We start from the raw sequence: 130,080 nt of genomic DNA, 5'->3' as shown, positions 1-130,080 counted from the left end.
GCCAAGTCACGACTTTGAATGCAGAAGATATCTGTGACAATTATAGTACTTCCCACATTATTGTCACACTGCAAAAATGGCACTGCTCCACACAGTTGTTATGAGAATATAAAGCAAGGCATTTATGCATACTGCTCATCAGCAGCTGTATTGCTTTACATGCATTAGACGTGGAAGTTGAACATGTAAAGTCATGTACTCAGACCTAATCAAACACCAGATACTTCACACATTAATTTGTTTAAACTGTAACAAATGTGTTACAACAGGATCTTACTCCTACACCTTATGGAAATAATGGAAACAACTAAAGCCAGATTATGAATTACTTGAGAATAGCTTTGAAACTTTTTTTTAATTACACAGAAAAACCCAAAACAAAACCCCAGTCCCCAATAACTTGGATCCAGATCCCCCCAGACTCTCCTTGTAATTCACACCTCCCGAGATCCGGGTTTTGTTTCAGCTGTCACACTCCTTACTGCCTTCGGACTTTGCCAAACACTGTCCAGGCCAACTTTGAACAACACATTTCATATGGTTTCACGTGGAACCTTTAGGCTGGGGTTTCTTCACATCCATGATGCCCTTACTCTGGCCACAACACCTAATGTAATGGTGCAGTGATCCAAAAAATAGGAATGAAACTCATTGTCGGCACAGAGGCTGTGAGCCTCCTACCAGTATCACTTGAACCAGCCTTCTGGTGACTTCAGTCACGTCAGTGACTCCAAACTCACTGGAGTCATGGTGATCCCACATACGCAGGATCCACCTCTGCGCCTTCAGCTCCTCTCTACCTCATATTTTAATCAACTCATTGGCCCGCGTGAGCTGAGCAGATACTGGTATGCTGACATACCACGCTGAAGTGCCACCCCAGGGAGGTGATGAGCACTCCCACCTCCCACCGACTCGGAGGCACTCAGCACCTATCCAGAGGCCTTCCGAAATGTACTGCTTTGTAGTCATTGTTGGGAGAGTAAATCTAGGTATTGCAGACATCCCCTTACATGCAAGGTGTTGGTTCTTTCTTAAAATACGGTGTGTAGTAAAAGCTGCAGATACAAACAAATCAATCCAAATGTTGGAAGCATATCAAGAGTGCCCTCGAAGGCAGACTGATAAAACACACAGAGCTGCATGAACAAATTTGCAACCTGCTGAAAACAGGGGTGTAAACAAGTCAGAGAAGTGGTCAAAATAGTAACCCTGAATGAAAAGCAGAGAAACAAGGGTCAAAGAGGTTTAACTAAGTTCATAGGCCCAAATCCCACTGTACGGCTATCAAAACAACTAATACTTAGGGAGTTTTGTTGTACTAAAGGCTGAATGTTTATGAGTAGAACCGCCCACTGCTCATAGTAATATATATATGAAAAATGTGCTGTTAAAAATAATAGTAATAATAGCAAACCTTATGGAAAATGACTGTGCTCCAAGTAGCTTCAAATATGTTCTTGTCTTATATTCCAGAATTAAATGAATGCAAAGCAGCACACGTAAAAGAGCAATAAATACACTGCCTGAAATTGTTTTACCTACAGTTGTTGCAAGTAATATTGAAGGTTGAAAGATTAAAGATTCTGGGAGTCTAATCTAAACATTAGATTATGCCGCGGGATATTTCACTGCATTTCTCATCTCTCCCCTGCAGAGTGCGTTTGTTTTGCTTGTTTATGTGGGTGTTCAACATCAACAGGAGAAAAAGACATTTAAAAAAATAGGACAAATAGAATTTGCTTCACACAAAACCTGTAAGATCCTAGTTAATATTTCAGAATATCTGGAGGGATTTGAGGAGACAAGCAGATTGAAATAAGGTATTAAGATTAAAACAATAAAAAAACAACAGATGGGACCTTGGACATAAATCAAACTACATGCGATAAGCAACAGACAACTTAGAGCAAAATGCGCTCTTACCACATTTTATGAAGTACAATCTTTAAGAAAAGTTATCATATAAATAACATCCTGAGGCTTCAATGCCTCACTGGCGTTAAGATAACACATTTTTGACAGACAAACCCTGTTTCTCAATGCAACACTTAACTGCAGGCTTGAGAGATGTTTCCACTGTGAGTTCATGGCACACATAATTACCTGGGAGAAGTACAAGGTTAATTTCTTTAGAAACCAGTGCTAAGTTCACCTACATGCTGCATGTTTTTCAACACATACAGCTCAATTTTCTGAACACGTTAAATGACAGCAGTAACACTAAGCAATAACCTCATTGTGAGTGTCCAGCTGCTGAAGGAAAGGGGCAGTTTGGAGTCAAACTTGGTTCACCAACATGAGCTCTTGCCAGCTGAGAGTGACTGCAACTGTTCTTGGTTCTGTTGGGGGAAGAGACCGAGCAGCAGGAAGGGCATGTTGTCCACCACATTTCTGAATCTTTGGTTTCGGTAACTGAGAGAAGTGGCCTAGTTCATTTAAATAAGACACAATTTAATCTCCCCCAGGTATCCTGCAAGAAAGATGCTGAATGATAATTTGTACATGATTCCTCTCCTCCAGCAATAAAACTTCCCTTCCTTTTAGGAAGCAAGTAATTTTTCTTTAATGTATCTTTCAAAACCTTAATATTTCTAGCACATATTTACAGAGCTTGCAAATATAATACAGAGATTTGTCTGTATTTGTGTTGTGTATAGAGATGTAACGTGTTTCTGTATTTCTAGTCTCAGGGCAGAAGAATGCATATGAACTACAGAAGGAAACTCTTGATTTATGAACATTAAACACTGATTGCTCCTACAAGCCACCGGCACAAGTTCTGTACTGTGAGTATAATGGAACTATATTCTGTAAAATATTTATTTCAATTGTTGACATTATTAATTAATTTGATAAATGACAATATTTCAATAATGTAGATTTTATGGCCGTATTGTAGGATGATAAACATCCTGTATATGTGATTAATAGGCATATAACTATAGACACTGTTCACTTAAGAGAGCAGAGAAGAGAGATCGCTCCTTCTGATTCAGGCCTACAATCTTGTTTTGCTTCTGTTTGTTTTTATAACATTTAGAAAAGCTAAAGAGATTGTGAAATCATGTTGGCGTGGCTTATTCATGCACTGAGAGGCAGTGACAAAATGATTTTGCTTCTCCCTCCACATACATATATTAGCCCTGTAGTTAAACTAATTACCTTTAGCAGAGTGTGCGATGGGGTGGGAGCATGGGATTCTATGATTTGGGAAAACATCTACTTAGAAAGAATGGATCAAGCGGTGTTCTGAATCGTCCTTGCATTCAGCCATGGGGTGCAGGGGAGCTTTTAACTAGTTCGGTTACATCTCAACCAAACATCAGTTTGTCTCAGTTGTCCTCATGCCTCGCACCTCGCGTTCAGCCTGACTTTGCCTCCGGGAGAGCCAGAGCGCCATCACTGGGAGAGAGGATGTGATCTTTGAGAAGATGAAAAAAGCAAAGCTGGGCAAAGCCCCAAGCCTGGGGCTGCTGTTAGCAGCCAAAGCCTCATCCGACGCTCAGCCAGGGTGTCAGGCTCACTCTGCTCAGCAGGAGCATTCAGACATCTCCAGCAGTCATGGTTGGCATGGCTAGACTGATGCTTCATAGTGGCGAGCCTGCAGGTTGTCTCTTATCCTTGGAGCAGAGACGAGTAAATCCTTGGACTAGGTCTACTTGGGGTCTTTCCAAAGAAGCCTCAACAGCCTGCCCAAAGCAGCGGGTTTGTGCAGTGGTGGTGGAAGGAAGGTGATGCGGACACCTGACCCTCATGTGTTGCCTGGCTTCCCTGAACACGCTTGCAACCTGCCTGGCAGCTCACAGAAACCCTCTTGCTGCAGGAGAAAACGCAGCACGACAGCCACCCTGAACTGCATGCTGGGCTACGCCTGTCTCCCCCAAGGAGAGGGGCAACTGCCTAAGCATACTTGCCTCATGGCTGCATGCTGAGGAAAAACTCAGTGTGCAAGAGCTGCTGCTCAGCTCTGCCATGCACCAGCACGGAGCCAGAGGTCTCCCAGCTGGCATCCCAGCAGGGGCGGATCATGAACCAACCTTTCGTTCCTCCTGCTTCCCTCCCTCCCCTAGCAGAGTTCAGTTCCTCTGCCTGCCTCCTGCACCCCAACCCGGAATAGGGGAAGGCTTCCCAAGTCTGCAGCTTGTTGGCCGCTGCTGGTTTGCAACAGGAGAACCTGTGAGTACCTCCTGTGGTTGGCTGCTATGCTAGGGTTAACACAGTGCCCAAATCAAGCCTTTTTGATACTGCTGCTTGCTTCTGCTTGTCTGCAAATACCTCACGTTTCACTTACAGTCTCAGTTCATGGCTTATGTAAGCAGATGGGAGCTTGCCTGTGCCTTAAAAGCACATTTCTATCCCTCATGATCACAGGGTAAAGCTCAAACACATGATTCACTTGCATTCTGGTTTTCCAGAAACAAACAATAAATAAAATTAGCCTGCTTAATAGTGATTTTAAGCCAGCTGTTCCTGAGGCTTGGTTCAGAATTTTTAACGGTCCTGCAAGAAAATTCTTGGCGTGGCAACAGAAGTGCAGGTTCCCAATAAATACTTTCCACCTCAGCAGAGATCCAGCAAGGCCTCCCTCCTGCAGGAGATGCTCTGGCCACCCATACACGCCTTGGCTGCACGGGTAAAACTGATACCTGCAGCAGCCACACCTACCTCATGGGCTAGAGTCAGAGCTACAACTTGCTACAATGCTCTGTGTCAGATCTGATTTTTTACCTAATCCAGAGGCCTGGAGGTGCTAGAAGTTACTCTTTACAACATATCTGCAGGGCTCAATTATTGCCTTTCCGAAAAGAGGAAAGGAGGAGGGGGAGAAAGACGGAGAAAGGGAGAAGAGATTGAGAAAACAGGTGTAATTTCAATATTATGGCAGACTGGTAAAATACCAGTCACTGCAAAAAATACAGACTAACCATCAGTAACAAAACCAGAGACAGAGCACAAACTAACCTCACTTCTTATGCACACAGTTCCATGCATATAAAAGTACCTTATGAAAACCGTATTTCTGGTCATTCTGATTAGGAAATCTGATAGCCCGTCGCATGAACTTCTTGCAAATAAAGGCTGCACTAAGTGAAAGAGGGAAGCAAAAAAGCCTGTACCATTCCTAGGAGCTGCTTGCAGACCTGTTGCAAGCAATGACACTAATAAAATGAGCTGTACAACCTCTGTACCCTCTTTATCACAACGCCCTACGCTATCCTTTCCTATTAGCACTTGGCAGGGACAACAAAGAAATAGGGCCAAAGACAAATGCTGAGTCCTACCGTGTTGCTGATGCCTGAAATAAATATCTCTACACTCCCTCCATGCTCTTTCCCCTTCCTCAAATCCACCTTGTGCACTTGAGACACTACCTACTGGCTTTTGCCCGTCATTTGCCCAAATGATGCCTGCTCTGTACTGGGGGTATGTCCTCATTCTCAAAAGGTGCTTAGACCGTGATAGAGGGTCTTGGGAAGCTCCTGTCCTTCCCATCAGGAATTGAAATGCACCTGGATCAGGTATTTCCAACCTTTCTCAATATTTGCATCCTTAACATTTTTCCAGTGCCTATGCAAGCCCCATCTAGAAATGCCATTTGCTCAGACGCTGCACAGTAAATACAGACTTGCTTTCCTTAATCATCTTCCACAGACCGCTCACTGACAGGGCTGCCCCAGAGTCTACCAGCTGTCCTCAGGCAGCGTTATCTGTCATCTTTGTAAAGGAGGCATGAGTGATCCCCAAAGCATGACTTCGGCTCAGATCACCATTTGTGGATTTCTTGCAGACTTTCCCTGTGGTACTGAGAGCTGAAAAAGGAAGATCCCTTGACCAAGTATGCCATTTAAATTCTAGGAATCAAACCATTTCAACTCCTTGGTGGATGGAGAATGACAACCTTTCAGGCTAACATGAAAAGCTCAATTTACACAGATACAAACATTTTGGTATAGTCGAGTTTTCCTGCCTGTGGAAAATTAACCTCCTTATCCAATAGAACGTGCTTTGGGTCATGGCAGTAAGCAGATGTCTATAATCTCCTGCACGTGGAGAATTTCCATAACATCAGAATTAGCAAGAAGTAAATGGGGAAAAAACCCTGAATGGAAACAAATGGAAGACTGACGTGGCTGCGTTCCACAAAGTACGTTCTGCAGCTGCATCACTGCTCTGGAACAAAGAGGAATATAATTATTGTTGTTTTACTTTCATTTCCCATTAGCAAAGCAAAAGCCGAATAAAAGTGGTTGTTATTTCTGCAGGAGAGAGCTGGCTGAGGTAAGTATATGAGGTCATGCAGGGAAACCTACAAGGAGACTGTTTCTTAAGCCTAAGTAGCTCACGCACCCAGTAAAAAAAATATATCAGTAAAATTCACCATTAACAGTTTGTTACTGCAGAGCTGAGTCAAGGCTTCTCAGATGCCCTGAGGATAAGACTCGGCCACACCTGCCGGGGTAGGGCAGGACTTGGCTGCTCTTGCTGTCAGCAAGGAGTGATAATTGCTGGGGGGGTGTCTACTTCTTTTGTCACGGCTGCCCCCCACACACGCTCCCAGCCTTCCTTGGTAGCAGCAGCCCCTCCGTCCAGGGCACTAGTGAACGGGCATGCATAACTCTTGTTATTTCTGTGTTGATCAGGTCAGCGTCCCTCCCTGACTTGCTGCAGTGCTGCCACCAGCTTCTCTCCCCTACTCCAGAGGCAGAGCTGCCACGCAGGGCAGGGCAGCAGGGAACGGGCCTGTTGTGCCCCAAGGAAATGAGAGCTTCACGTGGTTCCCAGCGCTCCTGGCGTCCCTGGCACCCACTGACTCTCCCTGGCTACAACCTCATGGGAAATCTGACTTCCCTGGAGCTGTTTCTGGGAGGACTTCAGAGGTCTCAGGCTCCCACCAATGTCATTGAGATCTCTGGATACAGGGCTTTGTAGGCCTGTCCTTAAAGCCTCACACATAGGTAATAAGACCTGGCTAGCCAGCCTGTCTTTCCTGTGAGCTGGTGTTGCTCAGCCATCTTGAGCCAACAGCAAGCCACTGCACATAAGCACAGTGCTCTCTTTCAGGGAGGGACCTTCTCCTTGTCAATAACTCTCCTAATGTCCTAATCCTTTTCTGAGGCAGAAACCCCCAAGGTAGCTGCAGGTCCAGCCTAGAACACGGAGTCTGCCTCCTGCTCGCAGGGGAAGCGAGGCTTGTAACAGTCCCTCCCTGTAGCCAGGGGTTTCTAGGTTCATTTGTGGGGCCGAGGTGATTTGCCATACAGGCAGGTGCTCAACCCATACGCTACTTTCCTCAGTTTGTTGCTTCCTCCTTATTTATGACAGCAAGAAATGATTCTGTCTCCTTTCTTCACATTTTGGAGGTAGCTTTTTGGCCACAGAGCTATAGGACATACACCACTTTCTTATTTGCTTGCAAAAATCATCACTGTGGATGGAGAAAAATAAATTAACAAGAATTAAGTAAAGAGGAGAGATAGAAACAACGAAGCAACTGAGGTGCAGGAGGAGTCCCACCAATCTGCGTGTAATGGAAAGTGCTGGAACTAGTAAGGTCCCACAGTACAGTGCTTGGTGCTTTAAGGTGCAAGATGTGTGTTGCAGCACTGTAGGGTCTGGGGTGCTCACGCTACGGAGTTAGTGCTAATGTGGAACCCCTTCCCAAGGCCAAGGTAAACCCAGGAACACTGGGAGTGGAACCAAAGAAAAGAGTTCACCACTCTGGTGACACGGCATTAAGTTGAGTTTAGTTGCACTTTGTCTAAGACTTTGCCTCAAAGCTGTGGTGACCATCGCCCAAGTGAGCTTGCAGTGCGGTGGTAGCACGACCCCAGCCGGCACGGCTCAGTTTGCGCTGCAGAAAGAGAACTGTGGAGAAAACCGAGTTCCCTCCACACGCATAGGCAGAATGGCTACCTCAGAGCTCAGCTAGCGTTTGGATGGCTAGACAGGGAAAGATAGATGGGGCTTGTTTCTTTTTTAAAGGGAAGATTTAATATTTTCCTTCTGGTCAGGAAGGGAAGGTAACTTAGTGGGGGCGATACTCAAGTTATCAGGATCATTTTGCATTCATTTCCCTCTGTTATCCACATGGACAAGTATCCACGTCCTAAAGCCTCAGCATCCTGCTGCCTGCCTTAGCAGCAGCAGACCATGCAGCACTAACTTCCTCACACTTACCAATAGTCACACAGGACGTGAGAAAGATGAGATCAAATGAACAGCATCACCTGTGTACGGGTACAGTGTATCTACCATTTGTACGGTGGCGATTCCAGTTAACGGCTCAGCTTGAAGTTGCCCGCAAGCATGACCGGAAGAAGGGAAACTAGAGGAAGAGCTCTTCATTGCAAAGTAAAAAGTCCCAGACGACAACTTCAAAATGAAGTTCTTGCATCAGGAGTTGAAAAACACCAGGAAGCAAAACAAAGGAGACGGCAGTGAAGACCTGTCTCTTCCCAGCGCCTTACCTTCAGGAGGCGTAGCAGGCAAACTCCTGGGTCAGGCCAGTCAGCGGGGGAGATCTGCAGGGTCCGTCTACTGACTTAATCCATCTCTTCTAGTTCTGTTGGACAGGACCAGCAGCTCTGGGCTGGGAAAGCTCCCGCTTGTAAGAATGCCACAACATTGTCTCCTCATGGGGAGGGGAAAGAGTGCAATAGTTTGTGTGGGAAGGATAGGGGGTTGCTATTTTAATTCCTGTCCCACATGCAAAAGTTGTTGCTTGCTGTGTTCCTCCCACATGCCTGGTTGCCATCAATCCTGCGCTCTACCCAAGTGCAGCCCAACCAAAAGTGAAGGAGAAAAGTATTTAGTTTAATGCTTCCTTCTCCTGTTTTCTTTTGTTGTTGTTTTTTTTTTTTCCTTTTGTTTTTCTGCATTTAAACACTTAGCAGACAGGCAAGGTGTGACAAGAGGCCATTTAAGGCCTACTGCTTTGAAACGCCTACAAAACTGTATTTAGTTGCCAATACAAGCATCTTAACTGGCTGACCGGTGAGAATGGGCAAAAAAGCAAGCAGAGGCACTGCATTAATGTAGCAACGGCAAGCCCTAATTATTTCACAGTATTATCTGGTAACAGTGCCGTGTGCAATCTGTCACATGCCTAAGGTGTCTGAAAGTCCCATTCAGCCCTCAGTAATGAAGTAGTTCCTTATCCTTCAACCAACAAAACACAGCTGCAACAGGGGTTTTCCTCTCATTCCTGGGAGCACGTCTTACTACTCATGGCCAATACCATGACAAACCCACAAAAGACCATGCTTTTTGTCATTAATATGATCTTTAATAAATGGAATAATGCACCATTTTACAGCAAGCCTTTTCTTTTAGACCTAAAGAATAGCCTTTTAAATGTTCTTATCCAATGTCTCTGTATCAATACAATCTCTTTATTTAGGTTTATATATAACAAAGCAATTCTTACAAGTATTCATAGAAAACTCTGTAGTGGCTTTAACAATGTCAGCTTTCATAGTGGCATCCACAGATGATTAAAAAACAAAAATTAGCTTTTTATTTCATACTCACACTGTTCCATGAAACACAACTTATACAGCATAGCAAGGGTATCGGGCAGCTTATACAAAAGAAATAACTGAAAGCAATTATTTATAAATTCATACATGATATTTCCTCAGTCATTTGAGAGAAAAACCAAAAATACCCGTTAACAAAAGGGTTCTGATGAGACTCCATATTCTAGGGTTCCTCCCCCTCTTCCCCAGAAAAGCTCGCTCAGAAAGTAATGCTTTCTTTACAGTCTTTCATAAGGAAAGCGGCAGTTTCACATCTCCTTATTTCAGCTTCTACAGAAGACCAAACCCTAGAAATCAGTCTTTGCCATGTTCATTTTCCTCTTACACTGCATTTGGGGGGAAAATAATCAACAGCGATTGTAAAATATGATTCCAGCTTATATAAATGTGAATAGAGCACACGTTCCTCTAGAGACAAAGAGCAGACAAGAAACATTACATACAAACCTTTTTAAATACATTTCAACAGTGTGAAAGAGAGAGAAGAGTCACAAATCAGGAAATTCAAAAGTGACAAATGAAAGTCAGCTGTAACTTGGACTTGCCTGTTTCTTTGTTCTTATGACTTTTTACAAACTACAGAAACATTAACTATTTTCTTTCCTTTTGAATAAACGAGATTGAAGTGTGATACTTCATGATACAGTTCTGAAGCACAAAAAAAGTGAATCGAGTGCTCTAGAAATAAACCTCGCACATTTTTGCTCTGTCTTAAAAACAAGTGAATGGGCCACAAAAATTGACTTTTGGGAGACCTTGAAACTAGGAAGTTATAAAGGCTAATTATTTCTGCTTTAAAATAGGTACCAGGCAAGATGCTATGCCCCTGACGGATGTGTGCTCCTGTAATATATCTGCAGAAGCCTGCAAGAACTTTGAAGAAATCCTTCCTTACTGTGACGGTTACTCTGTCTGTTGAAGCATGATGTATGCATTGAAGTTAACCCACTGAGTGACTTGCAAATTTACACAACTGCTGATCAATAGGCTTTTAAAAATACCTGACGATTACATTATAAATTAACGTAACTCCGACTAGTTCCTGGTTATTATGCACATATGTATATTAAACCACAGTGAAATAAATAGAAATGGGCATAAAAAGTAATTCATATTAGTAACGCACCACAGCAGCCACTAAATCAGACCTGCATGAAGCCCACATCAACATTAAAGGGCTTTGGTGTAAATGAGGATTTATCTTGAAACCTTCCACTCCCACTGGTGCAGTTCTACTTTTTGGCAATAACCACAGCTGCACTGGTACTGACCTAGCCCGGCAGCCTGAACAGAGGCATCAGCTAACACCCCTCAAGACGTCAGTAGCCAGGGTTCGCCCATGTGGTCCCACATTCCACCTTAGCTTTCCCAGGGCTAATCCTCCCAAGAAATTTTTAAAACCACTGCCAGCAGAACCCAGCCCTCCTTTGCTCATAATCAATGGCAGACTCCTCTGACTTCAACAGCATTCGGCTCAAGCGCTAACCGATTAGACGTTGATTTCCTTAGACACACTTGTGCCAAACGTAACTCCCATTTTGATTCACAGGAGTGCCTAAATCTGTTACCTGCAGAAGTGGAAGTTCTGCTACCAATTTTAGTCAGTACAGAAGAAACCTTGAAATGAGAAATCTGATTTGTTACCATTTCACATCAAAAGTGAACCTGCTTTGGGGGGTGGGGTGGTCAAAAAAGGGATGTATTTCTACAGCTACAGTTTTATATGACAATATAGAAGCCTAAAATTTAATTGGATCTAATGGACTAAAATACTATGTTTAAATGGCAACCACACACGTTAACTATAGCTACTATATAAAAAAGCCTTGTAAAAATTATCATGTATTAAGTATTTTGGGTTATTTTTTGATCTTTAAGAGAGGTACCTTAAATTACTCAAGCTTCAGATAAAGTTTGTCATGTGCTTTCTCTCTCTCTCTCTCATAAATCCATTCCACCTAAACAATCAGTGACAAGTCTGTCACAGGAGATCTCACACCACTGGACTATATGTCACAGTCTGATCCCAATTTTACTGTGATGCACTAAAGACGACTTAAAAATGGCATATGAAGAACAACATTATACTTGCTACCAGTGCTACTGTCTGATGCTGTAACTCACAGAACTTAATCCTGGAATTTATGCACAACATACATATGCATCTAAATACATACAGAGTTTACATAAAAGATATATATTTGGCTTCACTGCAATATGTATAGCTTTTTCACTGAAGAAAGGCTTAAAGTTGAACAAAAAATAATAAGCACATTAAAAAAAAGAGGTTAATATATTTACCTGTTAAAATGGATAGTGGGAGACCAGACAGAAAAATTCAAATAAACCAAATTTAGGCAAAATACTAAATTTTCCAGTCTGTAATCCAACTTTCATAGACTAATCAATCCTATTTCAATTTTCTTTGATAAGCTGCTCCAAATTTTCCAATGAGACATCAGGTCACGTATATGCTACTGTGCTCGGCAATTATTATTTTTATGATTTAAAAACAGCCCGTTTCAGCACTGGGAACTGCCATTATTTTTATACAAGTAAAAATTACAGCATAATTAATTTCTCCTGTATTGACTAAATATGTGAATTTTAAAATTCTCCCTAATTAGGCTGGAACTTTCCATAATAACGTTTCAATGGCAGAATGGCTATGATCTTTTGAATATTTTTCATGAAAGAAAATTATAATCTGAACATAGACTTAGTAATGTTATATTAGTGGACTTTTTTTTTAACATTTAAAAAAGGAGTATCATTAGAGCAAAATGCACTGATACTGAAACTATGGCATATACAATGTATACATACGTATTTTGTAAGTAACAATTCATTATTATTAAATGTGGTCCAATCATCTATTCCATACAAATACAGAACTTCCTTATTCTCCTTTCTGAGGCAGGTAGGATTAAAGATTTCTTTTAGAGAAAGTTGACAGGTGGGAAGATAAGTACTTCCTAAACGTATTTATAAGGTGAGGGTTTTTTTGTTGTTTGTTTGTTTCCTGAAGCCTGCCAGCATCCATCTTGCCTTTTTTTTTGTCCCCAGTGCACTGAAAAAAAAAGAAACTCTGTTGCCTTTGAAAATTAGGTAATTTTCTATATGGAAACAAGAGACAAATGAACAGCAGTAAGAAAGCAAAACACAAACAGAAATGTTCTTTGTTTCTGAGAATATTCTAATGATGACAGTATCAATTGGTTTTCTTTTAAATTAGGAATTCCTTTACCTTTAGCTGCGCAATTTAAGCGCATCTTGGAGTTTCAAGAAAGGCATTTTTAATACTGATTGTTTAGCACGTGAAGCTATAGAGCATTATAAGCAAATTCAGGGGAAGTGTTGCAGATAATCTGACTTGTAAATACCGATTTTAGAAGAAAACAAATCTGACTATGAGGCACGCCTGTTCAAATGGTTTGAATTCACATTTTAAAAACCATGTTATGTTGGTGAGTATCTCTTATTATAGGAAACAGAAAAAGAGACAATGCATTAACCTAAGCAACTCTTCTGGCTTCTACTAGCACGTCATTTTCTAAAACCAGTAGGATTTTGGATTTTGGCTTATATATACAAACATCACAAATGTTTGCTCTAACATTTTACTTGAATTATACATTATAAATTACCATAGCAAATATTCTACTGTTGCCCATTTGACAGGGGCACAATTCATAGGTATTTACACTATCATTCTATTTTCATTTTGCTGTATTTATCTTGTCTGCAATATACATGAAAAATTGATAGAAAATTATCAACTTTCATCATTATCCTTTTTTCTTATTAAAAAAAACCAAACAAAACCATAAAGAAAGAAAACACATTTGTCTCCCCTGTACATTTATCAACTATCCATGTGTCTGATCTGTAGAATTCTCTCTCTTACATGTATTTTGTTTGGTTAAGGATGATTCCCCATGGTATGAGATACAATTCAATGTAATTTCATTTACAGAGAAAGTATTCTGTGGAGATTGGATTATGTGTTGTGAGCAAAAAAGGGCATTACTAAATTAAGCATTAAAACCAAACTGCTAATCTGATCTCATCTAGCTGTGCAGAATTACAATATTTTGGTACCTACTTAAGAGTTTGCTTTGACTGACCTTTAAATAGTTTTTCTCTATTTAATCTATAGGGTATTTTGTGATAAAGTACATATTTCTATCATGTTACAAATTATATTTATCCATGGTAGATTACAAAGCCAATACTTTCTACTAATTATAATTCATCCCAAAGGCCTTCCAGCAAGTGACAGAAACAGAGAAAGGAAAAGAAAACTATTATGATTGCTTTAAGACTGTTTAAGGAAAACTGCAGAACAACATTTTCATCTCCTATTAAAATGATTTGGATTGCATTGCACATAAAAAAGCTGTATTTCTTACAAAGGACTGGCCTGAAAAGAAAGGCTAGAAGACTGGTGCAAATCTGTCTTAGCAGAAAGAAGCAGTAGTCAGAGCAAACAACTCTTCTCTCCCCAGAGCGTTTCAAGTTAGGTAGGAGTGTCCTAAATATGCTTTTCAGCCCACATTCTGAAATGCTGACGGATGATACATGCAAGGCAAAGCAAAAAGTCATTGGGAAAGGAGTGAAGAATCTTCAACGTGCATGATACAGCAATCATCACAAAACAACATACCGTTCTTCAAATGGAGACTCAAAGAAGGCCAAAAGAGAAGAAAACCACAACCAGCATTATGAACAGAATGATAAAAATTCTGATTTGGGTCTTGAAACCCAGCTGAGCAACTGGCAGGTTTTCAACATCTGGGATGCGAGATTGCAGCAGATGGGAAGCTGGAGAGCAAATTAAAAGTAAAACCAGGCTGTATTTTTGAAGAGGGGAGATATAACTGTGTATTTATACAGGCGGATAACAGAATTACGCCTCAGAGACGAAAGGTACTACTTGAACTGGTGCTTAAAGAACACAGGGAGCCCAAAATGTGTCTCATGGCTTGTATTTCTACAACTACACTCAATCAAAGTCTGGATTTATAGAGTTATCACTTGAAGATATCTAGGAGAATCTAAGACACATTAAGAAGCATTACAAGAAAAAAATCATAGCAATCAAGCATAAACAAGGGAGTTTGGGAAACGGCAAGAATCAGATATAGCAAGGCATATATCATGCTAGTTGTATCATCAGATATAGAAGAACAGGGTTGGCAAAGTTCACCTCAGGGGGAAAAAATAATATAACAGCAAGGAAACAAATGAGCTTGAAAGCACAGAGCATCTGTTTCAGTCCGCTGAAAGGAGACAGGCTGGGAGAGGCAATTGTTTGCTGCCAGTATCCTGCCACAGGAATTTGGCAGGCTGACTGTATAGATTTTCTTTGAACATCACCAGTTTTCAGATAAAGTGATAAAACTTTACTCAGTACCAAAGACTGACATGTGTCATATCTTTTTTATCTAAATAGTTTTTACTGAAATGTTTTCAATCAGAAAGAAAGTGGAAGGATATTTCTTAGGTGGAAGGAGGTCCTGACCAATAAGGAAATTAATTTTCTTTCAGTAGACAGTAAAAACAATCATTCTAAAGCAGGTAAGGTTTACTTGAGATGGTGAAAAAACAATTTATCTCAATAGATACTACATTCGTGTTCACTGACACCTAAAAATCAATGTGCACACAAACTGAAAGAAGGGTCTAAGCAGAGGGAAAAACACCCCAACCCTCCCCTGCAAACACTCATAACCATGAATTTTATAAGCATGCAATAAATTTTAACAAGATGAATGAGGGACTCTAAAAACTCTGAAGGGAGGATGAGTTTCAACTCAACTCAGCAACAACAGTCAGTTAGGATGCACCTACCTGCATAAGTAATCAGGCTGATTTTACCCCAGACTGTCGGTAAGGAGGTAAATCAGGAAAGATTTGTGACTCGTCACAAAACTGTTTTGTGCCAAAGAAGATTCATGATTTTTCCTCTGTGTAAACAAAATACGTTCACAACCTATCTTCGCTAGAGCTTTTAAGTATGACAGTTATTAAGATTTCTGAATAAAATGTATTTTTCAATGTACATCATTAGTGATCTAAATAAGGTTTTACATAAATACAGGGGGTGAACTGCACACAAAATAAAATGGAAAAAAATGGCTGACATTGTTTCCTTACATTTGTTCAATGTTTTGTTATTCAGAACTTCACAGTTCTGAATAGCATCTACTACTATAAAGGAAACACATTTTGATTTGGAAGGATCAAAGGAAAGGTACTGAGCTCAGATTTTTTTTTTTGTTCCTTTTTAAAAGCCCTTTCAAGTTGGGGAAAATTCATGCATTGTCACCTCAGAGCACAATGTGATATAGGCAGCTGCTTCAAGCTGGCTACGGTGTGCAAAGTTCACTGTCATGACTGGCTGACTGCTCAACTGTCAGGGAAAAATTAACATACAAAAAGGGGAACATGTGGCAGTTTTGGAAACACACTTCTCAATAAAGCATACTGTGAACTATAGACTATTGCACATTTCAACATGACACGAGAAAAATAGGGGGTTCAAAAGAGAATACACTTTGTAACATAGAAATATACAGACTAGCTTGTGCACAGAAATCAAAACATGGTTACAAGACACCACTGCAGTCAAACCTGTCTTATAGTCTGCTTATGATCTTAGTGACCTTAAGAAACTGGTCCAAACTGATTATCAGCAATACTTTTTTTTGTTACTTTTTTTTTAAAAAAATATTTTGAGACCACATTTTTGATACACATATATATATTCCGTGGTCAAAACAGACAGACTTAACTTTAGCGATACTAAATAAAAGTGCAAAAACATTCAAAAAATAAAACAAAATTAAAAAATATGGAAGCATAAGCTAAAAATTTTCTGCATAGCTGAAATCTATTTAAAGCGAGTCCTTGGTAGGGGTTGCTGACAGGAGGAGAAAGCAGTTTTTTAAAATGTCTTCTGTGTGTTTGTTTCAAATAATGCAAAAAAAAGGTCATTTGTCGGCTCTTAAAGTATTTCACAGACAGTTCACTCCTGCGTCCTTAGATACCATTGTGGTGGCAGTGCCTCCTTCCGCAAGGTAAACAGCAGTGCTGGATTTGGAGTGGACTGCCCGGTCACTGCCATTATTGTTGACCTCGCAGTGCAGCGGCTCAGTGGAGATGACCCACGTTGAAGGACGCCACCGCTTAAGTGAGTACGGAGTTTTCACACGTTTCTTGATCTTTTCTCCTGAGCCCGATTTGCCATCCTGTGAAGAGTCACCTACTGAAGACAAAAAAAACCAAAAAAACCCAAACAAACAAAAAAAACAAAACCAAAAACAGAGTAGAAAATAGTATTATGAGGAAAATAAGATTAGACTGGGGAGTCCAGGGTTGTTACTCATGCAAAACAGAACAAAAGAACAAAATCTATCACACAAAAGCAACTGTGTGTTTTGTCTCTCACCTGGAGACAAAATGGTCCATTCTCTGTTAAGATCCTAAGTCAGGATTTGGAATGTTGGGTTGCAAAACTGGCAAAACCAACTTTAATCATGCTAAAATTTCAGCAGTAGAAATCTGATGGTTAAAAAAACTTTCACTTTACATAACCTGCAAACCCTTTAACTTAACCTTCAACTAAAGAAGGTTACTGCAATAATCTTTTTTCTTTACCTCAATAAGTTTTCAACTCAAGTCAACATGTTAAGACAAAAATTAAGGTTTCCTACTTAAAAGGAAGGCTTAAACATTCCACTGCTGAATATTCAATTACATTTCTTGAAAGATCTGTTCTGGTTTGTTTCTAAACCTTTTCTTTCCAAACATGCCCGGCATCCCAGATTGTTTCACTAGTATCACAGCGTCTGTCTAAACATAGTCAGAGGTTTGCAAGCACCTTTCAAAGACTACAGTGCATTCTGGAAATATATTCCCTTAAAAATGCACACTAGGAAGCCTTTCCAACAGCTCCAACAGGCCCAAAGACAAAATCGGAGGATGTACCCAATTTAACTACATGATTACGTTCTTACTATAAAAAGGTGAGCAGCATTGTAACCTCTTAAATCTTTGGCCGTAAAACTCTTAAGGCAGTTATTCTGAAGGAGTCTATTAAAATCAATTCCTTCTCTAACTACTTTGATTAATTTTTAATATGTACATGGTAAATTGACAAAGGACTGCTATAATTGTTGGAGCTCAGACAGCAAAGTAGAGAATGCCTGACCGTCCATCTAGGCTGGGCTAATACAGTAAAATCAGTTGCTTTAAAAGTAATGAAGCATGTAAGTAGTTATTATAATAAATTATTTTAATCAATGCATCTTAGAGCCAGCTACTCTTAAGAGAATGAGGAAAAGTAAGGAAAAGAAGGTATAATGTGCCCCTGAAGGAAGAAATAGGAAGCTTTTTCAATATGCTTTGCAGCTGCCAAGGTAGGTGCCTTGCAAGGAATAATGAAAGTTAGAAATTACTCCCTTCCTAGAGTCAGAGTAGACAGGTTATAAAAGGACAGATTTATTCCATGTATGTGGAAGGAAGACAGTGACCTAACATGTGCTGGAGTTGATGGAGATAGGACTTTATCGAGAAGATCGAAATTGTGCTGATAGAAATTAAATTTGTATGGGATTTACTAAGTATGCTTTGAGGAGGGACAGGAGACACAGATGTATTTTCTATTCAAGCAGATATACGTAGTTATTAAGTAAAAAAGTGTCAGGGAAACTGTTCAAGTCCTGCAGGCACTTACACTGCATACTACTGCTATCCAAACTATTTGTGGCTGATAGATCCAGCGAATTAGGCCTCTGTGCTCTTCTAGTCTGGGTCTGCCCAGGATTTCTCGCTACATTCTGGATACTGACTGTAGCTGTGTCTTGCACTGGACAGGGATTACTGTTGTTGTTATTGGCATTTGTTCGGCCATTATCCAGTGGTCGCTCTCTCCTGTCTACTAGGCGGTCCAGAACACCTTCATCATGGCCAACCTGCTGCTCCCGCCTCAACAAGGGTTCATGCTCATCAGGGCTTGAATTAATATTCAGCCGACTATCCTCTCCACTGAACTGGTTCTGAAGCATTTCCTGGGCCCTCTGTGCTACCGAACCGGTTGTCTGGCCAGACGGCACTGTCCCATTGGCATATTGGGTTGTGCCAGCATGAGAGTTTATGCTGTGGCTTCTCCCAGCCACTCCGTTCATGGTAACTGTCACAACATGAGGTTCTGCAGCATTGATAGTGTTCATCTTGGCAACGCCTGTTTCCACTTGCTTCAAGTTTGATTTGTGCTTGCCACCAAATTTTAACCGTGGCTCCTTTGTTGAATTTTTGGTGTTTAGGGGGAGGCTAGTAGGCCTCTTCGGAAGGTTCTGTTGCTTGGGTAGAGGATAGACCTGAGCAGATTGGACATCCGGAATCAAACATGCTTGACCATTGCCAGCTTGTGTGAAGTCCTGTTGTCCTGTCACCTCTACTGCAAGTTTTATCAGTGGATAAAGCAAGCTGGAACTAGTGCTGCTGAGTGGATCTGGCCCGCTAAACTGCTTAAGTGAATGTTCCATCAGATTCTCATCAGAGCTTTCTTTCAGGTTCTTATCCACTTCTTTTGGATCCAATTTATTTGTCTCTAAGTCCTCCTCTGTTAGCTGCAGACAAACAGGGGTGGGCCCACCTGGCTGCATGACATTTGTAGTATGTAAGTTTGTTTCATCCGAATAAGGCATTTCGGATATGGTGGTCATGCCAGTGCTAGGAGTGAGGCCAGTTGTATTGGTGGTGGTAGTATTGGTGGACAAACTGGTGACACTTGTCTCAGGACTAGGGATGCGAGCTTGCGCTTGTTGCCGCTCATAGTTAATGGAGTTTCTATTCTTTTCCCCTGAAGTCAATGGTGTAGTGGACATTGAATGTTCAGAAGAAATGTTCTTCACTATGCTGTCAGTGTGGTGGATTGAATCTTCAATGTAGGAGGAGGAAGAGTAATCTGGATATGGCCTTATCTTTGATACACGCCTATGATGCGACAGATTCCTTTAAGAAAAAATAAGTGATATTAAGATCATATATGTAAAAATCACCTCATATTATAAAGCCTCTCATTTAAGAGAGCTGAATGTCTCTGTTTCTTTTCATGCATAAACTAAGGACAGATACAGCACAAACTAGATCTTTAAGTAATCTCCCTGAAAAATCCTGGGTTGCAGAAAATTGGTTTCACTAGGATTTTGTCATAGTTGTATAAATAACATCCAAGTCGGATAACAGTAATTTTCTTCTATTTGTCCAATACACTGTTTGTCCAGTTCACTGCTAAGGTACTGCTCTAGTTACAGAGAAGTGATGTTGAAGGAGGGCAACAAGAACTCAACACACAAGATGGAGAAAGTGATGCTGGGAAAACGTCACAAGGTCCTAAACCATGAAAGATCTATTATTTTACCAATTTAGGTATTCTATGATTTGAACATAATTTTTTTCATTACAGTAAACACTGCCACATACAGCAACATTACTCTTCTCTCAAATCCACATCTCTAGTGCACACTACTAAGCACTGATGTCAGTTCTGCAAATTCTCACTCCTTCTGGATCATATATAAGCAGAGAATGCGCAGCACCTCTCTCACTGGGGTCAGAATAATGATGACTTAAACGATGGTCCTGTGGTTCTTTAACTGAAAAGCTACAGGTTTGAGACTCGGTGATTTCCTGAACTGATATTGCCTGCAAATCCACAGTTTTTAGAAGAACATTTTAAACAGAAGTTTTATGCATCATTTAGCAAGAGTCCTTAAAGACAATTCATAGTCACTTCATATCTTTGCAAGTCTGTTTGGACAGTTTGCCTAAGGTCAGTTTAAAAGGCCCCTCTGTGAGAAGTACAGTTGTTTACATAAAAGTGCCTGAATTCTGGGGACACATAGGAGATCTTAAGAACACAAGCAATCAGGATCATGTCCTACAATACCCATATGCAGACTAGCTCATGTAACACACACCCACCTCACAGGTGCAGAAACGTTAAGCTAGCAGCGTGCTCTAGCTTCCTTCCTGGAGTGAGCTGAGCATTGCATTGGGCATTCACTGCTGACTAAAACCAAATGTTTTCTCTTCTTACCGCTCATTTTGCATGGCAGTTGACATAGGGTTGACCGTTGGACTAACTGATTTATTTCTCTCCCAAATCATCATGAGTTCTGCCATCCTCTCCTCAGCACACTGCGCTGTTAGTCGAGCTTCAGCATCTTGATCCCAACAGTCTTCAATTGTTTCTTTAAGTGACCTCACAGCCTGCCAGGAGACAAACAAACAAAACCTCTCTATCTTAAATTATTTTCCCTTTATATTGTGCTTCTAATTTACTGTTTTATGACAGCATTCTGTATGCATGAAAATAGTCACAAGCCGGTGAGAAAGAGAAATGGAAGATACACAATCTCATTCAAAGCTAGCTTACCCTAGTAACAGCAATATGCAGGACTAATATTATCATACCTCACACACACACCAACTAGGAAGACAATTATTTAGGAAAAGCTACATTCACCATTGTCCATACAACCTTCAGCCAGCCCTCTCTGATGTATGCATGCTCAGTTCACTCTCCCTGCCTTATGAAAGCTGTGTACTAAGGATTGATGATATTCTGGAAATGCTGTCATTGTTATCCTCACAATTCAGCTAATGGTCCCTGCCTTGCTTCCCTGCACTGTATGCAGATAACACAGCCTTGCTCATTTCATCATGCTTTTCCTCCTCTGTTCACTACTGTAACATCCAAATGCCTCATAAATATCAGTGAATTTGTCTGCGCTATGGGAGGAGATTATTGCTGCCCGTGTTTTACAGATGGAGAAACAGAAACAGACACGCCTTCCTGGGATCACACTGTGGGGTGAATGGTACAGTCAGGATTAGATCTCAAGACCTCCAAAACCTGCTGCCATATGGTCAGAGACTTGGAGAGGAGACAACTGAAATCATGAGCACTGAACACTTGAGCTTTCACTGCATCCAGAGTATGGGCCACGGATATGGTTTGCCAGAACATCTCACATCTACAGCCCAGCTTTAACCTCTCCAGCACCAATGACTGTGCATAGTCCCAGCTGGGCACTAAGGCATTCAGTGGGTCCTGCTGACTGCCTCTGTGACAGAACAGCCTTGTTCGCTTCTGGCAGTGAAAGCCAGGACTAGCTCTGCATGCTAGCCAAGAGTTCCTCACCCACAGAGTGGGCTCCTGGCGTCGCTTGTATCTGGCAAGTCACTGCTGCTTAGTGATGCGGCTGTGACTGCACAGGTGGGGATGAGCTCCCACACAAGCAAACCTTTTATCTCCCTTCCCACAGTAGATCCAAGAGGGGTTAAGCAACTACACCCCTCTTAGCGGAGGGACATGAGTCTAAAAGCACCCTCAGAGACAATGACAGGATAGTGTACTGGATCCGTTTTCTCTCCCAGAATAAAAAGCCTTCATTTGGCTTTCAGGACTTGATTTAGTCACAATTTAGATGTATCTAAGTCAGTGGACACCCTAATCTCCTGTCTTGCCCCTTTGTAAGACTCTCCCCTACAGGTTTCATCGGCAGTAAATTTAACCAGTGTTTAATTTAATATTGTCTCTCGTCTAGCAGATCCTTTCTTTTTGATGTTTTAAGGATCATGAAAGGAGCACAGTGATGACTGTACAGATAGTTAACAAAACTGAAGTTCTAGAGCTTCACATTTACCACAGTAATGTGTTTTCTATTAATTTCAGGTTCAAAGAGATCTATACTAAAATGCACTATTTAGAAGTTCTAGCACTCACAAAAAAGATAGAAGGGACAGGAAATCTGCATTATTCTATTATTCTATTAATATCCTTCAGTCCTGACCTTTGAAGTCAAGGTTGGGCCCTGCTTTGGCTTTGGCAAATGAGACAAGAATGCTGCTAACATCTCCACTCAGTTTATAGCCCTTGAATTATTTTATGCACATCATCTGCTCAGATTGTTAATTTATACTGTGAAAAACAATACTGCTAATAAAGGTCTGTATCATAACGCATATGTTCAAGGAGCAGACTGAGACTGCATAGGTAATCATAAATTTAGGATTCCACATCTTTTGAGTGCCTTAATTATGTGACCTAAAAAATAAAACATTGCTTTTTATTTGTACTTCTCAAATGAAAAGGGCAAATACATTTCTCTAATAGATGAATTGCATGAAAGTGTTATAACCCAACATGTCAGCACAGCTTTAAATAACAGACAAAAGTCATTTATCCTAAGCATTAGATAGAGGAGGTTAGGACCCGGGTCCAGGGTGAGTTTATCTGGAGCTTAGTTTTCTACAATATCTCCCCTAGCGTGCTCATTCAGATGTTATCCTAGACTGGCATAGGGTGGAGTAGGTTGCTTGATACCCATGAGAGAACTACAAATTGTTAATTTATTATTATTTTCTCTTAAAGCAATGGTGTAGACCCATCCTTAGAGCTGGACTTATCATCATCATCATCACTATTATTCTGAATTTTTGCAAAAGAATTAGTAACAACACAAAGAATGTGTTGGGCAGTTTAAATATGGGGATCATTACTAGCTCAGTGTCTAACAATGCTGGAGTCTATCAGCTTGTTAGAAAATAATTAACATTTAAAACGGTAGTCTGCAAACCAAAACAAACCTTCTTGAACTGTTCTAGTTACAACTGTCTCCAAAAACAGCTGTCAAGCTTGGTTCTTCCAACACTGCATTTGTCAACATGGCTATAGTTAAAACAGTTGCTGCTTGATTTCCTATATAGTTTGAGTGTGGATTTTTTTTTTCTATCCCCCTGCCCCAAGACTGGCTGGCCAAAACTGTGTAATGAAAGAACCTCTCTATGAAGCTCTCAACTCAGTTACAACATGTTTTACAACATGTTTTACAACAGTATTAATACTGGAGGCTATGCTCCTCTCTAAAAATGGTTTTACATATTTACAAGTATCAGCATAGATGAGGCCTTAGGCTCCCCAGTATCTGCACAGTACCTACATACTTATCAACTAGCAAAGTCTCTGAAGATTGAAGGGCATAATTTCAGTAAGGGAATAACCAGAATTCAACAAGAGTCAAATATGTCATTTTCATACTCGCAACCAAGCTATTTGAGCTTAAACAAGTTACTATGTATCAGGCGGAACCCAGTAACTGCATTTCACTTTGCTTGTAATAGAAGACAAACAACCCCCACTAAGCTAAGGGGTTCGCATTACCTCACCTTTGCTGCAGATGAAAGCAAGCACACAGACTCTTACCAGAGTTCAGCTGACTTGCCGTAACTTGTTGGCCTGCAGCAGCAAGCAAGGCTCTAAGCCATAGCTATACGAATTCAAACCAAACAACATTACTATGTTTATAGTCTTGAAAATAAAAATTGCAGATCAAACGAAGCTATATAAAATTTCTAATGTAGTTATAATGAAATGATTGCTAGAAGCTGTAGCCTCTGCAAATTCTGAGGACTATACAACTTCAGAAAAACTTTATTACACTGTTTATAGATTTTAGTTTTGGAAGAGTATATTTACATTTTTGCCAACTATTTTAGGGTGTTATTTGTTTATAAGATGTCAAAAGGCAGAAAATGCCTTTATGTTTCTCATACCGCATAGAGAGAACATATGGGCACTTCATGCATAATACTACAGATACCGTCTCACAATTAATATAACAAGTTATCTTCCGTGTATCACACTTCAGCATCCGATAATAACCATAGTATTTTTCCTTAAAAGAAATCGAGCTTTCGTGTCAATGGCTTTTTAAAAACTGAATTCAATATTTAAGAAGTCCAGACAGAAGCAGCTCCCAATCCTTAAATACTAACAAAATTTAAAAAAAAAAAGAACGTATTCAAAAATTGCCTTTAAGAAGTGAGTACACCCTATAGCTGGTTAAATGATAGAATATTTTCCAAGAAACAATCTCACCAGGCTGTTCTCCTTCCACGCTTCTGGGAATTTTGGTCTTTGCTTCTCTCTAGACACCAAGACTTGCATATCTTCAAAAGTGGGATGGTTTCCGACTTCTGTCTGGAAAGCCATCTGGTACTCTGGCACAGATTCCCCTGTTAGCAGAAGAAAGAAAGAAAAAAAATATCACAGATTAAAAGGCAGAGGCTTTCAGGTGATGAAAGGTAGTATCAAAGTTGCTGTCTATCGAGATGTTCTCCACTTTCCCCCAAAGTTTAACTTCACAAAAAAAGCTGAATTAACTGCAAATGAATTAAGTGTTGTTCAGCAACCTCTCAAAGGATAGCATCTTCAAACTTAGCTGGTTGAGTGGCACCTTCAGAATGTCTTACAGCCTGAGGATGACACCTAATTTCTGTGAAACGTCGCTGACTGAATATATTCATGTACTTCACTTGGGAGGAAGCCCAGTGAGATTACAAGTCTCTGCACATAAAGTGCAGCTGTTTGACTAGAGAGAGAATGCTGCATGTCAGATTAACCCTATATGCTGTATCTCAGGAAGAAGATGGTGGTTGTGACACAATCTCACGTGTTAAATTTTAAAAGTCTGCTTCCTCTTGCTTTATGTTATAGGTATGGAGGGTTTCCCTAAATTTTCAAATGTCACTAGCATAAATAATAAGTACGACTGACTAAAGGCTACATTAAATCACAGCACTTCCCATCTGTTCTTTCATGAGGAAAGTCTGGAAGACACTTCAGGCACTTTTATCAGTTCTAAGAACTGCAAGTACTGCCTCTGCCATCAGCCCAACTCTCAATGTTTGTAAACTCTGGACAATAATAATAATAATGCTCAAATTGCACTTACCATGCGGCCTGCAAACTACTTAAACAGGTAACTTAAAGTCTTTCAGCATGAGCCATGCTTCACACTTAAATACACTGTATTGACAACAATCATCTTGAACGCTAGATGGCACCGACTTAATGGCAAAAACAATTGAGAAAATTATTTCCCTTCTTCACTTTAAAAAGCTATGGCTAGGGAGTAGCTCTGGTTGCTGGTACCACTTTCTACTACTTACATTTTTTCCAGTTCTTTTAGTTACCTGGGAAGAGGTCTGTACATCTCATAAATATTTCCCAGTAGATAAGGCCTAGAGCATACATATCTACTTGTTTCAAAGCAGATTCACAGTCCCTCAAGTTCACTGCTCCTTCAAGCACTTCTGGGGCCATATAGCGGATTGTACCGACCTGGAAAAACATAAAATCAAAGCTTCAAATCAGGAAGCAATTTTCAAATTCAATTTATTATGGAGATTTATTTTTTTTTAATACCCTACTTTGTTTGATATTTTCTACAGTTAAGGAAAATGCAGTTCTCTTCTAATCAATGTCCTCAGCTTCTAGACTCTTATCCGGAGCGTAGTCATAATAAAACCCTTCCCCTACTCTGTCACTTTTTTGTACATACCAAAACAAATTAATTTTGTCCCTTACTCAGTGTTCTTATATGCAATACGATATAGCAGAAATGTTTCTTTTTCCTGAAATTACTCTGTTAAACACCAAGGTATGTATTGCAATGGAAGAGGATGCTGCTGAACAAGGAACTTGTTCTCTTTACTCCTGGACTGTCAGCAAGGCTCTCCCCTACATCTTCCATGGTCAATGGTTATTAACAGCCTTGGAAGATATCTATTCATTTCCACTAGGAAGTATGTTAGATTAGAGCAATCACTCATCAGTACTTGCAGGACAGAATTTTGCCACAGGACTATTCCATATCCCTGCATTTTAAACAGTGATTTCCCTGTTTCTTTGTTCACTAAGGGAAGATCTAAAAAGAGGATCTGTGCACTAGGTATTAATGTAGCACTTGCTTTCTAAGGGAAGGTGATTAGCACTGCAAAACACATTCTTTGAATGAAATGTAAAGGTTTTCTGTAAAAGCACAAAGACGACAAATATACTGAACCATTAGGGACTTTCGCTCTTTGTTTAAAATAGTCTCACTGTATTTCAGTAGCCTATATTCAGGTGTCAGTGTATTTATGCTTAAACAAAAAGAAAACAACAACAAAAAAATAGTCTCTGAATCACAGCATCATAAAAAAGAAAGCTTAAGAAATCAGTTTCTTCTTTATGCCCAGAATCCGTTCTAACCCACTTCTAGCAGATATTTTCCCAACCTGTTCCTTAAATTCATAAAATGATGCAAATTCTATATAGCCTTCCTCAGCAGTCTATTCCAGACCTTGGCTGCCTTCTACAGATTAGAAAGGTTTCTTCATAACTAACCTAAATTTTCCCTCCTACAATGTAATCCCATTACCCCTTGTCCTATCCACACTGAATGCAAACAGTTTATTCCTTTCTCTTTGTAGCAGCTGTTTACATATTTGAAGACCTGTCTCTGCCTTTACTTCCCTAAACAACCCTAATTCTTTCATCTTTTCCTACAAGGTACTCTTTCAAGCATCCCCTGTTATTTTGTCCCCACTTTTTCTCAGTTGGTCCGTGTCTTTCTACATGTCTTACTCTACCAGATGTATCCATTTAAAGTCCAGAAAATTGCAGATGACATACAAGAGAAATGGTTGTAGAATGCAGTATGTCACCATTTCGGAAAAATTAACACCAAAACCACCAAAGAATGTTTGGTCTTCAGTTAATACTTGCAGTACAAGACTGAAGGGACCTGTACCACATCATCACAAACAACACAGCAACCAAACCTACCTTGCATCTTCTCATATCTCACACAGAAAACTTCAGTCTCCAGGGCTGCCAATCTATGACCTTTCAAAATGCTAGGTTTGTTTTTGAGTGTTTTGAGAATAAAACCAGTTTCTTCCTATCAAGGATTCAGCCACTGCTCACCCATATTGCAGCAATTCCCCCTTAAAGGAATTGTACCACCTTAACATTCACCTTGTAACAACAGAAACAATTATTCCTCAGTGTTACTTCCATACTAATTTGTCTTCCTTTATACACTGGCTTATCTTCATTTCTACTTACCTCACTAATGGCTGCATTATCTTCCTCACCTGGGCGTACCAGTCTGTTTCCAGTTAACTTCATGGAGAGTCCAAAATCGCTAATTACACATGTTCCATCATTCTTTACCAGTACATTGCGGCTGTTCAAGTCACGATGGGATATTGCAGGTTTGTAATGGTCTATTTGGACATATGGAAGTGCTTGTTATTATTCGAGCAGTTCTACTGTTTGGCAGAATGAGAGAACCTCGTTATGTCTGCTCAGCTATTACAAACAGAAAATCAACTTATCTTTCAGAAAGCTAACATTTTTGCTTCTTTATAATGAGCTCCACAGTATGCTATTTATAGAAAACTGACTGGCATTCAGAGTTTCACTGTATCTATACAATATATTAGGCTACTGCTATATAAAGGTTTAGTGTTTGCCAATAAGCTTCTTTCCAAGGGATATTTCAACATGATTTTGGCAGGGGAGACATCGTGTACTTAAGCACAGCCCTGACAGCCATTCCAAATGCTCTCTCTCATATCCACACTCCTCTGTCAAATACAGCACCAACTATTTATGTTATGATTTGGATTGGCACCTATTCAGAAGATATGTAGACAGTATTATTCCAGAGTCTGAACATGTTCATCTTGCAAGGGATCTGATCTTTTCCAAAGAATAATCTCAGTTGTTCCTAGTTCATATGCAATTTATTTTGTTAGTAAAGCAGCCAGCACTATAGAACCGGTTTTACTGTGGCATTTATTCTACTCCATGAGTTCCTTCCTAGCATTCATAGACCAGCTTATGGCTGTCTCTTCTTTATGATGGAAGGTCTACACATTTTCTGGCTGCTAATGGACACACCTGTCTGCACATTTTGAAATGATGAAGTTAAGATGATAGTTGCAGTTTCAACAGCACACAGGAATACTGATTTAGGTATTTTCAGCCTTGCACTTTTAACAGCATCTTCAGTTGTCATTCTTTGCTAGAGCTGATGCTTAACATTTGAGATATATAGTTTGGAATTTTAATCCAAAAATTAGCACCTTAACGTACAATTAACGATACCATCCTCTTATTTACTGCCAAAAAGCTAACGCTTCAGTGCCAGGCCATATTCTGCCGCCTGATACATCACCGATCTCAGAATATCTGCTTTATAATCGTGATACTTCAGCTGCTGAAATGCTGGCTGAAGCACGCAAGCAGAGATATAAAGATATGAATCAATATGTTTTCATGTCCGGTGCTCTAATAAAATACTAAAAGTCCAGCAGTATTGTTTGTACGCAGCAGAGACTAGGCCCACACCCTTAGACAAAAATCAAGAGATATGATAAATAAAACTACAGTGGAGTTAGAAGATTTAATTATTTCTCTTTGTGTATACAGTTCACACACAAACTAAAAATTGCTTTGGTGATTTGTGTCTGAACTGGAAAAATAAACAGAACACCCCATCTGTTTGCTCTCTGCTAGACAGACATCCAGTGCTTCAGGTCTTCAGTAATCTGTTGCCATGATACAGCAGCACTGCACAACTCTGCCTCCTCCTCTTGCCTTTCTCTGGGGCTCTGCTGGCTCTTGCTCCATGTTTTCATACAAGCGTCACAGACGCAGCCCACAACATGGGATTGTTCAGAAGGAAAGGACATATCAGAAGTTCTGAGTAATCTCTATTTGCATTCATCATTTTCTACTCACCGTACTGTCACAGAGAAAAAAGAAAGGCAGGAATCTACTACCTGATAGAAATAAGACTATCTTGAACATCTTGGCATCCCCTCCTGGCCTTACCTCCTCGAGGTAGCTCCGTGTGCAGGTACGCCAAGCCCCTAGTTATAGAGTGTGCCAAACGACAGGAGCTCACCCAGTCACTTGTGTGGAGACTCAAATATTTGCACAAAGAACCCTAAAAAAAATAATAGATAAATACTGGATTAAAACCACTGTCCAGTTGAGTAACTCAAAATCTTTAGGAGAGTCAGTTTTATCCATTGCTCCTGAAAGGTGTAATCCTGCAAGTGCTTCTGTGTTTACCCGGGTGTTCTAAAACACAAGATTGGACCAAAGTTTCATTAATTTGTAGTGCTGCCATTTGGTTTATCTAAAGAAGTGGAACCGAAAATTTATCACAAAATAACAGGGATTGCCTTTAGGAATAATTATATTAATTATACAACAAAAGCAAAGCATGCACTTGATTTATTCTTCTGAAAAAGTCTTGTTGAACAACAGAAGAAGAAAGGTAACTGCAGACATAATAGCCTGGGTTACTAAATAGTGGTCTTTAAACCATTAGAACTTACAGAAGAATACTCAACATCTCCCATTGGCATCTCCCCTGCTATAATCTATTTATATATCAAAACAAAAAAACCCCAAAGGCAATTCAGAATAGGAGCGAGTCCACGTGCATTGAAGAAACAGGAAAAAAGAATGTCATGTTCCCCTTTTCTGGAAAGAGAAGTTAAATGTGAAAAATGGGGGATTTTTTAGTAAATGGTAGTGGAGTCTCCAAGAAAACCAGAAGGAAGGATGTCAATTATGATACTGAGATATTCTAGAAACTGAGACTGCTATCTGAAACAAGGGCCAGATCCTGCAAACTATGACACATTTGAGCAGTTTTTATGCACATAGTCCCCAATGACAATATACTCAGTTTAAACAAACTAAATCCCCATGCATGAAGAACAAGTCGTCCAGCTGTCTCTGCATACATATTACAATATAATGTTTATTTATAACTGCAAACTACCGTGTCTTTGCCTATTTAAATCTGTAATCTTAAAGATGCACCAATGTATAACATCTTATCATAGCTGCAACTAGAAACACTTTATTGCAAAATTAGTTATGTAACATTTGGTTCAAAAAAATCTGGTATGTGCCATTTGAGTCCATTTGGAGTCGACATTCAGGTATGTAATGCATGCACAGTTCAGATGGAGGCACACAGATACCAGCATTTAAAACGACCGAAGCATTAGACATTGTTTTAATCCAATGCTAAAACTAAAACCAGGTTCTTGACACTCCTTAATAGAATTACAAAAGTCTTACAGCTTTTCAGACTTAGCCTGTGCAGAACAAGGAACCCATAAATAGATAACTTCCTCGGTGAAAACAGAGACCAAATGTCACTCATACAGGTTTACACAAGCATTTTTTGTCACTGTTTAAAATGCTGTTATATGAACTTCAAATAGATTTTGGTAAGGGGAAAAAAAAAAAAAATGAGAATCCACCTAGAAATTAGTTAAAGAATTTTACATTTTTTTCTTACGGTTTAAAGCTTTTTAAGAGATACAAACACTCTTATTAGCCTCCAACTGCCAGCAACTTGGGTGCAGTCATGGATTTTCTTGGCTTAGTGGGTTGAGATTCCAGCCCATTCTAACGGAGGCCGCAGGACTGTTGCCACGGTGTGACTGGGAAACACTCACTGTATAAAGATCTCAAACCAACTTCAAGATCTTTCTGCTGCAGAGCTTGCTAGCCACCAGATATTTTTTAAGCTAGCTGAGGGCTGTGATTTTATGCTTTTAGTAAAGTTCAATATAAATGACAACCAGGAAAAGTTTTAGTCACGATTTAGAGAGAGATACATTTGTAATTAAGATTATTCTTGTCAGAGTAATGAGTTACATGTTAAATTGGGGACATTCGTTCCGATTATAACTTTTGATAAAATTGATGGTTTTGTTTTAACTATAATAAAATTCTACTACGTGTTTTACAACAGTTTTTCTGTTGTTATAAAAAGACATGAATGTCTGACTACTGGGGGGACAATTCTGTGGCTATTACGTATTTCCTACTATGTCATCCCTTGCAACTTACTCACTGCTTATTCACCTGCCACACACCTCAGCGTACCATCAGAACAGCATGTTGATTGATAAATACACGTATCTTTCCTTTTATTACTTGCTCACCTACTTTCTTTGGTCTGAAGGCATGTTTGGATAATAACACAATTTGGGTCAAACCTATCTGTCCTGCTCTCACCGAGGTAACACCAAGAACAATTTTCTGTGTGAAAATATTCTGGTTTGTGCGTTCCTATTTCCAAGAAGGAAAGTATTTCAAGGGAGAATGATGTTTTGGATGGGGAGTATTTCACCTGCACATCTTGTATGGGTTACTCCTTACTGAAATAAGATTTACGGCTCCAGTTTGAACAGTGCTATTCCCTTTTAGTAGGGCTGCCACAGCAAGGTTCCTTCTCTGCTGTTAGCTCCACATACAGCAGAACATCTGTTCACTGAATTAAGGATCACACTGTGCATTAATTACACCTGCTGTGCACTTTTTCCAATGACTTCCAAACCACCAATGGATTGATTTTAGACTAACCTTGCTGTTCTTAATACCACATTGAGAAAGAATCTGATAATATGATGTCATAAAGCCTCATCTGTGCATTTAATCAGATCGTTAACAGATCCTGTTTATATAAGCAACAAGACACAATTTTCAATCAAATTACATTTCAGCTGAAAATCCTTTCATTCAAGAAAACAGCAAAACCAGATCACCTGTTAAGACAGTTATGCTATGCCCTCCCAGGAGCAGAATACTCACTTGATTTCACTTAACTCAATTAGCTGAAAATAAGCCTACTCTGCCAGAGCAGGACAAAGCCGATGTGCTTTGCCACTGTCCATCTGGTATGGGCACGACTGAGCTTTCTCTATGGTCGTTTCTAGTCTCTGCAACGTCTTCTTAAATGCCCATCTCTTATAAGCTGACATGATCAAGTGTGTTCTCACTTAAAAGTTTCAGTTAAGATACTCTTTATATATTTGTCAAGTGCTATGTTGCCTTAAATTTGCATATATATTTAGATATTTATATACATGTATGCATTTATCTTTAAACACAAGCATATACATAGACCCTAAAATACCCTAAGACAGGCCATCGTTATTGCTATTTATTACTGTTCTGTTTCCTTCTGCTACTTGAATAAAAAGCTTTTGTCCTACTGTCCCCGTAACAAATCAGGCTTCAGCCATCACCTTTACACCCTGGAGGAAATACAATATGAGTTCACTTACTTGAGACCAAAAAGCTCATTAAAAAAATTATTTAGCTGAACAATTAAAGTTCTTTCCCATACGCAAGCAAAAGAACCCCAAGATAAATTGTGAAACATAATTTTTTGCATTTTCATATATATAACCCCCATATACATTACACTTTATGATTTTTCATGAAAGCAGTTCACATTTATGCGGTGTATTTTTAAAACATTTTTGTTTCTATGTGAGTGTACACACACACAGAGCATTAGGAACTCTAATCAATGAATTTGAGGGATGTAAGCATTCAGTTAGCTAAGGAGATTTGAAGATATGGTTCTGGAAAGTAAGGCTGCCTTCTTAAGACTCGTCCTAAATCATCGATACATGGTACAGCAAAATAAACATGGTATGCCACAGAAAGCTTTAAAGAAGATAACAGGATAAAGGGCCAACATGATTTATAGTACCACAAACTAGTTTGACAACAATATTGGATCTATTATGTTTCATTGTAAAAAACCCCACCATTTTACAGCTACTGAGTGAGGTCATAACTACCATATCAGAGATATAATGTCTTAATACTAAGAAGTTTTAAATTTATTAAATTATTTTTAAGAAAAAAACAACTCTTCAACTTCTGTCCTTGAATATTGCACAGTTGACTAAAAAACCCTGCACCATAACCAATAGCAAATACTACAGCTAAGAATTTGTAAGACTACATTTGGTAGGACTAACTGGGAAATCTCAAAGGGTATTACAGTAAACCATACTAAGGTTCATTAAAATTGTAATTTATACAGATTATTTTTACATTACTGTGCGAGAAGCAGCAATGAAAAACACTGGCAAATACTAAAGTACATCCTTTTTATGTGGCTATTCTTAGGAATCGAAACCAATCCGATTGATTTCTTTGAAGCACTTACATTGGGGTAATATTCCATCACCAATAAATATTCCATACGGCCGTCTGCAGTGAATCTCTCATCCCCCACAATGAAGCGGGCGATGTTGTCATGTTCCATCAGTGGAATCCTGTAAATGTTCCTCTCATTGACAAAGTTCTGACGATTAGCAAAAGAAAATACTTTCACAGCAACTGGACGTTCATCTAGGGAGCCTTTATACACTGCTCCATATCGTCCCCGGCCAATCAACTGGAAAAAAATGTAAATAATTAGTTTGCTAAATAATAAATGAAGACAAAATCCAAGTTTTCACTCTACAAAGATTGTATGCCAACTTTTATATGACTTACACCACAAAAAATAGTGAATATAGTGAATATTTTGTATTGAAAACTAAAATTAGAATGCTGTCATAAAAGCTATTTTGGAGCTGGAAACCTCAGCACAGGCCAACTTAGATCTTACTAAACTGATCTGTAGTCTGAATACCCAGTTAATAAATCATAAATAATCTATTGAACAGTTTTATATACAGAATCAATAAAATCCACGTGTTTTGTGCTGCTAATTCTCTTATTAAACTTTTGCCTACTAAACATTTACAGCTTTTATGTGATCAATTTTAATTAACTCCAGAGATCACAGACATTAAGCTAAACAATTTAGGTTTAGGATAGCTTTATAAGCTGTACCTTTTAGGTTAGTAATAACAATATATGCATTTGTAGTGCAAAATAGATACCAAAAGAGGTAAACAGGTTTTAACAGAAAGGAATAATTAATTCCTTACTACCTGGGAATCTTTATTCTAGCCCCCACTATGTTAGACAGTCTTCACAGAACAGCCTTTCCCATCTCCATGGCAACCGAAGAAAAATGCGATCTCTGCTCTAAACCAAAACGTAGGAACACCTTCAGGAAGAGTCCTAGTTTCTAAAGCTCAAAAAATTCTAACTCCATGAGAATTTAAATATCTATTTAATTCAAATAATTTTCAGGAAGACCTAGACATGAAACTGTAAGGATTTCATGGACCAGTATCTTTTTACTTTTTAAATACTTACAAATGGAGGAGGAACAGAAAGCAGAAGAGATTACAAAAGTTAATGCTTCTAAAGATGATAAAATTGTCTAACAGGAAAGGTTTCAACAATAAAGTATCCTTTAACAGACAGACTTTCCGTTTCTCAGTCCTTCCATGTCAGTGGATTGCAAAGCGGCAGCGAGTCACTTCAAGGTACAAACCCAGAATGTATTCTACCCACAGAGATGTGAAAAGGCAAGCACAAGTTAAGACAATTTGTTCTGCAACACCCTATGACTGGGGGTGAGGAGTCAGCTCCTCAGGATTTAAGAAAGAGGACAGAAGACCCATAGCAGATCTCTCCACCAACAAAGTCGCTGCTTTTTCCAAGACTGCATATCAGTATGAGTAATTTCATCTGGGGCTTTGCACACTTCTACAATACACATCCTTATACTCTTGCGAACTCTGCCTCAAGTAGTTTTTTGGTGGCAGAAGGCACCCAAGCTTCTTTGCTGATTAGTTCGCTGTCAGCATTAGCCCAGATCACACTGCATGTCTGCAGTCTACATCTCTAGGTGTCATTTCTAATGGGCAAAAAAAAGTACCACTCTCTGAATCTCTCTCAGTCATTCTACTGATTTATTTCTGGCTAAAAGCTTTCAAAAATTCTGTAAGTTCTACCAAGTGTACCAATTGAAAGCATAACATTTTGCAGTTTTTCTGATGATACATCTAATACCAAGCTGAGTAGAAAGTTCTGGTTGGCCTCTAGTTGCCATGGAGATGGAGAGTACCCCACTGTGAAGAATAACTATACATAAATGCACCACTACTGAAATATATTGCCCTATCTGCAGTAAATTCTATATTCCAGTAGTGTTACTAATGCATTTCAAATGACTACAGTAGAATACTGTACTTAAAGCGATCAGTGTCAAGAAAAAAGATGGATCTTTTGATGCAATGCTGAAATACAGCACATTCCAATTTCCCCCATTACCTCCCAGTGTTTAGTATTTTCTTCTCAAGGTAGAACATTTTCTAGCTAATGCCAACAGTATTACTAACAAAACCAGGCAAAATGTAACTGCAGTAACCTTCCCCCCCTCCCCCCCCCTTTTCATTTCTTCTTTAAACTGTGATTTAGAAGAAAACATTACAGGAGCACTAATACATTTATTTCTGTAACTATACCTGGGAGATGATATGACCACGAGTGTTACATTGAATAAAAATGGAGATTAAGAAATTGAGTTGAACATTTACCTCCAACAACTTTAGATTATCCAGATCCAATGAGGGCTCGGATGCTGCTGCCTCCATCATGTTCATACTGTGCAAACCCTGTTTACGGTCTCCTGTGGAAGGGGGTGGGGAAGGAATCAGACAGTTTCCTTTTTTTGCCATGCTACAAGTCAAAACCATACAACTTACCCGGGACTTGGCAGAAATACATATTCATAGAATCATAGAATCATTAAGGTTGGAAAAGACCTCTAAGATCATCGAGTCCAACCGTCAACCCAACACCACCATGCCCACTAAACCATGTCCCTAAGCGCCTCATCTACACGTCTTTTAAATACCTCCAGGGATGGGGACTCAACCACTTCCCTGGACAGCCTGTTCCAATGTTTAACCGCTCTTTCAGTAAAGACATTTTTCCTCATGTCCAATCTAAACCTCCCCTCGTGCAACTTGAGGCCATTTCCTCTCATCCTATCACTAGTTACTTGGGAGAAAAGACCGACACCCACCTCGCTACAACCTCCTTTCAGGTAGTTGTAGAGAGCCATAAGGTCTCCCCTCAGCCTCCTTTTCTCCAGGCTAAACAACCCCAGTTCCCTCAGCCGCTCCTCATAAGACTTGTTCTCCAGACCCCTCACCAGCCTCGTTGCCCTTCTCTGGACACGCTCCAGCACCTCGACGTCCTTCTTGTAGTGAGGGGCCCAAAACTGAACACAGTATTCGAGGTGCGGCCTCACCAGTGCCGAGTACAGGGGCACGATCACTTCCCTTCTCCTGCTGGCCACACTATTTCTGATACAGGCCAGGATGCCATTGGCCTTCTTGGCCGCCTGGGCACACTGATGGCTCATGTTCAGCCAGCTGTCAACCAGCACCCCCAGGTCCTTTTCCGACAGGCAAAGGACATATTGTAGGCAAAGACATAACAAATAAAAAGGAATCCTGTAAAATCTTCTTGGAGTCAGTAAAATCAGCAGTGAAGGTGCTGATAGCTACAAACTTAAGGCTATCTGCTACACAACTATTTTGATAATTGAATGTCACTGGCAATAACTGTAAAGCATGTTCACAACCTCACTTAAGCTGTGTTGAGCAGAGGATTTGTTGAAGAAAAAGGGTCCCAAAACACCAGCTTGGAGAAATCATAAATCTCTCTGGACTGTTATGAAAGGGATATCACCATGAAGTATCAGAGAGGAGAAAGGGACGCATTATGTATAAACATGTAATAGGGACTGGGGAGAACAGAAGACATAGGTGTAACTTTGCAAAATAGTCAAAAGATTAAAAAAAAAAAAAAAAATCATCAAACCCTACCTGCAAGCATCCTGTATCCAAAGAACAGAGCAGCAATCAAAACAGCCAGTACAGACACAGATGCAAGGGCAATAACTATAGTCTCATCTCGATGAAAAGAATGAGAAGAATCTGAAAAAAAACAAGATGAAGACTCTGTAATTGTAAATTTGAAAGAATCAGCACCATAAAACATGTAATTGTTATTACAACAATGAGGAAAAAAAATTGTACTCTGGAATGTAAGACATTGCACTAAACTCTTTTTCCTCTTAAAATCTAGGGGAGGCAAAAGAGCTGATCAGCTCAATCACAGCTGAGCGCACATTCATCGGCAGCTTTTCCCAGTCTTCCCTCGCCACCGTAAAGAGAGGCACCAACAGTTGAAAGTGAATCTTCTTTCTAGCTGGCAAAGTTCAGCCCAGCCATACAAGGCCAAGTTGATGCAGTCCTGCTCTGCTATCTGTGCCTTAATCCAGTTTCCTGGTATGAATCAGGTTTGTAACCTTTACAAGGGTTTTTTTTTTATTGTTTTTCCAAGAATGAAAGTCTCAAAAAAGTTTGCTAATAATGCTGCAAATGTGATGAATACTGAATGTTTTGTATTCAACTATGTACAACATACATTACATATAAGTCCATTTGTGCAAATATTTCAAAATACTTTGGGGTTTTGATTTGTTTCGTGTCACCGCTCAGATAATTTTTAGCATAATTCTCACTCCTTAATTCACAAAAAGAGAGAGACATCTCCACAGACTGCAGCAGAGTATCAAGAAACCTGAAACAGCAATAAAACACTAAACAAAATTAAGTAACTAGTTTTACTGAGCCTTTTTTAAAATAACATTTGATTTTTGTCAAAATGTAAGTATCTTGCTTTTTCTTTTTTTTTTTTCCCGGGGGGGGGGGGAAGTTTTAATGAAAAAATTTGTGTCTTGAATGGTTAGCTTAATGCTTCTCCACGTCAGACCCCAGTCTTGCTTCTTGCAGGCATATAAAAATGCAGCCACTTCAGATATTCCTCTGATGTCAGAATCACTGGAATGTGGCACTACAAGACCTCATTTACTTTGGCTTCAAAACCAAGTTCGGGAACTATGTTTAAACTTGTCTTATATATTGCTAAAAGCACTCCTTAAAAGACTGTAATGAGACCTAACTATGCTAAAACCACAAAATATAAAATGTGCACAACGCTTAAACATTGGGTAAATTTTTAGGTGAGACTGAAATACAATTTATCCCAGTCTACACTAGCTGAATAAACTGACAAATTCACTTTGCTTGAACTGCATTTAAAAGAAATTAAACATGATTCACTTATTCCAGTTCCCAGTGTGGATAGACACAAGAGAACCAGGTAAGAAGAGAGAGCAAATTTAAAAGACAACAGCTTCCATTTTTACATAACCATAATGGTAAGAGGAAATAATAAAAAGCTGGTAAAACAAAATACCAGAGAGAGTTTCAGCTGTGATAGAAGTATGTGAAAAATCATCCACCAAAAATAACATGCAGCTCATATCTGATAAACCCTTTAAATAAGAGGGAGCTTGTGATAATCACGACAACATCAAATTTAAATTTGTTCTGTCAAAAGAAATACCATCACTACTGGTTTTGGTAAAGTAAGTTTCACTAAGAAAATAAGCTATTGTCACAGAGCACTGTACTGTGGAATAAGAGTTGTGACTTCCATTGTGAGGAGATTAAAAAGATACACATTATAATTCTCATCTAAATTCTGAATTCAAAACATATACATACATATTAAAAAACATCATAAAGGAAACTGTTACATTATACAAAGCTATATGAATTACTACACAAGAAGCTGAATAATTGCTGGCAGGGAAATTGTAATTTTGACTTTCATATTTTTGTGAATGGAATTTATATTTTATTGGCTTATCTTTTAAAATATATATTAAATGTGGTGGGTTTTGCATCAGTTCAAGATAGTGCCTAGCATGTACTAAGAAAAGACAGGTTTTGAGGGGCTGGGCTTTTTGCTATAATCTCAGCTGTATTTTCTTTGACCACACAACTAGGGTGCAGCCATTTACAACTTTCCCGTTGCTAAATATACAGTAATCATTTCCACCACTGTTTGTCAAATGCTATCTAATGCCTAAGTTGGATTGCTCCACTTTAGCTCTTCTTACAATCAAAGGGTTAACAACGGCCCTCCTCTACCCTGGAACACAATTTTGCTGTTCCTCCACTCCTAAGATGCCCTTGCCCTGGGCCATGCTAAGCAACACGGGTTATTTAGCAGCTCTGGCTGCATTGGCACACTTGCTCTTTCTCCCATTAGAAGACTGTGAATGGTGGCATTATGAAGGCTGGAGAGCTACTAGAAAATCTCCAAATAACAACATTTTGTGCCAATCAGCAGTAGAAAAATATGCAGAGAAAAAGGATCGTTGCTTTCTTGTTCCTTGATGGACCATCCCCTCTGGGGGCTTTTTATCTTTAGCAGGTAGCTGTGCAGCCACCAGGTAACCTCAAAGAACTCCCCTGACCTTCAACAGGAAAGAATGTTTTAACTTTTTTTAAGAACAATTGTTTCTTAACAAATCTTAAATTGGCTTATCTTGAACCAATTTTTAATCCTTATAAACATTTTAAAATAACGTTGTCAACATTCCAACAGCCAAGTCAGTCCTACAGTGTGAGTTACTATTGTCAGGTTGTTGAACAACATTTATAAATTTAAGAATAAATACAAATTTCTTAATAAGGGTAACTGAACATCTCAATGGAGTGGTAACATGCAGTTCAAAACAATATGAGTGCGTAAAACGCTGCATATGACGGCCAGTCATTTACCAGCAAGGACAATTTTACTATCTTTTACTTGTAAATCTACATAAAAAGAAAAGCACAAAATAAACACAATGACAAAAAGCCCAAATGGCCCCAAAACCCCCACAAAAAGTATTATTTCTATCTGCCCTCTGTCTGCTTTGTATGACTAATAACTTTTGATGTTGTCAGATTAGTTCTATTTAAGAAAGATTGATAAAAGGATACGTCACCTATCAACCCAGTTTTAAAACCTTCCAAAGCTTAACAAGACTCTTATTAACCAAGACATTTTTTCAATCCACCTCTTTCTTTGGATATATTTCATCTTTAGCCTTTTACACCAGCTACTGACTTGCCTTTAAATGCCTAGATGAGAAATGCTAGCAAAGCCAAAACCAGATAGGACCTCTCAAGGCATTTGCACAGGTTCACATTTCCTCTTTTATCTACTTTTAAGTAAAATAATACATATTTTATATATACATATGCACACAAGCCATATTTCTCTTGGTATTATTTGGAGATGCATTTTAACTAACTCACCAAAAGGCACATCAGTGTGGGTCAATAAAAGTAATTACTGACCTTTAAGCAAGGCACTTTTTAAATAAGAATGTAAAATAGACACGTATGCAAATTTCTTTTCCTGTTTCTTCCATGAACTTACAGCCCTGTCTGGAACAACCACGACTCCTTAAGATTAGGAAATTCAATATGAAAGTTTATTTGATATTACACTTCCTATCAGTAGCTCCAGATGCATCACAGAGCACGAACAAAATTTTCTGAAGACTTTGTTGGTCTGAAACAGTTAGCAACCCCATCCCCAAATCAGTGGGCTCTGCTTTTAAAGTTTATTTACAATGACAAGACACCTGCCTTACAGCTTCAGTATTTTTTCATCATGTCATAGTATGAACTGACTTTAAACATGCATAACGCTTTTAAAGTTTATTTACAATGACAAGACACCTGCCTTACAGCTTCAGTATTTTTTCATCATGTCATAGTATGAACTGACTTTAAACATGCATAACTACTATTCAACTATCTCATTTGAGCTTTTGGGATCATTACCAGTATTTGGGTATTCCTTTAGTGACAAATACAAACTGAACGAAAAACAAGCTGTCCAACACTGGCTTCAAATTTCAGACCGGGAACACTGGTATCTCAGTATTATTCCCAAACCAATGTGTAGCATAAAAAAAACCAATAGCATATGCTGAACAGAATCAGCTGCAGACTCTAGAAAACCCAACGATTAAGGAGTTGACTGCTGAGCCAAATTCTACCCACACTTGTACGCAGAAGATATCAGCAAAGCTTCCTCAAGTTTATGTTACTCTAACTGAAAGCAGAGGTTAGCATAGTTGCTTCTTTCACTGCTATTTATATGTGAGGTTTTTATTTCCAACTTTCACTTAGGCTCCCCAATCTAAACCAAAATCTGCCAAAGCAAAAAATTAAAACCAACAGAAAGTGTTGTAAGGCCCAAAACACCTTAAGAGCCAACTTCTTATCCCACTTGGATGGGAAAGGGAGAGCACCGCTCACAGGGCTACCGACTCTTCCAGCAGTAGTGTGAGGATGCCATTTAGAAGGCACCCAGCACATAGACACTTCTACCTTGCAACATTTCTGCCAGTAATTCTGATACCAGTCAACATTTTTCTGAAGTCCACCAATCCCATCACAAAGAAATATCGCAGCAAATACTGTAACAGTCGCCTTTTTCTTGTTTAAAAAAAAGAAACAAAGCACGACTCATTAAAACAGAGACAACCTCCTTCTGGCTGGGGAGCAGCTGGTAACCAACAAGCCACCGTTCCCAGAAGCGTCCTGACCTCACCATCAATAAAGAGCTTGTTTTCGGGTTCCAAAAACCCGAGTACAACAGCTCCTGTGTATGGAGAGAATTTTGTCAAAGGTACACACAAATAATTGAGAATGTATTTCAGAGCAAACTGTGAAGGGGAATGCTTCTAATACTCACTTAGAAGTGAGTCATCTGGCTGAACCCAGCCCTGCACTTCGAATACTCCCTGCAGGCCCTTCTACCAGATTAGGGATTGCTCTCTCTTCTCTCAGGCATCACTGCCATAATAGCTTCCAAGCACTTATACAATATCTTTGGTAAATTATTTTTTTAAAATTAAACTTCCATATTGCCACACATGGAGGTTGTCTATTGCTGCCTTCTTAACCTTCCCCAGGAATGACACAGAATGAAGAATGCCGACAGTGCTAATGGCATCAGGAGGAATAATATTTTTCCTTCAAATTAACTTTCCCACTATAAACATAAGCTTGTAATATTAATTAATGCAAATGTATTCCAATCTGTGCCTATGCTTGAAAAAGCTTCTTTTATTTCTCTGTAATTTAACTTTCAAAAATGAAAGCCCCTTTTATATGCTTCCTGTTTCCATATTTTAAAATTAGCATTTATCTTATTACCAAAGAACATTTTGAGAAATCAAAGAAAACGGAGACAAAACCAGGTAACAACGGCCAATGGCAAAAGAGTCTGTAAACATTACAGAACACTTCCCTGGGAGCCAGAAAGAGGATGCATGATTCCTGTATCTTCCTTTCCCATCAGCAAATACTGTGAGACCTGCAGACAGCTATCTCCTTAGCTCCCCCTACCCCAAAATATCTTCCCTCTGTGGCCACTCCAGATAAAGCATCAACTACCCACCACTACCAATGTTATTGTGTCAGTTCAAGCAGCAAAGTCTATGTTGTGAAGGTAAAATATTCCAGCCTGGTTAATGAACTGTGAGGAACCCATGCAGAGTTTTCGCATTTCCTACTTCACCGTTCAGCAGATTGTTGCCCCGATACTACTACTAAAACTACAAGGTATGAAGTGAATGGAATGGGAAATGAGGAGAAGGAAGGATAGTCTCCTCCTTATAGCAGCTGAAAGCTGTCCTGAAAACTCCTCTCTACCACTACACCAAGGGTGCTACACCACAATGGCCAAAGAGCTCCCTGGGACACCGTAGAGATCACTGTTATGATAAGACGTCTTAAGACAGCCATGAGAAAAGGCAGTGAGTGTTAACTTAGTAAATTCAGTAAAAATTAGTAAATTCCTAGTAAAAACTAGGAATCCCATGGGAAAAAAATGTGATTGTATAATTAAAGGCTGTATCACAACACACACAAGGAGATGGCCTTAAAACTATGAAAGCAATGACCTTGTTTCCTTCTAATCTTTAAATGTTTGAACATGAAACCTTAGGCTTTGAAATGTTGTTTCAATGCTATATATTTATATGGGGGTGATCATATAATAAAGGACATTTGCACATAAATTTCCACCAGATCTCTATATTCCTATTAAAGCTTTTCAATTTTTAGAAATCCGCCTACTCTTCATGTAAATGACTCACAGCTGTGTATCTGTCACACAGTAGTAAATAATTCTAGAAAATATATGTGTGTATTTAAGTTTAGATAAGCATTGTATAAAAACATTTTAGAGAAACATACAATTATTCTATATAATGAAAATCAGTTTTAAAAATCATTACCTATGTTCCCACAGAATTTCTGGTATCAATATATCAGAAGCCAAGTGGTCTTACAGCTGATAGGTGCCAAAATATTAATATTTATTTAAATTACCATATCACCAAGTAAGTAGCAATGTTAGTCTCCAACAAATAAGGAAAACACCATCCTTTAACCTTCACAGCACAACAGTAACATCTGATTCTTCAAAACAACTGCAGCTGTATGAACTCTGATCAAAGTCAGTAAAATTACACAGAGACTCAAAGATCTGCCCATACAGATTGCTTTAAAAAGAAGGAGAGTCTTCACACCATCCTACAACTATTTCTTTGATGTGATAGATTCAATATGTTCATTGCCAATCTGTTGCAGAAGTTGCTTTTCCATTAAGGAATCTTAACGATACTGAGGATAAGATCAGAAGCATGAGGGAAACCTTACGGTTCAGTCACCAACGCAGCACGAGGTGGAAGGCTGAAGTGTGGGGGCAATATGGCCTTCAGCTGCAGATGACTGCAAATATGCTCTGCAGATTGGAAAAGTGACTTTTCGAGTATAATTAATTCTACTTGCTTTTAAAGTCACATTTCTTTTCACAGTGGCCCTGTACAACTCTCATGACAGCGATAAGATCTCATTCCTTTGAAAAAACATACAATTAGCAATCTTTTCCAAGGGCCCACAGATCTCAGTCACAATCTGTTTATCTGTTCCGTCTACACATAGCTTATATCAAACATGTCCTAGGCATCTTCCACAAAGTGTAAAATAAGCCCTCATCCCTTACTACATTCTAGCAGCGCATTCCAATCAAACCAAAACACCTCATCAGGTCTTTTTTCTCCTCTTTTCTGGACAGTAATCAACATTTCTTTCCAACCAAGTGACCACTACCTCATTCCTGATCCACTGTCCCGCAGCAAGAGTTCAGTCTTCATCACGCTAGAGCAAATGACAAGAAAGCCTCCAATATAAACACTATACCAAAACAACTCAAACTATTTTAAGTAAATCTTAAATTCATTCAGTGCAGGGAAAAAAATGTGGAAAAAAAAAATAAGCAGAGAACTTGCAACAAAGAAATATGTTAGTAGCCTTTTAGATACCATGGACATAGGTCAGACTTTCATATATGCAAACAAGAATCCAAATCACACAGCCTTCTACACCAATTTAACTAAATGCATTTAAACCCACATTTTTAGTTAAGCTGGAACTACAAGGTCGGAACACCTTAAAGTTACATTCTACAGACCTCTGCAATGGCTCCAGCAGGAGCTATTGCCAGTTTTCCATTAAATCTATGCATAGCTGAGAATGATGAAAGGAAAAAAATAGCATTTCCTAAACAACTTTTGCCGTTCACCTAAGCTTTTATAGGTGCATGTTTTAAAACAACTATTATCCTAATTCTGATTTATGAGCCTGTAAATTTGAAGTGAGGCTGCATCCTTCCGTAAGCGCTTGACAAATTATTAATAAAACTAAAATCCACGTCCAAATTTTGTAATAAAATAGTATAAAATGTGAATATCTGATACCTGTCAACGTGACCACCTTCAATACTTAAACCAGAGTTAAGGTAAGGAACACTATTTCACATACAATTTTTGGAGGCACCTGAACGGACAAGGAAGTTAGCAAGGAAACTTCTATGGAAGAGGACTGAGCACTTGGTGCTCATGCAGATGAAAAGCACAACAGGAACTTTATTTTTTGTGGGAGATGGTGCAACATTCTTTAACAAAATAATCCTGCCAACCAGTAACCCCAAGGCAATTTTCCTTCATAACTGAAAATGGATGTGCCTTCCCTGGACTTAAGAACAAATCCCTGGTTTCTCGTCTATTGGCTTAGAAGAAGCAGAAAATTTGCCCTTAGTTCCAATCATTCCATTATTTGAAGAAAAGATTTAAACAGTCACCAGTATGTTTCCACTTCGCACTTAGCATCATCATATTTGACTGATTTTAACTTTTTATATAAAAATCTTATATACTTATTGTCATGAAGTGTCCTTTATGACACATCTTTTCATGTTTTTCTCCACATAGGAGAGCTAAAATTTTAATTCATTTTTCACATAATCACATCGCTGTATGGAACTTGGGCTGTAAGAAAGCACCAGACTCTCATGAGACTTGCAGTAACATCATGACCTGGCAACGATGCATCACAGATCCCATCTGCCTCCTCAGAGAATGCCTCAAAACATCATACAGCTTGGGCTGTAAAATTTATTTTCCGTAACATGCTCCAGAGTAAACATGCTACAGCTAGAAGTCAGTCATTTGCGATGGCAGTTTCAGTGGGCAGATCTTTCTTTGGAAGTCTGCTGTCAGAAAACGCAGTTTGGATTTGAGCTTTCTGGGCTTTGTCTCGAAGAGGAGGGCTCTCTTGCTGCCCCTGAGGCCAGGCGGTCTGAGGGGTGGAATCCCTGCCAGAGCATCTGTCCTCCTCTGGGGTACCGGCTGCTACCAAGCACCTGATCCGGAGCCAGGCTCTGGGTATTAGATTCACCATTTTTGTTTGGTTTGAAAACTGAAGGCTGCACTGATACATGAAACTTAAAAATTAAGCATGTGTGGTAATTTCTTTGGCAGAGAAGTAGGTTATGTAATCCCTAACGGCTCTTTCTTTGATGTCTAGGTACAGAGAAGTGAATTAGCAGCTTGTCACCTTTGTACAGAAGTAATTCCTGAGCGATAAAAACCCAACGCAACTTCTCTTTCTGCCTTTTCTTCTGTGAGTGCAGGCGTCTTCAGTGTAATTTCTAACACTACTGAATAGAACCTTATAATCATGATGTATGTAAAATGAATAGCAATTCAAAAACAAACCCAAATTTAGATTACCTTTCTGACGTTCCCTATATACCGATAAATACTTGGTTACTACAGAGATAAAAGAAATACCTTGCTTCTATAGGCAAACTGCATTTGACTACACCTCAAACTTGCCTTCAAGCTTAATGGAAAGCTAATTTGGACATTTAGCAACATACTGGGGATATCTTCTATATTGAAATAAAAGTCAGAAAAATGTTTTTTTATAAGAAGACTGAAAAAAACTTCTACGTTATCCCCTTATATTGATCTTGGACCAACAGGACTTCCTCCTTATCAAACCAACGGTAACACCGGCGTTAACATAATGGCACTCTTCCAGCCTCTGTAAAAACACTGGATCAAAAAATGCATGTGCTGCAACTGAAAAAAAATTAGTACTTCAGAAAGCCTCTTTAAAGCTATTTTAAGTTATTTTAAATCCAACAGGCTCAATAGCTAAATATTTCATGTTTGTAGTAATGTTCCCAGGCACTAAAAATAGAGCCCAAAAAATGACATCAAAACACTAAACCGCCTATTTTTATATGGGTGAGCAAACAAACAAAACCCCCCAAACTCCCAAATCTTTTAGAAAAGGCAGCTCTGATCCCGCGTGCCTGCATTTTTCCTGTCTTCGAGAGCTCCGAAGCCCAGGAATGCTGTCTACCAATCAGTCATGCTCCCCTTGCTCCTACAAACCCACGTCCCCCCCTCCTTGCCAGCAATTTCCTCAGGGGGAAGGCTGAGCCAAGCCCAAGCAGCACCAGGGCGGCTGGGCCTGTCCAAGCAGGCGCTTGCTGTGTGCACCCCGGAGGAGCGCCGGAGTGGCGGGTGTCTCTGTTTACGGTTGGTGGAGCCAGCCACGGTGCAGAGGTGCGATGTTGCTTCCCCCCGCCACCAGCTCTGCACTCCTCGCTCCTGCGCTTCCGTGCGGGCAGGTACACGGAGGACTAATGTCCTGTCAATAAAGCTGCCCACCTCTGACTGATGTTCAGAAGTATTTTTTTCCTGTCAACCTTAGCAAGAGGTGATGAAATATGAACTGATTTAACAGACATGACTGTACGGGGTGTTTATTCCAAAATCATTTCCCTATGTCCTAGTACTTCAGATTTAATGTCCTAAATCAGCGTAGTACTGTAACCCTCAAGTGTAATCCTCAAGTGTAAGCAAATATTTTAGTACTAAAACTTAGCTCTTCCTACTTTCTTTAATTCAAGAACATTTTTCTATGCTTTCAGGACAACTCAGTATAGCATACATTCCTGTACATAAAAGGTTTTGTAATTCTAAATTTGAAGGCATGTGCTACAGAGCTGTGAGTTAAACTTGACTGACATTTTAGAAACATTCATGGTTACTAAAGACTGTGTTTGTCTGGCTAATGCCAATTCAAACAACACCCGTGATATTCCAAAAGGTAGGCATCTGCTCCAGCTCTTCCTATCACGGATTAGAAGGACAAAGTCTAACATGAAACTACATGTTCCATTTTCCCATTAATCCTCCCTCATACTCTGCTGTTTTTCCCAGTCATCTTCTCTACATGGCCATATAATTTCTAACTTTTACCAGATGCTCTTTTTAGGACTTCAAAAATATTTTAAAAGTCTTTTGTAACTTTAAGACAACAAGAATCATTACATTTGCCAACCCTCTAACATCATACTGGTTGGTCTTATCAGGTATTTCCCAGATGAAATTAATTGTTAGAAGGAACTGAGTGATAAAGCAGAAAGCGGGAAGTTAGGGCCAGCCAAAAATCCCCCTCCTATCTCACTCCAGGGTCCCCAAGGAACGCAGTGAACAGTATCTTCCCTTCTTTTCCTCAAGACCTTAGGCACTCTCATTCAGTCAGCACCAGGGTGTCTCAGTCTCTCTCTCCCATTCCTTGTTCAGCTCCCATCCAGCACAGTGCCATCACTGAAGACACTGCTCTCCCTCTGCTGCAATCCCTGTGTCCATGCCAGTGAGCGGAGGAGGCCAGCAGAGCAGCTGAACCTCTCCTGGTTCCTGCTGAAAGCTGTCTCTCCTCCCCAGCTGAGAGGCCTTAGCAAGGGCTATTTTCCTTTACCCCTGTCCTTGCCTAAATGGAGATTCAGTTGGCTTCTGGGCAGGAAGAATCTCCTTCTCAAAGACACTTCACAGATATGAGATGCAGCTATTTGGGGACATCCTTAAGCAGAAGGAAATTAAGGACAGAAAAGACTGTGGAAACCTGACAAGCCCAACAGAGCAGTCAGGAGGAGACAGAGGCATGGCCAGCACTCAGCAGGGTGGAAGCTGAAACAATGAGAACAGCCCGGTGAGGAGAAAGGCTTTAACCTCAGGAGGACCTTAGCAAGATCAATAGTCTCCACTGACACACAGCTTCTGTTTCCAAGGCATCAGCTGGAGTGACCTTCTTCAAACAGATAACCGCATTTTGTATGAGGGCACACGAGTGCATATGTTAGATATGTGTAAATGCATTTTTTTTCCTAAAAAAGAAAAATTTTCCAGAACTTGAAATAGAAAGCAAAGAGAAACTCGGGTTCTCTTTCTGGCTCTGGTATAGAATAGCCTGATCTTAGGTAGGTTACTTTGCTTCTTTGTGCTTTACGTTAGCCAGTTATATAATGGGAAAAACAGTACCTTCCCCAGCTTCAAAGGTTATTCTGATTATTTTAAAATAACATGAAGATGAAAAAGGCAATAATGATAAATAGTAATCCTTAGTTTGCACTTATGCAAAATCCTTCTACAGATCTAAGTACTTGATTTCAGATGAAATACAGACACCGTTTGATGTTCATTTCTCGCAGCACAAGTGCCAGCTCAAGCATCCCTTGCCTCCTACTCCCAGGTGCCTGTTCTAGCCCAGTGGTGCCCTGACAGCTGTGCTGTACAACTGCGGTTATGCTGAGCAGGGAACTGGGTACGAAAGCCAACGGGGGAAACCATGGGAAGGGAGGAAGGACGATATCTAAGGCAACACCCCTGCCAAAACAAATATACATCAATCTAGTACGAAGGCCAGTATCAAAGCTATCAATTCGTATTACACCATGGATATATGAGAAATACAGCTGAATTCACTTGTATAATGTTCTGTCTGCCCTACAGTAACAAACTTGTTTCAAACCAGGAATAAATACTTCAACACAAATCTGAATAGGTCACGGGGAGACATTTCATAATCTTACGGAACTGATTTGCTAACAATGTTGGAATCGTGATTGCTAGATTAATTTCACTTGAATAAAACTTTTACATATTGAATGATACAGCTTCTGTAACTGTTCCAACTTTAAACGTGTTTTCAATGTAATTACAATTTTCTTAAATCAATCCCTGAAGTCGTCACAGCCCTGAGTATTGGTTTCAGCTGTTTTAATGACGCTGTACAATTAAACTGTAAGACTGAGATTGATCTCTTCACAAGACACTTATTTACACAAATACTGTAGAAATTAGAATGGGAAAAGCAGCCTTTTAAAAAATTAATACAAAGAAGGCTTCTGTCAATCTCATTTACTCAAATCCTGAGTGTACCATGAAGTCCTGTTAAATGAATGCCAAAAACCTCAAGTCCCATTAAACAAATAGAAACCTTTTTTGTGAAACAACAAAATAAAATTAAACTTGAGACTGATTCCTTCCTGACAGGTGTTCCTGCTTTAAGACATCACAAAATACAAGCAGTGATAGCCAAGGTTTTCAAATGACTCTTCTGGTTCTCAGCTGGACACCGTCAAAGCATTTCTAGATTTCGGCAAAGACGCTGTGAAACTTGCCCACTTTTAATACATACTTGTTTGGTCACCCAAAATTTAAGACACCCCCAATCACTAGTCTTCTGAAATTTTTTGCCCATTATTCTCACGCTACTCTTAAATCAGATTTAGGAATATGCAATTCTATAAGCTCCATTAAAGTGAAAATGCATAACCAGGACAAAAATGAGGATTTATGCTTGCTAACTGAAAGGGAAGACTTCAATCAACTTTACACTTTCAGCCTGCATTATGGTTTGGTGTTTGGGTTTTTTGGTTTGTTTTCCTTGCTTATCCCTTCTAACAATTCACAAGTAATCACATCAGTTACACCTCTGAGCAGGTACTGTCCTATTATTGTTTTAGACAAGAGTTCTGTTTCCCAATCTATCCTTTCAGAAAGGAAATCCAAGTGTTCTATGATTTCTATGATGCTTACAAAATACACTTTCTATTTTTCTTCCTAAACTTCCCTTTGCTGCAAGATTTCAAATCCAGGAAAGGTCTGTCAGGAGCCCAGTTCACTGCAATAATGTAGCAAGTTGTCAAGTACTGGAGCACATTCCTACCAAACAATTAGAATATAGCTACATTACAGCTGTAAGCTGATATTCAAACTTTGAAAGACATTTGCAAGTACATATTTGCTTCTCCAGAATAAAAAAATTGCAGCTAACAGCACCTACCTGGTAACTATTTCATTTTATAATAATCTAGAATGAATGGAAAAGCCTGCCTTCCAATCTCATTTCAAGGGCTCCATCATAACACAGGCCAGCATTGTGCCAATAGCACTTTTTGGCAAGAAGACACTGCTACTGACGTAGCTACTGACCCATTACAATTATTACAAATACATTAATGCAGTGAAGAAATTCATGACATGCTTCTGGCATCATTGTGGCACTGAACGTGCTAGGCTATTCGTCAGGTCCTCCTTAAGCAAAAACTGTAAATGACTAAAAGTGATCAATTCTTATACAGGCTGCTAGAAAAATCTCCAAATTTACCAGTTTATGCTCACCTACCAACTCATTCATAAGTTCGCATGTAAGTGTACAGGCATAAAATGAACATGTCTTTGATGAATATTTAGGTGACACATGATCTCGGCTAACTAAATATTTAGCGCTGCACTCCCCCATACTATAGGAATCTTCTGTTCCACAGCAAACATAACACGGTGACCACACGGCCAGACTCTTACTGAATGCAGGACTCTGCTCCCCTCCACTCCCTGCTCTGTGTGGTTTACTACAGATTATAATACTACACACTAGCTCAGTGTAGGATCAAGTTCAGCAGAGTTGGGAGCAACTATTCAGACTGATATCTTTGGTACCTTATTTCACTTGGTCTATTCTGGAATATTCAGTGAAATTAAGGATTCACAACTTATGAGTTTTCCCCATTAGCAAAATGTAATTATTACTGTCTTCATAACAGATATGTAACACCCCAAGATATTATGAAAATTTTCTTCCCACAGTAGAGCTTGGTGTTTTCTGTTTTAATTAAAATAATAATAATTTTTAAAAAAATTCCCATTTAACTGATCTGTATAAAAACAGGAAAAATAATGTTAGCATACCTGAGCTATACAGTTGAAATCTCAAACTGGTTTAAAACGTTTCCCTTGATGCGCTCTCTCCCACTGCCATTACACACCAACTGTTCTCTTAGTGCTGGACAGAAGTCATCTCCTATTCAACCCTCCGAAGCTGAGCAGGGTTAGCCCGTATCTTCCTCAGCACTCTCTCATTGCGAGTGTGCCCGTACAAGCACTGTTTGCAAGAGCTGCGAGGCCTGTGGACAGCATCCCTCCCAGAGCTCCTGGCATAGCACTCAGGAGATGTGTAACACTTTTGGTTTACAGTCTATATTTATTTCACCCACACACATTTTTAGTTTGCTCCGAAGATGCTATGAATGGCTCCACAGCTGGGAGTGTCTAATATAGGTGTGTACAGTGCTCCGCTCACCCAAACCTACATGTGGTGATGGACACTTCCCAGCTTCATCTGCACAGCTAACAAGTGCACGACTGATCTGCTGACAGTGCTGATGAAGGCAGAGAAGTTCGAGTTACTCTTCAGGGTCATTAAAAAACTTTTTCAAAACTCAGTTTAAATATTTTCTATGTGTACATCTATCACTGACTTCTGGTGGTTTTCCATGCTTTATTTCGCAATAAGTTTTCTCCAAGTTTTCTCTGCTTTCCCATAGCATTGCAGAGCAGCAGTGTCTGGACCTGCATTGAAAGGAAGAACATTGCTAAGTCTAATTCACCATGGCTCAGTTAGCATCATCCATTTTGCCTTACTCACTGCAATTACATCCTCAGAGAACAGAAATGGAGGAAAACAGAACAGCAGTTAGAATATAACCAATTGGTATTTGCTGCAGTTTAGGTGTCTGTCTTCCAGGAGTTCATGTTGGTGTGAATGTGGGTATTTTCTCCACCCTTGGGGGTTATTTTGTCTGGGTTTGTTGTTGTTGGGGGGGGGGGCAGCTTTGGGTTTTGTTTCTTTTTTGGGTTTTTTTTGTGTGTTGTTTTGGTTTTGTTTTTTTAAACAGTAAAACCTCCCATGTAAAAGGGACATACATATAAAAACTGTACTTGTGTTTTATAACATCTGTACGAATTCATTGGGGTTTAAAGTTCTATTTCTGCGTCCCACATCACTACTTTTAGAGTGAGTTAATGCTTTAATGGGAGAAACAGAACTACAACCAAGCAACAATGATCTTAGCGGCTCCATATAGACGGTCCAGCTGTCCAGAGCACATATCAGTCATGTATTCCTTCAGATTCATGCATCCAGTTTGTGAACAGATCGATAGGCAGGGCTCGGAACCATCACTCAAAGATAAATAGAAATATTTTGATTTGGCACAGGAAAAAAAAAAAAAAAATCACTTTCACTGCTACAGCTCCAACACTCACATTTCCTGTCAAAGTGTAACAAAAGTGAGAACTGCTTTTATATAGGATGCAAGGATACCTTACCCTTGGCTCAAAGTATATATAGTTTTGAAGTCAATATGAATGTCTGGAACAAGGAATTTTTTGCTAGTCTAAGAAAATATTTACAGGCCTGCAAGCAGTTTCTAAATGAGCCTCATGCCGCCGGTGGAAAAGAAGGCAAAAATCCAGGCCAAAGTAGAAAGCTGTCTAACGTCATCCACAGATACTTCAGAAACTTTTAGGAAATAATTGGCCTAATGCCAAGAAACATATATGCAATATTTTGTAGGCTCAAATTTTAAAACAAATGCATAAAACTGTAGTGCTGAAACACTGAATCCACCTCACTGGAATTTTCAAAGGAATTTAAAAGAACTGATCACAAACTCCTATTCAGTCTCAATGCAGCCTGGTATCAGATACCTTAGAAAAAGAAGTCCTTTCTCAGACCTCTCTGAAAACGTCAAATCTCTCTTTCTACTCTAAAACAAGAAAAAAAAGCTAAGGCACAAGAAAAAAAGCTAAAGCAATAGAAAGTCTTCACATTTCCCTCTTTCAATATCTTTCCTTGCCCTTAGAGATTGAATTTCTAACTTCTCCCCTTTAGACATCTGTATAGCAAATGTTCCTCCATGAATCAATTTTGTATGGAAGCATACTATACAAATTAACTGAAATAAGGTAAAACTTGTATAAGTTAGATTTTTAAGACTAATGAATATATTGATTTCTTTCAAATTATCAAATGTGTTACAGAATAAATATCTCAGTATCCCAAAATAAAACATTGATAATCAAAACAGACTTCTGAGAAAGAACTGTATCGACTGTCTACGTAAATCTGATGACATTCAGTATTTAGAAAGATCCATACCTATTCTGATATCGAAAGCATAGAAGCTAAAAAAAAAAAAAAAAAACATATATTCTGCAGATTTCTAAGAGCTGGCATTAAGTGTCAGATTTCCTTTCACAAATTCAGTCCTAATGAGAACTGCAACAAGGGAAAGTGTCTGTCACACACAAAAATAGACACAACACTCTCCCAACTCCAATGCTTCAGTATTAGTGACCATAGCAACACAGCACTGTTCATTTTATTTATGAAATACAAACCAGCAAAAATAATAATAATGAATGGTATACATCAACAATAGCTATTTCAATACACAAGGAAGGAACATTCCCAAACCTGTCATGGAAAGAGAACAAAACTGCAATGTGACTGAGAAGAGTAACACCACAAAAACTTCAAGCTAAAATGATAAGACACAAAGAAAGACTCAGTACGGGTATACAGAAATAGTTATGGATTGAGGAACTCTACTCTTTGTATTTCATATAAGTCTCCTTATAACATACTCAGGAACTCCCCTCGCCCTAATCTGCCCTATTAACAACAGCAAGCTTTCTCGGTTATATAACCAACACAAATGTAAACAGACTTTTGGTATCAACTTGAATCTCTGTTTGCTTGAAGGCCTTTCGATAGTGCAATTACATTCATGGGAATCTTCATCAAGATTTTAGTGAATATACTGTCATTATCTCCTGTTTGGACAGCAACAATAGGAGTTATTTGGTCTTGAAAGCGACAGCTTTGAAGAAACCTGCAGCTGGTGTATAATCAGGAGTAACATGACCAGGAGCACACTGACACAATGCCTTCCTGTCTGTGCTGGTTCCCCTGGATGCTCTATGAACTCTTTGTTTTTCAAGCACATGGTTTCTGCTTGCCAGAAAGCCAAAAGATCACCTCAGATCTCTGCAACTTCAAACAGCCCCGACAGATCAGTTCTTCAGACATAACGGAGACATCTATACCCAGGACAACACGTGTCAGGAACTAGATGCCCAGTTACGAAACTTCACATTCAGAATTACAAAGTTAGTCACAGGTTCACAATTCAAACACCTGAGGCGCTTACCTGAATTTGCCATTCACTTTATTAATAAAAAGGACATAAGCCTTTCTCTGTAAAGAAAACAGATTTAAAACCCCGATCCCCAGTATCCATCCACACACAGAGATGTCTGATACGGTGGAGGGAAGGAGACAAACTATAGCTTATACCAAGTACAGCTCCTAACCTTTTTTATACTCCCAATAGAAGATACTCCAACAGCACAGTTGTGAAAGCAATAAAACGAAATCAAATCACATAAAGAACAATCATTTAGTGCATATATAGAAAGATAAGCACAGACAGTCCTGAGTTCAGGCTTTGACCGCAGTGCCTGCAAGCCAGACCCGACCCAGCAGCCAGGCCAGCATGGTGCTGCCCCACAGCTTTTGCTCCCTGGCTTGCGGGGAATGCAGCTATCTCTGCCCACAGCCTGCTCTGCACCAGCCTCTGCAGGAGCCACCTGACATCTGACATAATTCCAGCTGTTTTAAATGCTTTGCCTAAAAGTAATTCAAGTGTTCTTAGAAACAACTTATCACATTGTTAAAAACCAAACGCTTTATTTACCTACAGCTCCTAAGATTGTGCTAGACTGAAATATCATTAGTGTTTTACCTTCAGATAGTGTCCTCTCTGAAGATGCGCTGTATGCTATATCATAAAGAAAGGAGCCAGAAATCAACGTTAAGTAATGTAATGTACTGGATTTTCAGGATCACAGTTTTTTCCAGATAAAGAAAAAAATTTTACAGAAAAAGGCTCAAAATGGAACAGTGATTAATGACCAACTCTGAAGAGCCAACATCTTTTAATCATCTGTCTGGACTTCCAGTCTCCTCTGAGGAGGCCAAGTTCCATTGTGCTGAGCTATGGATGCAACTCGGGTAAGACTACAAAGCAGCTGGGCTAACAGGGCTATTCTAAGTGTATGTCAAATGCCAAGAACCTAAAGCTTTCTTTCTAAATTGTATCAGTTCCAAAATCAAGGGGGTAAAATGTATTGGACAAAACCATGATATAGGACCAGATTTGAGATCTCAATCTGAAGAACTGAGATCTCTAAGGACTCTGAAGTAAAATATTTTAAGCCCTCTGAAACAAAGCAGTTATAGCTCTAGCACTTCACAAACACACTATTGCAATGTCAAGATAAAGGTAAAAACCCACCTTTCACCCAAAAAGCTCTTTTTTTAGATTCCAACAGATTTTTAAAAGAACTTTGCAAAGGTCCTTGTTCTCGGACCTCCGGGTCATAACACAGTAACACAGTACTAATTCCTGCTGGCACAGTTCTGCAGTTACCTTGTACAGCTCTCCTATCAAGCATGCTCCAAACAGCAGTTTGACAAAGCAATAGGGAATGTACTCATAAAAAAACCAAGGGTTTTTTTGGTAAAAATAATATTTGAAATGTTTATCCTTTTTCAGATAAACATGTTTGTTCTTATTTTATTTAACACAGTTTTTAGCATTTTGTGGTTTGGTGCACAACAGAAATTTTAAAACATTTCCAAAACATTTCAATCTCAGTGCAAGTACAACACTCCAATTCAGTCTTCCTGATTAAATGTTTCTGTAAGAGAAAAAATTTACATGTACAGTTTCTCTGTCTAAGTAGGCTTCGCCTTCACAGCTAACATTTCATATTCAGACTTGAATTGTACATCAAAGCTTTACTTTTAAATTCAGTAAAGATGCAAGTTTAATCTCAGGAGACTATGATGTCTTAGACTTAAAACATTAAGTGCTGCTACCAACAATCTTTAAGAGATTCTGCTTTTGATATATCCATTTCTAATGAGAATCACTGAACTGAAGTTACTCAACAAGCATTACCAGTTATCTTGGGTGACTTGCAAAACCTTCCACTGATTCTACAGAAACTAAGGCTTTCACTTGAATTTCTAGATAAGCTTCTACACTAATTGCTTTAATACTTTGTTTGCTCCCTGCAACAACTTTCACTTCTACTTTTTCTCCCCTACATTAATCCACAATACTATCACCTTTCCCTCAGCTGCAGCAACACAAGAAATAGCCTTAATTAGCACACTTTCCAAAATGTCATCACTAAGTATTGTAGCAATGTGCACCCTGTGTCACAAACCCTTCCGCAGTTAATTTATTTCCTGTAACCAAATAAACAGCAAAAATTAAATACAAGAATTTCTTTTAAAGATACATTAAATTTCAGACAGAAAGGCAACTGAAGGTTCAAGAAAATACACATTTGCCAATAGCTGGCCAAAAATCCAAAATATTTCATCATTATGTCAGTATCTTAAAGAATTATTCCCAAGAAAAACCCACTTTTCATTTGTTCCCCTCTATTAGCTGCTCCACATATTATCTCTTTTAACAGAGACACATATTTAGACATCTCCATGCACATTCATCTGTATCTCCTTCAGCAGTTCAGCATCTTCATTTTCTACAGTGCCCTAAAATAACTTCCTGGGAGGCACAGTAGTGTCCTCTTGTACCAAACACTTAGCTGTCTCAAAGTAAACTTTTTTTTTTTTAAGAGATATTAAGGCCCTTAATTACTGTCTTAATATTTCCTCCCCTGCCTTATAATATAGTGAAGGTACATTAACAACATATAATGCCTTATCTCTTCACTGAAGGGAAGATGTGCCTGACTTGACTCCCTATCATTTCAAGGGTAAAAGTTTTAATCCTCATGTGGATCAGTCCCGCCTCCATCTTTTGAGACAGAAGATCTGCTACCTTGCAAAGGTGTTTTTTTTTTCCCCTTTGCTATACATCCAAATCACCTGGAAAAAAAAAATAGTGCAAGTAAGGGAAAATGCTTATTTACAGAGCGTTTTCTTAGATTAGGCGGATCAGAAATGAAAGACCAGCTCAAACACTAGTGACAAACTTAGCTGATCAGGTACTGCAAGCAGAACCCAGCTGAAGTAAATGCATTTCAATTATAAATTAATATTGGATGCTGCTCTCTGGAAAAAAAAGTTCAAGATAACAACTGAGAGTGAGCAGGGTTACAACTTTCCAAAATTAGCCTGACATGACCTAATTCAACTTCAGTGGGAGTTAGATTGGGCCATGTGCCCGCAGCAACATGAGTCTAACTGCTGCCTCTCAAAAGCAATAGTTAAATGAAAACTATTACTACCTTAATTATCCTGACCCAGCCACATACATTAGTAACTACTTTTTTTTTTTTTAATGGTAGCTTTCCTCAAAGTTTCCACAGAATTCTGTGATCACTTAAAGACAGACTTTTATATATGTATTTTATATACGTAGCAAGAAGGCTAGCAAAGAAAGGCAAGGATGATACACTGGAAAGATAAACCTGTCTATCAGTGTTTTAGAATGAAGAAATACCAACTTCCTTCACTGTGTGAGGCAGTTTCTTTATATTCAAATCTCAGTGCTCTTACTTAATATAAGTTTCTAAATCCTCTAAAAATTGCAGCCACCATTTGTTGCTATGAGGAGAAAACCCTACATCATTTCAACAATAATATGTACCAGTAATGCTCAACTGTTGCTGCCAGGGATTTTTTCCATATATCATGCAAATACACCACCTGTCATACAAAAATATATTCTTAACACTTAGTTGCTGTAAGATTAATTTATTTGCAGTGCCAGGAATGCAGCCTTGAGGAAAAAAAAAAAAAAAATTAAAAATGGCTTTCTTGCTTTCATCTTGATGTTATTTTAACATGAATGTTTCATTACAGCAATATATCTATGACCAATGAGGGAGATCATTTACCTCTTTAGCTACTTAAATTCCATTTGAATGGCCATTATGAATGATTGTAGAACTAATGAATTTGTCTTCAAAACAGTCTCAGAATTTAGGAAGCATTTTGTAGACATAAGAGGCAGATATTTAACAAGTCTCAAAATAAATATTTGACAAAGCCAATAGAGTAAACACACATCTCAAAACATTTACCCAGGAAGCCATAGTTGGCCCTTTCTAGGTTGTGTTAAGGGGTATATACACATCCTGGCAGAAGTTAAGATGGATCTTTTTTTTATCAATTTTTTGTGAAAACAGAAGATGGAAGAATAATTAATCTATCCATGAGTGATTTAGCAAAGCATAGGAAAGTATATTTTTTCCCCAAAAGTGCAAGCTTAGGTTGAGGACGAGAGATTGTTTTTGAACTTCTGCATTTCAGTAGCTCCAAACTCCACAGGCAAATCTTCAGATGTGAAGTAAACACCATTCTCCAACCTCTACTTCTCCTGGCATCAGGAAACAGCTATCTGAATCTTTGCTTTTTTAATACCTCCAGACTGTGGGCTCTAGAATACACCCCATCCTACAGCATTTGCAAAACTCTAGCTGGAGGGACTAGCAACCAACAACTACTCAAATGTGCCTGGATTATCTTTAAGATACAAGAGAAGAATATTATGACTTCTCAGATGTATGAGTGTTTTAAATTACCAGCTGCACATTAAGAAGCAGTAACGATTAAAATTAAGGCTTCAAGAACCTGCTTGTCCTTAATCTTATTTTTCATTTTTATAAAAGTTTTGTTAGAGGATAGGATGGATTTCTTATGTTTATGCCCTGACCAAATATGAACTAAAAAAAAAAAAAAGGAAAATATTCCGTTCTACACAGATAGAGTTGCAAGATAAACACGTTTTGACATCCTAAAAGACAACGACATAAAAATTAAGTGTAACATTTAAGAGAAGAATTGCTATATTTTATGACAATAATTTGTTAGATATAACATGTATTAAGACCTTAATTAACTTACTTTTAGTCCTCTTGAATCATTTATAGTCTAGCTACATCCTTCAATACACCACTGTTAATTGTCCTACAAAAAATTGCACCAAAAGATCGTATGAAGTAATTTTTTTATTCCTCCATTATTTTTCTGGATGGATTTAGCTCAAGAGCCCAACAGTATTCTGCTGTTTCCACAGATCCTTCATATAGCTGCAAGGAAACGTTTTTAAAAGAACACCTACAATTTTCCTTAATAATGAAGCTTTAAATTGACTAGGTTCATCAGCAGTGTTTTCAAGTTCTGTTAGTTTTTAAACTATGGCTGAATTTCCACTTGTTATTCCAGGAACTTTTTATTCTGGGTGATTTTACTGAAAATCAGCAGAAGAACATTTACACATACTTAGTTAACCGTTGGCTAAATTCATCAGGCTTTGCATAATTAACTATACACTAGTCACACCTGCTTTGAAATTTACAGGATCATAAATACAGTTCTAGGAGGCCACATACCTTACTTTCTGTCATTCAAGAACTATTCAATGTAAAACATTTTTAATGCCTTATCAAAAATACAGATGAAATAGTGCTCTTACAGTTCATGGGCTATACTGAAATAACCTTCTGCAGAAGATTTCCCATATGATTGTGACCTGTTCAATTTAATAATCTAAAATATGGTAACATAGCTTGCCACAGCCTGTGCAGCTAAGCTTACTAATGTCCTTAAAGCATTCTGACAACTTTAATAGAAAGGATGGAAGAGTGCCCAAGTAAGGAACCTAGTGGGTAATTCAAAGCTTCCCAACAATTCCATAAAAATTGAACTTTGCCAAAGCAAGAATTCTGTCCTCAATGTTGAGGTGGCAAAACTAAATCTTACAGTGCCAAAATGGGTTCCAGAAGGAGTCAAGAGGGCTGGGAAAGGGACCGCGGAGACCCCAGTGCCTGGAACGGGGGTCAGTAATGTTGCAGGGGTCTGTGTGCCACAGCCTCCCTCTTTTTTCACCCTTCCAGCTTCCTAGAACATCCTCTACCTCCACAGTGCTGCAGGTGTATGGGATTTACACTGCCAGGAGCAGCCCCACGTTTGTTGGATGCAGCAGTAGTAGAGCTTTACAAATAAAACACCAGAGTGGCAAATGAGGCCATCCTTGCTGCTGGAATGGCCAATCTCCATCTCTTAACCTAGACAAAGCAGACAGACAACTGTGCTAGGCAGCAACCTACTTTGCTTATGCCTAAAGCCAAATTTGCGTATTAAGAAAATGGAAGGTGACACAATAATACAAAATAGTTTGAGTCAGTAGAAATGTATGCTGCAGCACTCAATTACAGCTGGGTGAATTAAGGACTGTGTTACAAATTTAATTCCCCCCCCCTCACTTTGCAAGTCAAGCTAGATCTTTCAGTATTAAAAATTCCACTTAAAAATTATTTGAAGATCTTATCACCCAATAACTCAATTAATTCAGCTTGTAATTTCTACCCTTGGAGAAGCACGAGCACAAGTCATTTTGTAGGAACCTTGTCTTCCTATTTTAGGGGGATAGAAAGGGACAAGGAATAATCTTTACACCTTTTTTCCCTCCTGTCTAAATCCCCTGCACAGCACTAACTCCAGCCACATCTGGGGAGCCCAATAAGATGACTATTACCAGAATCAAGTAGAGTACGTTCTGCATTGCACAGTGCTGAGCTCAGACACTGATTCCAAATGGTGATTGTTTACTGATTCTACAAATAGTATTACCAGCTAAAAGGCACCATGTCTTATCAACTCTCTACCCATTTATACCGTACACACTTTCCCAGTAAAAGGTTGCTTTTTTTTTAGCATGCCAAGCCCTCATTTTGACCAAAATTGCTTACAAAGACTCCATCCTACAGCTACTTTTGAAAGCATCAGTACCTTCACTATCTTAGAGTTTAAGTTAATTCAAAAATCATTCCTAAACACAAACTATTCTTTTTGCATTCTATAGCTGTAAATACTATCCAAATAAAGACATCTTCATTTCATAAAACACTTTTAATTGATAAAGAACTCCTGACATACAGAAACACTTACATACCTGCCGCTATTTAATTTCTCTTTCACAATTCTTGTTTAGAAAAGGCTATCCAAATGTTTAGATTAGGCCACTAACTCAGCTTCTTTACAGGTTCTTAATTCTTGGAACACAGCATAACAGTGTGCCTGCTAATCATGATCTTGCTTTTGTAATGGGATGTTAAGGGGTCTGATCCCTTGATTTGGATCCATATGCTATGTTGATTTTATAATAAATAACAGATAATCTAATCTGGAAGAAAACTACATTGCTCAAACTAGTACTCTTTGAACGTTATGCCAAAGTTAATCTCTACCAGAGATATGCAAAAGAAAGAAGTCAGATTTCAAAGCACTGTAAGACTGTTGGAGAGAATCTTAACAGCCTGATATAAGACCGGTTCTACTGCTCAAAGCTATCTCTGAACCATGACTGAATAGACAGGCCAGACTTTTCAAAGGTACCATAATGTTAATGAACTTACTGGCCTGTTTTTAACAGAAGTCTGAATCCTTCTGAATATCCCCACAGGCTTCTGAAGTTGGGCATCCAAATACCAAAGCACCCAAGATTAGAGACCATTTTGGAAAATGTAATCTGCATTCAGCAATTGCCTATACAAACAATTCTCTTGTAAGCGTTTAACTCATTCTTTGCAGAGCACTGTGGAATATATAAATGTGACAAACTTCATAGGGAAAAGCTCTGTTCTGGTTGCCATTTCTGTTGCATATAAATAGAAAAGTCACAGGTTTCGCATTTAACAGTACCATGAAGGAAGGATCTTTCTCTAAATTATTTAAACCATGAAATGACAGAGATGGAAACGTCTGACTTACTGTAAGGTGTTGTATCAGTAGGGTCAGGAGGTGGAAAATTTTCTGTGAAGTTGACGTTACACAAGTCCGTACTACAGCAGCAGAAGCGGTATGTTCCATTCTGAATCAAGGAAGGGGTGGTTGTAACTATACACTCCTCAAAGTGACACTCTTGTGGGTCTCCTATATGAGACCAGCAACCTGTAAAAAGAGGCAAATTGAAGAATTCTTTTTAAAGGAGGCATAAAATTAATTCTATTACATGGACAACTAAATACACCTGTAGAAATCCATACATTACCTAATTAAATGTTACAGAGTGGGGTGAAAACAGTTATCTTCATTTGCTTGTCTGACTTCACTACCACCTTTTAAACCAAAAGCTGAAGAATTTATTTCAGAATTTACCACAGCCAAGGAGAAGAAATATGGGCAGCAATTAAGGCCAACATCAGAGGTGTCCAGCTGTCAACCTCAATATGACAAAACTTGACTTCTTGAGCCTTCTAAGCAGAAGTATGCCATTCCCCATTTCTCTGATACCACAGACAGTATTACCACCCCCTCTGGCCCACAGTCTAGGTGAAATTGTGATCTAGTCCCCTCCTTAGAGCTAGGCCACAAGACTGCATCTATAGTTTGGTGCTTCTTGCATAATTTCTAAAAATTCTGTCCTTCCTCACTGTCAACATCACTGGACTCTTCTACAGGATCACAACTTATTTCTTGGTTAATGCAGGCCCTTTCTCCCTGCAGCAACTCTTCCCTCCCAAGTATGGTCAACGGCAGTTAAATGTAGTTTGTGCGCAAATGTCTGGAAGGGAAAGAGGCAGCGTGGGGGCAGAGGTGAGCAGCCAGACTGCTTTCAGCAGATTACCAGATCAAACATGAAACAACAACACTGAGTACAACTGCACAGGATATTTGTAAATACCAGTTTTCATTCAGCCTTATACTACATTAACTTGTATCCAAGTAACCAAGAGCAGAGTCCCTGAGAATGGTAATCAAAACACGTCTCCAGCAACTGCAAGACCCTTCACCCCTCCCTACCATCACTCTCCCCGCAGAATAGCAGCGAATTGACAAGTTACTGATATGTGACAGTTTTGTGCTATAGCTGTGATTTCCTTTGTAAACAAGCATCCAATCAATATGAATATACATTTTTGTTTAATGAGACACTTTTTTTAAATTTATCATTACATCAATACATATACTGAGATATATTCAAGAAAGCCATCTTCCTCTGGATATCCTAAGTAACAAGCAATTTGAGTGGTGTTTTTTCAACTGTGCATTGATCTCTTTGGTCTCTTTTAGAAGTCATTTATTTCAAACAAACTTTCTGTTCGTATTTAAAATTGCTAAATGGGAAGTTTAAAATTATGCATGTGTACAATGCACAAACAAAATGTCTAGCTTTGCAGCTGTGCATCTTCATATCAGCTGGCTAGATCACAAAAAAAGGGAGAAGAGTAGCAAAACTACTGCACTTACACTGAAATGTTACATACCTTGTTTTACAAGATGTATGTCTCCTTCTCGTGTTTTTTCCCAAAGTCCATAGCAGGTACTACCTTTCATGCACAAAATTGTGCCATTCTCCTGGGAGATTCGGCTCTCACTGATTCCATGGTCCTGCTGATATGGGTCCTTAAATGCACACAGCCGCTCCTCACTCTGCGCAGCTTTAGACAAAGAAAGGAAAACATTTTTTTTCAGTGATTTTATGCATAAGATAATAACTTTAGTAAAAGGATGATTAAGGTCTTCCAGAAACCTACATTCAAAACCATCCTAAATTATACATATCCGTTCTTTAAACTGTACTCCAACAATCAGAAATAAAAATGAGGTCTATCCCGAAGTTACTTTCATAAAGAGGACAAAAAAAACCTCAGCAGATGTTTCAAAATGAATGTGCAAATGTTTGAAGTTCACAGGTGCAGAACAAAAATTTCATTGCACAGTCTCCATCATCTGCATCATTTGTCCTCAAGCATAAGTTACGCAACTGTTAGCTGGTTTCTTCAGCAACCGCATACGTTACTTAATTGTTTCCAGATCCTAAACCAAGATCATCTTTTTCAGACTGCCACCCAACCCAGTGCCTACCTAATTCTAAGGGGTTTTTCCACTCTCTTTCTATTGACCTCTTTTTTCTACACGTTATCCAGCCGTTGTGCTGACATTTACTTCTTTTTGCTCAGCAACCTATCAGTTTCGGCTCTTTCACACAACTTCATTAACGACCACCAACAGAAATACTAATGGCAGAGTAAAACCCATACTATTGACCAGCAGTTCTGGGAAACACTGCCTGTAAACGGGAGCAACGCCACGTGCAAAGTCTCCCTGTGGAATGTCCAAACATACAAAGAGAGCACAAAAATAAATACCCATGATCACTTGAAAAATCTTTGAGGTTTTTATTAAAACAAAACCAAAAACCACCCACAAAAAGCATACTGATTTTTACAAGAATATTTAATCAACAAACTTCAAAAATTTAATATCTTAAGAACTCACATGTTTTACCCATATGATTACTGCTTTTTTGTTTATATCACCTCAATGAAAGGACTCAACCATGCTGATATGCCTCTGTCATCTTTTCTTTAGGAAGAGTAAACATATTCAAACAATAAATTCTTCAGAAAGGAATCAAGTCCAAGATAAATAAATCCTACATTTATAGTGAATATGATATTTAGAATATTTTCATTCTTCCCTTGAGTCATTTTATAAAACGCAAGGAAAGCTAGGTGTGTAATTACAAGGCACTTAAGTATTATTCAGTAGTATAGCTCAGCAAACATCCAATCGCAGTAAGAATTTGTACTACGTATCTCAACAACTAGACTTCATCCGGTTCTTTAACTCCCATGAAAGCATTGGTAATGAAAAGATGCCAGGTGGAGTAGATTGGTCTTTTGGGAAAACACATTTTGATCTTAAAATAAAATTATAGCATACATAATTGTAAATTATTAAAGGTACTGTATATGTATAAAAATATCTCCTCACTGAGAATTTATTTATTTGATCATTCTGCAGCACTGGCCCCAAAGAGCCATGTTTCAGCAAGGCAGACTTACTGCAAAAACACTCTTCCATTGTGTCACCAGCACAGATGATTGGGTAATAGAAAGACAAACCAAGAGACTCAGATACACGTCGCACTTCTAAGGCTGTTACCATTCATTAAGGAGTCAAAATTCAAAATTCTCTTATGCTGAGACAACCATAAATAGCTGCACCATCCAGAAAAGCAGTCTCTCAGTGACTCCCAGTATATTCTGTGGCAGCAGTAATTAAAATAGCACAACTTAGCTCATTTTTTTAGTGGTCTGGTAGGGCGTGTACAATCAGTTGAGCTGCATGTCAGCTCAGTGGCAGTAAAACTCTCAGCTGAGGAGACAGGAACTTCTTAAGCCACTGTAATTCAATCACTTGCAGCTCCACATACTCCAATAACCTGGCCAGCAGTCCATGCTACTCACCCACCTCTCTGCACACTGGTCAGTGTACAATTAACACTTTACATCTGGAACTAGAGTTTTGAAGTGATAAATACTTTTATTATTAAGCAGTGGCTTGATATTCAGAAACTTGGTTGCCTAAATTTAGTATCTAATTTTTTTTCTTTCTAAATGAGTAGAGTTAGTCAAGTTACTGAGGACAAAAAGGTCACACATTAACAGCTAGCATATGCTGCCTCAAGCAGTACTTGCCAGTCGCACGTAGTAGTTTTATTCTCAGGAACAGCTGAGTATGCCAGGCGTGAAGCATCTGTCCTGCATTCTCTGCTCCATGACATGGGACTGGCCAAGAAACAATGTATGAAAGGACAGTACTCCACTGCCGTAAGAGAACTGGAGCTAACTAACTTTTTGAAAATCGAAAGGAGAAAAAAAAAATTACCACGGAACTATAAGTTTTAAGAGAGAATGGGACAGAATTGTACGGCCTTGTGAAATACGACATATCTGCTCCTACGGACACTACAGAGGTTTTAAAATCAGTTGCATGTGATAGCTGAGCAGGACTAAGGTCATCTGAGATGCTGGTTGTTTACAGAATGCTCAAATTGCTGCAAGATAAGCCCTTTCATAATTTGCCTTTATTGTGAAAAATAAATTTAAAATAACAGAATTTATAAAACAGCCACACAGATTTGGTTTCCTTATCAAAAACCTGTGGTTAAAAAAAAAAGTAATTCCAGGAAAGTCCACTTTAACCTCAATAGGTTAAAAATAAATAAATAAATAAATCTTTTAACCTCTGAACTAATGGAAGAAAAAAAAACCCTTTTGTTTTTGCTTTCTACTCAGAACTATATAGTTACATGTATCATGTCTGTGCTCCAGAGACACAGACAGCTTTAATTGCCTACTTTTCTGGTCTTTTCACCTTCTATAAATCTCTTAGGATCAAGGTTGAGAGGCAAGAACATGCAGAAGGTACTTGAAAAAATAAAAGTTGTTAACCATCATGCTAGATGCTGTCCAACCATACACTACAGAAAGTAACAGTTGCTACCAAAGGCTTTTCTGATTTAAAAAAAATGTATTGCCCTATAAGAATACCCGCAGAGGGGAGGAGGGGACAAGCATGAGAAAGTACAACACCCTTGCTAGCAACCCGAGTGTCTATCTTTATCATTTTTCTAGCAAACTAATAAAAATGCAAGTTAACTTGCCACAACTTAATGTCAGATGATCTCAGTGGGAAACTTTTCCAACAAAAAATAAAGGTTACTCACCCAACAACTAGAGTTTTCATGCTGATCACTGCACATTCCTGCTTCGATTATAACTTAGAGTAGTACAACCCCTGTGGGAGCAGTACCCACAGCAATACTCTGCTGACCCCTGCCCCTTCCCTGACGGCATTGAACATCTGGAGAACAGGGGACACATAACAAAAGCTACTTTATTTTTCTCTATGGCCTCTGTAGGTTCATTGTTGAAGCTGTAATGCCGAAGAAAATTGGGTAGGGCATTCAGATGTCCAGAAACCATCTTGAAGAACAACAGAATAGATGAGCCGCTTCAACTTCTTTGCATGATTTCGGCACATTCCTGCTCTGGGAATTTGGCAGTAAGGTTTCCTTCTTCCAGGCAGTGGAAACTAGTCAGCTCTAAAAACATTTAGTATTGCAATACTTCTAAGTCAGGCCTCGAAAGCAACCTCCAGCCTAGATGAGTATGCTTTAAACCTTCCCCAAAAGACATGGAGATACTACTACAAAAACACATAGAAGTGCTGGGATGCCTGTTCTAAACTTTACCTATTTCAACAGAAATCTTGCCCTTCAAGGTAAAATATTGTTGTTCATTTGGATTTACATGTGTTCCATGTTCCTCATGGATGACCTTTTATGTCAGTTTTCAGTCATCATGGGAGCCAGCAGCTATGCATGGTGCATTCAGAGCTGAAACGCATCTACCTGTCCCTTGGGAGCTCTGCACCTGCAATGTGAAAGGGCAGCCACTAACGCTCTCTATAGCAGCATAGGTGGTAACAATTCCATAGCTGCTTCTTCCAAAACTCCATCCTTGGAGATATTCAAAAGCCATCTGGACATGGTCCTGGGCAACCGGCCCTAGGTGACCCTGCTTGAGCAGGGAGTTGGACAAGATGACCTCCAGGGCTCCCTTCCAACCTCAACTATTCTGTGATTCTTGCAGGACACAGGTCTCAAGGCACTCAGTGTGCAGCAACCAGACAGAAAAACGATATTCCTCAGCTAGGCTACCTGCTTTTTTTTGTCTCCAAGGCAGGCAAAATAATAGAACTACTGGATTCTCCTGTTTGTCTTCAGTTCAAATAGATCCAAACCCAAGGAAATACCTTAATGTTAAGACCTTTATTTTAATCGCTCTTGTTGTTTAATAAATAACTTATTTATCTTATGAAGACTGAGGCTCTTTAACGGATCCACTTGATAAATCCAGTTCATTTGCTACCTATGTCAGAAAAATGAAGGGCAAAGCCCCTGCAGACAGATGTGCTCACCAGATATTAAGGACCTATGAACAGCTCATTGTGCAGCGCTCCTTTCCTTACAGATTTCACAGACCCAAGATGCACCAGGGGATGGTGCATTTGAGGATACCAGCAGTGTATCCTCAAATCGGCAAAATGCAGAAGCCATTTACAGATCAAGCTATACAGTATATTCGCCCAGACATGAAATGTCCCAGCACATAAACAAAACCAAGACCTAGCACCAAAATAAGTGGCAGCACAGGCTTCACAGGACATCTGCTGCATGGCTGAAGTAATCTTTCAGAGCCCTGCTCTTACTAAAAGAAATCATGTTGTTTCAACTCTTTTACAGGCCCTTTCGAGCTATCCATCTCATTACTCCTGCACAAGTTAAGCATCACAAACATAACTGCAGTAAAATCCTTAAAATTAATTTGGATTGCAGTTTCTCTATAAAAGTGTAAGTCTATAATAACTCTTTCATCATTAGGGCTAAAGCACAACAAACAGAAAAAAATGCCAAAGATGCATGTATTCCCCCAAAGATTATAAATCTACTAAATCAAATGAGCAACTTCTCTTTTTTGGTGGGGGACTGGGAGTGGACAGCTCTGGATAGTTCACTGTACTTAAATGCAATTATCTGGTTAAATCAGTACGTGACAAAAGTGTAATTTTAGAAACATGGAAATTATGACTAAGAAAAGGAGAAAGTCACATTAAAGGCCACCTCCAAAACTGGAAAACATCTATTTATTATTTCTTTCACAACATAGAAGAAGTAAGAGAAGGACTTTTGGTACTTTTATTATCTTTATAAGGTAAATTTCATAGTAAACTATATTTGTTCATCAAATAGAACTCATTATACATTCAGGTCTTTTCTAATTCACCTTTAATGAAAGACTATGAGAGAGATTTTGAAACAAACAAATGGCAATTGAATGCTTACATGTCATACGCCACTGAAACATTTGCTACTACAGACAACTGTAGTAGCGACAGATAGGCTGACATTGAAAAGGACAGAAAGTAAAACCTGAACAACAAATCGTGAAGGATTTATAATGAAATGCCTGTTTTCCATTCCTCTTGAACTTGTGTACCAGACAAACTATGTCAAAGTAATTCAATAAAAATAATAAAATGAACTCAAACTTCCGTTCTCCCACCCAGCACAGATTTCCAACAAAGACAAGAAGGAAAGGCACCATTCCCAGAAGTTCTACCAAGGGAAAAACTAGCGAGAGCGGGGCAAGCTCTTCACCTCCCTATCATAAACCAGAAAAAAAACCAAAATTAGTTCTGTTGCTCTCCAGCCCATTTTACACCTATATTTATATAAAAATACACTTTACTGTCCAGTTTCAAAAATATGCTTAAAACATGAGCAGCGTTACAATTGAGTATGGGTGCTTCAAGAAGTAATCTAAGAAACATTAAATGTTCTCAGCTTTCCTGCTTGGCTGCTATTACTGGTGCGTCTGATCACCACACGCACATTAACAGACTTGAAGCAGATTGTGAAACCTTATTGTCATATTCTGAAAGGAGAATGGGGAAACAGATGACGTTAAATTACTTTCCTGAAATCATAAAGGAACTGGGAATTGCCCGTATTTTCCCAAGTCCATCCTGCGGCTCACTCTTACTGCCGCAGTGCTCTGGAGACATGGAGGTCATCCCCATGCCAATACACAGCCTCAAGAAAAAGCACCAGGGCTTCAGGAATTTCCTTTTGGCATGTGGCTCAGGTTTTGATTTGATTACAATCTTAGCGTTTATCAGTTCTACCATCGACAAAAAGAGCTGAAAAAACAAGTTGTTATAGGAGAAATACTATATTGATGTTTTCAGTATTTTCTCCCTGTAATCGCACTGCTATTTCCAACTGCTCAGGAACAGAGAAGTGATTCACACAAATACGTGAATTCTGGATGTTTGTAGTGGTTTGCTACAAAAACACCCTGAGATATGTTTACTATTTGAATATTTGCCTTCATTCCCCGCTAAAGATATTTCTGGACAGCAAAGATCAAAAGAAAATTACAAGTGTATCTACTGTTTGTGTCAGAAATCTTGTGTGCTATGAATATACGATTCATCTGTGCTAGGATGAGTTTAAACAAATGAATATGCTGTAATTGCTTTTAATATACTAATTCTTTCGTGATCATTTTGTGTTCTAGGAAAACATAATTACTGAAAACAATTACAACAGAAATACCCAAAGTTACAGGAATCCAACTGCAAATCCTTAGAACATGAGTCATGTTTTCATTAATAGCATAGGAAGTCAGTTCCATTAGTACTCAATCAACGCTTCCTGACCTTACATCTATTCAATGCAGTACATGGAATTTGCATCAAGTGCAAAGGGAGGGGGAAAGGAAGGAAAAAGGACTCAAATGTTACTCAAATGCTACAAAGAATTATTCTACTCCATGTTCTAATTGTCAGGATTAAAAATAAATAAATAAACAAACAAACATTTGCCACTTTATGATTAATGCCAGGCAATACATTTCGTGACGCAACAGTCACGAATAAAAGAATCTGAGCTAACAGTCACAGACCACATACATGGGTAGCATGTTGGTAATTATGCCCAACTACCTTCATGACCACATAGGTGAAGACTTGAAAAAAGACAAAAAATGAAAAAGGTTTCTGAGCATTTGTTTGCCTGTAATGGGCTTTCTTTAAATACAGGCCGCCATACGTTCAGCTGGGAACCTCATTAGGCTGCAACAGTTTTTTGGAAAAGATTATAGGTTTTTTTCTGTAACTTGTCCTTTGAATTAGTGAGATTTTCATCAGAACAGCCATAGACACAAAACCTGTTTTCTTTTGGCCCTGTCAGCTCTCTGTGGAGGTCTTTTATTTACACAGTATGGGGAAACATCATCGCCCTCGAGGCAGGGTTATGAGATAGCACGTGTCTTCATAATGCAAACTATTAAAAGGAAGGCGATTAAAGTAATGTACATCAGGAGGCTCCTTTGAATATATCCTTTCAACTACCGATAGCTGAATTCTGGCGTGATATACAGAGAAACAGAATCTTGAAGAAATCATCACTTAGCAAGCACTCTACTGCTGCTTTTTTAATCTTTTTCTCCTCAAAGGTTTTAATTACAAATATTTCTAAGTGTGTATACACTTATATAAAAATATATCACAAGCAAACGTCTTTTGAAAGAAGTCATTCTTCTACAGACAGACCATCCTTAATACTAACTTAGACTGGGAGGAAAAAAGCCAAACTGCTGGTAATCATCCATGTACTTACACTTCCAGTACTCTGCTTTGTAGCGTGTTTGACCAACTGCAAAGCAGAGATCTGCACTGACTGGTCAGGAAGAGAAATAAATTGTCTGCTTAAGAATTGGGCATGAGAGCATGAAGATCTAAACCATCCAGAAATGGCCCAGGGACTTTTTGAGCAAGCGGTCAGGAGCAGCAGAGTGCAACACACAGCCAGGGAGCGCTCAGCCGGGCAGACAGCACAGCCTATTGCTTTACAGCAAACTTCTATGTTAGAAGTCCTCCAGGTGGGCTCCACAACCGCAACCATTAGATTAATATTTTAAAGACATGAATAAGAAAGAATGGAAATTTTCAAGAGAGAATACAGTAGGAACTTCCAGGAGGGAAGCAGGAAAGTAAAGAAAAATGCTTCAGAAAGGTACATCTGTGGTCATAAGCTTTCTTCTCCTTCCAACAAAAAGACAGGAAATAAACTTCATATTTTATAGGACATATTATTATGTCCTATTATGTAGGTTGTTATGTACCTCAAAATATACGGCAAAATGTATTTTGACAATAAACCCCTTACAGTTTATACTCAATGTTAAAATCTGGAATAATCTGTTCACAGTACTGCATGTCCTTAGCCCTCGTTGATGAAAATTATTTTGGTTTTGTCTGCTTTTGCTGTGTAACATCGCAGTTTCAAATGCTGGCAATTACACAGAGCCAGACTTTGATTGAGAACTAGTGCCAAAACTAAAATGATTGCTAGTACTGATACCCATTTCAAAGTGATTAAGTGACTGCACATGCAGATGACTAAATCATTTATGTTCATTACAAGACCCTTTTCCATCAAAGTAGCATGAGACTAGAAAATTCAGGTGTCTTTTTTTTTCTGTACATGGATACATTTTAGTCCTTCCTTCTTCTCAATCTAACCTTTAAGCAAGCAAGTAAATCTGAAATCTCTTTTCTCTCCTTACTCCCTTTCTAACACAGTGTTGCCTGCGGATAAACACTACCAGCAGCAACAGAGACGCCAACCTTTTCCTGCTGTGTATTCTTCAACAGTACTTGGGTACGTTGGTGCTTCAGCTTCATTCTGAAGTACCAGTGGTCTGTTAGCACTAGATGAATAAAATACAACCGGATCGTGTGGCAGCTGTGTTGTATCTCGTATGTTATGCACGAGGTTCACACTTCACTTGCCACCCAGGCATTGCTGTCTTGCACCACTGCAGTACACGGTCCATGGCTTCCCCTCAGCCCCGTCTGGGATGTGCTGACCCTCTTAGCACAGCCTCACTGCCACAGGGCCACCGACACATGCCCTCCTTGCAGCCCACTAGTGTTATACGCCTCTGCCCAGATGCATCCACCACGCCAGGAATTTAATGAATTGGAATTAATGTAAATAGAGAGGTATGGAGTGGCCAAAAAGTAAATAGTCAACTCAAATTCTTTAGTGAAGGCCCTGTTCTCCTTTTCCCCAAATTTGCTCTCAAAGGAAGTGTTACCTTAGAAGAACCCAGCTTAAGCAACAGGAGCCATGTAGGAGAGCAACAGGATGGCAGAGATTTATTGCTAGCAGCCGACAAATTATGTAGTTGCCAACCACTGCCAGATTTTATGCAAAAATACCTGAGCTTACTGCCCATAAACTGTGTCACTGCCTTATTTCCACAACCTTCTAAATGTTTCTGAGGACAACCAAACCACCTCGCTGTGCAAACCTCATCCAAATCAGGCATTACCACAGAATCAAAATTTTATCCATCTAGTAAAAGCACAAGATATAGTGGCAAGAAAGATAGCAACACCTGTGTTCTGGCATAAAATCTGCTGGGACAAGTTCAAGAATTTCAAGCAAATTTGAACCAACAGAGCTAATACTGGTTCATGGTTTTACATCAAGATGCTGAGGCATTTTTCAGTTGATATGGGAAGAGATTCAAGCTGAATCTGTAATGAGGATATATCTCATTGACTCAGCCAGGGTCAGAGAAGGAGAAACTACAGAATTAAAACCAAGTGTCCTGAAGTCTCAACTAGAGCCCTAACAAGTTGACCTTTGACTACCTCTACTTTGGCCACTAATCAGAGCTTCCCCCACCTTACAAGATTTCCTCCAGAATTAATACATCTAAACCAGAAAAAGAATCTTCCTCCCTCAATGATTCAGCATTTTCCTTAACATTTTTTTATAGCTGTGCTCAGCTGGTACATAGTTAGGACATTTGTTTTTATTGTACAAGTCTGTCTAATTCAGCAGGTTTCTTCCTTCCATCTTTTTCCCCTATGCTAAATTACCATTTATTTTTAACAAGACAGAATTAAAATGAAATGTATGTAACAAACAGGTAGTTGAGGAAGGTTATCAATCTGTCCAATATGAAAGTTATAAATATATCACTTGCTAGCAGTGAAAAACCCACGCTGGTATGTTAAAAAAATAACAACATTATCTTAGTTCAACGATTTAGACTTAGTTCAGAAGTAAATTCGCATAAAACTTATACAATTAAACCATTAAATACTGTAGAAGTGTCAAATCATGGAGTATGTTTAACACTCACTTAAGGGAGAATCTAATCTAAACACATTAGTGGAGTACAAAGCATAAAAACATTTACTCTCTACTCCAAATGCTTGTTTTTTGCATTAATCTTCGAACTTCCACAACTTTAATAAAGTTGAAGATGACGATTTTCTGTGGAGGTTCACATGGCAGAAAGCATCTCTGTGCCTTCAAATCACATTGTCCAGTTTGCACCATCTTCTTGCCTCAAGATGAAACCATCGCTTATTTTACCCCATGAGCAAACAGGAATTCCAGCCTTTACACATAGTTGAATCAGCTCAGAAAGAATCTACTCACAGACTCATGATGTTGGGCAAAAGAAAATGATACATTTTCAACAAAAAGTATTTTGTAAGCCAGCTTTAACGTATACCTTCCACTTTATTTAAGTATTACTCCAACTCAAGCTAAAGGTCATTTAAGCTGAGATTTCTGGAAACACATAGGGAAGGAAGTAGCTGGCTTTCACTGACTTGATGGGATTTTGGACATCCAACTTCTCCAGGTCTCCTGGAAAAAACCATTTAATTTTCTGAAAGCATGAATATGTATATTACAGGATTTAAACAAACCTAGCATTTTTCCAATTTATTTTTTTTTTTATATTATTCACTTCCTAAACGACTATGTCTCCATTCAGAGAAAAGTAAGTATGTTCATGTTACTGTTTAGCAATTACGTCAGAACAGAAATCATCACAGCCTCAGTCACACATAATCTTTTCCAGTGGCCAGTGTCTATTCACAGAACTGAAAAAGCCCAAATTCTTTATCTTTGCCCTAGACTGGAGTTCAGGGATTTTTCTCTGGGTATGAGCATCTGGCTTTTGTTTATCCGGGCTGTCAAAATGAAGTATCTGCATGGAATAACACAGGAAACTCTGCAGCAAAAGCAACAGTAAAGCAAACAAATGATGTGCTATTTCTCCCCCAAACTCAGATGTAACAAACTTCCCAGAGCAAAATCAATTATTTCAGAGTCTACTTTAGATTCCCTTGGAAAAAAAGTCTGTTACTGGATATTCCCCCTAACACATGTAATATACTCACTTTTCTAGCAAGCAGGGATGCCATTTCTACTGCGTATATTACTAAAACATTTTCTTGAAAACTTTTCAGTAGCTTAAATTTGGAGAAAGATAGTACCCATACAGCCTGTCTGTTACAGTATATTACAAAAATTCTTCCTATAAACATTTTTAGGAAGCTTACACTACTGGCAATATGTTGAAACATTTGAAAACTGGCAAACATTCTGTGATCTGAAGCTACGAGGAAATTAAGTTCCAAAATCATAATCATATTTTGCCCTCAGTAATACACGTTATATTATCTTTTGACTGACTACAGAAGCATAATCTATTTGGCTCTGAAATCTTAAACTCTGAAAAAAATGACAAGAGGAGCAAAAGGCAGAAACTAGCTTCCACCCTGACATGCTTTATGAGGGTACCAAGCCTCTCACCTTTTCAGAATTCCTCAAAGGATATATGTTTAAATTCAAAAACATCTCAAGTCTTTATCTTCAAGGCATTTTATGGTATGCCACAGAATACCCCACAAACCGTCATCATCTTGAGTCAAGAGCACGGTCAACATGACAGCTCCCTACGCACATTAGTTTAGTCAATGCAAGGTGAAAGCCAATTCATGCAGGGGACAGAGTATTATCAAGGACTAGCAAGAGATTGTGGGCTGCTGCAGGAACTCGGGACCTACTTCAAACACTCCTACTCTGTGTTCCTTAACTGAGAGAAGGTATGGAAACAATTGTGAGCTAAAGGTATTTATGGGTGTTTGTTGAACTGGGCAAAACCAGAAAATACTGACTTTTGCTTCTGCTAGACTTCAAGGTTATGAGCCCATTGAACAGAGGTCACTGTTCATATATTCTTGGTGTAACAATGCTTAACTTGTTAGAAATTTATGAGCACAGCACTGAACTATTTAAAAATCAATTCATACATTTTCTTTATGCATTTATTCTTTCCCATTTAAATTTTTGTTGTACCAATAACAAGTTCATCAGCTAAGAAGGTGCTAAAAGCCAACTTTTGCAAACTGTGTAGTCAGAAAAATCAGTGTCTAGTCAAGACAAGCTCTTCATTAACTTCTGGTTTCCAAACTTATGCAGTTAAAAAGGGTATGGTTGGTACATGCAGACAAGCCCAGATTACTGAACACACTTTTGTTTCAAGGACTGGCTTTCATGTACTGAAGTACAGTACGTCACACCAAAGAAACAAACTTCTGGGGACAAGGAAACAAAAAAAATTTTAAACAGCAGAAGATTGTTTTTAATGATCTTTGTTGATGCTAATGACAGGAAACATGGAAGAGAGCACTCCCAAAATATAGACACTCAAAGAAAAGGCTGTAATCAACTTGCTTAACATTTTGCATTACACACCTGAGGACGATGACTACAGTTATGCTCGAAAGACCATCTTAACTCCTCACCCTATATATGTACCCCAGGTAGCACAGGTTAAAACACCTCACAAGACAAAACAGGTAGTGTGAGCAGAAAACATCAGGTTCTTCGGGTCACTAGCAAGCCTAACCCACCAACCAGCTGTTCCAGGGGTGAGCACAGAGCCAGACTGCGTGGGGGCTTCCTCATGCACACTGTAGGTCTCTACCACAGACATAGATATGATAAACACTTCAGTCCACGATTTTTAGAGTTCACGCTTTTTCTGAATCAGACATACTTTATGGGCAGGAAATAAGCACAAATAGCATCTTGGCATTTGGGACTAATAAGGAAGGAACAAAGACAAATCTCATCTAACAAAGAAAAAAAATGTAGAGGCTTCACAATGGCTGAATTTACCAGTAAAGAGGTTTCTTTCCCCCTACATTTTCACCTTTTTTGAAAGACTTTAGAATTTCAAAAGCACAAAGTTTTATATATATTTATTATAGGGACACTGAACAAATATTAGTTAGTTGGTTTAGGTGTCTCTAGAAAAAAAACTATGACCAAGAACTATGTCAACCACTACTGAGAATGTTACTATTTATGAACTGAATAAGCTAAGTTTTTCTCTTTAATTTGAACTAGAAACATTAGAAAGCAATGTAACACAGTAAACATTTAAATAGCAGCTTTAAAGAAATTCAGATCAGGTTTATTAATTCATGTACTTATCTTCTAGCAAACTAGCTCTAATTTATGAAAATTAAATTATAACATGGAAAACCAATCATGTTTGCACATACATTATTAAAGTTATGTTTCTTTATCAAAAATAGTGTTGTACAGAATATTGGATATTTTAAATAAGCCATACATACATACAAAGTAGGCTTCCCATTCTTTTTAATAGATTTGTATAATGGAAATCCTATTTGCAATCTCTCTCTAAATAAGAGAACCTGATCCGAGCCTGAATTACTTGATATGGTGATAAGCCAGATGAGAACAATTTCTGGTGATTAAAATACAAATCCTTCCAATGTTAAATGAATTTAAGTCCAATTTTTTTGCTAAACAGTTTTAGAAGAGACATGTCTTTTTCTTTTAACATAAACACAGCTACCAAAAAAGGGAAAAAATCCACAAGCACGGTGAAAATACACAACTCATAACTTGAATGTGTGTTTTAGAGTCTTCAGGCAAGATATAATTTATTCTACAATATTCACTAAACACATTTACAGGATCAGACAGGTTTTCAGAATCTCTGACACAAACTAATACTGCAATCAAAGGATTAGCAAACCAGCTGCCTATGCGCCATTACAGCTGATTATCATAGACTGTAGACAGCTAGCTTACTTGGAAAGTGCTTTCAGGAATATTCCATTGTTGCCAGAGAAAAGGGTATAGCAGGATAATGTGATATTAACTCATTATTTTATTTATTATACATAAAAAAATTGAACTTATGGAATACAAATTGCATGCGGTTTTAGAAAATCTGAAGTTATAAACTACATTTACAGTAAAGCCTGACAAAATCAAGAAGTGAAGAGAATTACAGGACACTGCCATTCAGAGCTAATGATGCTGCGCAGTGAAGGTTTGGCTTTTCAATTTTCTCCCCAAATCTTACTAAAAACTAAACCAATGCCAAAATTCATGTCTTATCAGATGCTAGGATAAAATCATGGAAAGAGAAAAACTGAACAATTTGGAAGTTACAGGCTTATCTTCCAAACGTTTTCAAATAGCTTTTCAGTTCACGTGTAGAAAAATTTGCAAAATATAAACTTCCAATGGCCCTCAATAAAAGAAGTGCCTTTGTTATTAAAAAGTGTTCATATAGTTTGTTATGCCCGAACACTTTCCTCCTTAAGGCTATGAGAAAGAATTATTGTTCTGACTGGAGACTGAGCTGCTACCAAACAGGAAAGCAGCAGAACCCAGCATTTAACAAGATACTGAAGTGTTTACAGCATTGCTTACCAAAAAACCAGGAAACGTCTTTAGTTGTCTACTAACATCTTAATAACACTTCAGTATCATGTTCTTTCAACATCTCTACGAGTTGCATTACTGGTAATGGGAGAATGTTTGCATCACTCCAACTTGATACAACTATAAAGGAAATTCAAGATTTATTAACTATAAAGAAAATTCAGATGTGGAAGGAAATTACAGTAGTAATTCATTCATCACTCCTTTCAGATGACACTGAAGCAAACCCAAGACTAGTAATCAATTAAGTCCATCCCTCTGGTAGCTGGGAAAAGAAGTCATTTTAGCAGACAAAGTAGAGCTGTATCTCGTTATCAGAAGTATGAATGTGGCATTTTTTGCTGCATATGGTTTGCTTTGACTAACACTGGCTTGGTCTATGTCATTTGGAATGATATATTGAATCCTGGGATTCCTGTACCGGGAGAAAAACAGCATCATCTTGATCACAGTTTCTAGCTATTGATATGGCCTCTGTATCTCGGAAGAGGAAGCCAAAGTCAGAATTTCACAGCCAGTCAAGAGAGGACCGACTGCCCAGGGGTAACTACAGAAGCATAAATATGCACCAGTTACTCAAAGCATGGCTTTCCAGAAAGCTTCTAGATTAGATAGATTATTCGTCCCTTACTTGCTTCCTCTCTAGTTTGTCTTCTTTCCCTCACCTTCTGGGGATTTAAAGGTCTTTGAACATCCTCTGTAGGAGATGAAATAACAGCCATTCACAGTTTTCAAATGCTCTGTCTGAATGAGGCAGAGTAGTTAAAGAAAAGAAGCTTACCATAGTTTTATCCTCAGCTTCTTTGTTTACAATGTGGTTACTCTCCAAATCTTGCATGCTGTCTCTATCCTATAGTACTGAAAGGTAAACCTCTCAGGTTTGCAAGCCTTTTTCACCCTTATATAAAAGCTCTTGAAATCCTCCTCCCTATCCATCCACCCAAGTAAAGATTGCTAAGAGTTCATTCACACCTTCTTTGGCTTCTTTATTTTTAAGAGCTGTATTTTCCATTACATCTTGTTTTTTCTAAATCGTAGTTGCACATCACTGAGGACAATGAGGATGAGAAAACAGGAAATACTTTGATTGATGTGGGTTTTAATGTTACCCAGTCACTGTACTATTCAGGGACCAGAAAACAGAAATTAAAGTGAAGAAGCTCCCAACAACAGAAGCAGTCGGATTTTACAGAGGAGAAAAAAAGCAGCTCATGCTCAGCTTCATTAATCCTTTCCCCCTCACCCCCCCAATTAGTATGACGTAAGTGCGCTCTGAGAACACTGGACCATAAGGACGTACGACATGGGTATCAATGCAAAATTGGAAGTAAAATAATGAAAATGTTGGCAGATACATAAGTTCTCTTCTCTGTAAAGAGGAGAACAGAACACAAAACAAGAAAACAAAAATGCAGGCCAGGTTATCTTTGTAGGGTAATAGCAAAGGAAAATGAAGAAAGTCCAACAGAGGAAATGTGGAACTCTTCCCATCAGTGACAGCAAGCCAGTGACCGCCAGTCATGGAAGGAAAGGAGCATTCTATGGATGAAAAATGAGGAATTTATTTCAGTCACGACTAAGCTTTCTCTACCCAATGAATGAGTACCTAAACTACAGAAGTAAGTCTTTCAGCAGAAAGCCACCATTCCCTTCAGCTGAAGTTCTTTCGATTCAATACAAAGCCAAATAAGGAAGCAAAGGAAAAATGTAAATAAAGTCTTAAACAAAAACAATTGGTTTTTCTATATGAAAAATCAAATTTGAGGGTACTTTCAACATTTCAGGAGAATGTTAACAAGACATGACAGTTCGCAGGCTTTGCAAAATAACTAACTTGTAACTGAAAAATACAGACAATACAAGTACGATGAAATTCGGCAATCTCCAAATACACTGAGTAGAGTTTACTCATAAAATACCATCCTTGTAATAGTAGTACTTGGACTTTAAAAACTACTGAAACAGTGAGCGCAGAATCTGTCCCACAACATTTAAAGTCATAGGTAGGTTTTCCCCAGCGCAGAGTTCGTTATTATGCTCCCTTCAATGTCCCTTTGGCACCTCTCAAGCAGTAAGGTTCTCTGTCTTTCTTGCTATTTCTCCCCTTAATGCTTCATTATACATCCCATCTTCCCTTTCAAAGTCCTATGGCATTCAGTCTCTCATTGTTTTGTTTTTTTTTTTTCAATCTGCTTATTTCTTTGCCTGCTCCCCCCATGATGCATTTGATAGCAGATGCCAGTTTCTCCCATAAGCACCAATATACCTTTTCTAGGTCATTCTCTATATGTACAGCACAGTTCCTATGAGCAGCTGCCAAGTCAAAGTCACTCTCTTGTCTTCATCCAAGCTTGTGCTGAAATTCATTTCTACCACAATATATGTCCACAATGAAGAAACTAGTTCCCCTTTTTTTAACCATTAAAAAAAGTATCAACAAAACCCCCATATTAACACATGCATTAAGCTGATGCACTACATGGCTCCATTGTGACTATCTTTGGCATTCTTCAGCCTGTGACCTGACCTCCACACTCTGGCATTTTTTACCCTGAGTCATTATATTGTGTCTTTATTCTGACTATAAATAAACTGGGACAGGAACCAACTCATGCTTTCATCCAAGGATGTACCAAAAATATTAAAATAAGAAAGATCAAAACTGTCCCAGTTATTGTCATGTTGCCTACTACTACAAAGAACTTATCAAAATCCCTATACAGGGGACATAATTCGTTCTCACATTTTATGGGATAACACTTGTGTAACTCCAGAATTTGGGGGAAGGAAGGTGAAGACATTCTAGAGGCCTCTCAGGGCTACAGTAATGCGACTGGCATGAGCACCCACTGTTGGTGACCGCTGGTGAGCCTGCTAGCCAAACCCACAAAGAGAATGGTAAGAGCTCGGGCCTGTATGCATTCACCAACAGATGGGCATGGTGCTACAGTAAGAATGGATGGCAGTGGAGATTTCTCCCATCTTGGTTTGTTCCTACCCAGACAAAAATTTGTCAATCCCCTCCTTAACCAGGTCTGCTCTATAACCCAGAGACACCAGATGATGAGAGAGCAAAAGTTCTTTTTTTAGGCTCTGTCCTCCTTTACCGCCGCAATAAAACACTGCTCACTTGCTATTTTCAACCAAATTTGACAGAAAAGTAAAGAACTCATGGATACTAATTTCTTAAGAGTTCAATGAAAGCATGCTGGGTAGAGGTGAGAGACACCAGAACTGCTCTAACGGAAAGAAAAGGTGCTTATTAGACACAAGAGATTTTACAAGGAAAAGAAAGTTTACTTTCTTTTAAGTAGTAAAGTGCCTCCTACTTAATACCAGCACAGCAGCTCTCAGAGGTGCTCTAGCAAGCAGGATGCTCCCAATTCTGCCAGAGCTTGTCCTAGCACCAGATCTAGTCCACATTTCTCACTTTTACAACTTTTTACTATACACATGTAACCATTTGCACTTTATTTAAATTGTCTGAAGTTGTTAAATTCCAGTCAAGTGCCAAATAACAGCGTTAGAGTCAGATGATGTCAGGGCAGAAGCCGAGAAACACTGCAGAGGTCTCTCTGCTCCTCTTCAGCACAGCTGGACCAGCTTCCCAACCAAGACCAGTGGTCTTGGGGAGTGGAACAGAGGAGGAAATGGAAGAAGTGTAACATGCAATGTCTTGCTGTGTTTTAATCTAAAATCAGACATAAGCTCCTCACAGCAGCGTCTGTTCATAAAGCATTACAAACAATTGAATCCTATGGGATCTATGCACGCACACCCCCATCACCTTCTGCTGAAGCATACACTAACACTAATCCTACGCTGGCACATGCAGTATCTTAAAAGAATCAAGAATTTTGTCTACTAAAAACCAAAACTTACTCTTGGCAGTCGCATGAACAGAACAGACATTCTTTTCATTTTATACAGTTTTCTTGATATGCGTAAATTGATTTAAAAGATTCCACATAAGCCACCATTTAAAGCTAAATGAGTCTGAGGCTGTAAATTTTTATTTTCTTAAGCTTTACTTTTTATATGTGTTCAAAGAAAATAAGTACTGAAAAACATCACTGCAAGCATCACTATAGCAACTGCAGCTCCTGAAGCTTCCTTGATGCAACACACTCAGATTCCAGATGGAGCAAAATGCCATGTCTATCTTGCTTTTATAAGGTGCCTCTCTCTCCTACAAAGCCTCCAAAGACTAGCAGGGACATCTGCCGCAGAATTTGCTCTTGCAAAGACCACACAGACTCGGATAAATTCACCTATTTTCGCAGTTCTGAAAACAAATAAAACAAACAATATAATGACATCTGCACCCAAATGCCTGTGTGAAATGTCACTAGAACAAGAAAAGAATTACGCAACGTATTTATTCAAGTCCCTTTATAACCCAAGGATTGACCTCATTAAAGTCAGCAGCAGTTTTGCCATACATTTCAGTAGAGCCAGAATTCCACCCTTCACAGAAGATTTCTCTGGTAGCCCAGCTCTTTGACTCACTACACTGCATTCAGAGTATTTCATAATGTTTCACTGTACCTGCTGCCTATCAACTCTGCCTAACTACCTGGATGCAATTTGTAGAAATGGCTGTGTACCCTTGAATCAAAATCTTAGAAAATAATAATAGCAATAATAAAAAAAAAGTACTATGGAGATTGTAAACTAATCCAGGGTTGTTCTACCTCTAGGAAAAGACAGAAGACTGGAGTAAAGGCACCATTGGCTTCTGGTTTTTTTAATACAGCCATCCAGGGATGAATGACAGATCATTGTGAATTTTTTTCATTGGTTCCACTGTTCTGCATGAAATTCAGCATTAATGGAAGCAAGAACAACCAAAAGATCTTTTCAGGTACCACCACGAACTATAACTGCCATTATAACATTCAAGTAAAAATTAACATTCCATCAAAATGCATCAGTTCTCCATTGTATTCCCACTGCCAAAAACACATGGAAGAAAAAACAATGAAAATTCCTGATAGATTCTCTGGCTTGGCCCCTACTCTGAAAAATAATTAAGACGACATTCATCCAGCTCGTCTAATCCCTTTTTGAGTTTGCAGAAGGCATCCCTCAGTTCCAGGGTGAACTTCTAATATTTATTGCACCTTCCTTTTTGCACCTTCCTGGCCTGAATGAAGCGGCAGGAGTACGGTGCAAGGAAAGACAAGCAATTTACTGTTGCTTATGGCAGTCATAGATGCCAGCATTTACAGGATTCTTCCAAGCCTTGATTTCCAAACAGCAATATGGTTATGTACTAGTAACATCGTTATGCCCTGGAGATTCAGCCCTTTGTCCTCCAGTTCACGTAAATGGAAACAAGTACCAATACATCAAAGAATACTGTCTCTGGTTCTTATCACAAGTTTCTGCCGTAGCTGACAGATGGCTCGGTTCTTATGAGTGGAAGAAAAACCATTTCCTAGCTGACCCCAAATACTTGGGCTTCCTTGGCACATCTCTCAAAGGATTCAAGAATAGGAAAACAGGGCAGTATGAATTCTCTCTCAGAAAAGAAAATAAATAATGGAGGGAAACATACAGGTCAACTAATTAATTAGTATTGTCCAGGCCGTATTTGAAAAATACTAGATAGAATGCACATTTGTATTTCCCTTCCAGAGCCCTGGGCCATAACATTCAAAATAACCTCAGCTGCCAATTATCTGGAGTCCCTATAAAGTCCATCTATTGCAATGAGGAATCTGACAGTCACTAGCGGGGAAAGTGCAATGAGAAGGTTTAAGTTGCCATTGTCATTTGACGAATGTGTAAGAAGTAGCTTTAATTCTTTTTCTTGAATAATAATTTTTCATTTTTGAACATCATAAGTGAGGGAGTGTCTGCAATTTCTGATGGATGTCCTATGATATGAAGTTCAGGTCTGAGAAAAAGTTCAAGCGGTATCAATATCTAACCTGCAAGCAATTAAGAGAGACTAGCATCAACAGCAATAACAACCAGAAACATTTCTTAAATTGTTGTCTAAATTCTTAAATCAAATATGCAAACAAAAATTATTTTCTAAATTACATACATGGAGCTTTAGTTACTAAATGCAAATCCACACATGCAAATTTGATTACACATTTCTGGCATGCCATCAAGGCACAGAAAAATGCCACATATACTTGTCTGCCTAACTTCACCTAGAGATGATTCAGGTCATAATTATTCAGAATCTTTAAAACTTTTTTTGTTTTGGTGATCTAAACAAGTTCAAGGAAATCACTTCTCACTTGTGGATATTGTGTGAAAAAAGCAAAACTTTAATGGAATTACTTCCTTCTAACTATCTCAGCTACTTTTGGGTATAAAGATGGCATGCAGGACCTGTGACTGTAGAGTTCGCAGGTCACAAAAAATGGCTCTAAGGACCTGAAGCGTAATTTAGATTATGTCAAGGAAAGCTACAGCCTTCTAAACTATCAAGCAGATATTTTGAGATAAATGTGAAAGATATATGTCATTTTCAAGCTTAGGAAAAAAAAAGTCAACAACAAAAGCTTCTGTGATAATTTTTAATTTTATTTTGTACTTCACCTATTCTAGCATTACTAAATAAATAAGCTGCAGTGGTCAGTGATACTTTTCCTACATACTATTATCAATAACTGTTGAAAATCTGTAGTATTAACATACTAAATATTCAAAGCAACTTATCTTTTTAGACTGGAGGGAAAAATCTGAGGTTTTCAGCTTGGTCAGCAATATTTCCAATTTTTAGCTTTTGACTATGTTGTTTTAAATACTTGCAGAACTACCATTTTTGTAAAAGAAATCTACAGAGACTAATAGCCATCAGTACATGCTCCCCTCTCTGAGGCTAGCACCCCCTAAAAATTAAACCAATATTCTACAAGAAATTGAATCAACTCCCTCTAGCTCAAGTATCAGCTATATGTTGTTGTGCCAGCCAGTGTTCATCCCTCTCTACTCTTTCTCCCCGTATTCCTAAAGACTTATTAGCAAAAGACAGTACCATTGCACTGACTCAACATCAGTTTGTACAATCCTTACAGTAATTCTAAATCCTTCTGAAAAAGCAAACAAGAAGCACATTTTCTTTCAGACAACACAGACAATTTATCTGCATTGTAAAACAAATATTGTTTTAAAAAGCTAACTGTAACCACTCAGCAGTACTGCTGCTCGCATTGCCCCACTCCCAGAAAATGCTGAACAACATAGTATGGGACAGGCTGCTTCCCTCCTTCATAGTCAACCCAGCTAACTAAGGTTGTGTACAGTTTTCAGACAATATAGGACTATTCAGATCCCCATTCTGGCCTTTTTCTTTATGTCTCTATTAACTGATCTGCAGCTGTACAAACAGCAGTGTTTCACCAGCATACAGTCTCCTTCACTACAATTTATCTCATTCAATAGCACTTCCATGAGCTTAAATAAGCCCAGCATCTGAAAAACAGTAATACCTTCAAGACATACCCCCTGCTATACAAGAAGATAACTACAGGTCTCAAATAGTAAATTGCATGACAGTCTGTCTACCACATCTCCACAAAGGGGTTTTGCTGAAATCACAAGTCCTGGGGAGTCTGAGGGGCCATGTGTTAGTTTTATGAATATTCTGACTCATTATCAGGTTCTGTTCTCAAAACAGAAAAGAGCACTGTATAAGTTTTGTCATATACCCAGTATAACCATCAACAAAAGCCACCATTTATTTCTTCAGGTAGAAGAGGTTTCCCCAGCTGTGCTAAGAATGCCATCATTTTCCTAAATAAACTATTAAACTGATGAGGAGACTGTAATTTCTAAAGACAAGTCTGGAAAAGAGTTGTTCTTGCAAATTTGCAAAACAAGTCAGCTAACATGAGCAAACAGTACCTCTCACAGCTGACAGCCCTGGCTGGCAGCAGCTACAGAAAATGTAACTCATTTTCATGCTTCCCCCTGCCTCCCCTTCAATCTTTTTGGGCACTTTTGGGTAAAAATACAAGAGAAAGACAGAAGAGACTGATTCAGACACATCCAAGTAACACTCACCCAATCCATTGCTACAACCAATTAACGTTACAATGGCTCAGCTACACTAAATTACTCTGGGTTATCTTTGCACAGATATCTCGGGGCACAGTTTTGCATCTTAGTTGTTCAAAACATTCAGCAGGGTAGCACTTAAATGAAAAGCTTTTTATGTTGGTGGTGCTGAGAGCTACTGTGTTTTTTAGAAAGCCTTAAATCTTATCCAGATCAAAATCATAGGTTAAATACCAAAGGAAAAAAGTGGCATCAGGGTTGAAATTCCTTCTGTCTAGCAGAACTTCATTTCAGAAAGCGTTCTTTTTTGATCTCTTAAAACACAGTTGCCTCAGTTACTGAGTATTTCAGAAAAGTTACAGATTACCAGAAGTTTTCCCCATAACTGATATAGAGAATATACTTTTTAATATTAATGAAAAAATAGCTTTATGCCTTATAGAAATTACGATTTCAATCATAGAATCATTAAGGTTGGAAAAGACCTCTAAGATCATCGAGTCCAACCGTCAACCCAACACCACCATGCCCACTAAACCATGTCCCGAAGCGCCTCATCTACACGTCTTTTAAATACCTCCAGGGATGGGGACTCAACCACTTCCCTGGGCAGCCTGTTCCAATGTTTAACCACTCTTTCAGTAAAGACATTTTTCCTCATGTCCAATCTAAACCTCCCCTCGTGCAACTTGAGGCCATTTCCTCTCGTCCTATCGCTTGTTACTTGGGAGAAGAGACCAACACCCACCTCGCTACAACCTCCTTTCAGGTAGTTGTAGAGCGTGATAAGGTCTCCCCTCAGCTTCCTCTTCTCCAGGCTAAACAACCCCAGTTCCCTCAGCCGCTCCTCATAAGACTTGTTCTCCAGACCCTTCACCAGCCTCGTTGCCCTTCTCTGGACACTCTCTAACACCGCAACGTCCTTCTTGTAGTGAGGGGCCCAAAACTGAACACAGTATTCGAGGTGCGGCCTTACCAGTGCCGAGTACAGGGGCACGATCATCATTTGATGATATAATCATTTATAGTTTAAGAAAAGGAATGGATTGAAATACTTATTTTTAGGAAATAATTTACAGTCCGCAAAGAACAGGAAATGTGAAAACTAGACCATATTTTTCTAAGGTGGGAATGTTTACATCTTTAATATATGTTATTTCTCATTTGATTTAGAATATAGCATAAGAGAAGTCAATTTTACTAAGAATACGGGAAGACCTTTGAACATCCTGTTACAGTTATTGTGTCTCACTAACGCAAAGGCAAAAGGCGAGGGACAGGAGGGAACACATTCAAATTTTACAACAGCTAGCAGAAGTTACGGCCCAAGTTTATTTCCAAGAACTTAGCTAACCCCTTTAGCACAATAAAACACAGCAGTTGATGGGTGAAGCAGCCTTTTCTTTCTTCCCCTCCCTTTTTGAACTGCTTCTCTTCCCTGGGAGAGAAAATGCTGAGGCTCCCCTGCCCTGAATGCCTGGCTCTGGTCCAAGCTGCACTTAATGAGGTCCTGGCAACTCCCCGGCACTGCAGACGCCTCTCCAGCACCGCAAACAGCCTTCATCACACAGACAAGAACCGCCGGCAAAGCTACGCCTGACAGCAGGGCTTTTACTTCCAAAATAAAGAGACAAACAGACATTCTAGAATATCGTATAGCCCAGACTTTATCTGAGCTAATCCCATGTCACTTCAACTCCTCTCCAAGAAAAGCGAGCGCTAATACATTATAACAATTAACAAAGTTTACATATACTGCTATTCAAGTCAGCTAACATTTGATGCAAAAGAAACCCTTCTAATTTAAATTGCTAGAAATCCAGCTACCTGTTTAATATTTGAAAACAACAAAAAAAAAAAGAAATCAGTAATAGTAAAATTCTGATTTCTTTTCTAAGCATCACTGATAGGGCAAATCACTACAACAGAAACCAAGTTCTGCAAGAAAGAAGGAGATTCTTCCTTTAAACAAGTATCGAAGTTCTCAACTAAAGAAACACCACAGTAATATAATTTGCTCAAGAAAATAATGCCCACTCATACTTCCACATTTTTTAAATTACAATAATTTTCATGCTTCATATCCATATTTTAGATGATTTCCTTTTCTGACAAGCTTGTTTAAAAAAAAAAAAGATTACAGTACAACCTAACTATATAATAGACAGCAGTTTCTCTGCTTCCAAGCTGCTCTACATTTAGTTTCAAGTAAAAAAAAAAAAAAAAATTAGCCAGAATATAATGAATTGTGCACAGAAAGTGCTCTCTCTTATCTACTTACGGAGCAGGATTTTCCTGTTTGAGTCAGGGGTTTATTTATTTGGAAAGAAATATCACTTTTCGCTACAATAATTTGCAAGCGTTGTTAAAATTATAATTTAATTGAGTTTGACCTACTATCGTATTACAGGGTATAACCCAAATCCTTGCTAACAAGGCCCAGAACACTTCCTTTCAAAAAGATCACTCGCACACAGGAGACACCCTGCACGAAACCATACGTTCAGATCCCACTGGCAGACAAGTTCCATCTGAAAAGAGTAACTTCAGTAAATCATCAGCAATGAACCAACGAAGAATCCATCTCCTCAGGCTCAATGCCAGCACTGTCCGAGTTCACAACTAACATGTAGGAAGTTTACTCCCTTTACTGCTGATACTTCCCTTTACCATCTCATGCTGAAAGCAGTTCTCAGCCCAAGTCTTTTGTTTTACACACATAAATTATATATGCACAGTAAGTATACAGTATTTAGCAAAGGCACTTACTCTTCAAAGCTTACATTAAAAGACATGTATCCATTCTGTTTGTAGTATCTAATGAACATACCAAGTAAATGCTAGGTTAGGACCGGCACTTGCTCTCTCCACCCAGGCAAGCCTTGTCCAAATGGAGGAAACTTTTCCCAAAAGTAAGGGAGAAGGTTACTGCTTGATCATGTATGACTGAGTAGGGGAACCAGATTCATGTGTTTCACACTGTTATTACATAAATACAGCAAGAGACTGTACCTAATAAAAGATGTGGACGAGCTTTAACAAGCAAAGTGGAGTCATAATAAATGCTACAGATAACACCTAACATCTCCCCACTGCTGGGAGAGACGGAAGGGGGGTGCAGGTCTCTCCAGCTGACACTTGGCAAGAAGACTTTGCTTCCTATGAAAGGCATTTCATAGCATGTTGTTCAATGAAGCACTGCATTTGGATAATTTTGCAAAAGCAGAACATAATTAAATACAGTACTAACAGCACAAACAGGGTGTGGGAAATCTGAACAGCAAACAAAGGAGCATGGACAAGAGTACAAGAAGGGAGGGCAAAGGGTTCAAGAAAAAGGATGCCGAAAGGCAGCATTTAAGAAGTCCATCCGCTCAAAAGTGGTAAAGCACTGTCTAGGTTACCATTGCTGTGACAATCCGTTCCTACATTTATCACAAATTATATTTCAATTTGTGCATACCACTGCTATCAGCTGAAATGTAAAACCACATTTATACCTAAATAATCATTTTGTGTATTAGATATCACTAATTGTAAATTGAATTAGCAACCCACCATATGGTATTGAAGAAAAGGCTTGCATTAACATCATCATCTCACTTTGTTAATTTCAGACTATGAAATATATACAAATTAACACCCATGAAATGCAAAAATAAGGATTTATATATAAAGATATTTGAGAAGAGACACTGATTCTGCATAATTAAGAGTATGGAGAAGATGGAAATGTTTGCTGCTTTTAACAATATCCAGCAACCTGTAATTTAGCAAGCTGCTATCATGAAAAACCTGTTATTCCATTTATCATTTTCTCACCAAACTGGACTAAAATTTTAGTCTGGATTTCATTTAAATCTGCCTTTTTAATGGCGCGACTGAACATAGTTCCATAATCACACCACTGAATATTTGCTATGCAGGCTATATTTTGAGAAAGAAAGAGGTGAAAGACCTTTTCCTTTCGATACACTAAAGTAGTCTTTGAATCAGACTGAAGGACTGAAAGTGAAAAGGCATCAACAATGCCCACATCAGGGTAATGAAGCAGAAAAGCAGCAGGATCAGCAGCAGCAGCGCAAAGGAGCTGCGAGGAAGCTGGACCTCCCCCACTGCAGGCAGGATGGCACCCAGTGCCTACGTGACAACACGGCAAAAAACCTCACCGTACACGTGAGGCTTCAGGTTAAGGCCATTTGCCTTCCACGTCTTCCTTCTTCGCGAAGCAACTGTGTGCTTTTGAAAATTGCACTTATTTATTTGTACCACCACTCTTTTGTAGCACAAATCCACTGTGTAATGTTTAACATAAAGTAGACAGGGAAAACGCACAACACTGACCTCTCGGCATTCTTAATGTATGGGCAAAATGATCAGAAGACCTTTATTTTCAGTACGAGACAAGAGGTTTTTCCCAGTGACCCAACGCACATCATTTACAAGGATTATCCCACTGGTTAAAAGGCATTTCAGCTAGCTGACTACTCAGGGTATGAAAAGGTTTCAGGCTGTTACATTAGTTTCCCCTCCAGCTATTCACTTGGTGCCAGTAACAGAGTAGAATATTTTTGATACCCTACGCTCACATTGCATATGTTTTTTGGATGATTTCCAATACCGACCAGTTTCAGATGTTAGACACACAAACATATAATATTTTCCAGTACAATTTTCTGGCTTCTAAGCATCAGCAGCTTAGGACTCTCCAAGTCAGAGATTATAGCATTTTGTGTAAGGGAAAGAAAAAAAAAAAAAAAAAAAAAAAGGAACTCTAGAAATTTTTCTTCCACAGATATGTATTGAGTATTTCTCCTTTTCATCATCCTATTCTACCCTACACATGTTTATCAACTGTCTTTAAAAAGAAACCAACTGTATCAAATCACAACTTTCATAGAAAAGCAACAACGGTCTTTACCCAACTAAAATGCAAATATAGATGTCAAGCAATTTGAAATTTTAAATGCAATTCAATATTCTTTTCAGGAAGGTAATGGCATGAAATAGCTTGCATTAAAAACAACAGCAACAAAACATTTTGCTAGCAATAACCTCCTTCAATCTTGAAAGATTGACATCTTTCTCTAGGGTTGGAATAGACAATTATAGCCTTCGTACATGTAAGTTCCTGCTAAAAAAGTCTGTAATTCACTACCAAAAACATTTGTTTACCAGGTCACATAAAAAAAAGAATTATCCAACTGTATGAAAGTCCATTATAAAGCATTACTTTATACAAAAGCAATTAAGCGCCAAGAAAAATCTGACTTTATGCAAATCCAAGCCATTTATTATGAACACAAGATAAATGTCTTGGTTTTGCTTAATATTCAAGAGCAGTATTCAGCAGGACATAAGCATATCCTTAACTTTGTGCTTAACATTAAGGATTCGTTAATTTTCCATTGTATGTGCCCCAAGGAATTATGATTTTGAGTTTGCAATAGATCATAAATACAGTAATAAAGTCAATAGTCTTTATTTCCTTCACTTTTTTCTATCTCACACTAATATCTCTGGAAATCATAAAGCTGTGTGGCATCAAGTAAGTTTGTATCAGTCCCTTATTTTCTTCACAAATGCAAATTACTGTCTTAAAATCTCAAGCTTTTAAGATATTTCTTGCACATTCTTCTGTATGTAATGCTTACAGCTTATCCAAACATGATGCAAAACCACAGAGTAACAGCTTGTGCCCATAAGGCAGCTATCACTTTACCAAATAATCCAAATAGGAGCAACAGATGAAATGGGAGGGGAAAAAAAAACCCAAAGTAGTCACATTCAACTCTTCAGTAGGAAATCTTTAAGTTATAAATAGGTTAAGTATAAGCTTATATAAAATTGTACTGACCGTTTGATTTAAACAAGTAGTTTTTTAGAACAGCAACAGCATTAGCTTTTTTCATCACCTATCACTTTAAAAGACATCAAATATGATTCAGTAGTAGAGCTAGAACAGTTCATCAGAGCTCTGCAAGTTTGCTGTTTAAATGTCTCCTACTATCTCTTACTATCTCTGCCACTTTATTCTAGAAGTCTTTCAAAAGCAATCTGTGTCTGCAGTATACTTCTTAGCAAATAATTATGCACATCATTTACATAGCTTTATTATTTACATTTTCTTATCATCTTAAGTAACCAAAGACTCACAAAACCGAAGAAGTTTAAAAAGCCTTTACCCTCCTGCTGCCAGGGATTAGCATATTTAAGCATTCTAGGGAGGCCCACGTGAAACAAAAGAGGAGGGCTGGGAAGCACCACGAAGCAATGCTTCTCAAACAGAAATGGGTCCTTTAAAATAAAACAAAAGAAAAAAAAAGAAAAACCCAACACTTACGCATTCCCACAACTTGCTATTTACCCAGTGACAGAAACAGAGTTAAAAAAAAAAATCACTGCAGAAATTCAAAAGATGATAACGAAAGTCAGTGTATCATATGCAACCAGCTCAAACCTATTCAGTTCCTTTTTCCTTGCAGAAAAGGTCTGCCCCAAAGCTCACTAAAAAGCACAATATAGTCAAGCCCCAAAGGAGCCTCCTTCTCCTATAAATCAAGGAAACTACCAATGGGAATAGAGGATGAAAGAAAGAAATTTCTCTTTAGACAAGAAGTTCCCAAAACATCAACCCTTAAGCCAAGCTTCTAATTGAGGCAATGCAGTTTTAAATTGTCTAATATAGTTTTTACACATCAGTTGTGAACTACCGATTCTCTTGTGCTCCATGGACCACTTGTGGTTAGACCAAGATTTTTTTTCTAATCAGCTGCTCAATAACTCTAGACAACCCTGTTATTCAGTAATCCAGGAATAATTCTCTCTTTCTCTCCCGGGGCCATTACACTGCCTCTTAAACCAAACTGAAGTAGGATTAGCACCATTTTGCCTTTTCCCCCTCCCCTACTTACTGCTGTTTCTCTTGAGGCAGAGCTGACACTCATGAAACTGCACAGCAAAGCAATTCGGAGAGGCGATCTGGGGAAAAAACAAACTGGGGGAGCAGAGGGGAGGTTAGTTTTCAAAAGTCAGCTCTCCGAAGGGTCTCACTGCGTACTGAAGCACTGGTGCCAGCAGGGGAGAGAAGGCAAGGCCAACCGGCTAGCAGGGCAGATGGGAGGCAGGTGGAAGTCAAGAAAGGTGGTCCGTAGCAGCTCAAGGTTTAGATCAACTTCAGCTGTCACAGAACTGCACCCTAGGCTTCATTGCTTCCTTCAAAAGCAAATCAAACATGTAAGAAATCTACAAATGCAAAGAAACCAATACTTTGGAGTCAATGGTCAGATCACTGAAACAGAAATTTGTGTTCACCAAATGCTGACTGGAGGAGTGTTAGAAAACAGAGTGAATCATCTGTGTCAGCTGATTGTTTCAGTATCCCACTGTGTGATACCATCCACACTTCCAAGAATTAAAACCAAGAACTTTTTCATGGGAAAATTATTCCTAAAATCATTGACTTGATTGTCGCAGTGGTTTTATGGGAATTTTATAGAAGTTTAAGCTGTAACCTTGTCCTGTATGGAGTAATTACAGTATAGAATTGTACGAAGAGGAGTGAACTACTAAACCTTCACAGAGTAAATTCCACAGCACTTCATTCTTCAACCTCTGTGGAGCTGAAAGGCAACATCACCTATTTCACCAACCCATTACCAAGTACATCCACCAACAGATGAAGAAATTCCATATTTCCTTTTAAAGAAATGAGAAATAGGAAGAATCTGCTACGTTCCTGATATCACTTCAGGACACAAAATCTTCACTTGGCTCAATTCTTTTGAAGTGCTTTAATACATTTTTGATAGCTCAGTGAATGGACTTGTGGGTAGTCAATTTGCATATATTTTGACAGAATATGCAAAGAGGTTCTCTGAAGATCCCTTTAAATAAACTACAAAGAAAACATTAGTTCAGTAACTATGAATGATAGAAGCTGTCCCAGAGAAATTAGACATCCATACCCTCTCTGCATTAAAATTTAATTGGATTATTTACTAGCAGTGCGATTTCCTTCCTGAAAACCATTTTACACTCATCTCTGACAAGCCTCCCTAGAAGCCAAGCAAAAAGTAGAGGAATTTACCGTAATTATGTGTTTGAAAACAAAAATTTATTTGGGGGGGGAACAAACCCCCACCAATACACCAAAAATCAGATCTGGACTGCTGGGCAACCATCACTCAAGTTGAAAAGAATAATCAGCGATGGGCCTGCTAGTCGCAGGTGCCTGGATTCTCCCCAAATCTTACAGCTCACCAGTTTTGGCCTTTTTGGACTTCCTATTCCCATACAGCTTCCTGCGTGTAATTACCTCGCACAGACATTTCCAAGCCATTTCTTAGCAGTAAATCTGTTACTTCGTTCTTTGTGCTGACCCTGAGTAACTTCACTCTTAATGACCTGGACAAATACCAGTGGACTTTGGAATTTCAAGTGTTGCCAATAATCAGACTTGCCTTTCCTTATACACAAGCATCCATGAAATTCAAGACTACTTGTGCTGTAGTCCAATGCAAACATCTCAGGTCTTCCTCTAAGATAAGGTAAAGGCACTGCAAGAGGGAGAGTTTCAAACAGAGCTGATGTATAAAGACAGATTATGAAGCAAGACAATTGCACTGGATCACAACAAAATGACCTTAAATTAGTTTTATGAGAACGAACTTTGACAATAATGAAAGATAAAAAGGTGTTTGATCACTCAGAACAACTTTTCAATCTACTTAATGTAAATGGTTACTAAAATATGAAAAAATAAGCAGGCAAATATTTCAGCTTGGAAGGCAGATGAATATATCTGTAGATGAAGGAAATTCAGATTTGAAGACTAGCTGTTACAGGAAAAATACACAGCAACTGATGCACTTTCTGCAAGTCTTAAAAATTCGTATCTTATGAACTTAACTAGTTAATCACCCAGATCTTGCATTACTAAGCATTTCTTTTATCTGCTTACACCTTGTAAGGCATTTTGCACATCACATAAATACTAAATTATTCTACAAATTCTACACTAAGTTTCATATTTGAAATGTTCTGTTATAACATTATAATATTCTATGTTGTTACAATCATTCATCTCTCATTCAGAAGAATCATGCTTTACAAACAGACATAAATTACGTCCATCAGTCTGATGCATGTTTTAAGGGGTGAGTTTAGGCAGCCAGCTATGAAACTTAGGTCCAAGAACATGAAAGAAGAAATATAGCCCATTCTGCAGCAGAGGGAAGTGTCACAGGCTCTTTAAATTTAAAATAGGATATAGATGTGTGTTATTAAGGAACCTAGCCACTTGAAGAATCTAAGTCCATACACAGATACTGTTTCAACATCTAACAGCCCTGAAGTCCCTGAATAAATACAGTGAGCAGGCAGAGCTAAATTTCCTTCTCAGAATAATTGCCAGTAACATCAAAAATTTCAAAGCACAGTACAAAGGCACTGCACACTCCCACTATTTAACAAGTGTTGGAGCTGACCCACCACAGGAGCCCCCACAAGCTGCTGTAACTCATCAGTCTGGCAGAAAACTAGGTCAGTAGCCCCACAAACACACTACTTAAACTTCTGCCAGGTTAGTGACTTAAAGCTGCTTAATGAGGGGTTCCAGAGGAGTACAAGGGAGAGGAAGGAATACATAGCTAGGAGCAGGAGAGAAGCTGGAAGAGAGGAATGTCCTAATGGATTGCTGCTGTAGAAGGATGACTAAATCATGAGCTCCAGGAACTGCAGTCTCCTGCCTGGTTCCTGAAGACCCTTGCCAGAATGTGACAAATAACTGGGGACAAGTAAGAAAAGAACTGTAAATACTCTTCTGCTTCTCCCTACCTCAAAGGGCACCTGCTGACCAAACCTCAGCTATCATTACTTGCAGACATTTCCTAAAAAGCAACCCTGTGCAAAAATCAAATTCTGTACTCACGGTTACATATTTATATGGCATCTTTAAAACCACATTAAATAACATCTCCATAGAGAAATTATTTCTATTTGCTCTGAAATTAAAAAAAAAAAAAAAAAAAAAAGAAAAAAGAGAGGAGGGCAAAAAGAGAGGAATGTATTTCTGGATAAAACTGATCTACCTAAAAGAAGTGCAGCTAGAACTGTATATGAAACCTTTTGGAACAGAATAACAGACTATCTCATGGGCTACTTGATTTTCAAGGTAACAATGAACCTGTTCTACCAACACAAAACAAAAATGGTATGAATGGCGAAGGTGTAACACGATTTGCAAATCACGATGCTAGCACTGACCCTGGAAAGCACCATTCTGCATCAAATTAATGACAAATGAAATGTAACCTTTGCTTCCAGTTAACTGCTTAGCTTACATACCAGCCCTGAAGTTTTCACTTTGCCCTACCTGCTACAAGAGCATCAGAAAGAGAGATTACATTTCTCAACCGCTGAAATGCAGAGATTCTGTCCCACCAGATGACTATCTGTAGCTGAAAGGATTTGAAGTATTTTCTAGTTATGATGCACTACTACTGTAGTGCTCAGTTGCAGCTGTTAAGAATGACAAAGATAGGTATCATTCATGAAAAGGTAAGTTACACAGATTTGTTCAAAACTTGACTATCTAGTCTTACCAAAAACATGAGCCATGACAAGTCAGAAAAAATTAATATTATTTCTTTCAGTGGTATATATTAGCTCTGAAACCAACTGTTTCCTGTGGGACAATGGCTTGCTTTTAATGAAATCATAAAGAAATCACAGTAAATAGTTAAGGATTAGAAAAACAAGACATCTATTACTGTTTACGAAGAATATTTAGAGAGATCCAGAAGAGTTTTTCTGCATGTTTCAGTAGCCATTTTAGGGAGGGGGGAAAATTACCTTCCAAATTCATTTCTCTCAGCTTCACAAAACTTTTGAAAATGTATCATACCCATAATCACTGTAAACCCTGTAAAAATAGGCAAGTAAGTTATAGTAGTAAATACTGTTAAATATTTGATCTTGAAGTTAACTTCAATTGCACACCTAAAAACTTCCACAGACTGTTTTTAAAGATGTACTGACATAATCTAAAGCCAGTAAGGATAATACTAGATAATAAGTTGAAGTTTGCAGTAACTGAGTATTTGAAAGCAGCAAGAATACATGAGATACTGAAATTTAAGTTCTTCTGAAATTTCCCTTAAAATACAGTTGTTTCTTTCTGCTGGGTTTCTCCCTTATACCCATCCAAGACAGCTAACTACCTTTGCCCTGTGTTCTGTTCAGATGAGGATATGGACTGAACAGGGACCTGGGAGGCCTATGTAATCCATGCATGAGAGTCACAACAGAACTTTTTAATCTGCTAACAGGTCTGTTCTCAATCAGGTTTTTCCCTGGGGTGTGGAGGGTGGGAGCAGGTTTGGAGGTAGACAGGGAGGACTGTAGTTTTGTTGTTGTTTTAAATAAAGTATTTCAGCCATACCAAGAGTGGTCAGCATACCCAGTTTCTAAACGAGCTTGACTTGAACTGAAGTGACCTTGCCTCCCCAGCCTTGCTAATAATACTTGAGAAGAGGATCTGTGAATCTCTTCCAAGTTCTTGATAAACAAAACCATAGTAGCAATTATTAGAAGATGCTATGACAATCACACATTTTAGTCACCTTATAGACAAAACCAGAAAGCTCTACAAGCTTCCAGAGCTGCAGCATCAGATTATGAAGACAAACCCAGCCAGCACTTCAGAAAATCTGATCTGGCCTTCTGGCTGGCTGCCACAAAATCTTTACTTCATTTCAATTCTGCTCCAATTCTACTCTCTAATAGTTTCATTGCTTTAGGGAGCTTTCACTTCACAATGAGGGCACCTCTGCCAAGTTAGCCCTGCCTCTGTAAATAATTTACTGGTTACATGATTTCATCATAAGCAGTGACTGGAACTGCAGCATTGGGGAATTTAAAACATGAGTGTCAAAACGTCCACTTACCAGAATCACCCCCAACTGCCAGAGCCCTACCAGTGGCCCTTAGACAATGTCTGGCAGACCTGGAGCAAGTCTCTGCTTGCTGCGGGAGCCACCAAATATGTTTCATCAAGATGGGGATGAAACTCCCCTCCAAGAAGGGTAACTAGTCCAACATAGCCACTGTAAGCTTCAAATGGACTACACTGATAAAGCAATGGGAGGGGGCACTCTACACCAATTCCCCACCCCGTGTCTCTGAGCCAGTCTCTCATATTCCTTTTAAGATTCATCATGTCTCATGCCCAGAGAAAACAGTCTCAAGTCAATTAAGAAACATCAAACCTCTTGCTGGCTCCCTTGGAAAACTAAACTGCCTCATGGAGGCTCTTAAAAATATGGAGGGGGCAAGGAGGTACCTCACCCAGGCCAAAACTTCTTTTGAGAAGTATCAGGAGTGGGGACAAGCTGCAGAACAGCAGTGATGTGAATTCTCCATCATTAGATAATGGAGTGCTTGCTTATCTTCTTCAAAAAATTTTTGCCAGGAGTTGCAGATTTCTCCCTGCAAACTCCATGAAATAATTTCACTGAGTATTGTATTTAATTTTTTTTAATTTTATTAATAATGTTACAAAACAAATTCAAGCAGAAGGAAAGTTTTCATCAAAATTGCAAAACAGTGGAAGACATTATGGCAATTCAGGTCATAAATATTTGCATTAACAAACTGGGTCTGATTTGTCATTGGCTTTTTATCATGATTTGGTTTTGTTAAACTAACCACCACAAGTATTCCTGTTCTAGTTTATCTTCACATTATTTCAGCTCAGTATGTTCATATACATAACCTGAAATTCAAGTTTTAGGACCTCTTCTAAACTAATTGCGTTGTTAACCATCGTTTCAATGTTAGCCAATTAAGGACAGCATTGAGGGACAGTTGGGTTGACATTATTTATATTTACTTACTTTTAATTTAAATGGAGAGGGGAGGGAATAATTACATTTATTATAGCCAAGCCTGGAACTCTGCCTCTAATTAAGGGTCTGACACATCTTAGAAGAACTCTATTTTCGGCTGCTTAAAGACATTTGCCAAACTATCAGTGTGGTCACAGATTTCATACAGCAAGTGTTTTTCTACTATTTTACTTAGAAGTGAAAACCAGATTCTGTTAAAATGATGCCGTCATGCCTGAGAGTAAGACTAGAAAAAATAGCTCGTGAAGTCCATATTAAAATACTTTCTGAAAGTACTCTGTTGACAAATTCTAAAACTGGAAGAAGCTGAATTTAAGATGTGGCACACAGGCTGCCTCATACCAAGGGTGTGGCTTTTGGTCGGTTTGCGGCTAGCTCTTCTTTTCTTTTGGGGAAGTGGAAGGGGAATAGAGGGAGGATTGCTCATTTTCTTGACAAAGTACCAAAATTACAGGCCTCTGAAAAACTTCAGAAGAGGTTGTTAGTTTGGAAACTCCATTTTTCACAGACCAGCAGCACTGGACATGCTCTACAGTCTCTCTACAACATTGGACTGTTGCACATGCCACTTCCATAGACAGGTAAAAATGTGCTCACCTGCTTTATAAACAAGCTGAGGTGAATTTACCTTCAGTTCCTCCTCCAGCAGCCAAGCACCTACTCTGGTAAAACTGGAACTAAAAGCACAACTCTCTCCTAAGCTCCTTGCTCTTGCCAGGGGAGCACACAAAATAGGAAGAAACCGAAATACTAAGAATCCTAATATGTGAAAAGCAGAGAGAAGACAGAACACAGGCCAGCAGAGAAAGCAGCAGTGGTGCTTTGAAGCAGACAAAAGCAAAGGAGGTCAAAACCAAATGAAGAGATCAAAAGCCAGGGAGAAGAAACAAGTGAAACAGAGAAAAGAGATTGGAAATGCTTGTAGTCTCCAATAAAGACCAACTCTGCTTTGTAGAAGCATTTTTTTTTTTTCCCCGTCAGTCCCCCCCCTGTCCCCCGTCCCCCTCCCCCCCCCAGGTACCTGGCATTTATTCTATGATTCTGGTCACAATGTTGTGCTTAGGAAAAAAATGTTATTGTAGTAAGAAACAGTAGGAAATAAACTGCTAGGTTTGAAGCATACAGCAAGAGATTTTTCTCTTTCTAATGACATCTTGTTTTCAATATATGAAGTTTTGGATTTGGGGTTTTGGTTTTTTGTTTGTTTGGTTTGGTTTTTTTTTTACATTAATTGCTTCCATATCCTTATTGCAGGCAGCTCTCACCAGGGTATCTGGATGCAAGACAGCCTGTAAGACTGATTTTTCAGTCTTCTCTCTCTTCTTCCTTAGGACTCTTTGTAGTCTTTTTCCTGGTAACCAGTGGAGTCAAATCTCAAAATTTTAAGATCATCATTAAATGCTCCTCTAATTCATCCAAAGATACTGATAAGATACGAAATGTGGTATAAGGAGAATCAGCATTACAGAAGAAGGTGCAACACTTTTAGGGAGAAAGTCTTTGCAAATGTATACAGACTCTAAAGTTTCTAGCAATGTACATTGATGGAACCAAACAAGACGAGCAACAATTTCCAAACTGAAACTAAAAATCAGTTCTTATCCTGTAGGATGAAATCATTCGGGCAGAACTGGGGATACAAGCATTATCCAGTGGCTACAGGATGAGCCTACAAGTGCACAACTCAACCAGTATTCCACCAAAGACAACCAAAGATGATTTGAGGCAAGCCACTCTCTTTTGTGCCTTAATTCCTCATCGGAAAAATGAGTACCTAACACAGCCCTATCTCACTGCGATATATTCCCTGCTTGTTATCTGGCACTCAGAATAATACAGACTAAGAATTCTATTATTCTTTAGCATTTGTGAGGATAGCAGTAGCAGGGAATATTTATTTTAAAGAAAACAAAAGCTTACAGATGTTTCGTTAAAGAAAGTGCCCATCCCTGGCAAGGCTTAATCCTCCACAGGAGAAAGGACTGTGTGGAGTTCTCATATTTAACTGAACAGAGAGATTCCAATACTTCAAATGTCTGGTTTTAAGAGACAATTCAGCTACTTCAATGGCTAACTTATATGTGTATTCAGTAGTATTTAAAGAATTACATCAACAAACAGTAAGCTACAATGTATTTTTAATTACTATATTGGTTCTCTGCAGATTCTTCTGTGTTTGGTACCAAACAAAACTACATATGAGGGAAACAGAGCTGAGAGAAGGAACATGTTCGTACTATAGCAGAGACAGGTAATTACGCACAAACTGTGTGCATGTGTCCGGCTAACATCAGAAGTCAACTACTAAGAAATCTACAAAGACTTTAAGCAGAAAACAATTCCTCTCTGTCCAACATTTTCCAGCGACTAACTCAAATTTCATTTTTTTTTTCATATGCTTAGAGGTCTTTATTACATAGCTCTTGTGAGAAGGATTCATTCTTCACACCAGTCTAGTGCCTAGAGCTTCAGCCATTCAGCCACAGACGAAAATTAGGAAGGAAAAAAGTTCATCTCCAATTATGTTATCAGCATTCTTGCACCTCACTAGCATTTCTTGTGCTTCCAAGCAGTAAATTATTGAAATAACCTTTTCTGTTACAAATCTCTTATCTTTTCATGTATGAACCAATACTATAGCATACATCCTTCTATTTTCATCCACTATTCATCTGTATGCCACAACAGATTTTGATACTTTTAATTCTACTGGACTTTTTCATTAATACAGTTTGAAATCTGCACCTAGTTACCATGTTTCTCCCACAGTAAAGAAACTATACTTCAGTGTCCACGGTCCCTTCATAATGGTTTTAATATGGCAATAGTGTAAGGTTTGGAATTTAATAACACTACATCCTCCTTTTTGGAACTTGGATGCTGAAAAGTTCCAACTGTCCAAAGATGACTTGAAACATTGTCTCCTAATTCCAAAGTCACTAATTTTAAGACCATAATCATCCTTCTCTCTCTCACACACAATGAGCCTTAAGAAAACTTACAAGCTCACTATTAGCAAAAATAATGGCTGTTACAAATAGGAAGGGAATGGAAATCAGTTGATTACAAGAAAAAAAATAGCCACAACTACCTTAAAGTTTCATCATAGTATATATAGCTTAAAATTCACCAAAGTACGCTGAGAAACTGGCAATATCTGAGTAAACCCATATAATCCACTTTTATTGATTCTCAGATAGTAGCCCACTGGATTCCCTCACACTAAACTCACTACTTGAGATGTGAAAAATTAATAGCTTCAGAAAAGGTTAACAGAAAATGCTCTTAGGGTTTCATATGCTTGTTTAAATGTCCTTTGCGTCTAGGAGTTTCTTAAAATCTACAAGGAAGGCAGGGCTTAGAGTAATTTTACATAAACTAGTATTAGACACCAAAACATTCCAGCAACATAATTGGATAATGCTAAGGCTCAAATTACCTCTTCTCTCTCCTACACAGGCAGAACAGGCACTTGGAGAACATTTGACAGAAGAGAGAAAAAAAAGTGAAAAAGCACAAAGGAAATACACAAAGATGAAAAAAGGAAATAAGAGTAATGAAATTTCAGCAATGTGCTCATGTCCCTACACTTTGTTTTTTCTTGCAATAAAAAAAACCAAGGATACTCACTGTTGAAAGAAAAGGGGAAAAAAAAAGTTACATAGGGAATGTTCTAGTTTGCTTCTAAGAAATGCAGTGAAAGCATGTCAGAGTACGGACACTTGGATTTGCTAATTTAGATACAGATAGAGCTTAAGATTAGAAATTCACTTTCATCTAAAATAAGGAACATCCACCATGTGCCTACCAAATAAGCACCACATTTTTGCTGAATCATTAAAATATATTCACGTAGTTGGGAAATTGTACACACTACCAAAAAAACCCCTATTTAGTCACTCGTTCAGCTGTCTTAGCTGTTTATTAAACTTCACAGGAGCAGCTCAATCAAACAGACAAAGAGGATGAGTGGATGATACAAAACAACAGATATTTGCAATCTGTGGCCTGGCTGGGGTAACAAGTAGAAGAAATTGAGAGGCCAGGAATGATTATAAAAAATTCAGTTTACACAGAATTCAAAGGTAAAACGCAAGGTAAAACACTCCAAAATATATTTCAAATGAAAATGTTTTTTTCTTTTCAACTATTTGTATAGAATTGAAACAGAGCAGTTAACAGTGGTAAGAAATCAATAAACGCACTTCTAAACCTTCTGAAAACGAAATTTCATTGAAAAATTAGTATCTCTAATAGTTGTGTGTTTTGCAATAAAGTCACTACTTTTCACAACTTTTCTCCGTAAGTGTAGTTTTAATAATTACAATGCTTTCACAACCAGCTTTCAATTATGAGATGTCTCAAAAAAACATCAGTTTGGGATCGTAATGAAAGAAACCCAAATTGGTGAAGCAGATGACAATGGACGAGGAGCCAGCAAACCAGAGACCTGTTCATCTTTGCTGGTGGCATGCTAAGCAACAATGAGATACTTCATCTCACTATGGTCCTCCTTCCATCCATTGTCTATATAGTTTGTAAGTATTCCGATGCTTTTCCTCATTACAATCACAGTTAGGCCTCAGTGCTTTTTTTCTTTTTTCCTTTTTTTCTTTTAAACACCTGTACTGCAATCGTCAGTGGTGTGCACAGCACAAGTTCTCAAAACACAATTGGTGTCTCAGAACAGAAAATCCAGGGAATGAGACTTGTCTCCAGCTCCCAAGAAACAACGACATTTATGGCAACTTAGACAATTGCTTAGAGGGGAAAAGCAGCTATTTTTAACTATTTTGCTTAGTGGCTGCACTTGAGGGAGGCTCCCATTTCCTTTCTTCGTCTTATGTAGCAGCCGTAACTACTATTTCCTTTTCCCTCAGCTGCTTTTACAAAATATCTGGGCTTGCAGCTTGCAACAATGCACTGTCTTCACTACTGTCACAGGTTCAAGGCAAAAGCTGAATACTACTTCCAAACCAACTTCTGCCCTGGAGGGCAGCAGGCAACTTTACCTTTGAATGCATCTATTTCTGTTCCACACAGAAATAGCAAGCCTGAATTAGGTAAGGCCCTGAACATGAATCAGCAGGCCAGTCAGGGGATCCAGATTTAAGCTGCTGGTGTTTAATGCTGCTGGTGCTCTCACTACTACGTGCAAAGCAGATGCAGCTCTCACAAATGTATTTTGATTGTGCTGCTTAAGCACTGCTACTTGGTGTGATCATTTGCACTTGAGACAATTTAACTCAAGCACAGGTATCTGTAGAGACAGACAGCACTGTATGATTTGTCAGCTCCTGATAACCAAAAGCAAATACTTGGTGGATCATTAAAGAGGAATTTAAGAGCTTCTCTCCAGGAGTATCATTGCTAAAGACCTAGTTAACTCTGACTCTAGTTTAATTCTGTTTAGTTTAAAGCTATGAGAGGTTTATTATCATATGCTAAAACAAGTCTTCTGCACTCCTTAACAGAACTGGATAAATGCTACCATATGCCAGATATGGGACAGGAGAGAGGAACTCTCTTTCCTCAAACGGAGACATTTGAGATGAGGACAGTCTTTGTATTCTCATTTGTATACATTTTGTGAATAAAAAACGGAAGGATAGGAAGGGCAGAGCAAGCAAAGGCTGCAGCAGTTCTAAGCTAACTTCCAAAGCCTGATCTCATCAGTCTTGCACAATACAACTCTAAACACAAAGATGAGAATTCAAAATAATTCTAGCAGAACTACAAGAAAGGTACCCGCTATCACACTAATGACTAGATGCAGATCTCCAAGAGAGCATGATGATTTTCTTTTTGAACTGTCACACCCTCCCTCCCCACCATACAGTAGTTGACAACACTGAGAATAATTTTGGTTTTCTTCTACACATAGTGAAAAAATATATTACCAGCTTACCTTTCAAAAGTCCTCGAACCCTCTAATAAAATGCACTATAGGGGAAATAGTTTGGAAATACGTGGCATGGAACCTGTATATTCCCCAAGGACTGGAATAGCCCTTCACACAATTTTACCGTAACTGTCCCCCTTCCCAAATCCTAACCAAAGCTTCATATGATTCTTCCGAAAGCATTATTTAAATATATATCTGAAATCGCTTCCTTAATTACTCACTCAAGCTCATGCATGTTTAGAAGAAGTTTAGTAGATGAGCAACCTCTCACGGGCTATACTGAGCCAAGTTTATGTAGGCAATGACTGTCCTATACTGCCTCTAATCTCACCCCACTGCATTTCCCCCAGAACAAATTATACATTCACAGAGGATCTGTCATCTGTCAATCAAGATTCTTAGAGTTTGTGTTCTGCAAGACAATAAAAGTAGAAAAATAAAAGAGCCCCACTTTTAGAAAGTATACCAGAAGAGTCGGGGAAGCTAAGCATTCCTTTAGGGAGGAATAAACTTCAGGCTTTTGCACTTCCTTTATGCATCCCAGTTGATCTGAGCACTTAGCAAAGATCTCTTTTTAGTAACATGATACAACTCGTTTCTTTTCATTGAAGCAAAGAAATGCATAAAACACCAATGTTCAAGTTTAAATAAAAATGTCTTTTTACAATAACTGAAATAAGGGAAATATGTGCAAATCAAGAAGAGAGAATAGCACAAAAGAAGCACACATGAGGAACCACATCTGAATTGGGGGATGTGCTGGTTTTGGTTGGGATAGAGTTAATTTTCTTCATAGTAGCTAACATGGGGCTATGTTTTGGATTTGTGCTGGAAACAGCGTTGATAACACAGAGGTGTTTTCATTACTGCTGAGCAGTGCTGACACAGAGTCAAGGCCTTTTCTGCTTCTCACCCCACCCCACCAGCGAGTAGGCTGGGGGTGCACAAGAAGCTGGGAGGGGACACAGCCAGGACAGCTGACCCCAACTGACCAAAGGGATATTCCATACCATATGACATCATGCTCAGCATATAAAGCTGGGGGAAGAAGAAGGAAGGGGGGGGACATTCAGAGTGATGGCGTTTTGTCTTCCCAAGTAACTGTTACACATGATGGAGCCCTGCTTTCCTGGAGATGGCTGAATACCTGCCTGCCGAGGGGAAGTAGTGAATTAATTCCTTGGTTTGCTTTGCTTGCATGCACGGCTTTTGCTTTACCTATTAAACTGTCTTTATCTCAACCCATGAGTTTTCTCACTTTTACCCTTCTGATTCTCTCCCCCATCCCACCGGGGGGGAGTAAGCGAGCGGCTGTGTGGGGCTTAGTTCCTGGCTGGGGTTAAACCATGACAGGGGATACAGCATCCAAGGTGAAGAGAGAAGCAGGAAGGTCTGCAACTGCTGAAGTCTATTCTCTGCAGGGACTTGAAATTATCCCTTTTTCCACCAAATGAGGCAGAGATCCTGCAGAGAAAAATACTTTATAAAAACTGTCACAATTATGCACAAAACAGCTGAATTAAGGTCAGACAGATAGTTATAATCATGACATTTTTTGGTTTTATATGACTGATTTCATGTTTGTTTTTAATGCTCTGCTTTTAGGAAATTCTGGTTTTGCTAGTGAAAACAAAACTATAGAATTATGCTCATCCTCTGCTAAATACAACATTTGCAGCTTCCCTTCTTTAAGTGTTCCACTTGGATCTTAAACTGCAGAGGGATTATCATCCCCTGCTCAAGAAGAAAAATTGACAAGGGAGAAGGAATGATGTCCACAAAGCCAAATAAGATAAAATATGAAATTACAGTGGGAATTAAATCAAATATTCTGCAGCAACTTTGCATGTGCACACTCACAACTTCTTTCCGAGAGCTATCTTACACTTATTGCAGGTTAAGAGCATGCACACAGGCAATCAAAGCAAAGCAGTTGGCAAACTATTTAGTTTCCATCTGAACTGGTCCTGTTCCTTTACATCTCTTTGTTCATGAGTTCTTTAACATTTATCCTCAAGCTGTCAAAGTGCATCTCACTGCTTGTGCCTCCTACGCTATCAGGGGCATCTGCTACTCACTGTTTGTCCTCACATCACCAAGAAAACTTGAAAATACCCTTCCACGCTTTCCTCAATAGCTCCACCATTTTGCCCCCTCAGCAGTCCTCCTCAACTGATTCTGGTAGTGTCTACATAGAAATCAAGCTAACAAATCCAGCAGAACAAATTAAACTGGGCTCAGCTTGTGCTGACAAGCCCAAGATGTGAGCTTGTGCTCACATCACACTTTACCTTTGCATTTTGATATGCCTTAGAAGTAGACACATCCCCTTTTAAAAAAAGCCCTTTTGTTGGAAACCTTGTTTGAAAAAGTCAAAGCTCGCTCTACTACTCTTCAATTAAAGGAGGGAGAGAGTGTCTAATAGTGTTTCCTAATACTTTTTGCTATAAAAGTGTACTTCAAACTTCCTCCCACCTCAACTAGATAACAAGCTTTTCCTTCAATCAAATATAATTAACTGTACAGCACTTCATAAAACCATTTCTTTCAAAAACCACCACTCCTATGAAATGAGAACAAAAGAACATTCTGCAATCCAGATAGCATCCTTTCAAGTAAAGACCCCTTAACTCTGGGAAGAGTATTGCTGGCAATTGCACTGAGCTCTTGACTTGCCTTTCCACCACAGCACATTCTTTAGCTGCAAGGTCACTTTTAAGAAGGTGATTAGCCTTCCTTGTTCGGTACAGGATGAATGATGCTCTCGTGCCTGTCTAGACTGAAACTTGATGGAATGCAGTTACCTCTGCACCTCGGATTCCCACACCTCACGGAAGTGAAGCAAGCTCCGCTGTTATCAATTAAGCACTGAAACGAGCTGCTTTATGTAATTGTCACAAAGGAATTTACTATCAGATTCCATTACATACGTCATCCTCATTTGTTGTTACATATTTCAGCTAAAAGTAGTAACTGTTTGTATGTGGCATATTCCTAGATTATTTGAAACTATTCAGTTGCAATTATATGTTGAAAGCACATGTCAGTAACATAAATTCATTACATGCTTATTCTAACCATCCTAAAAAGAATAATAAAACCAAGGGTGGAGAAGGGTGGGCAAATCTAGGAAAACAATCAAGACACAAATACCTTGTCCTGCAATAACACTGGTAAACATCCAGCCAGGATGTCTAGTTTTGCCTGGAGAAGCAAAGATACTGCAATAGGCTTTACTTCTCAGTGTTTCCTGATAGTCTCACTAAAATTCCTGATCTCCAAAATCTGTGTCAAGTTCAAAGAACTAACTGTAAATTTGTATAAATGAATAAAGTATTCAGAACACTGGAATACTAAAAAGGCTGGTGGGATTACACCAGCATCTTTTATAATAAGCATTTGAAAATAGAATATAACTGTACTGAACTTCATTGTCCCAAAGTGATTCTGGTTTTAAGCTTATAGCATGAACACAAAAATATGTGAAAAAAGCAATGTTGAAAGGCTCATAACTGGCATCACTTCAGTACAGAAAGGGAAAAGTGACTTATTTAAATTGCCATTTAAATACAGAACATTCACATAAATTTTCATTTTCCCCTCAGTAATCAGATATAGAAGACAAGTTAGCTGATACAGTAAGTAGTTCAGTATTAAGAATTATCTTGATTAATTTCAATTAGAAGCCTGGCTAAAGGATTTCGAATTATCTTGATTAATTTCAATTAGAAGCCTGGCTAAAGGCTGCTGATGTCTTTTGTTTGGTTTTTATTTTGCATTATATGCATGAACATATTGCAGGAAGATTGGAAGTGATATATAACAGCGTCGTTAAATGTACGTCAAATCCTGGTGTCTGAAAACTATGGTTTTAACTACATTTTAAGATTTGAAGTTGGCAGAAAAGATACCATATGCATGACAAATACATGAAACCTGCCACCAAAGAGGAGCCATATCTCTTCTTATTACTAGTAAAGCAATGTTAAAACATAGGCACTATTTGTAAAACTCCATAGCCATTCAATCACTCAAATTAAGCATTACCTAAGACACTGCACTGATTTTTCACAAATATTTAACAACAATTTTACGGAAGATTAATCCTAACCAAATGCAAGGAGGTAAAGTCACAAAAAGGATTGAGATTCTATGCAAATTCTTATCAGCTAGTACAACTGCGGATTATTCAGGTTCTTTGTATAAAAATATGCTCAGTAAATTTTTGCATTTGCCACATACAAATGTTTTTTAGAAGTTAAAATTTTAGTTTTCATCTGTCTCTTTACACTCCCAGCAGTTCAAACAAAAACCTGTTGCTGCTATTTCGATGGGTACTAGCTACGCACAGTGCACTTCAGACACAATTCTGGGGGACATATTCTGGATTTACTGGCAATTCCAGATGCTTTCTCACTCTGCTAGTGCAAACTTCTTTCTGTAACAGGACATACAGAAGGAGTAAGAGTGTAACACGCATTGCCCTGTGTGCTACAAACAGTTCACCATTCTTCCCAATTGGTCCCCCAATTTTTAATGAGCATCTTAATTAACTGTGGAGTTTTTTGACTTTTCCGCCTATCTTCTTCCCTCATTACTGGATCACCAACTCAGTTCACAGTTTTGTTTACATCATGTTAAAAGCCCATTCTTTATTCCTCTGCATGCCTTATGATGTTCTCAGTTCAGCTCTTTTGTTACTAACTCTTCTCCCACCCTTCCAAATCCAGTCGAGAAAATCAAGTTGCTGTCCATGATACCACTTTGACAATATTTGCATCCTTTTGCAGACCTTTATCACTTCAAGATGAAGGACTTTGTTTCGATGACTGCTTCAAAGTACATGACATCTGAATAGTTGCTTTCACATTTAACTCTTCCATTCCTCAGCAGGACCAAATTCAACATCCCTTTTACTGCATTCCCTCTCAAACACCTCTGTATTTCCTCAGTGAAGCAACTTCTGCTCAGAATACGCTTGCCAGTCTCATATATTATGGCACTACTTGTTAGTCAAGTGTCTTAGGACCTCACTGTTTCCCGCCCCCCCGCACACAGGAAAGGGAGAAGAAAATATTCTTGCATTCTCAAAGTGAAACCATTAAGTTCTTTGAGTTACTGTATTATTATTATTATTATTGTATCACTAGTCTTCCTTATTTTACGCACCTTCTCCCCATTTTTTAAATTCATTTACTACATTGTGTCATATTTGGACTGCATATTCCTGTGCCCAAAGGCCGCATCTTCAACTTTAAGTAGCCTTATATAGTCTGCATACAGACTAGTAAAATGATGATTAGGGTTTTATTTGTTTTGCACACAAACATTCTATTCCACTACTTCTTAAAATAAGGGAAGCTAAATTTGCTGACAGCTTTGTTAATGGTACTACTTCTCTGACAGGAAACAATAAAAGCAAAGAAGGACTCTCTGTTTGCCATTTAAGATATTTCTAAGTTTGTACTGAAGAACTGAGGAAAAAAATACGTACTAGATTTTAAATTCCTAGCTAAAACAATGTTAAACAACTGTGGCCAAATAATTGTGTTCTGCTGCAACAGCATTAACTACTACAGACTAAATTTAACTAAAACTTAATTAGGCCAGATTCATCTTAGTATAACTAAAAGAGAAATTATTTAACAGGTCCTGGTAGAATCTGGATGTAATTAATAAGTGTAAAGTTTACCAGTCACACAAGCTGTTTATAAGGACTTTTTGGAAATTAAGAACACCAAGCAAAGAGCTAATTTGCTAATATTAAAATATTAGGTTTTAGCAGTGAGGCAAATTGGTATGCTCGAATTTTGGTAACATACTGAGTACATAAGGATATATACACATACAGACACACACATATATATGTATTACAAGTCATCTTCACTGTATCTATGCAATACACGCTAGAATTTGCATATGTTCTACATAAAAAAGTTTACAGGAAGATCCAAATACTGCTGCAGTGGGCAGGAGAAATGATTGACCCTAATTTAAGCAGAAATAAACTGTTTCCACATCTTTTTTTCACTCATTTAGATTCATGGAGTCATTCATCCCAGCCTGCAAAGCAGAGCAAGAATAGCACAGAACACTGGAACAAGTTCTTCCACTTCTCAGCCGAGTCCTACTCAAATACCAGCAGCAAGCCCTGCAAGACAGAAGTGTGCACCCTGACCCAGCGCTTGTCTCCTGTTACAGCTGGCAGAGCCCGGGCCTATGTGGCTATTTCAATCATGGCAGCTGCTCTGGCTACAGCTCCCTGGCCTGGGCCATTACAGCTAGAAATAAAGGAAAAGAACTTCAAACATGCAAACATAAGAAACTGACACCGTGGTGGCATCCAGACGAACTTCATTACAGCGTTCCTTTTATCCATCTCTGACTGCAACTGAAATTATTTTAATACAGAAAGATTGTTCTTGGGCTAAGTGCCTGCTTTGCATATATATGGCAACGCCACAGTAACTAAAAAGATAGGTGCTACCATTTTCCTACTACAATCTTAGTTTTTCTCAGCTTACTATATTGGTTCTACTTACCATTCATATCTCAGACAGCTAAATATAATGAAAATTTATATTTATGAACCAGTAAATCATAAAAAAACCTATTCTTTGGCTAAGAAGGTCCCTTGTCTGCAAATAAATATAGAAAAATAATTTCTAGGGTTTAAGCTTTTAAACAAATAAAAGGACTGGCAAAGTTCACAGCATATAGCACATATCTACAGTGTACAGTATGTCCGCACTGAGATTTTTGCATCTTAGAAGGTACAGGGACACAAAGCACCCCAACTAAATCAGCATTACTGACTTCTCTCTGAAGGATAGCATCAGAAGGAAGGATTAATTTCCAAGTAGCTTCAGCAACAAACTAACTACAACAGAACCACTCCATCACTAACAAAAGCAAACATTTTTAGCAGTGGACAACTAAACATACCCCTGGAAGATAATTTATTTAATACAATCATTACTATAGAAAATTCTCTAATATGGATGGTCTAGGAGTTTTGTTCCAAGTATCTGTACCCATGCTGCTTTGGTTGCAGAAATAAAACGTTTTATTTTTAACAGAAACCAAGCCAAACTGAGTAAGTCTGATAAGGCAAGAGCAGCAGAGCATGTTTAGTCAGTCGTTCTTGTCACTGAACTACGTTAAAGCTTCTCACACCAGATGAACCTGACCTTTGTGACTTATGCCGAGGGAAATGTACTTCACGCCAAGAATGATGAGCTTCGGAGATGACACTGCCAACGCCCGATACTTCGATATTAATTAAGTGCTGCATTCTCTAATATATAAATTAAGGAGCCCAATTAACATACAAGACCTACGATTAGACTTTTAGTCATCTCCAGAAAAAAAAGCCTCTTACCCGTATTTTCTTACATCCATCCTGCTTACAACTCAAAATAGAAAAAGTATATACAGTAGAACAAGGAGCATAAATGTAGTATCAGCTTTTGGCTAAACTTAATAGTAATTGCTGCTGTGCACCGCTGCTAGCATTACCTAGCCCACTTGCCAGTAACAGTCAGTACAGCAGCTCGGAGGTTCACTATACCACTAGCTGTGTCATTATCTGCCTTTTACTCCAACCCAGAAGGTGACAGTACATGCCTTTCCATTACTCGTGCTTAACACAAATAATAAAACTATTTTTCATGCACTTCACAGGTTCAAGCAAGTATAATATGTAACAAAAACATTTAAAGGGACCACAGGAAAAGCGTAAGTTACAGCACTGTTGAAAAAAGATCATAAGGAAGTTTAATGTGTGGAATATCTTAACTAAAGCTAAGTGTATACACAGGATAGTCAATTAAATTCAGTTTTGAAAGTGTGAAAAACAATGCATACCATAAACTGCAAGTTACTCATACACACTGTGAAGCCGTAAATGACTGACAGACATTCAGTAAAGTGATTTGGGCATTCTTTTGGAAGTTTCGTTAAAAAAAATTGCCTACTACATTGTCTCAGAAACACAAGTTGTTCCACAAGCTGCAGGCTAATTGCCTATAAACATGTCCTTTCTCCCACACTTCTTACCCAGCTCCCACCCCTCCCACAAAAGGGATGCCCAATTCTCTCCCAGATCTCCTAAGGCATGCCAAGTGAACAGAAGACGAAGTGTACTGTGCTTAGTCCAGAACGGTGTATGCACCAACATGCTTGCCAGCATCCCTGCACTGACTGGGCAGCCATTTTTAAGCAAGTTGAGTTACCCAGGCTGAGTTCTGCTCCCCTTTCCCCTTGGGAAACCTCTACCTTGGAATTGTCTCCTCTATTCAGTTCCTAATTTTCATGAAAACAGTAGCAAATTAATCTCTTGAGACTTTTAGCATCTTTCACATATGGTTGAAATTTGCCAGCAGATTCAGAAGTTAATGGTGGAGATGGAAGGGTTCACAGATGGCAATGACAGTCTTCTGTGTCCATAGTGCCTATTTTTCCCTCCGTCTCTCACAGAAATAAGAAACAGTGAAAACACAAAGTACTGAGAGATGCAGAAGGTAGACACCTTTAGAGTTCAAAACAAAAAATGTGATTTGATGCAAACCCAAGAAGGCAATTGACAAAACTGACACACCCCAATGACTTGGAATAAAATGCCATCACCACTCAAAAACCTTGTGGTTTCCAAACTCAAAAGACTGAGGGAAAGGGAGGAGGGTAAAGGCATTATATAAATGACTAGGTCTCTCATTCATTCTCACAAGAGAACAGAAATCTTCAAAACTGCGGCCTACAACTACACTTTCTTTCTCTCCCCCAGCACAAAAACTTGATTCTACCACACAACTGCAGGCACTCTTCTCCAAACAAGTCTGGCAAATGTAAGACAACATCTCTCTCTGGCTGTCTAATATGCCTTGGTTCTCATCCCACTGCAAAATAGATTGAATCCTTCATCCTTTCAAATCTTTCCTGTCCTGCTAGCCTTTCTTCCTCCTGGTCACACACCCAGACTGACCTCTCCTATCAGATTCCACTCTTGCTGCTCAGCCCAGCTCCCAGCTCTGCAATTAACAGGAGGGCACCATCAGAAATCAAAATTTTAGGAAGAGCATAAGTTTTCAAAAACAGTCTTTTAAAATTGCAAAAATTTGCTTTTAAAACATTGATAGTCAAGTCAAGCTTTCCATCACAAATTACCGTAGCCAAGTTTGAGACACTAGGCTTCAACATATGAATTTAATCAAGACTGATGTTCCCTGGCAATTGTCTGTGTGTGTACTCCACGCTATATGTTCAGATGGATTGCCACATACTAATTAAGGCATATCTTAAACAATCTTGCATTAGAATAGAAGGGGGAAAAAACTACTACTGTTGCATTATGAAAAACACGATAATTAAGCACTGTAACAGGACAGACTACCTAGACAGGCTGTGAAATCCCTCTTCACTGAGGATTTTAGAGATGTTAGACAAACATTGTTATCTGTACTTAGGCAACCAGACCATGGAGGAAACAGAAGAGAAGTCACTTCCAGCCTTACACATCTGTGAACTTACATTTCAGAGAAAGGTAAAAAAAGAAAAAAAAAAAAAAAAACCACACAGAAAATCAGTTTGAGTACTGAAATGTTGGTGTTTTGGAGAACAGTTCTTCTATTTTACTTATTTCTAAATTCAAATTCAGGTACTGAGCAGTTCCACTAAGTCTACAAGCTTAATAAAATTAATACTTAAAACTGCCTGTAAGCTATGCACAGATTCCTGTCCTACCCAACATAAAGCATCACCAAGCCTGTTTTATTCAGGGCATAAACATTTTGTTCCAAATGAAACTTTACACACCACTTACACACAGCCCTGGCTGGAAAAGTTAGATTCTGCTCAGAAAATGACAGCACATATTCATGGCACAGCCAGACCGAGTCCAAACACAATATAGCTCCAGTGACAGTAAGCCATGCACTCTATTGTTAGGAATAAAAACATTTCTGAATAAGCTAACACACCAACTTTCTTGTCCCTCTGGTGAGAAAGGCAGAGGAAGGTGGTATCTGCCAAGGAAACAATGCCACTGACTATACATGCTACTGAGAAATACTTAATGGAATATAAAAAGGCAGAGGGGACAATGATGTAAAAGTCAACAAATGATTTTTTAGAGAAGTTCATAATACGTGCTAGAGAGGTGTCATCAAAACAAGCACTTTATACAAAGTTCACCATAAGAATAATTATAAGAAATACAGTTATGCTTCCCTCTTCGTCCAGGGTGAAGTGAGGTTTGCCTTCCTTCATCAGAGAAGGATAGGCAGACAATTTTGCCAACCTTTTACACATGGTTCCTTTGAGGCTAAAGCCATTCATACTGAAGTGAGGTATCTGTGTAATGTCTCAGGGCTTGAAATTTGGCTCCTCGGTCATCAGATGAGTGCAGCTTCCATTTCCTCACAGGCTATGCCTACACTGCACAATGCAACATAGAAGTACTTAAGTTTGCTTGGAAACTGGAAGCAGCTTAGCTGCAATATCACAGAGGTTCGTACAGGCTGATTTACCTAATGGAAAAAAGGCTCTTCTCAGCAGGGTGAATGGCTCTGTGCAGAATCCTGTGCTTTCACAGCTACACTATTTCTTTACATAAGTAGACAGTTAATGAAGCCCTAGTCTGGCGTACAGGCTGCACTTGTACATGTGGTTATCCATCAAGCATACCAGTCGTGCCCCTCAAGCAAACAGTCTGTTTCCATCTGCTAGGCTAGTATTTCTGAGACAGCTCCCAAGTAAAACAGAAAAATAAATTTAATTTTTAGATTACATCTGAATGAGCCATAAACAATGGGTATAGCTCTACTAAAGAAGCAGAAATTGGGGCGCAGATAGGTTTAAAAAAAATGTTTAATATGCAAGATATATAGAGTCAGTTACTAATTCAAAACACTGAATTAGAACTGAGTTGAAGAGCCAAAGGAGGCTTTTCCTCATGTCACACAATTCATATTTCAAACAAATTATGTTGAGATACTAAAGTAACTTTAACTGGCAAGACAGAATTGGATAAAGATACTTCAGTTCACTCATTTTAATTAATAATTATTAATAATAATTTAATAATTAAAATGATCATTAAAAAAAATACTTCAATCTCTATCCAATTCCATTCACACTGAAAATTTTGCAGCCCTGTTGAACCACATAGATACAGACTTATGGAAAGATTCCCAAAGACAAAAGGATATTCTGTTTGCTCTAATTTTCACTTCATACTGTCCGCAAATAATTCACACATTAGACAATGGAATACTGTCTACCCTGGATATGTATAGAGAAGAAAAAGTGGTTTAGTATTGCATATCACAGAAGGCAAGCAACTGAAACTAGGAAAGATTATATCTTTAATATCAGGTCCATACGAACACCCAAAGAAAATTCTTTAGCAATATTGGGGAACAGCTCAAAGGTTCACCAACCACCTCTTCAGGCACAACACTCATGTTTAACGTATCCAAATCCCCTAAAATATAAGGGCATATAAATATGTCTCATAGTTCTAAACAAAAGATTTAGAAAGAGGTATTTCAAGTCATTTGAGAAATAAAGAACAAAGTGGCACAAACCATTTTTTTCCACTATAACTTTTTAAACCCCTTAAATTTTGACCTAAGACTAGTATCGGTAAAATGTCCTTACTGTAGCATTTCTCTTTACAAGGACTAGTATATGATTTAAATATAGAGTTACCAGATACGTGTTAAGATCTGGATTTTATAGAGGAAGCCAGTAATAGTCTCCCCCTAATAATTGCAAATAATTCTGAACCTAGAGCTAGTTCTTTATTATATCTTCAATTACAAAGATGAAGGAAGAACAACCTTCTTTCTTCATTCATATTCCAGATTATGAATGAAATTGTTGTCTACAGCCCCACTGTAAGATTTTTTTGTTTGTTGTTGTCTTCTTTATGCATCTTTACACCTTTCCTTTCCAGCTCACGCTAAGCCCAGGTCTTTGTGGAGTTCTCCCCAAGGAGGTCCAGACATTCTCCTCCAGATAGAAACTTACAAACCTGTTATGAAAATACCTTCCCTCTGATGTCATGATTTTGCATTTATAAACACTCAATTCTATACACTGCTGAGATATAGTATCCATTCGCTAATCAGAAGTAAGAATTAATAGGGGTTTTCAAAGCTACAGAGGCAGCATTTTCACTCTGAGGGGAGCGTACCGTTCATACTTTGGGGGAGGGGAAGAGTGTTGGCTCTTTCATGAACATAAAAGGGCAGAATTACACATTAGTGTAGCTTCCCCATGTATAGACATTTATTTTCTGAAATGCAGTGTAAACTTAAAATCAACTGTTAGTTACTTTAACTAAAGCTCAGATCAGCCATGTAATTACTTTTACAGAGGATTATGACCAAGGTTTTTTAAAATGTGGATTGTTAAAATTTCACAATTAAAAAATAAATCACAATGGGAAAATAGGTTCCTATTCACAAAACAACCAAATAAGCTGGCATCGTTAATACCCTTTTAACAAGGCAAAACCAGAACTGAAATACTGGGAATGCTCTTGCCAGGTCAGGATTGAGGTGAATTGGCAAAACCGTGTAAATGGGCTCGTACCACACCTGCCCAGCCCTTGGCCTGGTTCAAATCCGTACTCGCTCCTTCAGTAAGCCTTCTCCCTCATCAGGGCAGAGAAATTACCAACTCACTGAAGTTTTCACAGTGGGAAAAAAAGCCTGCATTTTTTAAAAATTATATTTGAAAGAAAAGTTGAGATGCTGGGCATTCTTGATCCATACGTGCTTTAATACCAAGACTTTTGACCTTCAGAAGTCTCTTCTTCCAGAAAAAAAAGAAAAAAAAAAAAAAAGAAAAACACTCCTCAAACTACCACAGAGAGACGCTGCAGACATCCATCTAAAATAATGACAGTCAAAGGTCAGGATGACACAAGCAACATCAATCTTTTCATTTAAATATCTTCCTGAAAGAGACCTCTTAAAAAGCAGAAGCGAGACAATCAGGGACTATCCAGTCAGAGCGATTAAGAAAATGCCTAAACGTATATAACTTACAGAATTTTCCTAATAATGACACCAAGTATCTTCAACTTCGACAAATAATTCAATTTTAAGACCTCACTGAAATGTAATATGGAAACTACCATCAGCTTGGGTCATCTCAGCAAGATACAGCAATTTTCTTACAAGGATTCATTTATGAATTATACACATCAGATTACAAAATAACACTAAAAAAAAAAGCAAGCACTGCAAATTGCATCCTGATTAGTAAAAAGACACCAAAGTCCTAGGAGTCTTTCAAAACTGCTGGAAAATGCATACAGCAAAAAGAATTGCTATTAGTGCCTAACAAAGCTGGGTAACACTCAGAAGGCTCCAACATGCTAATCTGTCACCATGACAGAAAACCAAAGGATGCCAGACCAATACACATCTCTCTTCCAATATCACAGCCAAAGATCCTACATATCTGACACTGAGCTTCCCAGCAAAATTAAAATAGGTCTAGAGCATTCAAAAATATGAATAAGGATGCTCTTAGCATATATGCTTCCAACTTCTTGTTAAAAAAAGAGCACTCTTTCTTTCAGCATTCCTCAACAGTTTTGTGTTACTGTTCTACAATCACAAGTGACAACAGAAATAGCTAAATTTTTGCTTCAGATCTCTCTTCCAAGAAAAAAAAAGTCTGTTATAAAACTGCAGCACATGTTCAAGGCCCCTAAAAGCACCGATGCTGATAAAATTAAAAATGGCTGTGCCCAAAGATCCCACAGCAAAACAAGCACAGCTCTGCTGACGATTAAAATATATATTAAAAATTCCTCCATTACCTTACAAAGGGCGAGGTATGCAAAACAAAAAGATTATATATTTTTCCAAAATTGAAATAAGTTATTAGACAAGAGAAGCAGATCCAGGCAAAGCATACATCTTGAATGGAGGTCGAGTTCATTTACACAATAAAGCAGATTTTATTCTCCGAGACGCTTAACGTATCGGGATTTCAAAACTTTTATCAGGCTTCGCTGCTTAAATAGATGCACACCACTTTTTAAGGAGACACAGATGTGCCCAAATACCAGCGGACCCCACCCCCCTTCCCACTGCCAAAATGGCTAGTTCGTTACACCCACTGGCTACTTACCAGCCGCAGTGCTGAGCAGCAGGGTGGCACTGGAGAGCAAGAGCACCAGCACAAGGTGCTGCAGTGAGGCAGTCATACCTGGGGAAGCCAAAGATCGAGGCAGGAGGAGGGGGAAAAAAAAGGAAAAAAACCCGACGAGAGGAATTTCCTCCTTCTTTCGCACAGCCTTCCTCAACTCTCTCGGTTTACAATCCCGTCTGGAAGGGCAAATGGCAGATGAGAGGAGCCGTCTTCGCTCTTACTCCATTACACCCGCCTGCCTTCATGTCTCGGGAGTCGGCACCGCTCCGCGGACACTGGGAAAGCGCCTGCTTCTGCCTCCCAGCCCCGAGGCATCTCCCCCCGCCGAGGAACGGCGGCACGCTCCCGACCGAGCTGGGAACCAAGCTTATTTCCTACGCGGCTTCACGATATCGAAGAAACAGCCCGGTGGAGAAGGAAACATATCCAGACGCGAGACCGCGTCTACAGCAGTGTCAGTCAGAGCAGCCCCCGTAGGCTGACCCGGGCAGGGATAACAAGCTCTAAGGGCTTACGGCAGAGCCGCGTCCCATCCCGTTAAAGGTCTCTGTCTTCTCGCCGCCCCTCCTCGCTGCCTCACGCGCCCGGGAAGGCGGCGGCGATCCCCTCAGTCCCTCCGCGGCGAGGCGCGACCCCCTCTGCTCTCACGGCGAGGGCTGCGGCCGCATCTCGGCCCATCTGTCTCCCGCGCCGGGAGGGCTCCACCGCGCACCCCCGGCCCCCCGCCCCCCACCACAGAAGCGACACCACCCCCGGCCGCCCCGACAAAGGTGGGGCCCGGGGCGGCGGGAGGCGAGGCCCCTCCTCGGCGGCTCCAGCTGCGAAGGCACCCGGCTCCCCGCCACGGGCGAGAGCGCGGCGGAGGCCCTTCCCCGCGCCGGGGGAAGGCGCTCCCCCTCCTCCGCCTCCCTCCCTGAGCTTCCACAGCGCCAGGCAGCCCCCGGCCCGGCCCGGCCTCCTCCCTCAGGTCTCCGCTCGCCGCCGGGGGCCGAGCGAGGCGCAGCTCGCCCGGGGAACGGCTCAGCCCCTCCGCACTGCCAGCGCCTTCCCCCCGCGCCGGGCTCGCCGGCGAGAGGCAGCTCCGCGCCGCTCCGCCTCCTTCCCGTGCCCGCCGCCGGCTGCGGGCGGGAGCCGAGGGCCGGAGGTCCTCCACCGCCCCGCCGCGGCTCGCGCCCCCTCCCGCCCGCCGGCACCAACGGCTCTCCCGGCTCCAGACACAAAGGGGAGTCGCTCCAACTGCCAGTCTGGGCGCCCGGCCCGCCGCGCCGCGCCACGCCCCACGCCGGCCAGGCCACGCCCCACGCCCGCCGTCAGTGGCGGGGCCGCGCGCCGCCGGGCGCCGCCCCGCCCCCTCCCCGCCGCGCCCCTGACCATAGAGGTGGGCCTCCAGGTAGGTAGAGAAGGGCTCTCTCGGACAGAAAGCGAGAGGGTGCCCCGCGGGCGGGCGGGGGGTGTTGGGGCGACCCGCCCCGCCATGTTGCGGGAGGGCGCGGCCGGCGGGGGCAGAGACCTGCTGGGCAGCCCCGGTCGCGGCTGGGCCTCCGGGTGCGCCGGTAAGGCAAAGGGCGCCGTCAGGAGTAGGAGCGCTGGAGGCAAGGGGTGGCTGTGTGAGCTAGGCCCGGGCTTCGCCCCGCCTGGCACGGGTGAAGGCTCCCGACAGACCTTCCCGGGAAGGGCGCGGGCGGCAAGGGGCCACCCCCGGGCAGCCTGCGGGAAAAACGTCTGAGAGCCCGTCAGCAGGGAAGCGTGAGCTCAAGAATCACGAAACTGACAAAATCTTTTGCAGGCTCTGAGATTGCATCAGCTTTGAACTCCACGGCCTTCCTTTCAAAAACCCCGAAGCTTCCGCCTCGTCCTCCGCTTCAGGACCCTGTTGTCACGGTCCCTGTTGAGCTCCACTACAAGCACTAGCAATACTACCTACTCCTCTCTCCCTTAGTGAACCGCCCCTGCACTACAAGAGCTTCCCAGGCAAGTCCACCTAGCTCATATGGCTTCAGCTGCCTGACTCCCCCAAGCAAAACCATTATCTGCCTCTTAATTTAAAGAGATTTTACGATTTCAAAACAAAGATAAAGTCAACCCACTGAGCTGTTTGTATGCTTGTAACCTTTGCTATATTGCACAGGACCGAAGAGATAATTTGAGGCCAGCAGCTGATGGGAGAACCGTGACTGGAATGTAGTGTCTGATGTTCTGGCCTAGCAAGGCTCTTTCAAACAAGTTTTACTGGGTGTAGCATAGAAAAAGGTTCTTAAAAACATCCTGCGCACAGGAGGTGCCTTCGTATCCAGGCTTCTCCAAAGGGTCAATTATGGGAAATGCTTCCCTGTACCTAAATTCCTACACCAGTTTCAGGAATGGGGTACAAGGAATACGAATTCAAAAATCCAATTCCACACCTCAAACTATTAAATGCTACTACATAAAATTGTGTAGTTGCAAATCAGAGTTACGATTTTAATGATAATAAAAGGCTCCTGCATAACTCCATTCCTCCTCACAAGCCGTAACAGGTGAAATAGATGTAATCCAATTCTTGCATCGTCAAGAGAATTATTAAATAAATTCCAATAGGATTTTTATCATTGTGATGCTTCAGCCAGAGACATAGTTTGACATTCCTAGGGTCAAGCTGAGTTTATGTGGCTGATTGATAGTTATAAAAATGTTTTAAAAGTTTGTTACAATATCTTTACTTCCAACCTATGCAGATCTAACATGGATATTGGTGAGAGACAATAAAATACAGAATCCCAGATTGTAATTTGTATTGCCACTTTCCAGAACTGCAACCACATGTTAACCACAGTATCCTTCCTGTTATTTGTGGAATGTGAACTGTCAAGAAATAACCTTTAGAACAAACAAAAAAAAACAAAAAACAAAAAACACAGCAACAACAACAACCACCAGAATAGTTTTACTTCCGAGAGAGGGAAAAAAACCTCAACACTGAGTATTTTTTGTGGGCCCAAAATCAAGTGTTCTTTTCTGATTCAGCAAAGACACCAAACTACGCTTTCATACCTTCTGCCCAGCTGTACCTACCAATAAAAGAAGCGAGATCTACTTTGTTCACAGAAAACAAGAACCTAACTGTGTGGGTTGCACAGCACTTTCACTGTTTAGCTGGTAAAAGAAAATTACTGTAATTGTTTATGACGTGTATCAAAACCTGCTCAGCCTGAAGTAAATGACAGAAGTCTCGCTTGTTTTAATGGTTCTAGTTTTGGCTCATTAATTAATACTGGAAGTTCTTCTCCACAACAAATTGTACAAAACAGATATTCTGCCTTAAAGTACTTACTTTTCTTTTTTTCTCTCCACAAAATGTATTGGATTTTTGTTCTGTGTTTTCCTAGAAAGAAGGAACAAGACATGCCATTTTTAATACAATTGTTTCCCCTCAGTTTCACAAAAACACAAATCCTGATCAAGAAAACACCCTTGTGAAGGCCATGGGGCTGTGGATCTGCTTTGCCTGAGCTTGTATGAGGTCCTTGGACTAATCTCCCAGACTTGCAATCCCAGCAGTTTGCAAGACTTTCTCCTCCTTTCCTACCCTATTTTGAATTTTGCAGAAGACCTTCTCCTCAAGGGCCAGGTCCCTCCTAGCCCGCTGCGACTGCGAAGGCTGCGAAGGGCCCCTGGCCATGCACCGATGCTGGGCTGCAGAGCTGGAGCCACTGCACCCCTGTTTCTCTGGAGCCGGCAGGGCCAAGGAGGGGCTGACCCCCGCTTCACCACACAGATGTAGGAAGTAATCGCTGCTGTCTAAGCACAGAAGCAGCTTCCTTTTCCCACGGTGGTGGGAGGAAACCAGAGATCTAAACTGTCACACTCAGACTCACTCATTGTTATGTGCTTGGACAAGAACGTATTTATAATTCTTTCTGTGATATTGTTTTATCTGTAAACTAGGATTTCGCTACCCTAATATTCAGCAATGTCAAGTAAGACCCACAGAAGAATACTGAGGATAATGAAAACTTGCAGAGCTGCAGCAGAGTAAATCCATGGTGCGGGTTCAGGTAAGGGTAGGGGGAAGACGAGAAAACCTGTAAAACTTAGCAAGATTTAAAAGAAAATATTCTGACTGAAGCACTGTATTTCCACCAGGAAGAACTTCAGCCAATGAAACAACAATATTGAACTTAACGGAGACAAGACTGTTAAAAACTAGAATGAAGAGAAAAGACCTTACAAAGTAGATGCTCTTTTGCAACTGTGTTTGCTGTTCTCGCAGTCAGGCAGGGGCAAGGCTGTGCCTGGAGGGCAGTCATGGGGCACGGGGGCAAGGAGGACAGTGGCAGAGGAGCCGGGGTATGGTGGCTGCAAGCTCCCTGAGATGTCAGTCTGATGTGCACCAAGTCCACGGCAGGGCACATGTGTCTTGCCCTTGGGCAAGGGAGCTTTGAACGACACAGCCGCGTGCAGCACACTGGGGCTGCCCCTATGCTTAAGTGAGGCACTGAGGTGAGAAGTAAGGCTGATACGCATCTCAGATATTTCCCACTGTCGGTCATACTGATGCAGACGCAAACATGTTGATATCACTTGCAAGTTCAACACTGTACATGGGTGAAATTAAATATGTCCTTGTTAGCAGCATCTCCTTTAAACAACACGTGTTTAATTACCTGGAATATGGAAAAAGAGTATTCCATAGAATACTCTCTTGGAAGCATGAAAAATCAGTGGAAAATAAAATGAACGAAGCATGAAGAAAACCAAAATGAGCTACCAAACAATAGCTTGAGCCCTATGTCTTTTTAGAAAGTGCTATTTTCAGGCACTTTAAAAAGATTTCTCGGGATAGGTTCACTGTTATCCAAGAGTTTTTCAGCACTGACGCAACAGAACTGTTATCATTGCTAGGACCCAGGGGACTGTTCTTTTTGACAGGGCCTTTCATGAAGTCAACAAGATCAGTTTAAAACAAGCCATAAATTATATTTGGCTGCCCATCAGCTTGGCCAGAGTGTTCTCTCAGTGCTGTCATAAGTGTTGGGGAAAGAGGATAATAACATGGCCCGATGTTTAGCTTTTAGGGGATATTTTGTTCCTCATTTAAAAACAAAGCATCCCCATAGCATTGACTCTGATGCATAAACGTATGTTAAAACAGCAATCAAGATGTTCACAGACTTTCCTACAAATAAACACCCCCATTCTGGATCCTAAGTAATAGCTTAATAAATAATGGATTTGGTACCACTCATTGCTAAATTAGGGATCTGTCAGCAAGATCATCTCCCCAACCTCACCTCCTGTAACAGTGCGTGGAGAGAGAGGTGGTTTCTGATAGCTAGGATCCAAGCCTTATATAGCTCTCTAGATTATTATTAACATCCTGAATTGCAGCCAGAACGAACTGAAAAGACAATACTGTCTACTTACAGTCTGCTGAGTTAGCAGCTAAAGCTTCAGCCAATGCAGCCAAACAAGTAATCACACGCAGACGTCATTACCCTCGGAAGTATTCAGTTACTTATTTTATATAGATTTTCCCATCAGTGTCAAATCCGGGGTGTCACACAGAGGCATTAACACACTCCCGTAAGTCCCCTTGGAGTTAGAGGTCAGGATAGCGAGGGTGGCTGCGGGAAGACCATAGTTACAGGGAAGCGGGCACATGATACGCAGAAAGAAAAATGGTGAATCCTCCGAGGACTTTATAAGCAACCTGGACACAGAAGTACCTTTCTTCAGCATGGACACCTTTCCCTGGGAATAGGGAAAGGCACCCTGCCCTTCAGAGCCTTCCCACAACCTACCAGCATCACTTTCACCTTGTCTGAATTATTGTCAGTTTCTGCTCCTTTTCCAGGGCTCAGCTTCATCTTGGGAAAACAGATTCCACAAAAGATGGGCAGAGAGACATCAAGCTGTGACTGAAGCCCTGGAAAAGTCCTTTGTGGGGGAAAGTCAATTCCTTTCTGTTCTTTCTGACAGGCAGGAAAAGCACTATCCATGACGACTGGTCTGCCCTGCCAAGATGCAAGACTGGCAACACCTCCTGTGGCATCACATACGCTCGCAGTTCTACCAACAGCCTCAAGGAAACGGTAAATCGAAATCCCTGCCTCAGAGGGAATTCATTTCCCCTTTAGTCCAGTTAAATAATCTGTGCCAGACATTACTTTTGGCCTTTAGACTCATAAAAGTCTGTCTGAAGGCTGTTATGACTTCATTTTTCTTTGTCTCTGAAGCACAGAAAAGAGCACCAACTTCCGAGCCTTTAAAAAAAATAAACATTTGCGAGTATGAACTAGTAAGTGTTTTCAGACCTGGGTTTTTTCTAACTCTACCATGTTGCTGTGTAACCTACTGCAAGATGAACCATACTCCACAATGAAGTCACAACAGTCTTTGACATCATCATCCTGTATCGGAAGAGAAATTTTGTGGCAGCTTTGTTTACATTTTGATGGGAGACTTTTAATTAATTTAATGCAAAAATTAATCACACTACTTTTGTGGCAGCCCCTGGAAAGACTTTTTTTGATATTAAACTTCTTTTATGCTGGTCTCACATTCCCTGGTTTTGATATAGCGGGTGGTTTCCTATGGAGAGCCCATAATTGCATGATCAAAGATGCGAGGGTCAAGCCTGGAAAAGGAAGGAGGTGGTTGTGGGACAGGTAAGCCTTTGGTACTCAAGGAGAAGGAAGAGGAAGGTGCACATTGTGGGATAAACACACAAAGGGAATATTTTGTATCTAAAAGGATTAGCAGTGAAAGAGTTAATAGACATTTTTACGTTTCATAATACATGGTATTTCCCTGTGATAATGAACTACCAACAGTGTTCATAGCAGTTGCTGCCTTGTTTTAGAGATAACACTGCTTAGTCTGTGGAAACTTTTATCTCCATTTTGGGGGCGGAGGTGAGAGAAATTTTCAAGCTAGCTCTGAGAAGCACCTCCCACTTTGAATTAAGCCTGAAATTGTATGTTAAAGGCCCTTTACAGCTTGCCTGAATTTCTTGGCTTGTTCATCACAACATAAAATGGGAAATTTGCTGCAGGGCGTTTATCCGTTCAAAACATCACTTATTCATTAAATCCAACAATGGACTTAGTCAGAAATAGAGATGTAATGAGTTGTGTCGGAATCATCTTCTGGTCCGTAGCAGAGGGGTATGTCATCGCCACAGACCTGCAGGGTTTCATTCCTGAGAGCTACCTGAGCCTTCTCACACTCACGACAGGCGGCTGGGAACAGAACTCATGGAATCTCCAACACACTCTCCTCCTACTGTTGCCTTCCTCTTTCCTTCTGGTTTTGGGGTAGGGTTTTTTTGCTGCTGTTGTTGGGAGTTTTTTTAATCGCTCACTACATGAGCTATTTGGCAGTGCAAGCCAGATTGGTTTTCAAAAGCCACCTTTTCCTTTTGTTCTTTAATTTCTCGCAGATGATTAGATCTAAAAATATTTTTCTCATCACACAATACTTCTAGCAGAAAGCTAATAAAAAATGCCCTTTGAGAGCAAAATTAAACCCTCTGATAAAGCCTTGATGGACCTGCACTCAATTTGCCATGGCGGATGTCTGGAGGAAGCAGCCTGTGTACATGCTCATTCCTGGCCATCCTTGAACTCCACGCCAGCTTGACAAGCATCAGACGTTCATCTAAAGGAGAGAAGCAGCGTCTACAAAATGCACTTGTTACTTGTTATTTCAAATGACATTTTAATGGCAAACCAGCCATGCATGTAACCGCCCCCCAAATGTCCTGAGTGGTGGCAGTGGTGGCACCATTTGCCCCTGTACGATACCAGGCATTGGAGGTGTGAAGCCTCGGTGTTGCTCCACTCCCCGGAAGACACATCGTACCCCTTGAATGGCTCTGACATATTCCTTGCTGCCTGCCAAGCCTGGATGGCTGGTGGGGATGGCGGCACAGTCAGGGCTGCATTTGTCCCCTACCTTTTTTCATCCTTTCTTTGACAGCTCCTTTGTAGCTGTGGTTCTCCTCTTGAGGCTGCTGTTTTGGGCAGTCATTTGGTGTAACAGGGCACATGTCCCCTCCTCTCCGTGTCTTTCAGCAGCTGCAGTGCAGCCCTTGGCCTCTGCTGGTACCTGGTTCCTTGGTCTCTTCCTATTTCCTTTTCAAGGAGTCAGCAGCAGTGTTGAGGGAACAGCTTTTGCTCAGGCTTCTTACAACAGTTGCCCTTTGCAATGAGAAAGGATACATCAAATATGAACCCAACAGCAGAGCTTCTTCAGGTTTAGTCTTCTCTTGCAAAGGCAAAAAACAGTGGAAACAGAGTTAGAACTGAAGCATTTTTTAACGCGGGGCTTCCTGCCACCGCAAGCATGATGGCAGAGGGCTGACCTCTCTCGGAGCCATGGCTTCCAGGGGAAGATGCTGCTCTGAATGTGTCTGCTCAGTGTTCCTCTCCTGCATGCAGCCAGTTCCAGGAACATCATCTGGAGAAAGGTAAAAAATTATTACTTTTTACTATACCAAACAGGAGATTTCTATCCCTTATGCTTCTGCCTGTAACATGACATCTGTTGCCTGACAATTTTGAAACTTATTTTTATCTGTGAAGAATGTTCCTTCAGATCCAGAAATGAGTCAGTATCTCTGTACGGCCTGCTTGCCTCTCATGGATCGATTTGGAAAAATAAACCCAACTAACTGCTTCCCCATCAGGAATCCCCTCGTTGAAGCGATACAGGCCAGACCACCATCTCCAGCCACTGGCACCATTCCGGAGTTGCTCGGGCATGCAGCCAGCGTTGAGGGCACAGTCGCTCCCTTCACCCCATGCTATCTTCTGTCATTTGAAATTGCAGAGGTCTAAAAAACTTATGAGTTTGTGAGTTTGACTCACAAATGAGAACCAGGCCTCTGGAGGCCATTTCCAGATTTGCCCTCAGCTTCCCACCCAGGGTTGCATCCACACGCATGGTCCCTGGGTGAGGTGTGGGCATGGGGGGCACACGCTCCCCTTGGCCACCCCGGCACGCAGAAGACATGAGCACCTGCAAGCCCTCCCAGCCGTTTGGTCACACCCCTGAATGGCACCACACTAGGCCGGAGCTCCCCACTTGCCAGGCAGGACGGGGACAGAGCTGAGCAAAGGGCTGCTGATCACGAAGCCCCACCTCAAATGTCCCCGAATTTGGATAACCAAGTGCAGGCACCTGCAACTGTTGCAGAGCCAGAGCTGGGCTTCACTTCCCTCCATCCCACAGCTGCCCTGCTCCTTTGACCCAGCTCCAACAGACGCGGACACAGTGGGGTGGCAGTGACATTTTGTGGGGGACAGAAGACTCCCACGGCCAACTGTGCTGACACCGCTGCACTCAGATGCAACTGGAAAAGGCTCAAAAGTTTCTCTGCGCCCGCCCAGAGGAGCAGGTCCCTGGGGCAGGCCAGCAGATAATCCTCTGCTCAGAAGGAAGCGGCAAGTCCCACGTTTCGCTCAGCTTAGCCAAAAGCTATAAAGCAGATTTCTCCTGCCCTCTGCTAGCGTTCAGACCTCCCCTGCGTGTTTTGTTGATGAAATCTCTCACCCCAGTTCAGGAGATAGCAGTGTTTGCTAAACACGCTCTGCCTTGCTACCAGAAGAGCTTCTGACCTTGTCCTGTCTTCTTCTTCTTGGCGTTTGGCAAATACTTATCAGTGCTTGCAGTGACCTCCAGCCAGCTGGGCAAAAAGCTTTGGAGCCAAACATGTGCACAAATAATTCCAGGGGCAGCTGTTACTACTGTATTATCTCCTCCTGTGGTTTATACAGATACAAATAGTTAATACATGTTGCAGTTCGCAGCCCCTTTCCCTTAGCACACCAAAGAGCATCTTCCTTCAACTCGGGGCCATTAAACCCATCTCAACAACGGGGGCCTACAATCTGGTATTAGCCTGCATTGCCAAATGTATCCTACCCTCGGATGAAATGGAGCCCAAAACAGTCGAAGCTACAGATCACAGACCTGCTGTCTTTAGCTGAGAAGGTCACCATTTAATCACCCTTCCCAAATTAAATGAAACAGAGGCTGCTCTGTGCGTATCCAAACATAGCACCCCGTCTCTTCAACTCCTCCAACGTCCCACAGCTCAGACACGAGGTGTTTTTTCACCCTGACACATAGAAGTCCAAGCCTGATCAGAGTTCATTCAACCTGAAGAGCAGCAATGACTCGCTTCCAGAAAATGAGAGCATTATGGCTAGAGACTATTATGAAAGCCTGCATGAAGCTGAGACCAGATGTGTGCTCTGCTCACTCCAACTGTTGCTTAGAACAAAGCCCTGGTTTGTTTTGTTTTTGTTTTTTAAACAAAACAAAACAGAGGACTGACAGGAATTAGGCCTCGTCTGTAACAGGAAAGATTTTTCTGATGTTTTTCTGCACTGCCATTACAGATGTGTAGCTGGG

General features: G+C 39.5%; 1 protein-coding gene and 1 long non-coding RNA gene across 4 annotated transcripts; one reads left to right on the top strand and one right to left on the bottom strand.

Annotated features, from left to right (window-relative positions):
* Window positions 1-9,381: 9,381 nt before the first annotated feature.
* BMPR2 (bone morphogenetic protein receptor type 2) lies at window positions 9,382-120,360 on the bottom strand. The gene is made up of 13 exons (XM_076342382.1): window positions 119,662-120,360; window positions 63,932-64,105; window positions 62,436-62,615; window positions 37,029-37,139; window positions 35,730-35,821; window positions 33,455-33,685; window positions 29,287-29,401; window positions 27,511-27,671; window positions 25,593-25,740; window positions 24,496-24,632; window positions 20,650-20,822; window positions 18,283-19,562; window positions 9,382-16,812 (listed from the first exon to the last, which is right to left on the bottom strand). Exons 1-13 carry the CDS (start codon window positions 119,735-119,737, stop codon window positions 16,562-16,564), a joined length of 3,129 nt encoding a protein of 1,042 aa, XP_076198497.1. The 5' UTR covers window positions 119,738-120,360; the 3' UTR covers window positions 9,382-16,561.
* Window positions 120,361-121,026: 666 nt separating this feature from the next.
* Window positions 121,027-126,216, top strand: LOC143162270 (uncharacterized). Of its 3 annotated transcripts, none has more exons than XR_012995660.1 (4): window positions 121,027-121,072; window positions 121,469-121,653; window positions 123,607-123,716; window positions 125,641-126,216. It is a non-coding gene; the product is annotated as an uncharacterized LOC143162270 (long non-coding RNA). The 3 variants fall into 3 exon arrangements; XR_012995662.1 differs by lacking the exon at window positions 121,027-121,072 and adding an exon at window positions 121,207-121,235; XR_012995661.1 differs by lacking the exon at window positions 123,607-123,716 and having other exon boundaries at window positions 121,469-121,657; window positions 125,645-126,216.
* Window positions 126,217-130,080: the final 3,864 nt, after the last annotated feature.

This window comes from Aptenodytes patagonicus, chromosome 6, assembly GCF_965638725.1.
Source record: "Aptenodytes patagonicus chromosome 6, bAptPat1.pri.cur, whole genome shotgun sequence".
NCBI lineage: Eukaryota > Metazoa > Chordata > Aves > Sphenisciformes > Spheniscidae > Aptenodytes > Aptenodytes patagonicus.
Note: the sequence above shows the minus strand (reverse complement) of the source record. Positions and strands in the feature narration are given on the sequence as shown.

What these genes read in the sequence shown, in the direction of transcription:
- BMPR2 (XM_076342382.1), bottom strand. Translation starts at nt 119,737, where the DNA reads ATGACTGCCTCACTGCAGCACCTTGTGCTGGTGCTCTTGCTCTCCAGT. An exon ending in CATACATCTTGTAAAACAAG is followed by an intron (nt 62,616 to 63,931) that starts GTATGTAACATT and finishes CTCTTTTTACAG; the next exon opens with GTTGCTGGTCTCATATAGGA. An exon ending in ACTGCCATGCAAAATGAGCG is followed by an intron (nt 19,563 to 20,649) that starts GTAAGAAGAGAA and finishes TTTTTCTTAAAG; the next exon opens with GAATCTGTCGCATCATAGGC.